At 42.6% G+C, this 144,179-nt stretch overlaps 2 protein-coding genes across 2 annotated transcripts; both read right to left on the bottom strand.

Moving 5' to 3' along the window:
* Nucleotides 1-38,196: 38,196 nt before the first annotated feature.
* Nucleotides 38,197-50,209, bottom strand: LOC140202083 (scavenger receptor cysteine-rich type 1 protein M130-like). The gene is made up of 7 exons (XM_072266945.1): nucleotides 50,130-50,209; nucleotides 49,977-50,042; nucleotides 49,569-49,880; nucleotides 49,405-49,440; nucleotides 45,581-45,670; nucleotides 45,036-45,143; nucleotides 38,197-38,366 (listed from the first exon to the last, which is right to left on the bottom strand). The coding sequence occupies exons 3-7, from the start codon at nucleotides 49,777-49,779 to the stop codon at nucleotides 38,197-38,199; spliced, it is 615 nt and encodes a 204-aa protein (XP_072123046.1). The 5' UTR covers nucleotides 49,780-49,880; nucleotides 49,977-50,042; nucleotides 50,130-50,209.
* A 1,961-nt stretch (nucleotides 50,210-52,170) lies between these two features.
* LOC140202082 (scavenger receptor cysteine-rich type 1 protein M130-like) lies at nucleotides 52,171-125,328 on the bottom strand. Its single transcript, XM_072266944.1, has 7 exons — nucleotides 125,217-125,328; nucleotides 108,416-108,448; nucleotides 107,494-107,793; nucleotides 68,952-69,266; nucleotides 67,341-67,655; nucleotides 52,289-52,371; nucleotides 52,171-52,182 (listed from the first exon to the last, which is right to left on the bottom strand). The coding sequence occupies exons 1-7, from the start codon at nucleotides 125,326-125,328 to the stop codon at nucleotides 52,171-52,173; spliced, it is 1,170 nt and encodes a 389-aa protein (XP_072123045.1).
* Between the last annotated feature and the right edge of the window lie 18,851 nt (nucleotides 125,329-144,179).

Below are 144,179 nucleotides of genomic sequence, written 5' to 3'. Positions count from 1 at the left end.
TCTAAATACCTGTACAAGTGAAAAAAATTGTAATGAGTAGTACTGTTTACATCCATTGAGATGTCTTAATTTGTCATGCCAAGAAATTTTTGTGAGTTGTAGAATGTGAGTAAATCATTTCCCCTGATTTTCTTCATGAGGATTACATTGAGTAGGAATCAGAACATTTTCAGGAACTACAGTAGTTTTGAATTGTGGAGCTGAAACTACTTTATAATTTGATTGGTTAATAGTTCATAAAAAACATGCCCACTGGCCTGAAATCTCATGGCTAATATATTTTTCAGTCTGTTATAGATTTGCAGATACTAATCTTTCATCACTGTCTTCTCGTTACTCACTCTGTTGCAGTGATCATTGCTTTTAGTTGTCCCATGAAATATAACATGTAATCTCCTCCTTGCTTACTGCACTCTTACCAGAACAACATGTCTTGTCTCTCAATTATTCCTGTAGTATTTTGTTGAATCTGCTCCGCATTCTGTCAAAGGCCTACCCATAATAACATATACATAAAATGACAGCTGTTGTATTTCACAAATTGATAATTTTTTTTTCAAAATTTAATGACACTACCTTGTACACGTTACTTATCCCTTGAATACATCTACATCACAAATGTCACAGATATTTTCTATATATATTGTATCTCCTAAAATGACAGATTCACAAAGTAATACAAACTCCCTCATGTCATCTTCAAGGCGCATCAACAGAATGCTCAATGATTTAAAATACAACTTCCCATTTTCCCCAGATTGCCAACTACACAGTTACTTATAACAGGACAAGTGACCACAGTTTCCATGGAGGAACCATTTGGGACCAGTGACCATTGTTCTCTTAATTTTAAATTAGTTCTGGATATTGAAAGAACTGATCCACATTCGGAAGTTCTAAGCTGTGGCAAAGCAAATTTAGACAGTATGAGAGTGAAAAGTACAAAGCTTGTTTGGGATATGCTGGTTGCAGGCAAGAGGACATCTGGCAAATTGGAAGATTTTAAAAATAATATATCAAGGGTTCCGCATCAAGGTTTCCTGCAAGAGTGAAATGATGGATGGTAAATGTACGAAACATTAAATGATGAGAGGGATTGAGACTCTTTTCAGGGACAACAAGGAAGTATATCGGACCATAAGACATCAGAACAGAATTCGGTCATTTGGCAATTCAGTTCTGTTCCACCATTCCTTCATGGTTAATTTATTATCCCTGTCATCCCCATTCTCCTGCCTTCCCCCATAACCTTTGACTCCCCTTCTAATCAAGAATCTATCAATCTCTGAACAATGGGCTTGCAGGAGCATACTCAGGAAGAAAATTGAATGGGCAAAAAGAATGCATGAGATAGGTTTGGCAGAGGAGATTTTGCATAATTAGGAGAGATCTTATAACTCTTTCAATGTTAAGAATAGCAATAAGGGAGAGTGTAATGCCACTCAGAGACCAAAGTGTATATACTCGTGCAGACTCACAGAGATGGGCAATATCCTCAGTGCATCTTCCTCCTTTCATTTTACCAAAAAGAAAGATAAGAACACATCCAATCCAGAGAAAGTTACCAGGAAGGTTTGCAGATTGTCCACATTAAGGGAGGGGAGGTATTAAATGTCTTAAAATATACAAAGATAGATAACTCAGCTGAATTCAAAAACATTTTGGGAAGCTGGAGAAAAATTGAAGGAGTTCAGGCTCATGTATACAACTCATTATTATAATGGCTGAAGTTCTGGAAGACTGAAGTTGGCTAATGCTGTGCCTTCACTTAAAACATGTTGCTGTGGAAACACTAACCAAGAACACCGAGAGTGACTTTGAGTTTTGTTTCAAGCGTTTATTAACATGATATCACGGAGAGAATGCAGCAGTCTCCACCGCCACCGGAATTTGATTTTTAGGTTATACCGAGCTCATATTTATACAACTTCACATAAATTTGTTTGGCATCCCATGGTCAGTAGATGATCAATTGTTTAAAAAACAGAACAATTATCTCTCAGCGCGAGTCTAACAGTTCTTCCTGCTTCCGGTTATCCGGACTCATAATTTACCCCCAGACGCATCCACCCTCCTGGCTCCTGCGGTCAAGTATCTTATTTATTGGAGTTCCTGGTACTGCGCTTATCATCCAAGATTATTCTTGACACACATCAGCAATCTTTAGTCCAGCTGTTACAGAATGGTCAACCATCCCATCATACAGTAGTTTTAACAATTTCTACCACACATGTAGAAAAGAAAAACCTGAGAATTATACACCAAAATGCCTATTATGCTTGGCAGATAGGTTACTGGAATTACTCTTAGGTAAAAGATATGCAAGCATTTCACAAGAGAGATGTTGATTACAGATAGGCAGTAAGGCTTTGTTTTTGTGGAGGATCATGTCTCATGATTTTGACTGAGTTTTTTTCTTGAAGTAGCAGTGAACAAAATGGCAGAAGGCAGGACAGTAGATATGATTCCACATGGCAGACTGCTCTTGGAAGCTAGATTGCATGGAATCAGGAAGAGCTAACTAATCGGTTAAAGAATTAGCAAAGGTTGCTGTGGAAGTTTGCACTTTGGACTGGAGCTCCATGTAAACTGTTATTCACTGGGGCTTGGTGCTGAGTTCATTGCTATTTGTCATCAATGTCAAAGATTTGGATGAGAATGTGCAAGGTATCGTACATAAGTCTGCAGATGACACCAAAATGATTGATGACAAGCCAGTGATTCGGTACAAATGTAGACAGAACAAACAGGTAAATTGCACCACACAGACAATGTTCAAAAGGATGAAGAACGCAGGATTGAAGGTGCTGTATTTAAATACACACAGCATTCAGAATAAGGTGGAGAAACTGGTGGTGCAATTAGGGATTGGCCAGTATGATGTTGTGGGCTGAAAGAAGGACATAGTTTGGAGCTTTAACTTCAAAGAATATACTTTGTTTCAAAAGGAAAGGCAGAAAGGCATAGGCAGTGGTGTGGCTCTGTCAGTAAGAGATGGAATTGCATTTTTCATAAAGAGGTGACAAAGGGTCAGAGAATGTTGAATCATTGTAGGTGGAGATACGAAATTGCAAGCATTAAAAAAACATTCTGGAAACATATATTGGCCAAGTTATGGGGTTGAGATTGCAAAGGGATCTGGAAAAGCCACCAAGAGGGCTTTTCAGATCAGCTTGCGATTGAGCCAACTAGGAGAAAGGCTGCCATACATCACACTATAAGACCGTAAGATATAGGAGCAGAAGTAGGCCACTCTGCCTATCGAGTCTGCCCCGCCATTCAATCATGGGCTGATCCAATTCATCCAGTCCGTGCTTTCACCCCATGCCCTATGATGCCCTGGCTAATCAAGAACCTATCTAACTCTGCCTTAAATACACCCAATGACTTGGCCTCTACAGCTGCTCATAGCAATAAATTCCACAGATTTACTACCCTCTGACTAAAGTAATTTCTCCACATCCAGTTCGCAAAGGATGTCCTTCAAGCCTGAAGTCGTGCCCTTTAGTCTTAGGGTCTTCTAACATGGGAAATAACTTTGCCATATCACGTTTGTTCAGGCCTTTAATATTCCGAATGTTTCTATGATATCCCCCACGACCCCATTCTCCTGAAATCCAGGGAATACAGCCCAAGAGCTGCCAGACGTTCCTCATATGGTAACCTGTTCATTCCTGGATTCATTCTCACGAATCTTCTCTGAAACCTCTCCAGTGTCAGTATATCCTTCCTAACACAAGGAGCCCAACACTGCACAAAATACTCCAAGTGTGGTCTCACGAGTGCCTTATAGAGCCTCAACACAACATCCCTGCTTTTATATTCTATACCTCTTGAAATGAATGCCAACATTGCATTCACCTTTTTCACACCAACTCAAGCTGGAGGTAAACATTTCGGGTGTCTTGCACAAGGACTCCAAGCGCCTTTGCATCGCTGCATTTTGAATTCTGTCCCCACCTAAATAATAGTCTGTTGTTTTACTTCTTCCACCTAAGTGCATGACCACACATTTTCCCACATTGTATTTCATTTGCCAATTCTTTGCTCATTCCCCTAAACTATCGTACCCTCTCTGCAGGCTCTGCATTTCCTCAACACTACCCACTCCTCTACCTGTCTTTATATCATCGGCAACTTTAGCCATAAAATTGTTAATACGGTAGTCCATATCATTGACATACATCGTGAAAAGCAGCAGTCCCAACTCCAACCCATATGGAAATACACTGGTAACCATCAGCCAGCCAGAACAGGATCCCATTATTCCCACTCTCTGCTTTCTGCCGACCAGCCAATGCTCCACCAAGCAAGTAACTTTCCTGTAATTCCATGGGCTCTTATCTTGCTAAGCAGCCTCATGTGTGGCACCTTGTCAAATCATCATCATCATCATCATCAGGTGCCATGCCCAGTTTGAGCTTTGACTGCCATGGCCTACACATTCCTGTTTTGGCTCAAGTGGATCAATTCATTAGTATTCATTTCCAGTTCTCTGGCTGCTGTCTCCATCATCATTTGTCTGTCTTCCTCTTGCTTTTTTTTCCCTTCAATCTTTCCCATAATTACCGTGCATTCTCACTCCTCTTTCCGAATCACATGTCTAATGAAGTTATGTTTCCTTTTCCTGATCTCATACATTATTTTTCTTTTTGTGTTTGCTCTATTCATGAAATCCTCGTTAGATATTTGTTTTGTCCATGATATTCTTTGCTTCGTCCTCAAAAACTACATCTCTGCTGCTGCAATTCGTTTCCTCATGTTACTTATTATTGTCCTTTAGTATTGGTCAGAAAGCTCTTCATTCTCGTAAAGTTGTCTTTTGCAATCCCTATTCTTCTGTTGATGTCCATGTCACACCTGCCACCTGATGTCACCCAGCTTCCTAAGTAGCAAAAGTTCTGTACTTGTTTTATGTCTTCCCCATTTATTCTTAGCCTGCAGATAGGATTCTCCTTCTTTTGGGATATCACCATACATTCTGACTTTTTGCAATTGATAGAGAGACTAATTTTTGCATTTGTTTCAACAATTATATCAATTAAGTTTTGTAGTTCTTACTGCGTACTTGCAATTAACACAGTGTCATCTGCATATCTGAAATTATTGATGTGTTCACCGGCAACTTTGATTCCCAAGATGTCTCTCATTTTTTGTAATAATTTTTCACTGTACACACTAAATAAATCAGGGGAGAAAGCACACCCTTGTCTAATGCCTCTCTTGATTTTCGTAAACTGACTCACTCCTCCATCTATTCTTACAGCGGCAGTTTGTTGCCAGAACAGAGGCCTTCTGAAAATCCAAGTACTCCACACCTAGTGCATCTCGTTTGCCTACACTACTTGCAATTTCCTCAAAAAATTCATTAGGTTAGTCAGGCAGGATTTTCCTTTCAGGAAACCATGCTGGCTTTGGCCTATTTTCTCAAGCGCCCCCAGGTACTCCGTCATCTCATCCCGAACAATTTATTCCAACAACTTCCCAACCACCGATGTCAGGCTAACAGGTCTATAGTTTCCTTTCTGCTGCCTCCCACCCTTCATAAATAGCGGACTAACATGTGTAATTTTCCAATGATCTGGTACAATGCCAGAATCTATGATTCTTGAAAGATCATCATGAATGCCTCCGCAATCTCTCCAGCTTCTTCCTTCAGAACCCGAGGGTGCATTCCATCAGGTCCAGGAGATTTAACCACCCTCAGACCATTAAGCTTCCTGAGCACCTTCTCGGTCGTAATTTTCACTGCACAAACATTCACTTCTCTGACACACTTGAATATCCGGTATATTGCAGACGTCTTCCTCTGTGAAGAATGATGCAAAATACGCATCCAGTTCCACTGCCATCGCTGCATCTCTCATTACAATATCTCCAGCATCATTTTGTATTCATCCTATATTTACCCTCGACTCTCTTTTACCCGTTATATACCTCAAAAATCTTTTCATATCTTCTTCCATATTAGTCGGCAGCTTCCTCTCATAATTCATCATTTCCTTCCGAATGACCTTCTTACTTTCCTTCAGCAAGTTTTTCTTTCTTTATTAATCTTTTTATTGATTTAAAATGAACATAAATATAAACAAGAGATGATCTCAAATATATATATCAATAACAATACAAAGATTGAAATATACATTATCAAAATCATACATAGTGTTAAGCTAGTATGTAATATATAATAAAAAAGAAAACAGCAATTCTCCTCTGATCAGCTCATGAGGGGGAAAGAAAAAACTCCGAATTTTAAATGAAGAAAAAAAAAACACTACACTTTCCAAAAAAAAAGTAAAAATAAAGAAGGACTGGGCAGACCATTCTGAGGATACGACCAAAATAAAAAGAAAGAAAGAATTTCTGATCAAACCTAAAACTTACAAAAAATTGGAGGAGTAGTAAAACAAGTCAAATGAAATTATTGAATAAAAGGTCGCCAGATTTACTCAAATTCAAAGGATGTATCAAATGTCCAACTTCTTATTTTCCCCAAACTTAAACAGGACATAATGGAGGAAAGCCAATAAAAGACAGTAGGTGGATTAGAATCCTTCCACTTCAGTAAAGTGGCTCTTCTAGCTAAAGAAGTTCAAAAGGACACCATACATCGAGCAGAAACAGGAATATTTTCTGGTTTCAATGGGGTAATCCCAAATATTGCCATTAAGTAAATTCAGTTGTAGGTCCAGATCCAATACTTCTGATAATGTTTTAAAGACATCTCTCCAAAAATTGTCTAGCTTTATACAAGACCAAAACATATGAGTTAAAGTGCCACCTCACTATTACATTTGTCACAAATAGGGATTGACGTTGGAAAAAATATGTGCTAGTTTATCCTTTGACATATGGACCCGATGCACTACCTTGAACCGTGTCAAGGAATGACGGGCTCAAATAAATGAGTTATTAACCAAATTAAGAATTTTACTCCACTGATTATCTGAAAATGACTCTTGAACTTCTAATTCCCAGGCACGTTTAAATTTATCCTTAGGTATCATTCCTAAATTCAATATTTGTTTATAAATTATAGCTCTCAACCATTTTTGAAGTGGTTTAAGCTAAAAAAGCGCATCTGTCATATTAGGTGGATAAGCAGAAGGGTAATTTGGTAGCAAACCATGTAAAAATTCCTAATTTGTAAATATCTAAAGAAATGTGAATTAGGTAAACCATATTTATCCACGAACCGAGAAAAACACATTAAACAGTCCCGTAAAAACAAATCTGAAAAAGTTGTTATTCCCCTGGTTTTCCAAATTACAAAGGTCATATCTAAAATTGATGGTTTAAAAAATAATTAAAATGGATATTACCAGAAAGAACAAAATTATTTAACTCAAACAATCTGCGAAACTGAAACCAAATTCTTAAAGTATGTTTAATAATAGGATTAAAGTCTAATAATCTTAGAAAACAAAAAGGGAAGAGGAGCTCCCAGTAAAGAGGCCAAAGAGAACCCCTTCACTGAGTTTTCCTCCACATCCAACCATGAAGGACAGTTATGTCTGTCTGGGTAACGACTCCAAAAAGTAATATATTGAATAGTAATTGCCCAATAATACATTCCATATTTGGCAAAGCCATACCACCATCTTTTTTTTTAATTCCTGTAATATATGTTTACTCAGTCTAGGATTTTTATTATTCCAAATATAAGATAAGATGATAGAATCTAGATGGTCAAAAGCCATCCATTCAGTTTTCCTGAGGAGTTCACCAGCAGCCGACTATAAGCAAGTACGCATGACGCTGCATAATGCTGACTCCCGACAAGAAAACTCCTGACGCATTTCAAATTATAGTTGGAGACTTCAACCAGACTTGTTTGAAGCAAACCCCACCTAATTATTAAGAGCATATCACCTGTAGCACCAGAGGTCCCAATACTGGACAACTGCTACATAAGATGAGGAATGCCTACCGTTCCTTGCACAGATTGCATTTTGGTAAATCAATTCACCTGGCTGTCCTCCTCTTACCTGCATAGAGGCAGAGCCTAAATGCAAAGCTCCAGCGATCAGGATAAGGAACAGATTGTCGTGGGAGGCTTTGAGTCAGTGGACTGGGTCACGTTGAAGCACTCTTCTAAAGATATGAATGAATATAGCATTGTTGCATTTGACTTTATAAAAACAGCTGTAAATGAGTGGGTCCATAAGACATAGGAGAAGTAGGCCATTTGGAGCATCGAGTCTGTTCTGCCATTCAAGCATGCCTGATACAATTCTTCCAGTCATCCCCACTGCTCTGCCTTCTTCCCATATGCTTTGATGCCCTGGCCTATCTATTTCCGCCTGAAATGCATCCAATGACTTGGCCTAGGTGCTCATTGCAATGAATTCCAGAGATTTACCAAATTCTGACTAAATAAATTTCTGCACATCTCTGTTCTAAATAGGATGTCCTTCAAACCTGAAGTCGTGCGCTGTTGTCCTCGACTCCCTTACCAACGGAGTCCACACAAACTCACTCAGAGTTGCCCCCAATCAGATGCCCTGGATGAAACATGAGATCCACAATTTGCTAAGGGGCAGATCAAAGGCATTCAATTCTGGAGACCAAGGAAGTGACAAGAGTGCAAGTATGATCTCCAGAATGCCATCTCACGGGCGAAGTCGAGATTCCAGACAGACTTGAGTCAATGAGGGATGTTCGGCAGCTGAGGCAGGCTTGAATGATATCACCTCCTATGTAGTTAAATTAAACAACATGGGAGAGAGAAGGGCTTCACTTCCTGATAAGCTCAATGCTTTGAGCATAAGAACATGGACGAACCATAACATAACTCCACATCTCTCAATGATCCCTTGATCTCAGTATCTGAAGCTGACGTGTGGGCTGCTTTCAGGTTGGTGAATCCATGGAAACCATCCATACCGACCAGGGAACTGGCCATGTACTCAGTACCCATGCTGACCCACTGGCTGTTGTGTTCACTGAGATCATTAACATCTTCCTTCAGCAGTGTGTGACCCACCTGCTTCAAATGGCTGCAATAATAACCATGAAGGGCATGGTGACCTGCCTCAATGACCATCGCCCTGTAGCAATTACATCCAAAGTGATGAAGTGTTTTGTGAGGCTGGTGAAAAAAACATATCAACTTCTGCCTGAGAGGTGACTTGGTTCTGCTCCACTTTGCCTACCGGAGCAACAGGTTCACAACTGATGTCATCTCATTGGTTCTTCACTCAGAGCTGGAACATCTTGACAGCTGCAAGGATACATACATCAGGATGCTCTTTATCGATTACAGCTCAGCATTTAGTACCATCATCCCCTCAAAACTAATCAATAAGCTCCAAGACCTGCCTCAACCCCATCTTGTGCATTTGTGTCCTTGATTTCCTCACTTGTCGACCCCAGTCAGTTCTGACTGGTAACAACATCTCCTCCATGATCTTCATCAGCCCAGGTGCACCAAAGGGCTGTGTGCTGAGCCCTCCGCTCTACTATCTTTATATCCGTGATTGTGTGGCTAAGTACAGCCCCAATACCATATTCAAGTTTGCTGATGACGCTCTGTTGTGGACCCAATCAAGAGTGGTGATGAATCAGCGTACAGGAGAGAGATTAAAAATTACTCTGAGTGATGTCATAAAAACAACCCCTCACTCAATATCCGCAAGACCAAGAAACTGATTGCAGACTTCAAAGATGGAAGCCAGAGGTCCATGAGCCTGTCCTTACCGGTGGTTCAGAGGTGGAGAGGGTCAGCAACTTTTCAGATCCTGGGTGTTACTATTTCAGAGGATTTTTCCTAGACCCAGCACATACGTACAATTGCAAAGAAAGCACAGGAGCACTTCTACTACCTTGGGTGTCTCTGAAGATTTGGCATGACATCTAAAACTTCGATAAACTTTTATAGATGTGTAACCATATAACCATGTAACAATTACAGCATAGATACAGGCCATCTCGGCCCTTCCAGTCCAGGCGGAACTCTTACTCTCACCTAGTCCCACTGACCTGCACTCAGCCCATAACCCTCCCTTCCTTTCCTGTCCATATATCTACCCAATTTAACTTCAAATGACAACATCCAACCTGCCTCAACTGCTTCTGCTGGAAGCTCGTTCCACACAGCTACCACTCTCTGACGAAAGAAGTTCCCCCTCATGTTACCCCTAAACTTATGCCCTTTAACTCTCAAATCACGTCCTCTTGTTTGAATCTCCCCCCCACTCTCAATGGAAAAAGCCCAGCCACGTCAACTCTATCTACACCCCTCATAATTTTAAATACCTCTGTCAAGTCCCCCCTCAACCTTCTATGCTCCAAAGAATAAAGACCCCACTTGTTCAACCTTTCTCGGTAACTTAGGAGATGAAACCCAGGTGACATTCTCGTAAATCCCCTCTGTACTCTCTCAATTTTATTGACATCTTTCCTATAATTCCGTGACCAGAACTGTACATAATACTCCAAATGTGGCATTACCAATGCCTTATACAATTTCAGCATTACATCCCAACTCCTATATCAGTGCTCTGATTTATAAATGCCAGCATACCAAAAGCTTTCTTCACCACCCTATCCACATGAGGTTCCACCTTCAGGGAACTATGCACCATTATTCCAAGATCCCGCTGTTCTACTGCATTCTTCAATGCCCTACCATTTACCATGTATGTCCTATTTTGATTAGTCCTACCAAAATGTAGCACTTCACATTTATCAGCATTAAACTTCCTCTGCTATCTTTCAGCCCACTCTTCTCAGTGGTCTAAATCTCTGTAAGCTTTTAAAAACTGCTTCATTATCCACAACTCCACCTATCTTAGTACCATCTGCATACTTATTAATCCCATTTACCAGACCATCATCTAGATCATTATAATATATGACAAACAACATTGGACCCAGTACAGATCCCTGAGGAACACCGCTACACACTGTCCTCTAATCTGACACACAGTTATCCACCAGTACTCTCTGGCATCTCCCATCCAGCCACTGCTGAATCCATTTTACTACTTCGATATTAATACCTAACAATTCAACCTTCCAAACTAACTGTCCATGTCGAACCTTGTCAAAGGCCTTACTGAAGTCCATATAGACAACATCCACCGCTTTACCCTTGTCAACTTTCCTAGTAACGTCATCAAAAAATTCAATGTCAAACATGACCTTCCAGGCGCAAATTCATGTTGACTGTCCAAATCACACCCTGTCTAACCAGATAATTAGATTCTTCCCATCTCTAAGAATACTTTCCATCACTTTACTCACCACTGACATCAAACTCCCCGGCCGATAATTGCTAGGTTTACTCTTAGAACCCTTTTGAAAGTAGTGTATTGTCGTGGAGAGATTATTGTCTGGATGGTACCTTTGCCTGGTATGGAAACACCATTGCCTTTGAAAGTAAAACACCACAAAAGGTAATGGATTCAGCCCAGTACATCATGGGTAAAAATCATCCATCCATTTGCACATGTACACATAATGCTGTCAGAAGAATGCAGCATCTATCATCCGAGATCCCCAGAACTCATATCATGGTCTATTGTCACTGCTGCAATCAGGTAGAAGGGGTACCTACCTCAGTTTCAACAACCATTTCTACACCTCAACTATCAGGCTCTTAAAATAAAGGGGGCAACTACATTCACTTGCCCCATCACTGCAATGTCCCTACAACCAAAGATCTCACTTTAAGGCTGTTTATCTCATTATATCATGTTCTTTTTCCTCTGCTACATTGATGAGTGCATTCACATAGCCTCATGCACCCATGCTGAGCTTGTCAATTTGATCAATTTTGCCTCCAACTTCAATCCTGTCCTTAAATTCAATTGGTGCACCTGTCTAAGCTTTTCTTAAATGCTAAAAGTGAGCACGCATTCACCTCTTCTTCTGGCAGCCCACTCGACACTCCCACTTCTCTCTGTGTGAAGAAGCCCCCACCTAACATTCCCTATAAACTTTTCCCCCTTCATCCTTAACCCAGTCCTCTGTTTTTTTTTCTCCCACAGCCTCAGTGGAAAAAGCCTACTCACATTCACCCTCTTTATACCCATCATAATTATATATACCTCTGTCAAATCTCCCCTCATTTTTCTATGCTCCAGCGAATAAGGTCCTAACCTATGCAACCTTTCTCTGTAACTCAGTTTCTCAAGTCCAGGCAACATCGTTGTAAACCTTCTCTGCATTCTTTAAAACTTATTAAATCCTTCCTGTAAACTATTGACCAAAACCACACACAATACTCCAAATTTGGCCTCACCAATGTCTTATACAACCTCATCATAACATTCCAACTCTTATACTTCGATTTATGAAAGCCAATTTACCAAAAGCTCTCTTTACGACCCTATCAACATGTGACGCAACTTTCAGGGAATTTTATATCTGTATTCTAAGATCCCTCTGTTCTAATGCACTCCTCAGTGCCCTAACATTTACCTTCTGTGTTCTAATTTGGTTTGTCCTTCTAAAGTGCAATACCTCACAATTGTCTGTATTAAATTCCATCTGCCATTTTTCAGCCCATTTTCCCAACTGGTCCAAATCCGTCTGCAAGCTTTGAAAACCTTTCTCACTGTCTACTACACCTACAATCTTTGTATCATCAGCAAATTTGCTGATCCAATTTGGATGATTTGAATTGATATGCTCTATCAGTTAAGCTAAAGCAATTAATTCAAATACTAGAACTACTTTCGAAAGAGATAGATTAACTTTGGACAGGATAAATGCAGAACATTCAACATAAAGAAAGGTGCAATAAAGCTAATAGAATTAAAGTAAAACAGGACAGCACGATACAATAACTGATGGATGAAAATGAACATAAGTATCTGGGATATCAAGAAGAAATTAGATCACAGCATAGCGTGATAAAGGAAAATCTTTTCACAGAATTCACTTCAAGGTAAGAAAATCTGCCAAGCAGAGCTCAACAATAAAATTATAGCAAAGGCAATAAACACTTTCACTGTAATTATATGAATGTATCTTCTCCGTGGATTGTCACCTTGTCATGGTGGAGAAGCCTGTGTGGTCCTGTAATCCCGAGAGCAATGCCGTCTGGAGCTATGCTCCTGGTAGGGTCACCCATGGCGGTAAGCTCCAGGGTGAGGTCCCTGACAAAGAACAATCCAACCAAGACTTTAACGGTGGAATAGGCAGACAAAGTTACTTCGAAGTCAATGGCTTTGAAGGCAGATGAAGGCTGCAACAAATCCATCAGCTCCAATCGTCGTGGTTTCCATGCCACTGGAATCGGTTGATTTGTGAAGTATCGCATGCTTCTTGGAGTGCAACATCAAGAACACATTAAACAAATACATGCACAAGAGTCTTTACTCTGTGGGCCATTTCTTCAGAACGAAGACCATCATCCTCAACTTCAAGGGATAACCACGACGATGACGATTAATGTAATCATTTCGCATAATATCCTCATCCGAAACCAATCAGGAAAATTTACAAGAAAAATAAGAAATAAAATGACAAATTTCAGAAAACATTATGCACATTCAAATGCACTTAGAGAACCACCTCCTGGGACAGAAGAGAGGAAAGAGGAAACACAGATACTAGAAGTCCACACAGCAGTCAGCTAAAACTTCTGAGGACATATTTTCATCAATAAAGACAAGAATTAGCACTCCACACAAGCACATGCAATTCTAATAAGAACTAAACACCATTAAATGAGAGCACAACCCAGAAAAATGAAGACATTATCATTATTGAAGTAAAAGTTAACCAATAGAAAAGCACGACCCTCCATGGAAGACATCCCCATTATCTATACAAACTGGATGTCGACAAGAAAGCATCGAAGACCTGGTACAGAGTTGTCAAACCTCCTCGTAGAATCATAAGGTTTCCTGTGGTAATCCAGGGCCAGGTGAACAACACAAAAAAAATCTAAATACCATAAAAGACTAACAAAGTCAAAATGCAAAATTCAATTTAATTCATTTAATTGTCATTTAAACTCATACGAATACAGCCAAAAGAGACAACGTTACTCCGGGGTCAAGATGCAAAAACACATTACCCACAGTCACGCACTTCAGATCACAATCACGTAAAGAGAGTCCCGAAGCCCCCCTCGGCACTCCCCCGCCCCACCCCGGCTCGATGTATTCAAGTTAACTAGCCCATATAAAATATCAATAAAAACGACAAAAAACATATGCATGTATATATAAACTCCAGAGCCCAGCCCACTGATATCGCCTGTCGACTAGCCTCCGACGCCCTCTAGGCAACACCGTGGCTTTGACGGCCAGAACCCTTCGCCAGGAACGTAGTGGGAAGGGGCAGAGGCCCTATAAATAAGGTGGGGGAAGGGTAGGAAGGAGAAGGTTGGTAGGTTCCAGGTGAAAAACCAGTAAGGGGAAAGATAAAGGGGTGGGGGAGGGGAAGCAGAGAGGTGATCGGCAGGAAAGGTGAAGAAGGAATACGAGAAAACGCAATGAGCAGTAGAAGGAGGCGGAACCATGAGGGAGGTGATAGGCAGCTGGGGAAGGGGGCAGAGTGAAATAAGGATAGAGGAATGGAGGGAGAGGGAATTACCGGAAGTTGGAGAATTTTATGTTCATACCAAAGGGCTGGAGATTTCCTGGACGGTATTTGAGGTGTTACTCCTCCAACCTGAGCTTAGCCTCATCATGGCAGTAGAGAAGGCCATGTATGGACATATCTGAACGGGAATGGGAAGCAGAGTTGAAGTAGGTGGCTCCTCCTCCTGACACTCCGCCCAGGCCTTCTACCTGCACTCGATCTTTTTATCTCCATCTGTTGCCGAGACATCAAGCGTCTCAACTTCACCACTCCTCTCTTCTGTTCCAACCTCACTCCCTCTGAACGCACTGTCCTCTACTCTCTCTGCACTAATCCCAACCTCACCATCAAACCCGCTGACAAAGGTGGTACCGTAGTTCTCTGGCGGACGCACCTCTACCTCACTGAGGCCAAATGGCAGCTCTCTGACAGCTCCTCTTACTTACCCCAGGAACAGGACCCCACCAAAAAAACATCAAACCATTGTCTCCCGTACCACCACCGCCTTTATCACTCTGGAGACCTTCCATCCTCAGCCGCTAAGCTCATAATTCCCAAGCCCTATACCACTCGGTTTTACCTCCTTCCCAAGATCCACAAGCCTGACTGTCCCGGTAGACCCATAGTTTCTGCCTGCTCCTGTCCCACCGAACTGGTATCTGCCTACCTGGACTCCATTTTGTCACCCAGTTCAATCCCTCCCCACCTACATCCGGGATACATCCCATGCCCTCCACCTCTTCAATAACTTCCAGTTCCCTGGTCCCGACCACTTCATTTTCACTGTGGATGTCCAAGCCTTATATCCATTCCCCATCAAGAAGGCCTCAAAGCCCTGCGCTACTTTCTGGTTAATAGACTTCACCAGTTCCCCACCACCACTACGCTCCTCCAGTTGACAGAACTGGTTCTCACACTTAATAGCTTCTCGTTTGGCTCTTCCCACTTTTTTTCAGACTAAGGGCGAAGCTATGGCAACTCGCATGTGCCCCAGCTATGCCTGCCTCTTCATTGGTTATGTGGAACTGTCTGTGCTCCAAACCTATTCTGGTACTGCTCCCCAACTTTTCCTTTGGTACATCGACAACTACATTGGTGCTGCTTCCTTCACCCATGCTGAGCTCGTCAATTTCATCGACTTTACTTCAAACTTCCACCCAGCCCTCAAATTCACTTGGTCTATCTCGGACACTTCTCTCCCCTTTCTCGATTTCTCGGTCTCCATCGCTGGAGACAAGACTGTCCACTGACATCTCCTACGAGCCCACTGACTCTCATAACTACCTCAACTATACCCCTTCCCACCCCGCTACATGCAAAAATGCCATTCCCTATTCCCAGTTCCTCCATCTCCGCCACATCTGCTCCCAGGATGAGGCTTTCCCTTCCAGAACATCTCAAATGTCCTCTTTCTTTAAGGATCATGGTTTCCCTTCTGCCGTCATCAGTGATGCCCTCACCCGCATCTCCTACATTTCCCGCACTTCAGCCCTCACCCCATCCTCCCGCCACCACAACAGAGGCAGAGTTCCCCTTGCCCTGACCTACGACCCCACCAGCCTCCGGATCCGGCACATTATCCTCCGCAACTTCTGCCACCTTCAACAGGACCCCTCCACCAAGCACACCTTTCCCTCTCCACCCCTCTCCGCTTTCCGCAGGGATCGGTCCCTCCGCCACTCCCTGATCCACACGTCCCTCCCCACGGATCTCCAACCCGGCACTTATCCCTGTCAGCGTAAGTGCTGCACCTGTCCCTACAGCTCCTCTCTTGCCACTATTCAGGGCCCCAAAAAGTCCTTCCAGGTGAGGCAACACTTTACTTGTGAGACTGTTGGGGTCATCTATTGCATCCGGTGCTCCAGTTGCGGCCTCCTCTACGTCAGTGAAACTCGACGCAGATTGTGGGACCGCTTTGTCGAGCACCTCCACTCCTTCTGCCACAACAGACAGGATCTCCCCATAGCCACCCACTTCAACTCTGCTTCCCATTTCCATTCAGATATGTCTATACATGGCCTCCACTACTGCCATGATGAGGCTAATCTCAGGTTGGAGGAGCAACACCTCATACACCATCTGGGTAGCCTCCAGCCGCTTGGTATGAACATAGATTTCTCCAACTTCGGTAATTCCCTCCCCCTCTCTTCCTCTATCCCTATTTCACTCTACCCCCTCCCCCAGCTGCCTATCAGCTCCCTCATGCTTCCACCTCCTTCTACTACCCATTGTGTTTTCCACTATGCCTTCTTCACCTTTCCTGCCTATCCCCTCCTTGCTTCCCCTTCCCCACCACTTTATCTTTCCCATTACTGGTTTTTCACCTGGAACCTACCAGCCTTCTCCTTCCCATCCTCCCCCCACCTTCTTTATAGGGCCTCTGCCCCTTCCCTCTGCAGACCTGACGAAGGGTTCCGGCCTGAAACGTCGACTGATCGTTTCCACGGATGCTGCCTGACCTGCTGAGTTCCTCCAGCGTGTTGTGAGTGTTGCTTTGCCCCAGCATCTGCAGATTATTTTGTGTTTACGATCTCTAGGCGACACCGCGGCTTTGAGGCCCAGTCCACGCCACGACGCCCGACTCCCGCCAGATGAATACGTGGCTTTGAGGCCCAGTCCTCGCATACACAAGCACATATAGAATTTTAGTAAAAACACAACCAGACAACAGTCCAGTCCCTTCAGTCCATTTTAAACCTTCAGTCGCTTCAACCGCGTCCCACCCCTCCCTGACGCCTCACCTTCGGTAGCTGAAAGCAAGCGACATCACAGCTTGAGGCCCGTGTCGATTGAATGTCTCTAAAATGTCTGCAGTTGGCCACAACAGAGATTGCCTTCTGCCAAACGAAACCCGAGGACCGCAACGGCTTCACCCCTCACTCCCGGTGGCTGTAAACAGGCGACACCGTGGTTTCAGGCCTAATCCTCACCTCGACCGAGGACAAGGCCCCTCCATCCGCCCCGGCTCGCATCCAATAAATCAGCGAATCGAACTTGCGGCGGACCAGATGAACAATGTTCAAATGGTTCTTGCGATCACAGGAAAAGCGAACGAGTCGGCCACTCGCTGTCTGACAGTGAGCCTCCATCGACTGAGGCGGCAGCACGTTGCGCAGCCCCGTCATTATCTCCGGCAGCGAACAACTCGCTGATGGTGGAGACCTGCAGTCCTTTGTGTTCCTCATGTACAGCAGGATCTTGCGATGGTTACACGTATTTTTTAAGTACTACCGCAGCACTTATTTTGACCCCGTAGAAGCTGCTGCTAAGTTGCGCCGCCATCATGTCTGAAGGAGAAGAAATTGCCGAAAAAACACATAAACAAACCAACTCATTTCAGTATATTTACACGGGCGCAATGAAGTGTCAAATATTATTCATTAAATCTTGCTTTAAAATACAAATTTATGAATGAAATCACAGCTTACTACAAATACAATCCAGATACAGTTTTAGAGTCAGAATATCGCATATTATATTATGACTGTTCAGTTATTACGGATAGGACGATCCTTAATGACCGACGGAATATAATAATACCGGATAAACAAGCGAGAACATCTTAGTTAATAGATATAACCATTCCAAACGCACATAACCGAGATATAAATCAATGAAAAGCACGAGAAATGTACTGAATTAAAAGAGGAAATTGATATACTTTGGAACATGAACAAGATATACGTTGGCCCGATAGTAATATCTGCCACTGGTGTCACACCAAAGGCTCTTCACAACTGCATTAAATAATTAGGGTAACATAGTGATATCCGTGTCAATGTTCTGAAAGCTACAATACCAAACACTAATTGAATAGTCAAAAGTTCCTAGCAATTGACAAATGAGCGTGCTTGGCTATAATCCTCACTCAGGTTTTACCAGCTTGAGCTGAGAAAGAATGACGAGAAAAACCAGAAACAACCCAACGCATTGCAATGACTGTCTTAACCACTTACCTCCCCTGCTGGCCACACATCTGCTGCCTCAAGCCTATAGTCTGGCTGTAGAACTTTTTTTGAAAGATATAAGCACAATGTTTGGACTAGATAAGTGCAGAATACTAAACATAAAGACACATGCACTAGATTTAATAGAATGCACAATAGAGTAGTAGGATACAATATAACCGAAAGATGATCATGAAGCATATAACTACCTGTGATAACAACAAGCAAAGCAAATACATCATAATGCAATTAAAGGAAAACTTTTGACAGAATGTACTTCAAGACTTAAGAAAATCTGCCCAAGAGATATCAATAGTAAAAATATTACAAAGATAGGAACACTTTCACTGTACTTACATTGTTTTATTTTGCCATAATATCTTATTCAGAAACCAATCCGGGTATTTTACAAAGAAAAATAAGAATTGAAATGTCAAATTTTCAGAAAATACTATCTGCATTTGAACACACTTAGATTAAGACTACTTGGAGAAGAATGAAGAAGAGGAATAGCAGATATCAAAATATATAATAGTCACATAAATTTTCTGTGGACGTATTTTCATTAACGAAAACAGCATTAGGGACTCCACTCAAGCATATGCAAATCTGATAAGAATTAAACACCACTAAACTTAACTGAAAGCATAACTCGGAAAACTGAAGACGGAGTTAACCAGTGAAAGAGAATGATCTTTCATGGACAACCCCAAGATCTGTGCAGACCAGATGATACATGGCTTTAGAATGTTTGACTTAAATTTGGATCCCTCATCCAAAAAGGAATGATTCCTTGTGGTGATACAGGACCAGGAGATTAACACGCAAAACAAGAAATCAAAAATACAGAAAATGTCAAAAGAATCCGGAAAAAATGCAGCACATTACAGGATTCTACAACAATTTAGTTCATTCTTATTCGTTGCACAGGCACAAACAGGTGGCAAACAATGTTCACCGAAATATTGCTTTAATATGCAAACGCTAAACAGAAGTCGTACCTTACTATAAATACAAACCTGGTACTGTTCTTTTTCAGCAAGACTCCAACAAATTATGTTAAACTGATCTGTCATGTCACAGAATACTATCCTCAATAGTCCTTGAAAGTCATTGAGCAAAGTTTACACTGTCTCATGACTCTTTGAAGTTAAATAATTAGATACCAAATGGGCCAGACTATTATTGCGATATCTTCTGTTGCTTTCCGTAAAATGGGGAAACTGGAAGTTCAGCAGAATTTCCTATTTTGCCTTTATATTCAAATCACATTCATAATCAAAGAATGTGTAAATTATATACTTTGAAATCTCTCTGGTTACAGTTATCTACAAAGTAGAAAACCGGAATAACCAATTTTTTTAAAAAAAAGACCAAACAACACTGCAGAAAAAGAGAGAAAGAGATTGGGGGCGGCAGGTGGTGTGGGGAACATGCATCATGCAGATAATAGAAGCAAGCGAACACCGGATTGAGACCCGGATCCGCTCCCGGAGCAGGCAGAAGCCTCTATCCCCTATCATCGGGAAAGCGGGCCAAAAACGCGCTGGAAAGCGAGCGAAATCTTTCCTACCCTCGACTGCGTACTTGACCGTTGGGCTTTCAGTCCATCTAGGCTGTTGTTTCAATTGTCCCCACAAAATAATCTGCAGATGCTGGGGTCAAAGCAACACGCACAACACGCTGGAGGAACACGGCAGCTCGGGCAGCATCAGTGAAAACGAACAGTCAACGTTTCGGGCCGAGACCCTTCGTCAGGACTGAAGAGGAAGAGGGAAGGGGCCCTATAAAGAAGGTGGGGGGAGGGTGGGAAGGTGAAGGCTGGTAGGTACCAGGTGAAAAACCAGTAAGGGGGAAGATCAGGGTGTGGGGAAGGGGAAGCAGGGAAGGAATAGGCAGAAAAGGTGAAGAAGGAATAGGGGAAGACACAATGGGTAGTAGAAGGAGGCGGAACCTTGAAGGAGGTGATAGGCAGCTGGAGGAGGGGGCAGAGTGAAACTGGGATGGAGAAAGGGAGCGGGAGTGAATTACGGGAAGCTGGAGAATTCAATGTTCATGCCAAGGGGCTGGAGAGTACCCAGACGGTATATAAGGTGTTGCTCCTCCAACCTGAGTTTGGACCCTCCCTCTTCAGTCCCGACGAAGGGTCTCGGCGCAAAACGTTGACTGTTCGTTTCCACGGATGCTGCCCGAATTGCTGATTTCCTCTAGCGTGTTGTGCGCATTTCAATTGTCCAAACTCCAAGTAGTGCCATGTTGGAGGACATGGATCCGGCTTCCCGGTACCTTTCAGGCAAGCGCAGCCGGGAGACGTTCTGCATCTCACCGGATCGGCTCTGCTCTTGGAGCGATCCAACCACCCACCCGGTTTCGATGTCCGGGTATCGAAACTCTCCCGGATCGACTCCTTTACAAATCGCTCACTCCACCTCCGGCGCGATACGATCTGCGTCTGCCACCCCCGGCGGCTCGGAAACGTTGCTCGAACTCGCAATTCCCCAGCACAGCTCATCGCCCGAACCTGCCAACTCGCCACTTGCGACGATAGTTCACCAAAATTTGCTTCAGGAATGATGATTTTAGTAATGTTTAAGTCGAATCTCTTGTTTTATGTTTTACCGGCCTGCTGTCGCCCATCTTCGGAAGCGCCATCTGAACATATAAAAGCTTATATATTCATAATTATTCAATTTTACAAGGAGATTCACTACTGCCACCTTCACTGAGTTCAAGATTATGGAGCAGAATAACTTATTTTCACTAATATCCATATTTTTCCAAACATAATCAACAACAGCCTGTTGAGGTCTGTGTTGAAAGTCCACATCTATCCTCATCTTGCCCACAATTAAATGGCATTTGTGTTCTTGTGGGTCAAGATCAACTGCTGGGGTTTAACACTGATTACCGTCTACGTACCAGACTACGTAATTTGGATAAGGAAACTGTCCAGGACCACCGAATAGCAAAATGAAACATGAGTTGAATTATTTATATTAAGTACCAATGCCTGGATTTACGATTTCAAGTAATTCTGCATATTTGTGAATTGTGAGGGGCAAGTGATTTCTTTCACCCTGCAATCCTAATGTGCATAACATAGGACATGAATAGCATCTTGCTTCACAAACAGAAGACATGTTCACTAAGAAACACACAAGACGCTGAAGTCACCCAGCAGATCTGGAGGCTTCAGTCAATCCAAATTTTAACGGTTCACGGTATGTACTACACCAGTAAAATCACCACATCTTTCAAAGTGTACACATATCATCCCCTTATTGCTTTTCTGCCAATTATTTTTAGTCTCCATCCGACACTAAATGATCTTCTGCAGTGGCAATAACGTTCCATTTTTATTCCAGAAATGGTCTTGCAGGGTTAGTTATACCTTAGATTATGGTGCTGAAAACAGAACAGTTCCCATTCTGACATATCTACCCAGGGGGTCCTCCACTTTTGCAATAAGGTCACACTCAGGTTGGAAGTACAACATTTATATTCCGTCTGGGTAACCTCCAAACTGATAACATGAACACTGGTTTCTCGAACTTCCGCGCGTGTCCCTCTTTCAAATTTCCCAGATCCTTTTCCTCTCCCACCCGATCTCCTTGCCTGCGCCTCCTCCGGTGCTCCTCCATCTTTTCTTTCTTCCTTCTTTCCTCTCACATTAGATTCCTCCTTCTCCAGCCATTTGCTCTTTCATCAAACAAATTCCCAACTCATTACTCACGATTCTACCCCCCTCCCGAATTCACAAATCGTCCTCTGTTTCTTCCACCCCTCTACCCACCTTCTACCCCTCATCTTTTCTCTCCAATCCTGCTGAACGGTCAGGGTCCAAAACGTCGACTGTACACTTTTCCATAGATGCTGCCTGGCCTGCTGAGTTCCTCCAGCATTTTGTGTGTGTTGCTTGGATTTCCAGCCTCTGCGGGTTTTCTCTTGTTCATGCCGTTCTGCTGAATCTTCTCTGCAGTATTTTCCATGTCTTCATATTGGAGCAGAAGGGTTTCAAGAACACTTTATCTCATGTTCTCAGTATTTTTCCATAGTTACTTTACTATTATTGCAATTTAGTTTTGTTCTCAGCCCAAGCTTGTGAAACCTGAAGTATGTGCATCGCCAAACATCTCCCAGCTTCTGGAAATCTTCAGACTATTGTAATGGTGATTATTATTGCAGTTTTCTTAAATAAGTTCATAGACATTGTTGTGTAACTCTAATGTTTAATGCCGTGACTTGAAATGTGACCAGTTGTGTATATTACTTTCGGGAAAATGTATAGCCTGTTCATGTTCCAAAGCCTTTCAATTTGTTTTGTTTTTTTTTTTTAATTCAGCATATTGGTGGTGTTTTTTTACTTATTGAGTTTGTAATTTATGTGTTTGGAATGGCTAAATCCATTAAGTAAGTTTTTCTTGTTAGCGTATCCCATGTTATTATCTCCGGATGTTTGTTTTATTTTGTGCTATCTGTTATATTGGATTTGAGGAAAAATAATCTTTGGTGTTCTGACTCTAAAACTGGATCAGACTTGTATTTCTAGGATCAGATGATTTATTTTATGAGTTTGTACTTTGAAGCAAGATTTTGATGAATAATGTTTGCCATGTGAGTAACCAGATTGTGTTAAACTGCATTCGCACTATGCAGTAACTACAATATGTTGGATTGTTTATCATTTCCCTTGACATTTTCTATATTTATCATCTTGAATTTGTTGGACTTTATTTATGATTTTTGTTATTTTTGTGTTAACCTCCTGGTCCTGTATTGCCACAAGGAACCCTTCTGTCTTTGGGAAGAAGTCTCCAACTCCGACCCAGGTGAACGACACTTCCATGTCAATATCCAGTCTGTTCAGATTGTCGGGATATCTTTCATGGAGGGCATACTCGTTTCTTTTGGTTAACTTTATTTTTTTTTTCTCTCCGCTTAAGCTGATAAAACCTGAGATAAATGCATAACCAAGCAGACACATTTGTCAATTGCTAGGAATTTTCGGACTATTCCAGTCGTGTTTAGCATTGTGGCTTTATGTAGATGTGCAAAGATATTAGTTTATAGCCAAAATTATTTAATGCTATTGTGTAGTGCCTTTGGGATGACAACATCTGTAGTTATTACTATATAGACAATATATACATTGTTCATGTTACAAAGTGTATCATTTTCCTGTTTTCAATCAGCATATTTCAGCTGTGTTCTCATTTGTTGATTTGTGTAAGTTGTGTGTGTTTGGAAAGGTGATATCTATTAAATGAATTGTCCATGCTTGGTTATCCTTTGTATTTCGAGTAAGGTGTGGTTCCATTTGTGAACTTGTATTTTAAAACAAGGTTTTGTTGAATGATGTTTGCCACTTGATGGTGTCTGTGTAAGTACAGGTAATCACATTGTGTTAAACTGCTACAGGCCTTTTAGCGGCGGCAGCTGAGCTCGACAAAGGAATACTTCTCGCAGGTCAAAGTCAGTGATTTAAGACGAGAGCTTCGCGGGCATTAGTGCATTGTGCGGGGCCTGTCCGCGACAGCAACTGATCTCGACGAACTAAATAAATGTAAGGAAGGGATAAGCGGAGCAGCTATTGTCGGGAGTAGGCCAGTGGCGAACTAGAATCGACGGGTTTTTCTCATTCAGGCTTCGGCGAAAGCGGGCTTCAGTGGGGTAAGTGGGTATGTGGAATTCGTGTTTGGTTTTCCTTTGCTTTTTTTTTGAGGAATAGCGAGTATGTCGGTAGGGTTAGTATTCCTCTCTTGGTGTCGAATGTGGGAATCCTGGGAATCTTCCCGTCTTCCAGATGGTCACATCTACGCCAGGTGCACCGAGATGCAGCTCCTGAGAAACCGTGTTAGGGAACTGGAGCTGCAGCTCGATGACTTCCAACATATTAGGGAGAGTGAACAGAAGATGGAGAGGAGCCACAGGCTGTTAGTCACCGTGAGACTGATAAGTGGGTGACGATCAGGGAAGGGATGGAAGGAGCTCAGATAGCAGAGAACACCCAGTGGCCATCCCCTCAGTAATCGTTATCTCGTTTTGGATGCGGTTGAGGGTGGTAACCTGACAGAGGACGCCACGGCGATCGGGTCTCTGGCCCTGAGCCTGATTCCGTGGTGAAGAATGGTAAAAGGAAGATAAGAAATGCTGTAAACACAGGGTATGCCATCGTGAGGGGTACAGACAGGAGGCTCTGTCAGCCTGATAGAGATACCCGCATGGTGTGTTGCCTCCCAGCTGCCAGGGTACGGGATGTCTCGGAGCGGGTGCACAATATTCTGAAAGGAGAGTATGACCAGCCAAAAGTCTTGGTACACGTTGGTACAAACTATGTAGGTAGAAAAGGGGAGAGGTCCTGAAGAGAGAAGTCAGGGATTTAGCTAGGAAACTGAAAGGCAGAACCTCTAGGGTAGTAATCTCAGGATTGTTGCCTGTGCCACGTGCTATCGAATTAAAGATTAACATGATCAGGCGTATTAATGTGTGGCTGAGAGACAGGTGTAGGGAGAAGGAATTCAGATTCCTGGATCATTGGGTCCTCTTTTGGGGGAGGTACGACCTGTACAAGAAGGAATGGATTACACCTGAACCCAAAGGGGTCCAATATACTAGCGGGCACATTTAAGAGAGCTGTTAGGGAGGATTTAAACTAACTTTGCAGGGTGATGGGAACCGGAGTGATAGGACTGAGGAAGGGGAAAGCAAAAATAGCGTGCAACAGAGATTACAAAAAAAAAAAGGCAGGAGCTGAGGCATAGTCAAAGCCAGTGGCATGAGTTACAGCGCAGTAGAGGGGTGGTGCAGTTAAAACAGAAAGCAACAAACACTGGACTGAGAGTGTTGTATTTGAATGAACGCAGCACAAGGAATAAAATGGACGATCTTGAAATTCAGCTACAGATTGGCAAATATGACATTGTGGCCATCTCTGAAACTTGGCAAAAGGATGAGTGCCATTGGGAGCTCAGCTTCCAAGGATATTAGGCATAGGGTAAAGGCAGGTTACTAGACATAGTAGGTGCTGTGGCTTTGTGTATAAGAAATAATATTAAATCAGTGGAAAGAGATGACATAGGACTGGAAGATGTAGAGTCTAAATTAGTTGAGTTAAGAAATGGCAAGGGTTAAAGGAGCCTAATAACAGTTGCCTGCAGGATTCTAAACAGAAGTTGGAATGTGGATTACAAATTACAGCAGGAGATAGCAAAGGCGTGTCAGAAAAGCAATATCATGATAATCGCTGGGGATTTTAACATTGAAAGTGGACTGGGTAAACCAGGTCATTACTGGACATCAAGAGAGAGATTTAGTAACATGTCTAAGGAATGTTTTTTTTAGAACGGTTTGTTTTTGAGCCCACTAGGGGATCGGCTGTGCTGGATTGAGGTTTGTGCAATAACCGGAGGTGATAAATGACCTTAAGGTTAACGAAACCTTAGGAAATAGCGATCACAATATGATCGGGTTCACACTGAAATTTGAGAGGGGAAAAAATAAAATCCAACCTGTCGGTTTTTCAGTGGAATAAAAGAAATTACAATGACATGACAGGGGAACTGGCCGAAGTTGACTGGAAAGGGCCATATGCAGGAAAGACAGCAGAGCAGCTGGAATTTCTGCGAAAATGGGGGATATACAAGACAGATATATTCCAAATAAGAATACATTTTCAAAGGGTAGAAGAACATTGTTGTGGCTGACAAGTGACATCAGAGCCAAAGTAAAAGTGAAAGAGACGGCATAGAAGGAAGCCAGAACTAGTGGGAAAATAGAGGATTGGGGAGATTTTGAAAATTAGCAGAAGGAAACTAAGGAGGTCGTTCATTCGGAAGGGGAAAAAAAGAATTATGAGACGAAACTGTTTTAAGTACATGAAGGGTAAAAGAGGGTCAAGGGTAGATATAGGAACAATGCAAAATGACGTCGGAGATATTATAATGAGAGATGCAGTGCTGGCGGAGGAGGAACTGAATGCGAATTCTTGCATCATAGTGGAAGACGTCTGCAGTATAACCGACATTTAAGAGTGTCAGGCAAGTGAGGTTTCTGCAGTGAGAATTACGACTGAGAATATGGTCAGTAAGCTTAATGGTCTGAGCGTGGATAAATTTCCCGGATCTGATGAAATGCAGCGTCGGGCTCTGAAGGAAGTAGCTGGAGAAATAGCGGAGACATTAACGGTGATCTTTCAAGAATCGACAGATTCTGGCATCGTATCGGATGACTGGACAATTGCAAATTTTACTCCGCTATTTAAGAAGAGTGGGAGGCAGCAGAAAGGAAACCATGGACCTGTTAGCCTGACATCAGTGGTTGGGAAGTTGTTGGAATCGATTTTTAGGAATGAGTTTACGGAGTAACCGGAGGCACATGGCAAGGTGGGCCAAAGCCAGCATGGTTTCCTGAAACGAAAATTCCTCCTGACAAGTCTAATGCAATTCTGTGAGGAAATTACATTCAGGGTAGACAAAAGAGATGCAGCGGACGTGGTGTACTTGGATTTTAAGAAGGTCTTTGACAGGGCGCTGCACAAGACGCTGGTTAGCAATATAAGAGCCCATGGAAGTTACTAGCGTGGGCGGTGCATTGGCTGGTCAGTAGAAAACAGCAAGTGGGAATAAGGGGATCCTATTCTGGATGGCTGCCGGTCACCAGTGGAATTCCACAGGGGTCTATGTTGGGACCACTGCTTTTCACGAGTATGTCAATGATTTGGACTACGGTGTTAGTGGATATGTGTCTAAATTTGCCGATGATACAAAGACTGGTGGAGGAGCGGGCACTGTCAAAGAAACAGACAGCCTGCAGAGAGACTTAGATAGTTTAGGGGAATAGGCAAAGACACGGCAATTGAAAAAGAATATTGGAAAGTGTATGGTCATGCACTTTGGTGGAAGAAATAAACGAGCAGACTATATTTAGACGGAGAGATACTTCAAAATGTAGAGATACAAAGGGACTTGGGAGCCCTTGTGCGATATACCCTGAAGGTTAACCTCCAGGCTGAGTCGGTTGTGAAGAAGGCGAATACACTGCTGGCATTCATCTTCGGAGGTATAAACAATAAGAGCAGGGCCGTGATGTTGAGACTCTATAAGACACCTGTGAGACCACACTTCGAGTATTGAGTGCATTTTTGGGCTTGTTATTTTACAAAGGGTATACTGACATTGCAGACGGTTCAGAAGATATTCACCAGAATGATTCCAGGAATGAAATGTTACTATATTAGGATCGTCTGTCAGCTCTTGGGCTGTATTCTCTGCAGTTTAGGAGAATGAAGGGGGTGGGGGGATGATCTCCTCGAAATACTCAGAAATTTAAAAGGCCTGAATAAATTAGATATGGAAAAATTATTTCCCATGGTCAGGGTTCTCGGGCAAGAAGTCACGTTCAGGATTGACGGACGTCCTTTTAGAACTGAGATACGGAGAAATTACTTTCGTCAGAGAGTGGTAAATATTTGGAATTTGTTGCCACAAGCGGCTGTAGAGACCACATCATTGGGTGCAGTTCAGGCAGAGATATATAGGTTCTCGATTAGCCAGTGCATCAAAGGGTATAGGCTGAAAACAGGGGAGTGGGGATGACTGGAAGAATTGGATCAGCCCATGATTGAATGACGGAGCATACTCGATGGGCTGAATGGTCGACCTCTGTTCCTATATTTCATGGTCTCATGGTCAGACTGCAACAGCACACACGTCCGCATGGAATTCCATCTGCCATATTTCAGTCGAATTTTGCTAGGGGCCACGTCAACGCTTGAAGTTTTGATCACATTCCTCGATAACTACTACATAGCCGCATTCTCAAATTTGCTAAGCAAATTTATTACATTGTTATTCAAATCCTACTGTTGTTCACAATCAGCAACGGACCCACAATCGTTTTTTTTTTGGCACACCACAACGAACGGGCATTCAATAAGAAAACGTACTTCGCTGGCGAGGCCAGGGCTTAACCCAATTTATTCATTCTGTCTGAAATCCAAACGACTGAAGCTTCTGGATTCGTCTCCGATGATGGACTTTGTCAAAGTTCTTGGAAGGCTCCAAGTGGAAAGCGTCCACTTTCTTTGCTTCATCAACTTCCCTGCTAACCTCCTCGGAAATCTCGACAGGACTGGTTAGATACGACCTACCAAAAACAAAGACATGTAAACTATCCCTAACCAGACCCTGTCTATCAGGATTTTTAAATATTCGATCTCTTGGAATGCCTTCCAATAATTTACGCATTACTGGCTTCAGGCTCACCGGCCTATTATTTCCTGACTATTTATGCTTTGAAGACAGCTGCAGAGCCTCTGCAATTGCCTACCAAGCATCACTTTGCTAATAAACATCCATTGCCTATCCACATTTGTACGATCCTTTCTGATGATGTAAAAATGTCTTTGTCAAATTAAGAATCTTCAAGAGAGAACCACTTTTATATGTTTGATTCATTACTTCAAAATTAATGTATTTGTGATCGCCCAATATTTTCCCATTCTCGTAGATCTGTCCTTTGCCGTTTCTCGTTTCTAACAGGAGATCTCGTGCGCACTCTTTTATTGAATCTTTTTTATGTTGAGTTCGGAAAGACTCCTCAACACTTGTGACAGATTTATCCCATCCAGGTATTTCACAGTCTGCTTGTCTCAGATAATACGAAGAAGATACAATTCCGTAGTATCACCACCTTGTTTTTCTTGCAACTTTCTGCTATTTCTCTACCAATCCGCCGCTCTAAATCTCATTCACATCTGGAAAATCGAGTAAATAATCACACTAACGTAGTCATACCTTTTTTTTCATTTCTCAGTTGTACACATGTGCCTTTCGTTGATGATCCATCCCGGCAATGCTGTCTGGTATCTTTTCCAGACGAATGACGCTGAAATTCTTCCTCTAATACCGCACGTTTCGTCATATCTAAAACAACGGAGCCCCGGAATACTGAGCTGTTAGGCTTGTCCTGCCTGTATCCAAGTTTCAGTAATATGCCACAATGTCATAATTGCAAGTTATGATCTCAGCCCGGTCATCTGCGTTAGTTAAAATACCTCTTGCACAGAAATGGAAGCAGCGTCGAAAATTAGGCACAAAGTGCTCAACTATTCAGTTGCTGTCCAGTCCTAACATCTACTTTCCCCACCACAACAGCACCAACTGTCCCAGCGCTGTCTCTCCCAACACACTGTAATTCTAGTTTGAATCTCCCGGGGCATCACAAGCAAAACCTCCTGTAACGTTATTGGTCTCACACTAGATCAGCTGCAAATGTACATTATCCACAAATCTCACCACCCCTAGAAGAAAGTGAATGGGCCTCACTGGCTGAGGGAGCTTCGGACATCAGTAACGCAGGAAGATCCAGACTTACAGTAGATTTGTTATGTTAAGGATTTTTTTTCAGAATTGGTGGATTCTCCAATTTTATTCACTACCCGCAGCAGCGCTGGGCTGGTCATCTGCAAAAACATCAGAAACATTGCACAGGTAGCATACATTATTTGAGGAATGATTGAATGTAAAACACATGATCTGATTGTATTTCCTTAGGCAGCCCAAAAAAAGGAAATAATTTTATCAGAGCCTTAATTATAGTTTTAGCTGTTATATTCCCGAGTGGTCTTGCCTCTGGAAACGTAGACTCTGTGCATATAATGGTCAGCAAAATTGATGTGCAATTTTGGTTTTTGGCAATGGGCCTACACAATGTATAATAATTTTTGAAAACGGCTCGCCACATACAGGTCGTCGTTTCAGGCCGAGACCATTCGGCAGGACTAACTGAAAGAAGAGATAGTAAGAGATTTGAAAGTGGGAGGGGGAGGGGGAGATCCGAAATGATAGGAGAAGACAGGAGGTGGAGGGATGGAGCTAAGAGCTGGATAGTTGATTGGCAAAAGGGATATGAGAAGATCATGGGACAGGAGGCCGAGGGAGAAAGAAAAGGGGGAGAGGTAGAAATCCCAGAGGATGGACAAGGGATATAGTGAGAGGGACAGACGGAGAAAAAGGAGAGAGAGAAAAAGAATGTGTGTATATAAATAAATCACAGATGGGGTACTGGCATTAGCACCAGCCTCCCTCCCCCTCCCCCCTCTGATCCAAGTTCTCAACCGTGCTGGATCTTTACCATCCCCTCTGGCCTTCCACTGTCTGAGGCAAAATACTCTGTCTTCAGTAAGGTCTTTACCTTTGTACCCCTTCGCCCACACCTCAGCGAGTTCCGCTGGCTCCGTCTCCGAGCCTACTTCTTCGGCAAGGACTCTCTCACCCCCACCGATGACCCCTTCTCCCGTCTTCAACCCTCCTGCTCTTCATGGACACCCCGCTCTGGTCTTCTGCCTGCTCTGGATCTCTTTATTGCTAACTGCCGACGGGACATCAACCGACTCTAATTCACCGCACCTTGTTCCGATTCCAACCTCACTCCTTCCGAACGCTCTGCTCTCCGCTCCCTCCGGACTATTCCTAACCTTACTATAAAACCCGCCGATAAGGGGGGTGCTGTTGTAGTCTGGCGTACTGACCTCTACCTTGCCGAGACACAGCGACAACTCGCGGATACCTCCTCTTATTTACCCCTAGATCGCGACCCCACTAAGGAGCACCTGGCCATTGTCTCTCACACCATCACCGACTTTATCCCCTCAGGCATCTCCCATCCACTGCTACCAACCTTATAGTTCCCCCACCCCGCACTTTCTGTTTCTACCTCCTACCCAAGATCCACAAACTTGCCTGTCCTGGTAGACGTCTTTTCTCAGCTTGCTCCTACCCCACCGAACTCATTTCTGCATAGCTCGACACTGTTTTATCCCCCTTGTTAAATACAACCACGAAGCACATCTTTCCCAAAACCATCCCCCGCGCCCCCCCGCTTTCGGCAGGGATCGCTTCCTACGCGACTCCCTTGTCCATTCGCCCCCCTCCATCTCTCCCCACCGATCTCCCTCCTGGCACTTATCCTTAAGCGGAACAAGTGCTACACATGCCCATACACTTCGTCCCTCACGGCCATTCAGGGCCCCAGACAGTCCTTCGAGGTGTTGTAATACTTCACCTGTGAGTCGACTGGGGTGATATACTGCGTCCGGTGCTCCCGAAGCCGCCTTCTATATATTGGCGAGACTCGACGCAGACTAGGAGATCGTTTCGCTGAACACCTACGCACTGTCCACCAGAGAAAGCAGGATCTCCCAGTGGCCACACATTTTCACCCAACGTCTTATTCCCCTTTTGATATGTCTATCCGCGGCCTCCTCTACTGTAAAGATGAAGCTACATCTTTACTCAGGTTGGAGCAACAACACCTTACATTCCGTCTGGGTACCCTCTAACCGGATGGCATGGATATTGACTTCTCAGACTTCCGCAAATGCCCCACCTCCCCCTCGTACCCCATCCGTTATTTATTTATATGCACACATTCTATTTCTCTCTGTCTCCTTGTTCTCCCTCTGTCCCTCTCACTACACCCCTTGCCGATCCTCTGCTCTCCCCCCACCCCGCCACTTTTCTTTCTCCCTAGGCCTCCTGTCCCATGATCCTCTCATATCCCTTTTGCCAATCAACTATCCAGATCTTGGCTCCATCCTCCAACCCCCCCCCCTACGCCTTTGTATCATTTCGGATCTCCCCCTCCCACTCCCACTTTCAGATCTTTCACTAGCTCTTCTTTCAGTTAGTCCTGACGAAGGGTCTCGGCCTGAAACGTCGACGGTACCTCTTCCTAGAAATCGTACACGGCCTGCTGCGGTCACCAGCAACTTTTATGCGTGTTGCTTGAAATGCCAGCATCTACAGATTTCATCGTGTTCGCGCGTTTAAACATAACATTGTAGACTGGTTTCCTAGAGCTGATCCGGAGGATAAGAAACAACCTGTTGGGTGAATGATGACCTGAATGATAGGGCTAAGGACTGAGTCATTGTTTTTCAAACCAAAGCAGAATGTAGTGAGACAACTAGCAACGCGAGGCTGATGATAGGGCCAAACAGCAGTCAACTAGTAGAGTTGTAATGTGGATAGAGGCCAAAGGAAAAAGGCCAACGAATACAGGACTGAATGTGTACTATTCGACTGGACATAATGCTAATAAATAAGATAAATCAATCATAGTAAAGTTACAGTTTGGAATATATGACGCTATGGGCATCACAGTCGTGACTAAAAGAAGAATACTGCTGGGGAGAGCTTAACTTTCAAGGACAGTGTGAAAGGACAGACAAGTAGACCGAAGGGTTCGGGTAGCTCCACTGGTGAAAAAAAAAGTGCAATCAAATCATTGGAAAGAGTTGGCAGAGAATCCGAATCTATGGAGTCGCTGTAGATTGAGCTAAAAAAAAAACTGCCAGTGATAAAATACGCTGATGCAAAATGTATAAAACCTCCGAAAGGTAGCAAAGGTGTGGTATAGAATTACAATGGGGGATGGAAAGCATATCAAAAACGCAATGTTATGACTGTAATAGGGGATTTCAATACACAGCTAGTTTGGCAAAATCCTGAGAGAAAAAAAAAATGTAGAATGTCTCGTCGATGGTTTTATAACAGCCCGTGAATGAGCCCACTGGGAATCACCTATTTTGGATTGAATGCTGTGCAAGCAACCGGCGACGATTCGAGAGCAATAAGTACAACAACAGCAATGAGACAGTAGTCACATATGATAGAATATATATGAATACCGTTTGAAATGTACATGTTAAGTTCAGATGAATGAGTATTACAGTGGAATTAATGGAATTACAGAGGTATGAGTTAGGAGCCAGTCAAAATTGATTAGAAGGGAACTCTAACACGGGTGGCGGAACAGCAACTGCTGGAATTTCTGGCAGCAATAGGGAAGGTGCAGGATATATACATCCCAAATGCAGGATGACGTAAAGATAACTGAAAAGAGAGTCAAAGTCAACATAAAAGCAAGGGAAGGGCATATTATTGAGCAAAGATTAGTTTACAGTTGGAAAATTGGGAAGCTCTGAAACACCAACAAAAGCACCTACGAAGTCACAAAGAAGGAACATATGCAATACAAATGTTAGCTTGCCCATTAAAGTTGATACCAAACTTTTCTTCAGAAATATAAAGTGCAAATGAGAAGCGCGAGTAGATACAGAAGGTTATGAAATATTGCCGGAGAGATAATAATGGGGAAACAATAAAATGGCTGACGAACTGAGTACTTTCCATCAGTCCTTAATGTGGATGCCATTAGCAGTAAGCCAACATTTCAAAACTTTGAGGGGGCAGAAGTGAATGACTTTGCCATTACTAGGGAGGAGTTTTTTGATCGGCTGAAAGGTCTGAAGGTAGATGAGTCACCTGTACAAGATGCTCTAACGTCAAGATTCGGAAAGTGGTGTTTCAGGTGATTGCTGAGGTATTAGTAATGATCTTCCAAGAATCAGTGGATTCTGCCATGAATCCTGAGGACTGGCAAATTGAAAAATCCACTCCACTCTTCAGAGAGGAAGAGATGCAGAACAGAGGAAATTATATGCCGGTTAGTCTGACCTACACATTGATAATAATATGGCTCCGGGTAATTAGAAGCACAGGGGAAAGTAGGTCAAAGTCAGCGTGGCTTCCTTAAAAGAAAACAATGTCTCATAGACCTGCTGGCATTCTTTGAAGAAATAATAAGCAGGATAATCGGAATATAATTCTTGCGTTTTGTGTACTTGGATTTTCAGGAGGCCATTTACAAGGTGCCACACACAAGGAACGTTTCAACGCTAAGTGACAATGGTATTTCAAAGAAATATACGAACAGGGAAAGAGCATTGGCTGATTGATAAAGTGTTAGAATAAAGAGAGCATTTTCTGATTTGCTACCAGTGACTGCAGGCATTCCACAGTAGTCTGTTTGTGACCGTTACATTTTTACATTATACGTCATTTGCAAGAAGGATTAGATGGTTCAGTATGACGTTTCATATGCTGCAGGAGTCGAAGACTAGAGGACACAACCTCAAAAAATGGATGTTCACTTAGAATGTCGGTGAGGAGGAATTTCCTTAGTCGGAGAGTGGTGAGTCCCTGTAATTACTTTCTATAGGCGGCTGTGGAGGCGAAGTCCTTCGGTATATTTAAGGCGTACGTTATAGAGCCTCTATTAGTCAGAGAATAAAGGGAAATGCAGTGAAGGCAGCAGATTGGGGCTGAGATGGAAACAGATCTTACATTATTAAATGGCAGAGAGAGTGTGTGGAGCAAATTGCCTAATTCTGCCATATATTATGGACTTCTGACCTTATAGAGAAAAAAACCAGAAAGAGGGATGATTTCTTTCTGCACTAGTAGCTAATGTTCTGATCTGCACTTCATTGCCTGAAGCTTCATTGCATTAAAAAATGTTCTGTCTAAAGGAATAGAAAGGCTTTGGAATATAGAACACCAATTTTGGATAAATTACCTCTTCAATCAATCAACAGCTAAAAGTTGAAAATATTCTTATATTCAAAGATCTAAAAAAAACTTCCCGCACAAGAAATATCACAGAAAACCCTTTTCAACTACATCATATAATTTTTACTCCTAACATGAGTAACACTGACATTTATCTTCTTCCATTTTCATTTCTTTCATAATTCCATAAAATCTCGATGTCATTGTCCGGACACACGTATATTACTGATCTATGAATGTCCTTGAATTGTGTAAACCGTAAAGAATTATATGAACAATTAAGGTATAAGGCATTAGCCCACAAGAAATGCATCAAAATGATAGACCCGAAGCGACATCAGTACTCAGTTGATAAGACTTCTCCACTAAAGTTTAGGACGCAACGATGTGAATTTATAGGACAGGAGACGAATGGTGTTATCGACTGGAGTTCCGCTTGCAGGTTTATTATATAAATGCAGTACAGCAGCAGCAATAGTAAATTATATTTTCTGTCCTTCGATTCTCATTCCGTGATTTTGCTGCTAAACTCGTCACAAAGCAACAACGATCTCCACGTCCTGCTGCAGCTGGACTGTATTCTGAGAATGCAGTAACTAATGCACTTCTAAGTTTACGCTTAAAACAACTCCACTTAAATTTCATCCAAACAAACCTCAATTTTGGATTACATCAGAGTGGAATTAAGTGACTGGTTGTGGAAGTAATCTTTAATCGAATGTCCGTAGATGAAGTACACTGACGAAATATAGGAGATTCAACCAACACACATCAAAGATGCTGGTGAACGCAGCAGGCCAGGCAGCATCTCTAGGAAGAGGTACAGTCGAAGTTTCAGGCCGAGACCCTTCGTCAGGACTAATTGTAGGAAGAGTTAGTAAGAGATTTGAAAGTGGGAGGGGGAGGGGGAGATCCAAATGATAGGAGAAGACAGGAGGGTAGGGATGGAGCCAAGAGCTGGACAGGTGATTAACAAAGGGGATATGAGAGGATCATGGGACAGGAGGTCAGGGGAAAAAGACAAGGGGCGGAGGGAACCCAGAGTATGGGCAAGGGATGTAGTCAGAGGGACGGAGGTAGAAAAAGGAGAGAAAGAGAAAGAATGTGTGTATATAAATAAATAACGTATGGGGCACGAGGGGGAGGTGGGGCATTAGCGGAAGTTAGAGAAGTCAATGTTCATGCCATCAGGTTGGAGGCTACCGAGATGGAATACAAGGTGCTGTTCCTCCAACCTGAGTGGGTCAGGTTGGAGGAACAACCTAACTGGGTCGACCGGAAAAAGTCCAGGCCGGGTCTTTATGTGCTGCTATTGTGACTCCAGTCCCCACTGCCCCCACCAATACTCTGCAATCCCGTCTCCCTCACATCCCATCAGTTCCTGGGTACTCAGGGCTCCATCTTCCGCTCACCCCAACCCTCCCCTCTCCACTGACAGCCCCAGCCTCCCCCCTCCCACCTCTGATCCCAGCTCTCATCCGTGCCGTGTCTTTACCATCCCCTCCGACCTTCAACTGTCTGAGGCAGAACGCTCTGTCCTCAGTAAGGGCCTCACCTTTGTCCCCCTTCGCCCACACCTCAAACACTCAGGTTGGAGGAACAACCTAATGCTAATGGTACGTATCTTTGGTTCATACAGGAATTCATGTGGAAACGGCGTGGTGGTCTTTCAGTACCCCTGATTTGGCTTGCGTTTTGAGAAAAATGTGAACACATTAATACGATGATATATTTATTTAATTTGCCTGAAACTCTGCAGAACAATGGAAAAATGAATCTCCGACTGCCAACAACGATAACAAAATAAAGCGTGATAAAGCCTTAAATCCATTTATCTTTAAACAACTTCATGGGATATTGGAAAGGCTAATAGAGGGAAATGACATTTAAAAATCAATCGATAAAAATGGTATGATCTTTTTTTTCGAAATATATTCTTTTTTTTATTTCTCCGGACATTTGCATACAAATAAACAAAGTTTTTTTTTATTATTTCTTGCAACTAACAGGACAAGAGTCGAACCAAGTATACTCCACATAAGTCAATGTTTCTCTCACTGGTAATTTTGCGATAGAAGTCAAAAAGATGAAGATCTGCATGCTCATTTTTCTTGATAGATGAAAGGATAGCTTCTCGGTCGAATTCAGAACATTTCCATTCTCTTCAAGACTGGCATTGGAATATGGGATCGCGGAGTGGCTGCTAATCTACCTGAGACTGAAAACAAAGTTGACATATTATGCCGGCTAAGAGTAGACTGGAAATAAATAACACTTGAAATATTGATCGGTTTTTCTATTGCACTGACGGAATTGTAAGGTATTGTCTATTCTCAGTGAAAGTATTCGTGTTTTCAAACTAAGTAGTCTTTATTATGTGACATTTAATACAAAAACACCAAATTCAATACGCGAGTGAGAAATTGGCACGGCAAACATAAATTTCGGAAGATCACCGTAAGCGATTTAATCAGCAGCACGGATTTAGTGCACCTCATCTGTGTAGGAGGACCAGTTGCTGGGGACAGAAGGTCGGAAATAATTTCAATCCCAGGAAATACAGTGTATAACGAGAAACCGGCGTGGGGTATGCACAATCGTAGAGTCACATGTTTCGGATGAGACTCCGGGATGACAATTATGTCTGCGTGAGAACAGAACTATTCGTGAATCACTTTCCCAGGACACGTATTTTTAAGAAATTCCAATAAAGATTGCATTTGTCGAAATCATAAGCCGGTCACTAATTAGTTACCCAGAGTTTCGGCTACTACGCATGTGGAAGAGACTGCATTTACCTTCATTTACGTGATCATCTTGGGCAACTGAAAGCATCAGAAGATCGCCGAGACGGCGATCAGGACCGGATCATCAGGAGAATCAACAGTTTTACTTTCCGGGCCGCCATATTTTCTCGGAAGCAGATCTAGAAGGAAGAATAAATGAAACTGATATTCCCAAAACCACATGTTGTACAGCGGAATCTGCTGAATGAGAGATATTCTTTTTGTTCTTTGTGCGATGGGCATTTCGATGAAGGACGGACGTTTATCTATGCTCTGGTTATTAACAACGTATTGCACACGAACACCAGCCACGAATTATTCCTCAAAGCCTCCACATGGAAATGAGTAAAACGCAATGAACAATGAAATAAGTTTTCGGTCAATTACTCGCTTAGATACAGAAGATTTCCTTTTTGTCACGCACATTAAATAACCCAAATCTATCACAAAAATGTTAGATCTCAGATCAGTTTATATTGTGCATGCCTGTACAACTTCCTTTGTCAATTTCTATTCGCGGCCAGCATGAGGTAGAGGTAGAAAATAAAAGCAGAAACAAAATATGCACCAACCCGGAACACAGTGGTTTTCTTCATTATATTCTAGTCCATGAAAGGCGACATTCAATGGGTCACTGGTGTAATAGTCGATTTGATTGAAGGAATCAATGGAACCAGAGTCTGGGAGACAGTGAAAAAGAAAGGTGATGGAAAGACTTATTTTACCTTTGGCACAGAAGTCATAAACTGTTCGCCATCTCAGTGACCATACCATAGAGTATGGTGGGTGTTTAAAACCGGATGCAGGCACAGCCACCATTCTCTATTGTAGCAAAACGAACATCTGTTTTCTCTCCATTACAGTCATTTCTTTGCTCAGTTCATATTCCACCACTTCAGCTTTCATTCCACAACCTCAACAACTTCTGAGTGAAAATAAATCTCTTTGTGTTCTCCTTGAACATTTGACCATTCACACTTAGCACATTAACTGTAGTTCTCGTCTCAACCAACCTCAATGGAAACAATCTGACTGCATTACGCTACACACTGGTCTTAATTGAAAATCATCATCCTCCTCCTCCTCATTATTGTCATTTTGTACTGTGTCGCATGACGTGCGATCATGGTCTTATCCATCACCACGATTGTTCTCGGCATTTTTTTCTTCAGACGTTGTTTGCCTTTGCCTTTTTCTGCGCTGTGTCTTTGTAAGAAGGTTCACACGAGCCGTTATGAATACTCTTCAGGGATTGTCTGCCTTTCTTCGCTAGATAAATATTTCCACCATTTCATATCGCTGACAAATCTCCCTCATTCCTAAATACTTTATGAAATGAAGAGGTAACTTATTTAACCTTTTCCTATTTCTCAAGTCCTGTAGCATCCTTGTATTTTGCATATGCACTCTTTCATTCTCCTTGACATCTTTCGTGAGGATAGGTGAAGATAGCTGCTGATACTTTAAATTAGGCTTCAATAACGTCTTACAGAACTTCAACGCATCATCCCATCTCCTCTAATTAGTACTTTGATTTATGAAGTCCAATGTGCCACAAGCTTCCTTTACGACCTAATCTACCTGTGACACCTCTTCCAAAGTATAATGCATCTGTTTTCCGGGATCCCTCTGCCGTACTGCACTGCTCGATGATCCACCGCTCAAGGTGTAAGTTCTACCAAACTGTAACACCTTACATTTGTCTGTATTAAATTCCATGTACCATTTACAGCGAACTTTTCCATCTGGTCCAGGAATTCCTGTAAGTTCTGACAGTGTTCCTCGCTGTTCACGACACCCCAATCTTGCTCTAATCCTCAGATTTCCTAATCCATTTGACCAAACTATCAGCGAGATCGTCAGTAATAATGACAAACACCAAGACATCCAGAAACGACATCTGTGGCACCATGATGATAAGCCTACAATCAGAAAATTAATAATCTAGGACCAGTTTATGGCTTCCCCCGTGAAGCCAATGTCTATTCAAAATTACCACCTTATTTGGAATGCCCGGATGTCTCAAGGAAGACCCTGTCAGGCCTGGAAATTTATTGACTCAGGGCAGCATCGCAGGCTCCTATGTAATGTAGACTTGAAGTCTGCTCTGCTGAACATCTAAAAAATCCTTCCATGTCCAGAGTGAATACTGATGCAAAAAATCATAAAAGACCTCCATCATCCCTCTCAGCTCCATGCGAACACTCTGATCTTCAAGAGAACAAAGTGTGCATTCCTATACCTTTGCTCTTAGCATACCTGTAACAGTGTTGGGTTCACCTTCAACTTTTCTACCTGAGCAACCTCGTGCCTTCTTTTATCCCTCCTCATTTCCTTTTTGTGTGCTTTCTCGTATGTCTTATACATCTCCATAACACCTCACCTCACTTGCTCCATCCTGATTATTCCTTTTATGCATCTCTCTCTTTTTAAACAGGGCCTCAATTCCTTTCGAAAGCAAAATTTCCTAAAAATGTTATTTCCGCTTTTTATTCTGATAGCAACACGCAAATTTTATGCTGCTCATCATTTCATTTTTGAATGCTTTTTACTTACCAAGTTCACCTTTGCCAGAAAACAGCTTGTCCCAGTCCACACTTGCCCAATCCTTTCTGATACTGTCGAATGTGTCCTTTCTCCAATTAAGAATCTGAATCGGAGGACCAGATATATCCTTCTCCACAATGATCTTGAAATTAGTGGCATAACGTGCACTAGATGAAAAACTGCAAAGTTTTCCCTTACAAACACTTCTGCCGCTCGCCCTGTTTCATTCCCTAATAGGAGATTTAGTATCATGCTCTTTCTCGCTGGGCTTTCTATGTACTGATTCAGAACATTCTCATAAACACTTCTGATAAACTCTGTCCCAAACGCTGAAGTATGGGAAAATCAGTCAATAGATGGAAAGTAAGAATCACAACTTATGTTTCATGAAACAGTCTGTGTTTCTTTTTCAAAAATGTGGCCCTCTAAATCCTGCGAACTGTGGGGTAGTCTGAAAATTATCTTTAAAGATTTCATTCCTTTCTTATTCCACATTTTCACCCATAACGCCTCAGTAGATATCCTCTGCAGTCCGAGTTTTGTCTCTGAGAATAATTCCTCATGCTCATTCACGTCCAAGACAATGGAACCCTGGAATTAAGCTGCCAGTCCTGCCCTACTTTCTTCCTTAGAACAATGTCAAATTGCAGATCGGAATCTTGAGAAGACAAAGTTCACCCAAGTTAGCCTCAGGCAGCGACTCGTGCTGCTTAGCGTGTAGGACAGTGGATAATCAGCAGTTGGGATTAATTGGCAGACAAAATTAATATATGTCAGATGTGGTAAAATCTCCGACAAAGTCAGTAAACAAAACCTTGAGCATAGTATAATTAATGCTCTGAATTGCGCATATTTCAAGACAAGAAGTATCATAGTGAAGGCAAATTAGCTCACAACATGGATTAGCACCTCGTACTATACCATTGTAGGCATTCGTAAGACTTAGTTGAAGGGGGCAGGACTGTGGTTACATAGCTTCAAATAGGTCAGAGCGGGAGCGATTAAAGAGGAAAGCTGGCTTTACAAGTCAGACAAAATTTCACTTCGTGCTGTCATGACAGATTGGAGAATCTCCTGAGGCGTTATTAATGGAACTGAGAAACGGGAAAAGTTTGACCTCGTTATTGGGACTATGTTACAGACTACCCGGCAGTCCGCTGGACTAAGAAGAACAAAATTGTACAGACATTAGAGACTGCCGCCAGAAACAGTAGGTCGTTGCAGTGGGTGATTTTAACTCCCAACAGACTGACCAGGATTCTGATACTCTAAAAGAACGACAAAATATAGAGATTGACAATTGTATTCAGGAAAGTTTCCTTCATCAGTACCTAGAAGTGCCAGTGATAGAGCGTGCGATACATGATGTTTTATTAGCGGAAGAGACAGGGCAACTGACAGAAGTTTGTACATCAGAAAGGACCTGAGCAGTATGGATTGGGAAAGGCTGTTTTCTGGCATAGATGTACTTGGTCGCTAGAAAGCCTTCAAGAGTCAAATTTTAAGAATACAAAGTTTGTGTGTGCATGCAGAATAAAAGAACTAGGGAACCTAACCTTTCAAGGGATATTCAGCCCTAGTTAAGAAAAAAAGAGGTTTTTCGCAAGTAAAGCGAGTTAAGAATAAACTAAGTACTTATGGCGTGTAAGGAATCGAAGAGAACACTGAACAATGAAAATGAAGTGCTAAAAGAAGGCATGAAATTGCCCAAGCAGACAAGGTGAAGGGGCACCTGAAGAGATTTAACGGATATGTAAAGAAAAACAAAAATTGCAAGGGACAAAATCGGCCTTCTTGAAGGTCAGATTAGCAATCCGTGCGTAGTGCAAAAAGAGATCGTACAGATGTAAACTGAGTTTTATCACCCGCATTTACAGAGGAGACGAAAACAGAGTCTATAGGAATGAGGAAAAGCAGCGTTGATTTCGTGGAATCACAGATCACAGAGGAGGGGTCGTCTGCTCTCTTGAGACAAATTAAGGTGGATGCACCTGAGAGCCTGACAAAGTGTTCCTTCAGATCATACGGGTGGCAAGTTCGGAGCCCGAGAAGAGATATTCAAATAGGCAGATGAGGTACCGGCTTGGAAGATAGCTACTCTTATTCCTGCTTAAGAAGGGCTCTAAGGATAAACTACAAAATTATAGGCCAGTGAACCTGCCATCAGTCGTGGGATAGTTATTGGAAGGTATTATAAGCGACCCGGTATATGAGTATTTGCATAGACATCAGCAGAATAGGGATAGTCTGCATGATTTTGCGCATGGTAAGACAACTGCAATCTACCTTAAATAGAATATCGTAGACGTTACTAGGAAAATCACTGAAATCAATGACTGAATTAGAAATACATCTGGCAAGGTCCCGCACGGAAGACTGGTCAAGTTGGATCAGCCTCACGGCATTCAAGATAAGGTAGTAAACTGGATTAGGCTTCTTTGTAGAAGAAGCCAGAGAGTGGCCAAAGATCGCTGGCTGTCTGACTGGACTCCTGTGACGAGTAGAGTGCCTTATGGATCAGTGCTGTGCCTGTTCTTGTTTGTCATCTTTATCAATGACCTGGATGAAAATGTGGTTATCTGCTTCAGCAAATTAGCGGATGACAGCAAGTTTGGGGTGTAGCAGCAGCAAGGAACGCTGTCATAAATTGCACCGGGATCCGGCCCAGCTCGGAAAATGGGCTGCAAAATGGCAGATGGTATTCTGTGTAGCCGTTCGAGGTGTTGAACTGTGGGAGGAACACCCAGGGCATGTCTTAAACAGTGAACGGCAGAACATTAAGGAGTGCTGTAGAACAAAGATATCGGAAAACACAGATACAAAATTAATTGAAAATGGCGTCACGGTTGGATGCGCTCTTAAAGACAGCTTTTCGCGCATTGGGCCTCATATATAACATTATTGTGTATAGTACATGGGATGATATATAGAAGGTGCAAAAGGCATCGATTAGGCCTAAATTGAAGTATTGTGTGCAATTGTGGTCACTAACCTACAGAAAAATGTAAATTAGATTGAATGAGTACAGAGAATATTTACAGCAATATTGGCGGGACCGGAAGCCCTGAGTTGTAAGGAAAGATTGGATAGATTCGGACGTTATTCCTTGGAATATAGAATATCCAGTGGAGATTTGATAGACATACAGTATTATTAGGATATAGAAAGGGTAAATGTAAGCAAGCGCTTCCACATAGGATATGTGGACTTCAAATAGAGGGCATGGTTTCAGTTTGAAAGGGAAAACATATAAGGGGAATATGAAGGGAACCGTCTTCACTCAGAGGATCCTGAATGCGTGAAATGATTTGTCAGGGCAAGTGATGCACTCATGCTCGATTTCAATGTTTAACAGAAGATTGGATATGTACGTGGATGGTAGGGGCATAGTGAGTTATGGTTTGGTGCAGGTTGCTTGTAAAAGCCAGTTTAAACGGTTGGGCATTAACTCAATGGGCCGATCGGCCGATTCTGTGCTGTACATTTCTATGACGATGACTGCTGCAACCACGTCTCACTGATGGCTCCAATGCCACCATCCTGTGTGCTCATCCATGACCGAAGCTCATACATCTTTCCTAAAAAGAGTTTTGCATTTCAGTATATGCAACTCAGAATATTTGTTGCACCATGCTCAAGCTTTCGATTTGTTGACTTTGCTTGTTGGGTTCACAACTGCTCCCCCACAACCACTCCAAAATCTACATTTGTTCGCTTGTTCCCATCTCCCTGCAACTATAGTTTAAACCACAACCACCAACAGCTGTCCCCGCCCCACCGAGCAGCAAAAGGAACCGATCCATGAACGTGCCTCGGATAGCAATCCTGCGATTACCATCATGGAGACCGCATCCTTCAACCTAACATATAATTCTCTAAGCTCACTTTTTTGAAGCTCATTGCGCGTCCTACCTATATCATTGCTGCTGACGTGTAACATAATAACTGGCTGCTCTCCCTCCCAATTAAGAGTGCTTTGGACATCATGTTCTTCACCCTGGCAACGGTGAGGCAACATACTATCGCTGAATTCCATTCTCATAGACGCACCGTCCTGTCCGTTCCCCTAACCAATGGGTCGCCTATCACTACAGCTCGCCTCTTCTTTTCCTTATCTTTTCTGAGTCACAAGACGGTCTCAGTGAAACAGACCTAACTATTCTGGGTTTTTGCTGCAAGGACATCCCCCAACAGTATCCCACGCCGTACACCTGTCGTTAATGGGAACAGCTACAGCCGTACTCTGCACTGCTCGCCGCCCCAACAAATCCCCATCCCGAAGTCAGTAGATTGCGTCCTGTGCCTGGTGTGCAAGTACCTCCATGAGAGTGCTGTCGATAAACCCTTCAGCCTTCCGAATAACCATCCAGTTCGAGCTCTAATTCTTTAACACGTTCTGAAGTAAGCTGTACCTCTTACAAGTGTAGTCATCAGGTACAATGGATAACTCTCTGAAATCTCCCATCCCGCAACAGCAGCCTTGCGCTATCCTGCCTGGCTTAATCACTACTTTAAATGTGCAATAATAAAGAAAAGCAGAAAGTTTAAACAACAGAAAAAATCTACGTACATCCTCCAAAGCTCTTCGCAGAAAACTTTATGAGCTAAGGATTAACCTCTCACTCTGTTCTCACTTACAGATGTTATCATTGGGCATTCTATAAGTAACTATCTCCAAATTTTAATTTCAACCTGGAAGTTTGCTTTGTTTCCTTTTCATGGTATTTGCTGATCTCTAATACCTTATAGATGGAAAACGTGTACTGTATATCGTTTGAGAAGTCAATGTTTCTAAAACACACCTGAATCTTCTTTATTATCCAACTTTGTGATCCGAGGGATATTCTCAATCTCTTCGTAAATTGCTTGGGAAAAGATACCAGGTGAGTCTCCACCTCTTAACAATGCGCCTGTTGAAGTAGAAGTTGGGAATATCAAGTTCATTCACGAGTTTCTAATTGAAGAATAACCCCTTTGCCATTGAAATTAACAATGGGTAATAAATTATATGCTACTGTTGGTGAACAAGAGCTTGGAAGATCCCCCCAGCATAGTTCATATCTGCAGGCATGGGCAAATTACTGCAAAATCAGACAGTTTATATACAATTATTTCTATATATGCAGGGTACATCTGCATATATAGAAATAATTGCTGATTGTCGTTCTACTGCATTGGATTGATTACATTAGAAACAATGATGGGTTATCATTATTAGATAGGTGTGAATATCATCCGTATTGTAACCGATAATAATGCGAACTTCTGGGGAAAATAACAGTCGTTGCTCTTCCAAGATATGACATAATATTCTGAAAAATAATAAAGCATAAGTGTTGAATCTTACCTCCTCTTGCTGGACGTATCCTTATCGCCGTCAGTGCAAATAACTCAGCCACGAGGACGATGCCAAGGGTAATGCAGACAACAACGACCACTGAAATGCAAATTTATTAGACACATTTAAAACTGGCGCGACAATTTTTAGGTCCTGACATTTAGAAAGACAAATAGTAAAATTTTAGTCCGAAGGAAAGTCTCCATAATACCGAATTACCCGTAGAACAGGAAATGTAGAAAGATGAGAAATGTCACGTCGAAAGCACCAGTGGTGAATACTATGGGAACCTACGCTATAGGGTGGGACAGTTGAGGAACAGTGAAATACATTCAAAGAGATTTTTTCACGGTACTCATCAAAAGTATATTTCAATTAAAACAAGGACAATAACGGTGGGGAGAGCTCACCTTCGATAACTAATAAAATAAAAGAAGGCATCAGTATATTCCAATTAAAACAAGGACAGTGACGATGGGGAGAGCCCGCCTTCGATAACAAATAAAATAAAAGAAGGCATCAGTATATTCCAATTAAAACAAGGACAATAACGGTGGGGAATGCCTGCCTTCGACAACTAAGAAAATAAAAGAAGGTGTCAAACTAAAAGCTTGTGAATATAAAGTCAATAGTGTGAAACCAGAATATTGGGAAAACTTCAAGCAACGAAGAACTAGTAAGCGACCAATAAAGAAAGTAGGGGCTAGATTATGAAAATAAACTAGCGCAGAATCTATAAATGGATAACAAAAGTTTTCAGAATCATATAAAGCGGAAAAGTGTGACGAAAGGGAACGTATGGCTTGGAGGACGAGGAGGGGGAATTGGTATTTGGTAATGAGGTAATACCAGAGGCTTTGAATGACTAACTTGTGTCGGTCCTCACTGTGGAGGACACATCTAACATGGCAAAGAGAGATGTTATGGATGCTAGTGGAGGTGAGGACCTCGATACAATAGCTATCACTAAAGAGGTAGTGCTGAGCAAACTTATGGGCCCGAAGATAGTTAAGTCTCTTGGTCCTGATCGAATGCATTCTAGGGTACTGAAAGAAATGGCAGAAGTTATACTAGATACTTCGCTAATAATTTACCAACATTCTCTGGACTCTGGGTAGGTCCAGGTGGATTGGAAGATGTCAAATATCATGCCAGTGTTCAATAAAGCAATTAGGCAAAATGCAGGCAACTTTAGGCAAATTAGTTTAACATCTGTAGTTGGGAAAATGCTTGAAGTAATCATTGACGAAGAAGTAGCGAAGTATCAGGAAAAAAATGGTCCATCAGACACGTACAACGTGGATTCAACAAATGAAGGTCCTGTTTGACAAACTTACTGGAGATTATGAGGATATAAAGAGCAGTGGATGGAGGGAACACGATAGGCGTTATCTACTTGGATTTCCAAAAGTTGTTCGATAAGGCGACACATAAAAGACATCCATAAGATAAAGATACATTGATTTAGGGGTGATGTATTAGCATAGATAAACGATTAGTTAACCAATAGCATGCAGAGAGTTGGGTGTTAATCTGACTGGTAATCAGTGGTGAGTGGTGTGCCGCAGGGGTTAATGCTGGGCCCGCAAATGTTCACGATATACATTAATGATCTGGAAGAGGGGACCGACTGCAGTGTATCTACGTTTGCTGTTGATAGTAAATTGAGTGGAAAATCAAATTGTGTAGAAGATATGAAGAGACTGCAGAAAGATATAGATAAGTTACACGAGAGTGCAAGGTTCCGGCAGATGGAATACAATGTTGGTAAATGCACTTTAGAAGGAAAAATGAAAGAGCAGATTATTATTTAAATTGTAAAAAAAAAAAAAAATCAGCATGCGGAGTGAATTGGAAATGCTTGTGCATGAATCACAAAACGGTGGTTTGCAATTACAGCAGGCTATCAAGAAGGCAAAAGAAATGTTAGCCTTCATTGCTAGTGGGATTGAATTTAAAAACAGAGAGGTTATGCTGCAACTGTATGCGGAACTGGCGAGCGTGTACCTGGAGTACCGCGTGCAGCTCTGGTCTCGAGGAAGGGGATACTGGCTTTGGGGGAGGTGCAGAGGAGGTTCAGCAGGTTAATTCCAGAGTTGGGGGAGGGTGTTAGACTACGAGGAAACGTTGAGTCGCCTGGGACTGTACACACCAGAATTCAGAAGAATGAAAGGAGGTCTTGGAGAAATATATAAAACTATGAAAGGGCTAGATAAGATAGTGGAAGGAACGTTGTTTCCTTTGGTAGTTGAGATTAGATCTAGGGGACATAGCCTCAAGATTCGGGAGAGCTTTTTAAGATGGAGATGAAGAGGAACTTCTTTTCCCAGAGAGTGGTGAATCTGTGGAATTCTCTGCCGAATGAAACAGTGCAGGCGTCATGACAAGGTTGGGTAGGAGTTTAGGTAGTACGGGAGTTAAAGGTTTTAGGTAAAATTCAGGTAGGTGGAGATGAATGCATGGCCATATCAACCAGGATCTTATTAAATGGTGGAGCCGGCTCGACGGGCCAGGTGACCTTCTCCTGTCCCTATTTCTTATGTTCCGATGTTCTCCATTGCCCTATAAGTACAGCGGTGCAATTACGTGCTAAAGGTACATTGTGAAAACCATGACACTCTTCACCGTGTTATGTGGAATGGGGTGAAAGCAGAAGCTATCTGCAGTTTCACCACCAATGACACCCGACCAAAAGCAGCACAAAACTGCACTTATGGGTAATATGCTTGCAACAGAGTCAGACGCACACCATAGTTGCTATGAATATTAAATCAGAGTAACTGTTGGGATGTGGAAAGACATAAACCAAATATTCAATTGTTCCTGCACTGGTGCACACTGGCACAACAGTAACCATTTTGGAACCATACAGTATGTTGAAATATGTCTTTTGCATATTGTGCATACAGCTCATGTCATTAAATTGTGAGGATGAACAAGCTAATACAATATAGAATGCAGACGAAACTATAACAGCTACAGATAGAAAACAAAGTAATAAACAATAGAGGGCAAGATCATAACGAAGTAAAATGTCTGGTCAAGAGAACATTGTGTTGTACTGGGGATCTTTTTTAAATCTCCCTGAGTTCTCGTGATATGGCTAACTAAAGTGATATCACCTACAGACTTGTGGATGGAGAGAGAAGGGAATATGGTCACACAGACCTTGAATGCTCATGTAACCAGATAGGGACAGAGGACCCAATCTTGTGGGGTGTCGGTGGTTAAGTTGCGATACATTGATCGACAGGTGACAGGTGTAGCGGCAGAGCATTATCCCATGGGGTCCGGCATATCGTGAAGGGTTTGCTTTGAAGTACAATACTGATGCACAAAATAAGCTAAATTGGACTCATTAATATGACTTCGATACTAACTTCCAAATCAGCAAATGGTTCAGTATTAACATATCAATGAACTAACATCTTGCACTTTTTCTTCAAATCAGTGATAATATTGGTTCCAGCACAAGACCTGAATTAATTACTATTACTCGGTCAAAGATCAGCAACCCTTCATCAAAATTCTTCAAAGTTTCAGCAAGAACATCTTTTCACAGCCCTTTCTGGGTGGTCAATAATGAGACAATGACCCCAGTGACCAGATCCCTTAATCTCGTCGAAACTTTTGACTGGAGTTGGATATATTATTTTAAAGAATTTTGCAACGTCCTGGTTCAAATACCTGATGAATAAAATAATAATTGCAGACAGTATGTTAAGCACTCAGGGCTACCTTTGTATTTGACAAAAAGTAGCAAAGGGATATCACAGCTATCATTCTAGACTGAAACACGAGTAATAAAAAAAAAAAACGTTCATATCAAATACCTGAAACGGCAGAACTGTCGGGACGTCTGAGCATTGCTGTGAAGACAATTATTGGACAAATTTCAGCAACTTCATCTTTTTAGGATTTTACTTTTCAGAGGTTCTTAATTCCAAATTCAAAAAATCAATTGAAGATAACATCAAATTTGTGCAAAGATACATACTAGAACAAACGACAAAGACATCTTCCTTGTGATCACAGTCATGCTGACCGATTGGAGAAGAAGGACAATTGGACAGAAGGGATTCACTTCCTTTGCACTTCAATTCATCCAGCCACATGTCGTCAGCGCTCTGAATATTTTTATCCGGCACTGGTGTCCGAAGGGCAGAGCCGCAGCCCAATTGTCTGCAGACAACATTGGCATCGGCCATATCCCAGGAATCATCACATACGGTGCCCCAGGTGTTATTGTACCAGATCTCCAACCGTCCTGAACAATTGGTGTTGCCGCCAGAAAGACGCAACTGCAATTCTTAGTGAAACAAGAAAACCATTATATTCTATCAATCACAACTTCGAAACTAACTTGAAACTGATATTCAACTTGTAGCATGGAACAGCTGCTAACCTTGAGAACCAAATAAATTTCGTGAATCGCAGGCCTCTACGCTGTAATTCTCCCGTATTATGGGTTCTGAAGATAGGAGAAAACATGTTGACTATATAACTTTAACATGTTTGCTTAAAATGCAAATCGTCAGGTAATACATTTTTTTGTCACCTTCACATTCAACTCCTGCATCCTCCTTGTGGTCACAGTTGTGTTTGCCCCACGGGTCAGCATGACACTGCCAAAGGGTCGACTCGTAGGAATAACATTTTATCTCATCCAGCCATATTGGACCAGATCCTTTTCCATATCTATAGAAGTAATATTCAATAGATATTAGGGATCCGCATTTCATTTGTTTACAGATCACGTTTGCAGCGTTTTCATCCAGCTTCTCGGAACAAACTGTTCCCCATGTCCCATTGTAGAACACTTCCACTCTCCCTTCACATCGCCGATCTCTGCTCATCAGGCGCATTTTTTTGTGTTCTGAGAACAAAGCAGTTAATGCAAAGCTCGTCACAATGTTTCCATACAGTAAAACACTGAAATTCTATTTGTAAAATAGAAAATTACATGCGATATATATATATATATACCAGAAATACATAAACGAATATAAATCCCGCGAAACACTGATAAGATAGTGTAAGGTATGGAAGGATGATCGAATAAGAAATAAGATAGAGAAATATTCCAAGGAATTGCGGAATGTGGAGAAGGGGAAGTGTTTTTTTGGTGAAATTGTGTTGGATTTCCCGGGATTTACGAAGGATTTTGCACTGTATCTGGGTCTTGTTTTGATGAAATATGAGGAAGAAGTTTTATATTATTTTTGTCCGAACATGATGAGGAGAGTGAAGAAGGAGCTGGAAATAAATGGACGGAAAAAGAAAACAATAAAGGTCCATTGAAAAGTTTATGAATAATGACGAATCGTACGATTTTCGTACGAATCGCTCTCACGGTGTACCCTCTTCCCGTTCATCAGACCCAGTCTATTAATTTCCAGATCACTTTTTGATTCAAGGTTATTCGATGTGACTATGATCTTCCTTCCTTCCAGGACTCAAACAGTCTTCAAATTTTAAGCCAATATTCTCCTGCACTTCTATAATTCTATATATCTTGCAGATATTATCGTCTATGTTCACGATTTGATCTCTACTCAGCAGGTTAATCGCTCTGAACAGCTCCTGCGTTCAGTTCGCAAAATTGTCTGCCAGGTGCGCTTTTTGTTCGTTATTAACATCGCCGATCTGGCCCTGAAATTATTTTTCGACCCCGTGTGTTCCTTCAGTTGAACGATCAAGTGCAAGAGAAGCGAAAAAAAAATAACTCATTAATCTTCTTCGAAATGTCACTTATTCTTCAAAAAGCAGTATCGTATTGTCCAGAGTTAGGTATTTAAATGTTCGCGTCTAGCTGTAAAAGAATTGATCCCTTACGTTTATCGATTTTCTTCATTGTTTTTCTTTCAGTACCATAGCTATTTGCGTAATGCTGTTTCAGAACCAGCAAGCCGTGATACCGCGGATGTCTGTGAGGATTTTGTACGTTTTCCCCATGACCACCTGGTTTGATCCGGCTGCCCCAGTCTCCTTCCACATTCCAGGACATAGTTTGTAGCTGAAGTGGTCACTTAATTCGTTGGGCCGGAAAGGTATGATACAGAACTCTTTCTCTGAATAAAAATAAATACAAATAAAATATACTGGCCGAGTGTGTATAGCTCACGACCTCATCATAAGGAACAGATCAGGCAAACAACATGCCATAATCCGATCTGGTTATTCGAACTGATATATTAATTTATACGTCTTCATGCTATCAGCGGGCTGCCATTGTTTTACACATCAACCCCTTTATCTTCTTTGCTGCTCAAAATTGTACGTCTTTTTCGTTTTTGAGGCCCTGGTGAAGGTACTCGGAGGCAAAAAGTTAATTGTTTAATTTCCTAAATGTGGAGGGAAATGTTACACAGACAATCGTTTGCCAATACTCCATCTATATGCCATAAAATGTTCCTCACATCTTTAAAATGATGACTATCAAAACGCACGGCAGAAAATCAGCACAATGGAAGTAGCCTTACCGGAACACTGAACTGTCACGTCTTCTTTATGGCTGCAGTCATGTTGGCCCCACGGAGCTGAAGGACATTCCCAGAGATGCGACTCATTACCAGAACAATTTACTTCATCCAGCCAAACTACTCCAGTGCCTCGTCCACAATGACCACGAATTGGTTTTTCCTTCAAAGCATATCCACAACCCAGTTGCTTACAGACCACATTAGCATCAAGCAGATCCCAGGAGTCATCACAAACTGTTCCCCAGGATCCGTCGTAATAAATTTCCAGTCTTCCCGCACATGCATCATCGCTTCCGGACAACCTTAATTGCAAGTGGCCTGTTGAACAGAAATGTTTGAGATTATTATTTCCATAACAAATTGAACTAATCACCTCGTTCGCATTTCTGTATAGTTTTCAGAAACTATGTTTTGAAAATAATTGTACAATAATATCACCGAATATTTAATGCTGCCGCTGCTTAAGTATCAGTTTGCTTTAATATATGGCAAAACAACAACAAAAAGGCTGGAAGAATCCAGTATGTAACAGAGCGGGGTTGTGAATTTTCTACTAAGGTGTACGAGCTTACACTTCTTTATATTTAAACCAGATTATCGCACGCTACCTTCGAACCCAGCAGGAAAAGGCAGGCATTGAATTTGCCAGGTGCGATTTCCTTTAGCAACGGCACTGTTTTCAGGAATATACATTAATTACGGTGCCAAGTATTTGCGATGCTGTTCTGGGGTTTCATATCTTCCAACCTGATATTTTCACTGTCTGCAGCACAAGTCACCCACTCAAGTGCTTCCGTACAGCTTGCCGAATGTGGTCCCCATCCAGGGCAGCGAGAAGATCAGTGGATCAGATTGCAGGGAAGTGATTATCTGACACTGTCGCTCCAGTTCGAAAACCCCCGGCTATCCAATTATTATGGCTTTCGGGACATCGTGAGATTGTGGGATGATCCAATTATCCATTTTGCCAGCAACTGATAAGGAACTGATGTATATGCAGGTGTGTCCTTACTAAATACATCATTCTCACAGTCACACGAGTTTCGTCCACACCTGATTTAAAATGGGACGATATTATTTTGTAGATGGCGATGTATCTTTGCCGTCTGCAATCCTCTAACGGTGAAGATACGTGTGTGTATCGTTGATCGGAGGTGGGAGGGTCAGCCACAACATCCCGCGGGGGAGTTAAAAACACGTTGTTACAGAAAAGCCAAGAGAAGACCTCATCCCTAGGAGAGGAATCATCTTCGCACCGAAGACCATAAGATCATAAAAAAATAAGACAAAGGAGCAGAACGGGCCATTCGGCTCGTTGGGTCACTCCACCATTAAATCATGAGCTGATCCATTCTCCCATTTAGTCCCCTCCCCCGCGCTCTCACCATAACCTTTGATACCCTGGCTACTCAGATACCTATCAATCTCTGCCATAAATATACTCAATGACTTGGCATCCACTGCTGCCTGTGGCACCACATTCCATAGTTTCATCACCCTCTGACTAAAAAAAAACCTCGCATTTCTGTTCTGAATGGGCGCCCTTCAATCCTTAAGACATGGCCTCTCGTACTAGCATCCCCCATCGTGGGAATAAAACTTTGCCACATCCACTCTGTCCATGCCTTTCAACATTCGAAATGTTTCTATGAGGTCTCCCCTCATTCTTCTAATCTCCAAGGAATACAGTCCAAGAGCGGACAAACGTTCCTCATATGTTAACCCTCTCATTCCCGGAATGATTCTCGTGAATCTTCTCTGCATCACCTCTAAAGTCAGCACATCCTTTCTTAAAAAAAGAGACTAAAACTGCCCACAGTACTCCAAGTGAGGTCTCACCTGTGCCTTATAGAGCCTCAACATCACATCCCTGCTCCTATACTCTATTTCTCCAGAAATGAATGCCAACATTGCATTCGCCTTCTTCACCACCGACTCAACCTGGAGGTTAATCTGAAGGGTATATCTACGAGGACTCCCAAGCCCCGTTGCATCTCAGAATTTCGATTTTTTCCCCATTTACATAATGGTCTGGCGTTTATTTCTTCTGCCAAAGTGCATCACCATACACGTTCCAACATTGTATTTTGTTTGCCACTTCTTTGCCCATTCTTCCAATCTATCCAAGTCTCTCTGCAGACTCTCCGCTTCCTCAGCACTACTGGCGCCTCCACCTATCTTCATAACGTCAGCAAACTTAACCACAAAGCCATCTATTCCATAATCCAAATCGTTTGTGTACAATGTAAAAAAAAAAGCGGTCCCAACGCGGAGCCCGGTGGCCCACCACTGGTAACCGGCAGCCAACCAGAATAGGATCCCTTTATTCCCACTCTCTGTTTCCTGCCAATCAGCCAACGTTCTATCTTCATGTGTATCTTTCCCGTAGTTCCATGGGCCCTTATCTTGTTAAGTAGCCTCATGTGTGGCAACTTGTCAAAGGCCTTCTGAAAATCCAAATATACAACATCCACTGCATCTCCTTTATCTAACCTACTTGTAATTTCCTCAAAAAAATTGTAATAGGTTTGTCAGGCAGGATTTTCCTTTAAGGAATCCATGTTGAATTCTGCCTATCTTGTGATATGCGTCCAGGTACTCTGTAACCTCATCCTAGACAATCGACTCCAAAAACTTCCCAACCACTGATGTCAAGCTAACAGGTCTATAATTTCCGTTTTGCTTCATTGCCCCCTTCTCAAATAGCGGAGTGACATTTGCAACCATCCATTCCTAATGGATCATCGCTAATGCCTCCACAATCTCCACAGCTACTTCCTTTAGAACACGAGGGTGCATTCTATCTGGTGCGGGAGATTAATCTACTTTTAGACTATTCAGCTTCCGGAGTAGTTTCTCTGTCGTAATTGTGACTGCACACACTTCTCTTCCCTGTCACCCTTGAGTGTTCAATATACTGCTGATGTCTTCCTCAGTGAAAACTGATGCAAAATACTCGTCAGTTCCTCCGCCATATCCCTATCTCCCATTACATATCCTCCAGCATCATTTTCCATCGATCCTATATCTACTGTTAGCTGTCTTTTACACTTTATATACTTGAAAATGCTTTTAGTATCCTCTTTGATATTAATTGCTAGCTTCCTTTCATAGTTAATCTTTTCCCTCTTAATGACCTTCTTAGTTTCCTTAAAAAACTTCCCAATCATCTGTCTTTGCACTATTTTTGCTTCCTTGTATGCCCTCTTTTTTGCTTTAATTTTGGCTTTGACTTCTCTTGTCAACCACGGTTGCCTCCTTTTTCCATTCGAAAGATTATTCTATTTCGGAATATACCTGTCTTGCACCTTCTTCACTTCTCACATAAACTCCAGCCACTGCTGCTCTGCCGTCTTTTCCGCCTGTGTCCCTTTCCAGTCAACTGTGGCCAATTCCTCTCTCATGCCACTGTAATTTCCTTTACTCCACTGAAATACCGACAAATCAGATTTCGACTTCTCTTTTTCAAATTTCACAGTGAATTCAATCATGTTATGATCACTGGCTCCTAAGGGTTCCTTCACATCAAATTCTCTATCACCTCCGGTTCATTACACAATACCCAATCCAATACAGCCGATCTCTTAGTTGGCACAACAACAAGCTGTTCTAAAAAGCCATCTCGCAAACATTCTACAAATTCTTTCTCTTGAGATCCAGTGCCGACCTGATTTTCCCAATCCACTCGCTTGTTAAAATCCCCAGAATTATCATAACACTGCCCTTCTGACAAACCTTTTCTATTTCCTGTTGTAATTTGTAGTCCACATCACTGCAGCCTGGAGGGCTATATGTAACTGCCATCAGAGCCCTTTTACCCCTTCGGTTTCTTAGCTCAACCCATATAGATTCTGCATCTTCCGATCCTATATCATCTTTTTCTAATGATTTAATATCATTTCTTACCAATAAAGCCACGCCTCTCCCTCTGCCTACCTTCCTATCCTTCCGATTCACCGTGTATCCTTGGATGTTCAGACATAGGACGTCATGTGGTGAAGTCCACAGGGACGGTCCAATTTCGATCATGAGACCCACACCAGATTGATCTAGGATAGCGAACACTGGCGTGTTGCTAACAGCGGCCTATGCTCCAGAAGGATTGATGGAGCTTAAGAGGACGAAGTAGTGCATATAGAAATCAGATGCTGACAGTCAGCTAGCAGGCTTCAACAACATACCGGGCTAGACACTGAATTATGAACACATTGCTTATTATGGTTTCCGGTTAATGTTTCTCCATGTCCCACTCCCAATCTATTACAGAGCAAAAAATAAATCGCGCTTGTGGAAACGTGGGAAAACGGAAGTTCCACTTGGAATTCCATTTTCCTTGTTTTATTTTGTTCCTGCGAAGTATAATTAATTCCAAATTAAGATTCTTTTAACAGGATTTATATCTGCACATGATATATACGAACACAACATCCTTCACTTGATTAAAAAAAAAACCCTGTATTTGCCAGCAGGCAAAGTTGCTCATTCTTCCCTATCACCATTGTATGACTGCACAAAAAATCAATTGTAAAAATAATACTTATGCTGCATAAATTAAGACATTTGAACTCGTTCCACCATTATTAATTAACATACATTCTGATGAACAAATTTTATTTGAAATTATTTCATGTTCAAACATTAGTGCACACAACGACAAACCAGAAAAAAAGAAAACACACACTCCCAGAGCATTTCGCTAGTACATCCGATAGTAATTGTTGGATAAGCAGTGAAACCACTTTTTATCGTATTTCACCCATGTCTTGAGTAACCAGCCATAAATATTTTTGATAAACGTAACTCAACAACTCAATATCTCTGCTTCTATTTATTCTTTCATTTCTCATCACATGGACAATCCTGCATTTACCATACCAGACGTAAATATCTGAACGTATTCCTGACTGCTTCATGAGCTGCACTCATCACTAACTTTATCACGATCAAAATTTCGTATGGCAGTATCTGGAACAAGCACATCTCCCTTCTGGCAATATCTACACCATACCGTTCCTATTCTCTCTTTCTCCACTTCTCCTACAGGATCCCCTCTCTCATCCTCTGCCAATAATCATTGTTATCTGGGGAACTCCTGCTTCCACTTCTTCGATGGTGTATGGTCAGATTTCAGAGTCATATCAGTTTTATTCACCTTCAACCCATTACGTATTTCAGCTTGCATTTCAATGCCCTAGCGTCATTATCCAACACGTACACACTTACACACCAGTACTGTCCCCCGAAGCTGTGTGTCAAATAAACAGGGAAATATGAGGAAAAAAGTAACGTGATACTGTCAAAGAAGTAAAAATACGATACTGTATAAATGAGAGTTGGAGCGCGAATGTTGTAAGTTCCAACTGGTAACAAAACCAGGAGTGTTCCACCCTGCTAGAGAAGTACTCTGGCATTGAATGTGTTTCTTTAATGAATAGACAAATGGATGTCCTTTCTTCACATACTTTTCAGCTATAGTCAAGCAGACATCCATTTTCTGGGGTGATAAGCACTCATCTATTTACTGCGGTGATGTGCACAGAGTTGAAAACTTGCAGTTTCAAAGCCAAACTAATACAATGTCTTGACACCGCAGCATCATTACTGCACTGCCATACACAATAAATTTTCAAAGATTCTGGTTTAAATGCTGCAGCAAGAATCCGCTAAAACAGAGCTACAGTTCCACAATACGGGAATGTTTCGTTAGCACAGAAAGCATGGTACATCACTATCACTGAGGACCAGAAATTGCGAGATCAACGTGAAACATACAGGTATAAGGATTTTTTTTTGTTTGTCAGTTTCTCATCCTGGGATGATGCACACTGTGATGATACAGCAGGCAAAATTGGAATTAAACATGACATATGTGTGCTCTCCGAAATGAACCCACCTGTTCTCGCTCTACTCTCACTCCATTTTCCATCTCCTGCTTCCATGAAATTGACTAGGGCTCTATTTGCCTCTTCCCTTTATGCACTAGTGGCATATATCGTGGATCAGGATGCCCTTGATATGTATCTCACAAAAAGCAAGAACTATGCCCTAGAAGGACCTCATGGATGCAGCAACTTCAACCAAACAAATACTCTGGCTTTTACTTTACTTGCTATCGTCCTTCATATTTATTTAAAATAAACGTAGAATGCGGTGATTTAGGATGCCCACTTTTTCTCTTTTCTGACATTAAGACGGTTACGAACATAACGCACAATTAAAAAGGCGTGAAATTATGTCACCTTGCACCTCAAGACTGTTCTTCTACAAAACACGATGATGACTGATCTATACATGACTCAACATTTCATCTGTTGCAACACACATAAAAGCTGCTGGTGAAAGCAGCAGGCCAGGCAGCATCTCTGGGAAGAGGTACAGTCGACGTTTCGGGCCGAGGTCAGGACTAATTGAAAGAAGAACGAGTAAGAGATTTGAAAGTGGGAGGGGGAGGTGGAGATCCGAAATGATAGGAGAAGACAGGAGGGGGAGGGATGGAACCAAGAGCTCGACAGTTGATTGGCAAAAGGGATATGAGAGGATCATGGAACGGGAGGCCTAGGGAGAAAGAAAAGGGGAGGGTGGGTGAAGCCAGAGGATGGGCAAGGGTACAGTGAGAGGGACAGAGGGAGAAAAGGAGAGAAAGAAAAAGAATGTGTGTATATAAATAAATAACGTATGGCATTAGCGGACGTTTGAGAAGTCAATGTTGATGCCATCAAATTGGAGGCTACCCAGACGGAGTATGAGGTGTTCTTCCTCCAACCTGAGTGTGGCTTCATCTTTACAGTAGAGGAGACTGTGGATAGACATATCAGAATGGGAATGGGACGTAAAATTAAAATGCGTGGCCACTGGGAGATCCTCCTTTCTCTGGCGGTCAGAGCGTAGGTGTTCAGCGAAATGATCTCCCAGTCTGCGTCAGGTCTCGTCAACTTATAGAAGGCCACCTCTGGAGCACCGGACGGAGTATATCACCCCAGCCGACTCACAGGTGAAGTGTCACCTCAGCTGGAAGGATTGTCTGGGGCCCTGAATGGTGGTGAGGGAGGAAGTGTAAGGGCATGTGTAGCACCTGTTCCGCTTACAAGGATAAGTGCCAGGAGGGAGATCGGTGGGGAGAGATTGTTGGGGGGTGGGGGGGAGAACGAATGGACAAGGGAGTCCCGTAGGAAGCGATCCATGCGGAAAGCAGAGAGAGGGGTGGAGTGAAAGATGTGCTTTGTGGTGGGATCCCGTTGGAGGTGGCGGATGTTACGGAGAATTATATGTTGGACTTTATTTCACCTGTTCCTGTCCCCTTTAACCCTCAAATCAAATATATAATTACCTCCAGATAAAACACTTATGTACTTCCACATTAAATATATTTAATCACATAAACTCCTTCACCCTATGTATCAGTGAGATCGATGCCTTAATTTCGAAGAACTTATTTGATCCCAGCAATAGTTCACTGTTCCATGTCTTTTAGCCATGTCCATTGATGCTTGATTCTTATTAGTGAAAAGGAAACTGCAGTGACTGTGGTTGGTTCTCACTGCATGGTGTATGTTTGAATAATCACGGCATTTTACATCTCCAAGAAAATCTCAATCTGTGCAGCCAGTTAGTACAGAATGTTACTGGACTTCTCCTGAGAAGAGATGTTGTAGAGATTTATTCAATTGTTGTGAAGAAGGTGTTGAAGTATAAATTTTATACCGTCGCCTTTATAGTCATCAGTTCAGATAAGAGAATATTACAGAGTGAACATCACACAAATGGGAAACATTTTTTGTAGGGCTTCTCGTTGTTCCCCAGTGAACAATCATGTCTACGTCCTCAGTTCAAACGTGCTTTGCCTACTCTGCCCGATCTATTACAGAGTCAAATATTCCTGGAGATCTATAGCATAGAAAGAGGCTCTTCAGCCCATCAACTAGTAGCCTAACTATTATTATGCTAATTCATATCGAATTGCATTCGGAATTTGCCCTCCATACCCGCTTTTTCCGGATATGTATTCAAATTTCTTTTAAATGCTAAAATCGAACCCGTGTCTGCCATAGACAGTTTTCCCACAGTGTCAGCACCTTCTGAGTGCAGAAGCCACACCTCCGAGTCCGCTTAACTATTTCATCATTTGCCGTTAATCTCTGGCGTATTGTTTTAGTCTCACCAAATGTCAGTGACAACCTACTGCTTGCATTTAGGCTATCTATAATCCTCATAATTTCGTTTGGCTTTATACAGTCTCTTGCCATTCCCCAGCGGTCCAGGTCCTGAAGTTCTGACATACTTAACGTTTCCCTAAAACGCCTCAATCTTGACAACATTATTGTAGATTTTCGCTGCACTTTTCCAGTCTTGTTAACATATTTCCTGTCAGCGGGTGGCCAGAAATGGACTTCATACAGGAAATCAATTCTCATCAATGTCTTATCTCATCAACGTTCTGACCACCTGTCTGCCAGAACACGCCGATTAATCAGTCGCTGGTAATGAGCTAGGTTGAATTATGAGATCCTACCCGTCCTCATCGACCTCTTACAGCCTTCGGCGAGGAGGTGCTCGGGCACTGACCTGCTGATCTGACCCAGTTCGCCATCTGACTGTCGGTAAAGGAGGAGATGGCAGAGGAACGGCGGCCGGGGATTCAGACCGAGTCCAACGGCAATAACGGCGACAGAAACCTGGTCAAGGCCGGACTTTGAACAGCTAGTTGTTAAGACTTCAAAGAAGGAGTTTAATAGAAACATGGAAGCAAAGAAATGTACAGCACATCACAAGCTCTTCAGACCACAATGTTGTGCCGACTGTGTGATCCACTCTAGAAAGTGGCTGGATTTCCCTACCGCATCCCCTTTTCTAAGATTCACGTACCTATCGAAGAGTTTCTTTAAAAAAAACGCTATTGTATCCGTTTCTGCCACCATCGCTGGCAGTGTATTCCACGTACCCATCACTCTCTGTTTGAAAAACTTACTTGTGCCATCCCCCTTGTACTTACTTTCAAGCTCCATAAAACTATGGTCCCTAATGTTAGCCATTCCAGCGCTGGGATAAAGCCTCTGGCTATCAGCACGATGAATGCGTCCCATCATCATCTTATACACCTCTATCAGTTCACCTCCCATTTTCCGTCCCTACAAGGGGAAACGTCTCCTTCACTCAACTTATTCTCCAAGGGAAATCTCTGCATTCCAGATAACATTCTTGTAAATCTCCGTTGCACTGTCTCTATAGTATTCACATCTTTCCTGTAGTGAGATGCCGAGAACAAAACACAGTACTCGGAGTGGGATCTAACAACGCTTTTATATGTCTGCAACGTTACCTCACGGCTTTTGAATTCAATCCCACCGTTGATGAAGGCAGCACATCATACTCTCTGAATAGTACTGCCCATCTGCGCAGCAATCTTGAGTGTCCTATGGACATGGAGCAAAGATTTCGCTCACCCTCCACACTGCCAAGAGAATTACCTTTAACATTATACTCTGTCTTCAAATTTGACCTCCTAAAATGAACCACTTCACATTTACCTGGGTTTAACCCCATCTGCCATTTTTCAGCTCAGTTCTGCATCCTATCGGTGTCGCCCTGTAACCTCTGACAACCCTTCAGAATACCCACAACTCCCCCACTATTTCTGTCATCAGCAAACTTACTAACGTACCATTCTAGCTCCTCATCCAGATCAATTATAAAACTCAGAAAGTGGTGGGATCTTAGAACAGATCCAATGTGAAACAGCAATGGCACCGTCCTCCATGCAGAAAGCGAACCGTCTACAACCTCACTTTCCCTTCTGTGGGCAAGTCATTTCTGGATCCAGAAAGCAATGTCTCCTTAGATCCCATGCCTCAGTACTTTCTGCATGAGTCTCAAAAATTCATCAGGCTCGTAAGGCATAACATGCACTTGACAAAGCCCTGCTGAGAAGTATTTCTACAATGAAAAGTTTAACTCTGCTGTGAGTCATTTCCACAATTGCCAACTTCCTTTTCACTTGTGAAAACTGAAGCAAAGTATTCATTAAGTTCCGCGGTTACCTCCTCAGCACTGTGCACACGTTTCCCTCTCATTTCTGATTGGCCTTATTTTCTCACGGCTCATTCTCTTTTTCTTCACATACTTGTAGAATTCCTTGGGTTTTTCCTTAATCCTGCTCGCCAAGGCCTTCTCATGGCCCCTCCTAGCTCCTAATTTCATTCTTGAGCCCCTTACTGACACCTCTGTAAGCTTCTACAGCTCAAATAGTACCCAGTTTCTTGAAACTCTCGTAAGCTTTTCTTTTCTTCTTAACTAGATTTTCTACTTCATTTGTGCTCCTTGGTTATTTTACCCTATCATCCTTTCTGTGCCTTATTTGAACATGCCAATGCAGAACGCATGCAAATGTTCCCTGAAAATTTGCTACATTTCTGCAGTGGATTTCCCTGAGAACATCTGCTCCCAATTTATGGTACCAAGTTTCTGCCTAATAGAATCGTACTTCCCCCTACACCAATTAAGTGTTTTTTTTTTCAAATTCTCGATTCCTATCCTTCTTCAGTGCCATTGTAAAAGATATAGAGTTGTGATCACTGCCTCCAGAAAGCTCTCCGACCAGTAGATCTGACACCGGATCAGGTTCATTTCCCAAAACTAGATCAGATACAGCATCTCCTCTAGTTGGAGTATCTACATATTTTGTCGGGAACACTTCCTGAATACACTTAACAAACTTCACCCGATCTAAACCCCCTGCTTTAAAGAGATGCCAGTCAATATTAGCAAAGTTCAAGTCACTTATCACAACAACCCTATTATTATTACACCATTCCAGAAATGACCATCATATCTGCTCTTCGATGTCTTTGTTACTATTGGGGTGGTCTATAAAGAAACACCCAGTGGTGTCTTTACCCCTACCTGTTACTGTCTTCCACCAATAATGACTCAGTAGGCAATTCCTCCATGACTTCCTCCTTTTCTGTAGCCATGATACAATCCTTGATTAGTCGTGACACACCACTGCCTCTTTTGCCTCCCTGCCTGTCATTTTTCCAAACATCTGAAGCTCAGCACACTCGGTAGCCATTCCTGCCACTGAGACACCCATATCGCTGTAATAGTTCCACGTATTCACGTATTGATCCATTTTCTAAATTGGTCCGCCTTGCGTATTATACACCTTGCATTAAGATCGACTCAACTCAAACTACCTGGATGAGTGCTTCTTTGTCCATCAACTACCTGTCCTTCCTCATTACTTGTGCACCATCCACCTCAACCTCTGCCTCTGCACTGCGGTTCCCCCCCACCCCCCACCCTGCAAACCTAGTTCAAACCCTCTCCAGTAGTATTAGCAAATCTGCCTCCCAGAGTTTTGGTTCCCCTCAAGTTCAGGTGCAATCCGGTCCACTTGTACACATCGTCCCTCGCCCGGAATAGATTCTAATAATCCAAGAAATTGAAACCCTGACCCCTGCACCATCTCCTCAGCCACTCATTCATCTGCGCTATCTTCCTGTGCTGGCTGACCTTCAATAGCTCGTGGAACTGGGATTAATCCGGAGATTACCACTTTCGAGGTCCTGCTCATCATCCTCCTTCCTCACTCCCTAAACGTACTGAACAGGACCTCTACCCCTCCCCTGCCTGAGTTTCAGATTGTGCGGAGGCATGTAATTCAGATGAAGACGATGAGGATGTATAAAACTCAAGCTGGTTTATCCAAAAATAATCTGTAATCCATATTGCAGGAAGCCTCCAAGGATATTATTCTGTATTAAAATTTCGTAACTGCCTGTGATTGGACGAATCGGGGAACGGTATTCTCGATACAGGTTTTGATAATAAATCTATTTTCAAACTTTATAAGACCATAAGACCATAAGATATAGGAGCAGAAGTAGGCCATTCGGCCCATCGACTCTGCTACCCCATTCCATCATGTGCTGATCCAATTCTTCCAGACATCCGCACTAATGTACCTTCACCCCTTACTCTTTGATGCCCTGGCTAATCCGTAACCAATCTAGCTCTTCCTTATATACACCCAATGATCTCCACGGCTGCTCGTGGGAATATATTCCACAGATGTACCACCCTCTGAAGTAATTTTCCGCATCAAAAAGGCCGTCCTTTAATCCTGAATTTGTGCCCTCATGTCCTAGAATCCCCTACCATGGGAAATAACTTTGCCATATAAAATAACTTTTATCCGACTTCAATGTAACATCACAACTGCTGTGCTTAATTCTTTGATTTATGAACCCAAAGTGCCCAAATCTCACTTTATGACCCTAAATAACTGTGACACCACTTTCAAGGAATTACAGATCTGTATTCCCAGATCACTCGTTCTACAGCACACCCCATTACCTGTCGCTCACTATGTTAGTCCTTCCTTGGTTTTCTTCCAAAAGTGCAACACTTCAAACAATCCTGCAACAAATTTCATGACATTGTCAGCCCATTTTTTTTCCCAGCTGCTCTATATTTCTCTGCAAGATTTGATAGCCTCCCACGCTGTCCACTGATCCTCAATCTGGAAATTTGTAGATCCAGTTACTACATTATCCTGCAGGCCATTGATTTATATACATAGAACATACATATACAACAAATAACAATGCATTAAGTAATGATTTCTGCGGCTCAACACTAACCACGGGCCTTCAGTCGGAGTGGCAACTGTTACTTTCTGGCTTTTCTCGCGAATCCAATGTCACATCCAAATTACTTCCTCACCCCAAATGTCAAGAGATTCAACTATCTTGATGAGCTCCCATGCGAACTTTATCAATCGCCTTGCTAAAGTCCATCTAGCATACATTCACTATCTACCATTCATCAACGTTCTGGTCACCTCTAGGGAAAAAAAAAAAACTCTGTAAGTTTGTGTAGACAAAACCTGCCCCATAGAAAGAGCTGTCCACTACTCAACCAGGCCCGTCCTTCATGGTTAAATTTGGAGGAGAACTCCGGAAAGGGGATTTCTTTAGCTTCTTTACTGGGAGCTCCTCTTCCCTGTTTATTTTCTAAGATTGGTAGACAAGATCTTAGTCCCATTGTTAGACATACATTAAAAATTTTGTTTCAGTTTCGCAGATTTTTTGTCTTAAGAAACTTTGTTCTTTCTAGTAATATCCATTTTAACTATTTTTTTTTAAACCATCAATTTTAGATAAGGCCTTTTTACCATGGGAAACTAAGAGGAAAGAAAACTTTTCTCGATTTGTTTTTAGAAGATTGTTTAATGTCTTTTTTCCCAGCAAGTGGACAAATATGATTTAGCTAAAGCACAATTTCTTAGACATTTACAAGTCAGGAGTTTTTTTTTTTCTTTTAAGCGATTTGTTACTGAATTACCCAGTTGCTCATTTACCAACTATGATAGATGTTATCTTTCAGTTTAAACCATTTCAAAAAGGACTGATAGCCACTTTATATAAACGACTATTGAATTTACGAATGATGTCTAATGGTAAAGTTAAACGTGCTTGGGAATTGGAACTTCAAGAGTCACTTTCAAATAATCAGTGGAATAAAATTTGTCATTTAGTTAATAATTCATCTATCTGTGCTCGTCCCTCCTTGATTGAGTATACGTCCAAAGATAAACTAGCGCATATTGTTTCTAATGTAAATCCTACATGTGACAGATGCAACAATGAGGTGGCTACCTTAACTCATATGCTTTGGTCCTGCATAAAGTTAAATAATTTTTGGAGAGATGTTTTTAGAACGTTATCAAAAGTCATAGGTTTGGACGTACAACCTAATTAATTTACGGCAATCTTTGGGATTATTCCAACATAATCTGGAAAACTTCCTGCTTCCGCTCAATGCATGATAGCTTTCTCAACTTTATTGCCTAGGAAAGGTATTCTATTGTACTGGAAGGATCCCAATCCACCGACTAATTTTTCGCTTTTTGGCTCTCCTCCATAATGCCTTGTTTAAGTTTGGAGAAAACATGGAGTCGGACGCTTGATACAACTTTTAAATTTGAACAAAAGTGGCGACCTTTTATTCAATATTTTCATACGATCTAATTCTTCTTACTTTTTCAGTTATTTTCTTTTTCTTCTCCACGAAGTTTTAGATTTGACCAGAAGAATTTATTCCCTTTTTTTTAATTGTATCCTCAATACGGACTGACCAGTCCCACAACCACTACCCCGCCCCCCCCCCCCCCACACACACACTTCTTTTGTTTCAGGTTTAGTTTAGTGTTTTTTTAATCAATAACTAGAAACCTTGAGTATGTTTTTTAGCTATGAACTGTTAAGAGGAGAAGTGGTTCTTTTCATTCTTTATATTAGCTTAATAATATATATGATTTTGACAGTGTATATCCCTTTCTTTGTTTCTACTATTATTGAAATATGTATTTGAGATCACCTCTCCTCTGGTTTGTATTTATCCTTATTCTATTAATCAATAAAAAAATTGAAAAATAAATTCCCCTTGAATCAGTCTGAAATCTGTCTGACTCCCTAGTTTTGGCAACTCAGCAGAGATTTACCATGCTTCAGTACTTTAAAAAAATGTCACATTTTGACATATTCCAGCGAACTCCAGCATGTATTCTCCTGACTCTGATATTTCAGCTGTCATAACAGTGAATAATCAACAGTTCTCTGAGACTCACAATCTCTTCCCGTTCCAATCACCACTTTGCAAACTCGCATATCTGAAGTCCTCCTTTTCGCTAAAATGCTTGATTTCCGCTTTCAATTTCAACGTGCATATCCTGTCATTTCGACATTGCGTAATAAGACTTTGCTTGAAAGCTCTGCAAGAGTTAATATAAATCTCGTAGCGATGATTGATTACACCTAAGGTAGGAGGTAAATCAAATCGCTCATTCTGTCGCACTGCTGCCGCACAACCCAATGGTGAATGAAAGAGCGCTATCGTGTACGCAGCATCTGAAGCAGTTGCATCACAGATCCAGTGAAGCAGATTCAATGCCAGATTGTGCGAATTTTACATATTTTGCCCCTAAATATGTGACTTTCATCTGTACTTAGGTTTTGATTCACCTCCCAAAGTTGTACATTGTAAATTCCCTCTGATATCCAAATAAATTTTAGAGTCTGCGAAGCAGTGGGGTGACGAATTTTTGTAGCAGGTTGAAGTGTGTGGTATAAGATCGAAATCCTACAAAAGGTGAGTTGATTGTCAGTGCCCTCATGACCAGCTAGCCCAATACATATCTATATGACTCAATGGCTCTGCATATCTCAACTTATTATTAATGGCGACACCAGTTTAGAAATTTCCATTGCACACCTTTTAACGATATTCACCTGAACACAGGACACCAACACCCGTGATGTCAGAGGAAGACCGCTTCCACATGGAGCTCTTGCAGTTTCGGAGGTGCGACTCGTCTCCTTCACATTGAAGTTCGGTCAACAACACGGGCCGTTTATTCTCTCTGTACTTTGAGCAGTTGTAGGCAGCTATCGCCGAGCCGCAACGCAGTTGTCTGCAGACAACTCTTGCTTCATTGATGGTCCAAAATTTGTCTTGCACTCTACGCCAAGTACCTTTATCATACATCTCCACTCGGCCATCGCAGCGGCTGCCCCCATCGTTCAGTCTCAAGGACCAAGTTTCATCTACGATATCGAAAAAATGGGGTAAAAAGATATTATTTCAAGCCATTCTGCACATTACCAACTATTACCTGTAAAGTATGTTTTACACATGAATATTCCACATGTTACTTCGAATGCGAGCAGCATCAATAAAGTTCATCAGTCTATAATAAATCTATAAGAATAACTTCTGTAGTTTATCGCAGGAAATTGGACTGAAAACGTGTGAAAGACTGGTTAAACTTTGAATGTACTGATAAATGCTGAATGCACTTCGTATTCTAATACCTACCGACAATTCTCCGTTGACGCGAGCGGGGTCTTTCGCAAGTTTCTTTACTTTGTTACCTGACAGCAAAGCCAAGTACCGCAGATGGGATTTGAGGGATTTGCTGCTTCTCCCTGCTTTCGGTTTGGGGTGTTACGGGAAAAAAAAATCACACCGAGAAATAAATATGCCACGGAGTTTCTCTTTGAAGCGAAGTAGAATAAGGTGTTAATCGATAGAGGTGTACAGGATAGTAATGGCATTTTATAAAGTCGATACATAGGGACTTCCCACAAGGGAAAAATGGCAAGTACAAGCAAGTTTAATTTTAAAGTGGTTTGAATAACGCATCGCTGGGATTTCAGAGTTAAATCCTTCACGCAGAGGTTGGCGTGTGCTTGGATCGTCCTGTTAGTGGTGTTGATAGAGGCCGATATATTAGGGACGTTTAAGAAACCCTTAAATAGGCACATGGACGACAGAAACAAAACGGACGTTTGTGCAGCAAGGAAAGATTAGACTGATTTTAGAGTAGGTTAAAAAGGTCGGGGAAATATTGTGGGAAGGGAGAGTGCCGGGCCGCAGTTTTCTATGTTTTAGGTAACAATATCAGATTTTCTTCTTACTCAGCCAGCTTAAATGCGGCCCTTCCTTTCATATTGCCTCCTATCAGATCTTCAATAAAATCTATGACTTCAGTAGTATCTACGCAAATATTACATTTCTGTATGTGGGGATATCTACATCGTGCCAAAGCTACTATCCTGCTATATCAATTGTCATCACCCTTCTTCCTTTTGTGCAATTATTCTCTAAACATCAGAACACGTTTACTCTGTACTCAAGTATGGTATATTTGTGAGATAACGGAAATGGCCTGCTGGACTATCGATGGAAAACAAAGGCACGCCAACCATCTGCTTCAAATCACAATTCAACATAATCGCCACTAAAAGGCAGAGACATTCAATTGATTAAAAGGTTACTGTTTTGAATATATCTTCGACCAAAAGGCATTTTATTTCAGTCATATATTTTCTGTGACTCACTGGTGCAGATGAGACTGGCATCATTCGCATGTGAACAGCTAATCTGACCCCAAGTTGAGACTGGACAATCAGCTAATCGTGACTCGTTTCCCAGACAGCGGTAGTTATCCTTCCACAACGGACCTTTGCCTTCGCCAAAATAAGCATCTTTGCGATTTGGTTTTACTGCACCGCACTGTAACTGTTCGCAGACCACGCTTGCATCTTCCAGGCTGAAGTATTCATCACAAAGTGTTCCCCACTGGCCTCCATGCTGGACTTCCACACGGCCAGCGCATCTGTTCTCCCCGCCAACCAGTCGTAGTTCACCCATCCCTGTGGGGAAATATTTGAAGACAGTTAATTTCACCCAATAGCACAGCAGAGTACACTAATACAACGGAGAAGGTGCTTCCTGTTTCACCTTATTCATGAATGAACACCCTTCTAAACGTGGCTGTGCAGTATAAGTGAACGGACGTTCATGCAACCTTGTTTTTCACCTCGTTAGCTCTGGATCATTTATTTCCAATAATTGAACATTGATTGTTCTGAAAATCTGCTGGTGTTCTGGCTGGAATGTGTTCCTTTTGAACGCCTTAACACATAACGACCATTGCTGCGAACATTAGGTTATATCCGTGACAAGAACGGGTCCTTACATGTATTTTATGTCGCACACTTCCTTTAATTGATGGTCCCTAATTTTACGATCCTCGATATGTATGTACGAAGGGTGATTGATAAGTCTGTAGTCTTAGGTAGAAGGAGTCAATTTTGGAAAACCTAGCACGTTTACTGTTCAACATATTCCCCTCCTACATTTCCACACTTAGTCCAGCTGTCGTGGACATACGGATCCCTTCTTTGTTGAAGTCGGCGTCTTTGACCATCAGGAGTGATCGACATCAGGAGATGAGTTCTCGTTACATGTTCGTGCAAGTCAACTCTTTGAGTGATTAGGCAGAAAGTTTGAAGTTAAGAACTCATCTCCTTCTACCTTAGGGCAAGACCTTATCAATCACCCCTGCTGTAGACCACCTCTGGAGTTCCTAGACGCCAACTTCTACAAAGAGGGGATCAGTATGCTCCACGACCAGTGAACTAAGCGTGTAAATGTATGAGGGGACTATGTTGAAAAATAAAGGTGCTATGTTTACTAAAATTGACTCCTTCTACCTTAGGCTACGAACTTATCAATCAACCCTCGTATATACTTTTCTATTGAACGTAGTTTGTGGATTCTGACTTAAAACTGGACCAGGCTGGGATATGTACTAAGGTGTGATTTTATTTTTAAATTTGCATATTAAATCAAGATTTTGATGTTTGACATTTGCCACTTGATTGTGCCAGTATAAGTAAACAGTTTGTGTTATACAGCTACATGATCCTGTTATATGTTGCATTATGTCTGTGTTTTCTACATTTGCCATCTTGTAACTGTTGGTCTATTATTATATATCTTTGATTTTTTTTTTTTTTTTTTTTTTTGTTAAGCTCCGGATCCTGTCTTGCCACAAGAAACGCTTCAGTTTCTGGGAAGAGGTCTCAAACTCTGAGCCAGGTGTTCGACGTCTAATTTGGTCAGTTCGTGCGGATGTCTTCTATCGATTTCTTCCTAATGCTGTCCCATTGGCTATCGTTTTCTTAAATAGTTGAAATGTCTCTATTTTTCTGGCTATGGTCTTCTTTATCAGCGCTGGACTGTGGGGCTGGAGGTCACGAGTTCGAATCCAGCCAGCTCCCCTGCACGCTTTTCTTCAGTGCTGCGTTAAGATCTCTTTGAAGAAAAAAAAACAACTCACCCAGCAGAAGGCAATGGCAAACGACTGCTGTAAAATGTCTCGTACGCGATTTCCCACTACGTCAGAGCAGCGTGGGAGGAAGTCGTCCGCTAACGGGAGATATGCTGGATGCCACGTACCTTTCCTTACCTATGGTCTTAATAACGTGTAGTAGTGTATACTTCTTATCAGAATGGAATATGCTTGCGTGGAGTACTGATTACCGTTTTCGTTGATGAAATTATATCCCCGAAGTTTCATCTGACTATTTTGTAGCTTTGAAATGCCTGTTTTTCTGCTTTCCCCTTCTGCCACAGGTAGATATAATCTAAGATCATTCGGATGAACATGAATTTGTCATCTCAGTTATTAATTTCTTTGTAAATATTCCAGATCAGTGTTGGAAAAAAAAATCACGCAAAAATAAATACATTAATATTGGTATTGCGAATGTGTTTATTGTCTTTGTTATAATTTTTCTCTTAATCTCAATTTGGCAGATTTTCTGAAGCCTTGAAGTAAATTCTGTATTATTATTTTGCCTTTACCATATTATGATCTATTTTCTTTCCTTGTTGATATCCCAGATACTTACATGTTTCATAATCACCCATCAGTTGTATCGTGTTGTGTTGTTCTGCTTTGTATTCCATAAACTCCAGTGCACATTTCTTTATGTTAAATATTTATCCAGTCCAAAGTTCATCGTTTATATCTTTACAAAATACATCTACGATTTCAGTTAGTTGTTTTAGCTTAACTGATGAAAGAATTTCTAATTTCATCCATGTATAAAAAGTGTGTTAAGGTAAAGCTTGTTTCATTTTTTCTGTTTTGATAACAAATTTTCGGCCGATTCAATAAATTAGAAACAGTTTGCAGCGAGACAGAACCTTTGTGGACTTCAAGAGTTGCCTTGGAAAATGCCACGGTTTATTTTGTTAACGTAGTAGTAGCAGGGGTAGATTTTTTTTTATCATTAACGGCAGCATAAGTAGAAAATTCATATATATTAATTGTGATATATATGTAGTTCGGTAACAAATCCACTTTAAATTTGAAATTTAATGTTCATGTATATTCTATCAATCCCGTGCTTTAGTTCCCTCTTTGAAGCAAAGATTGTTGACAGTGTCTGTGAAGTTCCTTCTCAGGAATGACTGTGCCAATCTCAGAGTGAATCGGATATTCCGCGTTCTGTTTCTTTGTGGGAAATCTGCATGATGCACATTGCTTTAATATGATCGTGAGTTTCGTTGGTTCTGAAATGTTAGCAAGCCCTTCTGTGGGCGTTACGAATATCCCTAGTATTTTGTTCACGGTATTCTCCACAACCCTCTTCCCCAGTCGTAGATATACGCACAAAGATTTTAATCTCTTTATCTGTCAAAGAGATAAATTGTACCAGAAAGGCCAAAATCAAAAAGAGCGAAGAGGGCAGGACTGAATGCAGTGTATTTAAATACATGAAGTATTCGAAATTGGGTGGGTGAATTTGTGGCACAATTAGTGATTTATTAGTGTTGCGTTGCTGGCATTACTGAGCCGTAGCTGAAAGAAGGTGATAGTTGGAAGCATAATATCAACGATATACTTTATATCGAAAATACAGGCAGGAATACATAAGCAGTGTCGGAAAGAGATGCAATTACAACATCAAAATGATGTGCCATATAGTCAGAGAATGTTAAATCTTTGTGAGCGTCGTTCGGAAACGGAAAAGGTAAAAGAAAAACATTATGGGAATCATATATTAGTTGCCAAGATACGGGGTTGAAATTGCAAAGGGAGCAGGAAAGGGCATGCAGTATGTGCAATGTTGCAATTGTAATGGTGAAATCCAATATGAAATGGTACTGGGAAAATTATCTTGGTGTCAGATCACAAGAAAGGGAATTTGTTAAATGCCTAAGAGGTGGCTTTTTTAGAGCAGACTGTGTTTGAGCCTCCTCATTGAAAAACGATCTTAGAAAGGGTGTCATGCAATAATCTAGATTTTGTTGCGGAACTTCAGGTAAAGAAATCATTAGAACGCAATGGTCATAATATGATTGAATTCATACAGCAAGTTGAGTACGAGAAGCATAACTCACACGTTTTAGTATCGCAATGAAATAAAGGAAATTAGAGAAACATGAGAAAGGAGTTTACCCAGATGGATTGGAGAAAATTACTGTCGGGAATGATGGCAGCGTCGAAGTGTCTGAAATTTCTGAGAATAGTCCACAAGGTGCAGAGTGGATATGGCCTGCAGAGGAAGAAGTTCTCAAATGGTAGTGGCATGAAACCGTGGCTGACTAGAGGAGTTAAGGACTGCACCAAAAAAAAAAAAAAAAACAAGGAAAGGGTAATTTAATGTAGCGAAAGTGAGTGGGAAGTTGGATGCTTGGGAAGTTTTTAAAATCCAACAAAGGCAACGAAAAAGCCATAAGAAGGGAGAATCTGAAATAGGAGGGCAAACTGGACAATAGTATAAAATAGGAAGCTTTTTTTCAGTTATATGCACAGCAAAAGGGAGATAAGAGTTGATAGTGGAACACTGAACACTGGAAAGTTATGCTGATGAGGTAGTAATGGGGGCAAAGAAACTAAGTATGTTGTTAATAATTTCTTTGCATCAGGTTTCACTGTGGAAGATCTTAACAGCGTGACAGTGGTCCGTGAATGACAGGGAGCAAGAATGAGTACATTTTTCTTAAAAGGAAAAATAAGCTAGGCAAACTGAAACGTCTTAAGGTAGATACGTCAGTTGCACCAGATGCACTACATCCCAAAGTTTTGAAAGAGCTTTTTCCGGAGACACTGAACTCATAAGTGCGTATCGCGGCTCTGTTTTATATCCACAATTCATTCCCTTTCTACCAACATCTATGACACTTCAAACGTTCCGGATCCTTTCAAGTTCCCTGTTCCACACTGGGGATGTCCAGTAGCTCCATCCTCTTCCAGCAAGGCATAAAAGTTATTCATTTCTTTCTGGACACCAAACCCAAACAGTTACACTCCCCCACCACTCTCCTCCATCTAGTGGAACATGTGTTCACAGTTAATAATTGCTTCTTTTCCTCCTCATACTTCCTTCAAAGCAAGAGTGTAGCTATGGGCCATCGCATGGGTTCCAGCTGTGTCTGCATTATTGTCGGATACATGGAAAAATCTAAGCCTCCAAGTGGGTCCTTCCCCCACTTTCTCTACGCAACATCGATGACTGCATTGGTGTTGCTCCCTTCACAAATGCGGAGCTCGTCAACTTCATAAACTATGCCTCGCACTTCCACCCTGCCCCCAAAATTACCTGGACCATTTCCAAAAAATTCCTGCCCTGTTTCGATCTCAGTGTATCTCCGGAAACAGCGAATATATCGATGTCTATTATAAACACACGGTCATTCATAACTACCTGGGCAATACCTCTTCCAAACCTGTTACTTGTCAAACAAAACATCCCCTTCTCTCAATTCCTCCAACTCCGCCGCATCTACTCTTAGGGTTAGGCTTTCCATTCTGGGATAAAGGAGATGTCTTCCTTTTCCAAAGAAAGGTGCTACCCTTTCTCTGCCATCAGATCTGCCCTCAACTGCGTCTCTTCCATTTCACTCAACTATGCTCATAGTCCATCCTTCGGCCACCTGTCCAGGGATAGTGCTCCTCTTGTCCTCATCTACGAGCCCAACAACCTCGGAATCGGCACTTAGTTCTCTGGAACTTCCGCCAGCTTTGACACAGAGTGGATGTGTCAAAGTTGTTCCCCATGATGTGTGAGTCTAGTACGAGAGGGCATGACTTAAGGATTGAAGGGCGCCCATTCAGAACAGAGATGCGAAGATTTTGGTTTTTAGCCAAAGGGTGGTGAATCTATGGAATTTGTTGCCAGGGACGGCAGTGGAGGCCAAGTCATTGGGTGTATTTAAGGCAGCGACTGATAGGTATCGGAGTAGCCAGGGCATGAAAGGTTATGGTAAGAAGGCGGGGGAGTGGGACTAAGTGGGATAATGGATCAACTCATGATAAAATGAGTTGCCCCACATCCAGGTCGTTAATAAAAATCACGAAAAGTAGAGGTCCCAGAACAGATCCTTGTGGGATACGACTAGTCACAATCCTCCAATCTGAATGTACTCCCACCACCACGACCCTCTGCGTTCTGCAAGCAAGCCAAATCTGAATCCACCTGGCCAAACTTCCCTAGATCCCATGCCTTCTGACTTTCGGAATAAGCCTACCCTGTAGAACCTTGTCAAATGCCTTAATAAATCCATAAAATCACATCCACTCTTCTACCCTCATCTATATGCCTGGTCGCCACCTTAAGGAACTCTAACAGGCTTGTTAGACACGATCTGCCTTTCACAAGGTCATGCTGTCTGTCCCTGATCAGACCATGATTCTCCAAATGCCCATAGATCCTATCTCTAAGAAACTTTTCCAACAGCTTTCGCACCACAGATGTAAGGCTCACTGTTCTATAATTACCCGGACTATCCCTAGTACCTTTTTTGAACAAGGGGGACTGTCATGGCCCGGATCGGACCCCAGAACCAGCCAAGGACATGACATGGGCTAGGGAGAGGAGGAACATGGGAACACAGAGCCTCGGTCTCGGGAGAGCAGGTACATGGGACCATGGACACATACACAGAACACAAAGCCGGGACCCCTCTTGCGTTCAGGACATAGGACCGGGACTCACACAGAGAACAGAGCCGGGACCCCTCCTTGGGAGCAGGACATAGGGCCGGGGCTCACACACAGAACAGAGAGCCGGAACCCCTCCTTGGGTACAGGACATAGGGCCGGGACTCATGACCCCGCGGGGCAACGGCAAAACGGCCTGACCTATCCCACGGAGGCGAGGACAAGACGCGAAAAGACAAGACAAGACAAGACTCTCTGCGTAGCAACGGCAAGACGGCCTGACTTACCCCACGGAGGCGAGGACAAGACAAGACAAGACCAACACGAATGGACACTAGGCAGTACCTATCTATCGGGGTCCCTTTAAATTTAGTTTGTTTACGTTACGATCCGGACCGTTGACTCCCGGTTTTCCTTTGGTTCCCTGTTTTCCCGTGTCCCTCGGCTTTGGTGATTGGAGGCAATTTACTCTCGACTGAACCGGGAGTTTATACCCTCCGCTTCAGCCGTTCAGCGCGAGAGCGTTTGAAAGTCACCAAAGGTACGGCGTGCCAGTGTCATCTGGCCGGAAGAAGCCTAGTGTCCGGCCGAAGCGAGAGCCGGTAATTCGCCTTTCCTCAACGCAGCAGCCCTGTCAATTTACTTAGCCAAAGCGAGCCTGCAAAGTTTCCTCACCGAGGTGGGTCCGTCAGTTAAACCGCTGGAGGGAATCAAGAACCGCTGTCTACTGTTCCCGGGCCGAGTCGAGATCTCGCCACTACCCTGAGGCTCCAAGTCAAGTCCTGGCCCTGGCGGCAGTCAAGTATCGAGTCGAGTCCTGGTCCTGGCGGCTTCCAAGTTCCGAGTCGAGTCCTGCCCTGGTGGTTTCCAAGTTCTGAGTCGAGTCCTGGCCCTAGCGGCTTCCAAGTTCCGAGTCGAGTCCTGGCCCTGGCGGTCTGTGATTCCTATCCTATCCCCCCTGTCTGAATCCCTTCTCTGCCCCTCTCGCCTCTAGCCCTCGTCTGCAGCCCTCGCCTGCACTTCGGTCTAGTTCTATCGCCGGAGTTAGATAGGTACTGTCTGGTGTTCTTTCGTGTTGGTCCTGTCTTGTCCTTGCCTCCGTGGGGTCAGTCAGGCCGTTTTGCCGTTGCTCCACGGGGAGTCATGTCTTGCCTTGTTCTCGGCTCCGTGGGGTAAGTCAGGCTGTCTTGCCGTTGCTCCGCGGGGGTTCATGTCTTGTCTTGTCTTGTCTTCGCCTCCGTGGGGTAGGTCAGGCCGTCTTGCCGTTGCCCCGCGGGGGTCATGAGTCCCGGCCCTATGTCCTGTACCCACGGAGGGGTTCCGGCTCTCTGTTCTGTGTGTGAGTCTCGGCCCTATGTCCTGTACCCAAGGAGGAGACCCGGCTCTCCGTTGTGTGTGTGAGTCCCGGCCCTATGTCCTGTACCCAAGGATGGGTCCCGGCTCTCTATTCTATGTGTGAGTCCCGGCCCTATGTCCTGCTCCCAAGGAGGGGTCCCGGCTCTGTTCTCTGTGTGAGTCCCGGCCCTATGCCCTGAACCCAGGAAGGGGTCCCGGCTTTGTGTTCTGTGTATGTGTCCATGGTTCCATGTACCTGCTCTCCCGAGACCGAGGCTCTGTGTTCTCATGTTCCTCCTCTCCCTAGCCCATGTCATATCCTTGCCTGGTTCTGGGGTCCGAGACAGAGGCAAGACCCAGGTACTGGGTCCTTGCCCAGTCTCTTGCTCGGAGTCCATACCCTAGCCTCTTTATGTCTCCTCTAGTTCTGGCATCCAATTCTGAGTCCTAGCCCAGACTCCTAGTCCCAGCCTTGTAGTAGTCCTAAGTCCTCGTTCAGTTCGCTACTCCTGCTCCTGCCTAGCTCTCCTGGTATCGAACAATAAACTAAATCTAAGTAACCTCACAAGATGTGTCTTGCATTTGCGCCCATTCTTGCTCCCAATGTTCCCATTGTGACAGGGACAACATTCGCCTCCCTCCAATCCTCCGGTACCATTCCCGAGGACAACGAGGACATAGGGACCCTAGCCAGAGGCTCAGCGATGTCTTCCCTCGCCTCGTGGAGCGGCCTCAGGAAAACTCCGTCAGGCCCCGGGGTCTTATCCGTCATAATGTATTTCAACATCTGCAACACCTCCCCTCCCTTAATATCAAGATGCTCCAGAAGATCAAAGTTCACTCATATTGTCCGCACCAGCAGCAAGTGCCCTCTCATTGGTGAATACCGAAGAGAAGGTTTCATTGAGGACCTCATTCACTTCCACAGCCCCCAGGCACATCTTCTCACTTTTATCTCTAATCGGTCCTACCTTCACTCCTGTCATCCTTTTGTTCTTCACATAATTGAAGAATGCCTTGTGGTTTTCCTTTACCCTACTCGCCAAGGCCTTCTCATGCCCCTTTCTTGCTTTTCTAAGCCCCTTCTTAAGCTCTTCCCTTGCCTCCCTATATTCCTCAATAGACCCATCTGATCCTTGTTTCCTAAAGCTCATGTATGTTGCCTTCTTCCACCTGACTAGATTTTCTACCTCACTTGTCACAGATGTTTCCTTTACCCTACCGTTTTTTTATCTTCCTCAGCGGGACAAATTTATCCCTAACATCCTGGAAGAGATCTCTGAACAACGACCAGATGTCCATAGTGCATTTCCTTGCAAAAACATCATCCCAATTCATACCCGCAAGTTCTAGCCTTATAGCCTCATAATTTGCCCTTCTCCAATTAAAAATGTTCCTGTCCTCTCTGATTCTATCCTTTTCCATGATAATGCTAAAGGCCAGGGAGCAGTTGTCACTGTCCCCCAGATGCTCCCCCACTGAGAGATCTGTGACCTGGCCCGGTTCATTACCTTGTGCTAGATCTAGTATGGCTTCCCCCTAGTCGGTCTGTCCACATATTATGACAGGAATCCGTCCTGGACACATTTAACAAACTCTGCCCCATCTAAGCCCTTGGAACTAATCAGGTGCCAAACAATATTAGGAAAGTTAAAGTCACCCATGATAACAACCCTGTTATTTTTGCACCTTTCCAAAATCTGCCTCCCAATCTGCTCCTCTGCTACCAAGGGTCTATAGAATACTACCAATAGAGCAAATGCTCCATTCCTGTTCCTGACTTCCACCCATATTGACTCAAAGGAGGATCCTGCAACATTACCCACCCTTTCTGTAACGTAGTAGTATCGCTGACCAGTAATGCCACCCCTCCTCCACTCCACCCCCCGCCCCACCGTATCCCTTTTATAGCACTGAAATCCAGGAATGTTGAGAATCTATTCCCGCCCTGGTGCCAGCCAAGTCTCTGTAATGGCCAGTACATCATAATTCCATGTGTGTATCCAAGCTCTCAGTTCATCACCTTTGTTCCTGATGCTTCTTGCATTGAGGTACACATACTTCAGCTCTTCTCCCTTACTACCTTTACACCGTTTATTCTGCTTCTCTTTCCTCAAAACCTCTCTATATGTTAGATCAGGCTTTACTCCATGCACTTCTTTCACTGCTCTTTCGCTCCGGGTCCCATCCCCCTTGCAAATTAGTTTAAACACTCCCGAAACATGCTAGCAAACCTACCTGCAAATATATTGCTCCCCCTCGAGTTCAGGTGCAACCCATCCAATCTGTACAGGTCCTACCTTCCCCAGAAGAGATCCCACTGATCCAAAAATCTGAAACCCTGCTCCGTGCATCAACTCCTCAGCCACAAGATATATTCCATGCCCAAGATGAGAAACAGGCGCCTATGATTAACTCAACCAAAATAAGGGACAGCTGGAAGACCCGGAGTCCTGAGTCCATGGAACTGTCTGTGAACTGGAATGCGGACTTCACGGCCCGGACCATGACAGTAACGGTGCTCTCGCTGATATTAGTATCATTAGTACTTATTTCCTTGACTTATACTCGAGTCCTTTATAATAAGGAGATATTATTGGACACCCGGCGATCTTCTGCTTCCTCAGAAGAGACAAACGATGGTACACACATATACCAACTATGTAACCATATAACAATTATAGCACGGTAACAAGCTATCTCGGAACTTCTAGTCGGTGCCGAACGCTTACTCTTACGTAGTCCCACCGACCCGCACTCAGCCCATAACCCTTTATTCTTTTCCTGTTCATATACCTATCCAATTTTACTTTAAATGACAATATCGAACCTGCCTCTACCATTTCTGCTGGCAGCTCGTTCCACGCAACTACCACTCTCTGAGTAAAGAAGTTCCTCCTCATGTTACCCCTAAATTTTTGCCCCCTAACTCTCAACTCATGTCCTCTTGTTTGAATCTCCCCTACTCTCAATGGAAAAAGCCTTTCCACGTCAAATCTATCTATAGCCCTCATAATTCTAAATACCTCTCTTGGGTACCCCCTCAAACTTCTACGCTCCAAAGAAAAGAGTCCTAACCTGTTCAAAAGTTCTCTGTAACTTACGTAGCATTCTTGTAAATGTTCTCTGTACTCTCTCTATTTTATTGACATCTTTCCTATATTTCGGTGAACAGAATTATACACAACACTCCAAATTTGGCTTTACGAATGCCTTGTACAATTGCAACATTACATCCCAACCCCTGTGCACAATCCTCTGATGTATAAAGGCCAACATACCAAAAGCTTTCTGCATCACCATGTTCTTCAACTATGCACCGTTATTCCTACATCCCTCTGTTCTACTACATACTTCAATGCGCTATCATTTATCATGCATATCCTATTTTAATTAGTCCTTCCAAAATGTAGCACCTCACATGTATCACCATTAAACTCCATCTGCCATATTTCAGCCCACTCTTCTAACTGGTTCTAATCTCTCTGCAAGCTTTGATAACCTAATTCATTATCCACAACGCCACCTATATTAGTATCATCTGCATACTTACTAATCTAATTTACCACCCCATCATCCACATCATTAATGCATATGACAAACAACATTGGAACCAGTGCAGATCCATGAGGCACACCACTGGTCACCTGCCTCCAATGTGACAAGCAGTTATCCACCACTACTGTCTGGCATCTCCCATACAGCCACTGCTGAATCCATTTTACTACTTCAAAATTAATATCTAACGATTGAACCTTCCTAACTAACCTTCCGTGTGGAAATTTGTCAAAGTCCTTACTGAAGTCCATATAGACAACATCCACCGCTGTACCCTCGTCAACTCTCCAAGTAACCTCTTCAAAAACATTCAATAAAATTTGTCAAACATGATCTTCCTCGCACAAATCCATGTTGACTGTTCCTAATTAGACCCTCTCTATCCAGATAATTACACATGCCATTTCGAAGAATACTTTCCATCAATTTACCCACAAATGATGTCAAACTTACATGCCAATAATTGCTATGTTTACTCTTAGAACCTTTTTTTAAACAATGGAACAACATGAACAATATGCCAATCCTCCGGCACCATCCCCGTTTCTAATGACATTTGAAATATTTCTGTCAGACCCTAGGCTATTTCTACACTAACTCCCTCAAGGTCCTAGGGAATATCCTGTCATGACCCGGACACTTATCCACTTTATATTCCTTAAAAGCGCCAGTACTTCCTCTTCTTTAACCTTCCTAGTTTCCATAACCTCCCTACCTGCTTCCCTTACCTTACACAATCCAATATCCTTCTCCTTACTGAGTACCGAAGAAAAGAATTTTTTCAAAATCTCCCCCATCTCTTCTGGTTCCACACATAGCTGTCCACTTTGATTTTCTAAGGGACCAATTTTATCCCTCACTATCTTTTTGCTATTTGTTGTAACGGTGGAAACCTTTGGATTTATTTTCACATCACTTGCCAAAGCAACCTCGTATCTTCTCTTAGCTTTTCTAATTTCTTTCTTAAGATTAATTTTACATTCTTCATATTCCTCGAGTACCGCATTTACTCCATGCAGCCTATGTTTATTGTAGATATCTCCCTTTATCCGAACCAAGTGTCCAATAACCCTTGAAAACCATGGCTCTCTCAAACTTTTAAGCTTTCCTTTCAACCTAAATCGAACATAAAGATTCTGTACCCTCAAAATTTCACCTTTAAATGACCTCCATTTCTCTATTACATCTTTCCCATAAAACAAATTGTCCCAATCAACTCATTGTAAATCATTTCGCTTCTCCACAGTGTTAGCCTTTCTCCAATCAAAAATCTCAACCATACGTCCAGACCAATCCTTCTCCATAATTATATTGAAACTGATGTCATTGTGATCACTAGACCCGAAGTGCTCTCCAACACATACCTCCGTCACCTGACCTATCTCATTCCCTAACAGGAGATCCAATACTGCCCCTTCTCTAGTTGGTACCTCTATGAAATGCTGCAAAAAAACTATCCTGCACACATTTTACAAACTCCAAACCATCCAGCCCTTTTACAGTATGGGCTTCCCAGTTTATATGTGGAAAATTAAAATCTCCCACAATTACAACCTTGTGCTTACAACAAATATCTTCTATCTCCTTACAAATTTGCTCTTTCAATTTTCACTCCCCATTAAGTGGTCTATAATACACCCTTATAAGTGTTACTACACCTTTCCCATTCCTCAATTCCACCCAAATAGCCTCCCTCGACGAGCACTTTAATCTATCCTGCCAGAGCACAGCTGTAATATTCTCTCTGACAAGCAATGCAACACCTCCCCCTCTTGTCCCTCTGATGCTATCACACCTGAAGCAAAAAAATCCAGGAATATTTAGTTGACAATCGCACCCCTCCTGTAACAATGTTTCACTAATAACTACCACATCATACTTCCAGGTATCAATTCATGTTTTAAGCTCATCCACCTTCATCATAATTCTCCTAGCGTTAAAATAATTGCATTTCAGAAACTTTCCTCTGTTACTCTCTGTTTATCACTAATTGTGCAAACAACTTTACTATTTGCTTTTTCTTCCTTCTCCCCTACATCTGTTCCTACACTCTGGTTCCCCTCCCCCCTTGTATCTAGTTTAAATCCACTGGATCCTCTCTAGCAAACATACCTACAACAATATTTGTCCTCCTCCAGTTCAGATGTAAACCTTCCAGCCAGAACAGATCCGACCTTCACTGGAAAACTGTCCAATTATCTATAAATCTGAATTCCTCCCTCCTGCACCATGTCTTCAGCCACTCAGGAATGTGCAGATTCTTCGCGTTACCCACAACGGGCAGGGATGGAATTCGATACTTACAAAACATGTTTTAATAACAATCATATTAGGGGTAGGGGGCAAATATTTTCTTTGGCAATGTCGCGAGGAATTAATGCTGTAGAGCGGAATACCTGTTGGATTCTAAGATTTGTCTCTACTAGCATGTTGTAGATGTACTCCACTCCCATCAGGGCAATTTTATCCTGAAATCCATTTTAATTTTAATATCTGTCTTCGTGGTCTTGAGAGACTTAGGATATCTAACTCTCATTCTGTTGTATATATTGCATATTTCTATCAGTTTCGAGTTATCCCTTGCATACTTTGGATAAACGAATTCCAACTTACCATTCCCTCTCCATAAAAAACATCCAACATTACAGGAAAACAAAATCTTACTCATCCCTTCTGCTCTTCCTAGAGCAAAATGTCTGTAGAACTGCAGTCTGTGCTCCAACTGTGGCCTAACCATTGCTTATAGTTTTATCATAATTCGCCAACTATTCTATGCTTTATTTTGATTATGGCAATTGCCCCATATGACTTCTCCTAGCCCACTTCAACCTCCAGTTCCATTTCATCGAATTATGATGCTGCGGAGCTCAAGATCTTTCTATTGAAAAACATTCCATCTTCTGTGAATCTCTGTCTCCTCTAGCACAGCATATTATAGATACAATTAGCCAGCTCGCCTTGGAACCAATGTACCAATGCACAGTCGTGTGAAAAACATTATGGAGGCTTACTACTCTGTCTTTAGCAATATACCACTACCTCCTCAAATACCAAAAGTAGTGACACCCCTTATCCGACACAAAGCAATGCTGGAAATCCCTAATCAGCAGCTGTCTATCTAAATATTCTTTCTCTAGGTGAATTCAAATGTTGTCTGCCCCAATTTCTCCTCTTGCAAACTGTGACAATCTGCAGGAATGGAGCCAGTGCATGCTTGCCCACCAAACCCATTTATGTTAACGTATTAGTAAAACGTGTTTTATATTTTGGAACCATGAAAGGCAATCAATATGGGCTAATTAACGTTGAACACATAAAATGGCACTTCCGCTGACTGACAGAAAGGCCACATTTCATGTCATCAGGAAGGACCAGGCTTGTGTAGATTGGGACATGCAGGTATCTGGAAAAGGTGTACTACTTAAGTGGTAGGCCTTCAAAGGTGAAATTTTGAGAGTTAAAAACCTGTACGTTCCGTTCAAATTAAAAGGTAAATATAAAAGGTTTAGGGAAAAGATCAACTGTGAAGATGCTAGAAATATAAGCAGCTAACACAAAATGCTGGAGAAACTTATCCGGCCAGGCAGCATCTACGGAAAAAGTAGAGTCGACGTTTTGGGCCGAGACTCTTTGGCAAGAGTCTTAGAAAACTGTGATGTTAAAGTAATACTGAGTCTCTATATAAGAAAAAAAGAGAAAGTGGTGCACAGCAGGGACCGGCTGGTAGGAACAAATTAAGTAGATATAGTGTTAAAGAGAGTGAAGACAACACTTAAGAAAGAAATTAAGAGGACTGAACGAAGTCATTATTTTACCCTGGCTGACAAGGTTAAGGGAGTACTAAGACAATCTGCAGATAAGTTCAGAGCAGATGGATTGCAAAGGACAAAATTGGACCTGTAGATTTTCGGAATGGTAACCGATGCGTGGATCCAAAAGAGATGGGGGAGATCTTAAACGGATGCTTGCATCCCTATTTCCTCAGAAGATGGAAACAAAGTCTCAGATGAGATGGAAATCAGCTTCGACTTAATGAAACCGATTGAGATTACAGAAGATAAAGTGTTTGCTGATTTGAGCAGATATCTTGGTTCTGACAAGGTGTTTCCTCGGACCCTCTGTGCGGCAAGTGAATAAATTGCAAGGTTCTACTAGAGATATTTCAAATATCCTTAGCCGCAGGTGAGGTACCGGAGGATTGGAGGACCACTAATGTTGTTCTGGCATTTATAATAGGCACTAAAAATAATCCTGGAAATTATAGGACAATGAGCCGGATGTCAGTAGTGGGTAAGTTATTCAACGTACTCTACGGGACTGGTTAAATGAGTGTTTGGTTAGTCTTGAACTGATTAGGGAGAGTCGGCAAGTCTTCCAGCGTGGTAAATCCTGTCTAATCAAAGTTATGGAGTTTGTTAACGAAGTAATCAACAGGAATGTCCATGAAGTCAAGGTTGTGGAAGTTGTATACGTTGCCTTTAACAAGACATATGTCAGGGTCACGCATGACAGTTTGGTCATTGACGTTCACTCGCTCACCATTCGAGATGAGGTAGTAAATTCGACGAGTTATTAGCAATGTTGGTGAAGCCAGAGAAAGGAAGTAGGTTGCCTCTCTGATTGGAGATCTATGACGAGTGGAATGATTCAGGAATCAGTGATAGGTCGGTTGTTGTTTGTCATCCATGTTGGTTATCTGGATGACACTGTGGTTAACTTGACCAGCACACTTGCAGATGACACAAAGTTTGGGGCTGTAGTGGACAACGATAACGTTGATCAGAACTCAGAGTGGGATGTGGAAAAGCTAGAAACAATTGTCTGAAAACGGCAGACATCATTTAATAAAGACAAGTGCGAGATGCGACCAGGTAATTCTTACACAGTGAACGGTAGCACACTGTGGAGATCTGTAGAACAAAACGAATCTGGGAAAACAGTTGCATAATCATTCAACCCTGCGTCACGGGTAGAGGAGACGTAAAGAAGTCTTTTTGTACAATGGCCTTCATAATACACAGACTGAATAAATGAGATCGGGTGGTATGTTGACGTTGTAGAAAACGTTGGTGAGGTTTAATTTACGGTATTGTGTGCTGTTTTGATCACCGATCTACAGGGAAGATGTAATTAGTTTGAAAGGGTGTGGAAAAATAGAAGATTGTTGACGTGACTAGTGGATGTGAGTCATAAAGAAAGTATGAATAAATTCCGATTCTAGTCTATGAAACGTAGATGATTGAGTGGAGATTTGATAGAGGTATACAAAATTATGAGGTGTATAGACAAGATAAATGCAAACAATCTTTTTCCAGTGAGTTTGGGTAAGACTGGAAGTTATGGGTTGTGGATGAAAGTTGAAATGTGGAAAGTTTAAGAGGAGCATGAGGGGTAACTTCTTCAGTTGGACAGTCGTTTATTTGACCCATCGACTCTGCTTCACCTTGTCGTCATCTGTGATCCATTTTCCTTCTCAGCCCACACTTTCCGCCTTTTTCGTGTACCTCATCGTGCTCTGACTTATCAAAACTCCCTGAGCTACTGCATTAAACGCACTCAATGACTCAGACTGCACTGCCGCCCGTGGCAACGAATGTCACAAATACTCCACTCTCTGCCTCAAGAAATCCCTCCTCCTCTCCGTATTAAAGGGACGCCCCTCCATTCTGAGGTTGAGCCCTCTCTTCTTTGAGTCCTTCACCAGAGGAAGCACCCTCTTCACTTCCACCCTCCCGAGATCTTTCAACATTTCAGTTTCCAATGAGGTCACCCATCATTCTTCTGAATTCAAACAAGTAGATCAAACGCTCCTCATATGACAAAGTTTTCAAACCCAAATATTTTTTGTGAACCTCCTGCGAACCGGCTCCAACATCAGAACATCCTTTCTTAGATTAGGACCCGAACTACCCACAATACTCTAAGCCCCGACTCGCCAGTGGCGTACGAGGCCTCAACATGGCATCGTGGCTTTCGTACTTCAGTTTTCTCGAAATGAATGCTGACATCGCACTCTCCTAATATATCTAGATCAACCGGTAGTTTATCTACTTCCTAAAAAAATACTTTCCCCTCAACTATTTTAATATTCTCTATAAACGTGGTCACAAAGCCACGACTTCTGTCGTCCAAATCATTTAAATATAAGGAAAAACAAATTGATTACAACATACACCCCTAGGAACATGACTAGTTCACCAGCACCCAACTGGAAAACAGTCACTTTCTTCCTACAGTTTGCCTCCTGCCTATAGGCCAATAGGCTACCCTGCTGGCTTCTTTAATGCAACCGTATGGATAATAACTTGTTAGGAACACTGGCAATGACCTTCTGTATATCCAGATGCATAACATCTACCGATCCTCATTTGTCTATGCTGCTTCCTATTTCTTCAAGGAATTTTCTGAAGAAAACCGTGCTGAGTACCGTCTATTTAATCATCTGCCTCCCAGAAACCCGTAACCTCATCCTTAACAATGGATTACAAATTCTTCCCAGCTAGTTAGGTCAAACTAACTGGCCTATAAATTCCTTTATTCCGCCAGTTTCTCTTCTTAAAGATGGGGGTGACATTTACAATTAACCATTCCTCGAAAGCCATGTCAGCATTAAGTGAAGATCATTACCAATTCCTTCTCAATGTATTCAACACCTGTCTCAAAACTCTGCGGTGTATAATATCTGTTCCAGGAGAATAATTTATTTTCAGACCTTTCAGTTTCCCAAAAGTATTTCCATAACAATGGCGATTTCACATACGTCCACTCTCGAACATTAATCGTACTGTTAGTGTCTTCCACAGTGAAGATTGATGCCAGATACCTATTTAGCTCATCCACTATTTTCTTGTCCACCATTATTACCTCTCCAGCACCAATTGCTAATAGTTCCATATGTACCTTCGCCTCTGCTATACACCTTAGGGACCTGAAGAAAGATTTGTTGTATTCTTTAATATTATTAGATAGCTCAACTTCGTATTCCATCTTTTTATCTGCTGAATGACTTTTTACCTGCCTTTTGATGAGTTCTAAAAGCTTCCCAGTCATCTAACTTCCCACTCATTTTTGTTCCCTTGTCAGCCACGGTTGTGTAATGTTGTCTTTAGAATACTTCCTGCAACTTCGGCATTACTCCCTGAACGTCGACATCCCTGCTACCGTTCATTTCTAATTAATTTTGTCCAGCTCCTCTCTCATACGTCTATAATTCCATTTACTCCACTGCAATACTGAGACACCCGTGTTTATCTGCACATTGTCACACACCCCTCATTGGATCATGCGCCAACATGTTTTTTCGCCAACCTACATTCATATTGAAATCACCCACTCTCGTAACTTTGCCCTTTTGTCATGCACTTTCTATCACCCGTTGCAATTTGTAGACAGCATCCCTACTACTGTTTAGGGAACTGTATCTAATCACATATTTTACCCTTGCAGTTCTTTAGCTCATCCTACAACAATTCAACAAAGGCCTTCTTATTCTTTGGCACCGCTCTCTAATAGCTTGCTTGCACTTTTGACGAACAGAGCCACACTAGTCCCACCTTACCCCCTCAGCCTACCTGTCCGTCCTTTCGATACAATGTACAATCTTTGGGCGTTAAGTTACCATCTATAATCTTTCAGCTCCGATTCAGCGATGCCTACGACGAAATACATGCTAACCAGTAACAGTGATACAACATCTGCATTATTCTGTGTACGGCGCAATTTCAAAGATACCACCTTTAATCCCGTATTCACCTTTTTTAAATTTCCTTGCCTTCTTCGTTTTTAAGATTTTCGAAACATAAAACAAGCACATTTGATCGGATATGAAAGCCAAAATAAACCATGCAAATTATAGTCATTTGAACCAAACAAAAATACGCTAGAAGACCAACAACAAGAAGGTTAGGATGCTTCGTGGAGACAGAGACAAAATGTAACTTCTCAAGTCCAATGTTCTTCAGTGGAACCGAGAAGAAAACAACATGTTGCTGAGGTAAGAAGGAATAAAGTTGGTTCGAGATCAGATGTGCATCTTCTGTTGGTTTGTATGTGGAATCTAATGTCGTTGGGAAGACGGGCATGACCGTAACTCTGCAAACCATGGGTATATTCAAATTAGCTTTCGGTCCTAACCGAAACATTACAGTACAGGTCGTCCAGTATTAGAATACGGTGGGCGTGACGTTTTATTTTCTCTCGCTCTCACGCAAGGAAATCAGCTTCACGCATGAAACACTCAGCAATGAAACATTCGTCCTCATTTTCTGAGCAGGAATTGCAAGGTGGAAATATTAATCAGGCATGAGCTCATAACTGGTGCGCTGCGTTCAGTCTACACGTACCAGTAAAACTCACGTTATCTCGCCTCGACATTCTGAGCCTTTATATCATGGCATCCGTAACATAGAAGTCACACATGACGTGAACTTGGACTAGATGAGACACATAAATGATACCACTACAACACTTCTACAGTCTTTAATTACCATTCATCAGCAGTCTCATTTGTTTCTCCCAAATATCATGTTATCCTCGATAACACAAAATTGAGGAAGATCTGACAATGTTTACGTTTACGAGCTCCTATAATAATCAAGAAGCTTGACATCATTCAGGGTAAACAAGCTTATCTGACTCAATTTCCCTCGTTCCTTCTACTTAGCTATGGACTCATTGTCTCCATCACTGAAACATGACAGTATGCTACCTTGGGCCATTTGCATTGCACATACTCTACATGTTAGAAATATAGAAACATAGAAAACATCCAGCACAATAGAGGCCCATCGGCCCACAGAGCTGTGCCGAACATGTCCCTACCTTAGAACTTCCTAGGCTTTACTCATAGCCATCTATTTTTCTTAGCTCCATGTAGCCATCCAGGAGTCTCTTAAAATACCCTATCGTTTCCGCCTTCACCACCGCCGCCGGCAGCTCATTTCACCCACTCACCACTCTCTTCATTAAAAAAAAACTTGCCCCTGACATCTCCTCCGTACGTACTTCCAAACACTTTAAAAAATATGCGCTCTTATACTAGCCATTTCAACCCTGGGGCAAAGCCTCTGACTATCCACACGATCATTATCTATCATTAGTTTGGACACCTCTGTCAGGTCATGTCTTATCCACCGTCGCTCCAAGGAGAAAAGGTCGAATTGACTCAATCTATTCTCGTAAGGCATTCTCCCCAATCCAGGCAACAGCCTTGTACACCTTCTCTGCAGTCTTTGTATTGTTTACACGTCCATCTCATCGTGAGTCGACCAAGTGGGATCTGGCCAGGGTCCTACATAGCTGCAACATTACCTCACGGTTATTGAAGACACAGCTATTGACCTCACAGAAAGAAAATTACCACGAGGGAATTGATTCACTGCACACGCAGATTCGCCTTTAAGACCGATGCTACCCTGGAATTCACAGAGTGCCATGTCAATATTCATGACATCCACCCAATATTATGTCAATGTATTCAATAAAAATGGAAATCTGATCTAAACCCGAATCTTTGGAAATACATCTCAGGTCAGGTGCATAATGGGTTGCATTTGTTTATTTACCTTTATACGAGACCCCATTTTGCAGCAGATAGTGTGTGGAAAAACAGACAATAAGTAACTTTTAAAGAAGTGGAGCAAAGAAGGCGCTAATTCTGCTTATCGTTATACAGTTATTGTTCAAGTTACGTATTGGGGAGGGAATGTCGACTCAGACCATGAGAGGCCTGCGTCGGGAATTTTGATGCATTACAAGGCGCAGATTGGAATTCTATGTTGGGGCGCCACTGCTCATACAGACTAGAGCAATGTGTGATTAAGTGTCTTGCTCAAGGGCACAAACAGGCTGCCACAGCTGAGGCTCGAACTAGCAGCCTTGAGATAACTAGACGAACGCATAAACCACTTGGCCACGTGCCGACCACTAAATTTTATTGATTATTGACATTATTTCATATTTTCAGCATCTGATTTTGGGAAACTGTAAGCCCCGATTTCCATATGCGGTCTAGCCGGCTGTACTACAATTTGGAGATAGGAGAACATACATATTTATAGGGGTGTGTGAATCACGAGAATACACACAGCTATTTCCCAAAAGAAAAAAAAAAATAACAACAAAAACGAAGAACAGGGTTCAAAATAAGAAGTGAACATTCTTCCTATCGACACCAATGGGCTCTTTGACAGGACGTGTATGAGTGATCTGCCGCAGGAAGTGTTTCAGGCAGGTCAATGAATAGCATTCGAAAGTTCTATAGACGGTGTTTATGAAAAGAGTATGCTTATAGGCATCTGGGACCAAATGTAAACAAATGGAATTAACAGTCATTTTTATCAGGGTCGTCCTGGATGAATTAGGACACGAGGACCGCTGCCGTTGACCATTGTTCTCATTGTCGACAGTGGCTTTGGCTCATCAGGTTTGGGTGATATACAGTATCTGTTACATTTCGCTTTCTGTTTTTACCTCTTTATTACACCTAAGTTTGTGCATAGCAGTGCAGTGAGAATGGCCCCAGGGACAATGTTTTGTACTGCGTGTGAGATGTGGGAAGTCTGGGAGACCTCCAGTCTCATGAACAAACAAAACTGCAAAGGCTGTACCGAGCTGCAGCTCCTCAGAACACTTATTAAGGAACTGGAGATTCAGCCCAATTCCCTTTGGCTCATAGGGAAATGTAAGAAAGTGATATAAACCAGTTACAGGTACGTAATCACCCCTAGGTTTCAGGACGGAGGTATCTTGGTGACTATCAGGAGAAGGTCGGGAAATCCACAGTTGGTGCAGAGTCCGCCTGTAGCCGTTCTTCTCTATAATGAATATATGAATTCAGATACTGTGGAGGTGGATGACCTGCCAGAGGGATACCGCAGTGACTGGTGCTCTGGCACTGTGCCCAGTGTCTGTGGCTCAGAAGAGAATAGAGATGCAAGTAAATGCAGTTGTGATAGGATATTCCATAGCTCGAGGAAAGGAGACATAGAAACATAGAAAATATAGAAAATAGGTGCAGGAGTAGGTCATTCGGTCCTTCGAGCCTGCACCGCCATTTATTATGATCATGGCTGCTCATCCAACTCAGAACCCCGCCCCAGCCTTCCCTCCATATCCCCTAATCCCCGTAACCACAAGGGCCGTATCTACTCCCTCTTAAATACAGCCAATGAACTGGCCTCAACTGTTTCCTGTGGCAGAGAATTCCACAGATTCACCACTCTCTGTTTGAAGAAGTTTTTCCTAATCTCGGTCCTAAAAGACTTCCTCTTTATCCTCAAACTGTGACCCCTTGTTCTGGACTTCCCCAACATCGGGAACAATCTTCCTGCATCTAGCCTGTCCAATCCCTTTAGGATTTTATACGTTTCAACCAGATCCCCCATCAATCTTCTAAATTCCAACGAGTTCATCCAGTCTTTCCTCATATGAAAGTCCTGCCATCCCAGGAATCAATCTGGTGAACCTTCTTTGTACTTCCTCTATGGCAAGGATGTCTTTCCTCAGATTAGGGGACCAAAACTGCACACAATACTCCAGGTGTGGTCTCACCAAGGCCTTGTACAACTGCAGTAGTACCTCCCTGCTTCTGTACTCGAATCCTCTTGCTATAAGTGCCAGCAAACCATTCGCCTTTTTCACCGCCTGCTGTACCTGCATGCCCTTTTTCAATGACTAATGCATAATGACACCCAGGTCTCGTTGCACCTCCCCTTTTCCTAATCGGCCACCATTCAGATACTAATCTGTTTTCCTATTTTTGCCACCAAAGTGAATAACTTCACATTTATCCACATTAAATTGCATCTGCCATGAATTTGCCCACTACCCAACCTATCCAAGTCACTCTGCATCCTCTTAGCATCCTCCTCACAGCTAACACTGCCACCCAGCTTCGTGTCATCCGCAAACTTGGAGATGCTGCATTTAATTTCCTCATCCAAGTCATTGATATATATTGTAAACAACTGGGGTCCCAGCACTGAACCTTGCGGTACCCCACTAGTCACCGCCTGCCATTCTGAAAAGGTCCCGTTTATTCCCACTCTTTGCTTCCTGTCTGCTAACCAATTCTCTATCCACATCAATACCTTACCCCCAATACCGTGTGCTTTAAGTTTGCACACTAATCTCCTGTGTGGGACCTTGCCAAAAGCCTTTTGAAAATCCAAATATACCATATCCACTGGTTCTCCCCTATCCACTCTACTAGTTACATCCTCAAAAAATTCTATGAGATTCGTCAGACATGATTTTCCTTTCACAAATCCATGCTGACTTTGTACGATGATTTCACCGCTTTCCAAATGTGCTGTTATCACATCTTTGATAACTGACTCCAGCAGTTTCCCCACCACCGACGTTAGGCTAAGGAGTTTATGAGTGCGCGACAGGGACACCCGGATGGTATTTTCAATCTAAGTCTTGGATCAGGGACATTTCCAATCGCGCACATTTCATTCTAAAGAGGGAGAGTGAGCAAACAGAAGTCTTGTTACATATTGGCACCAGGGACTCACAGTAGGAAGGAAAGAAGTGTACATCCGGATGAGAATCTTTGTGGACCTAGTTAGAAAGCCAAAAACAGCACCTCCAGGGTAGTGTCCTCTGGATTATTGACTGTGGGTCGCACGAGCGAGGGTCAGAAGAGAATGATTTGACAGTGCTGAGGAACTGATGCAAACTGTCTACTCAAAACTAATTGCACTGGGACCATCTCCCTGTGATGCCACATTCAGCAAACAATTGAACTGAATTCCTAGATCACTTTGTTCTACCATACTCCTCAGTGCCTTCCAGTTTACAGTGTAAGGTTGTCCGAAGGTGGGCGTTGGGAGCGGACCCAAATGCAAGACATAGACACTGAAGTAGTAGGAACTGGAGTGGACTCGGCTTAGGGACGGGACAGGACACAGACTAGGAGCTAGGACAGGAATACATACATGACCAAGGACATCGGCTAGGAAAGCGGGACCAGGACAAGGAACTGGGAACTAGGCGCATGGGCTTGGTCTCCGAGGTAGAGACTGGACAAGGACCCAGAACTTGGGTCTTGTCTCGGGCTCGGTCCCCAGAACTAGTCGAGGATATGACGAAGCTTGGTTTCTTCGAACTTTTCCTGGGCAGGACGAGGTTCTCTTGGGCTGGGCGAGGCAGAAGGACAGGACGAGACACATGTACAGGACCAGAATCGGAAGCCTTGACTTGGTCTTGGGAGAACAGGAAACACGTAACTTTAGTCTTGGGGGAACAGGAAGACAGAGACGAGGAAATCTGCAGATGCTGGAATTTCAAACAACACACATAAAAGTTGCTGGTGAACGCAGCAGGCCAGGCAGCATCTCTGGGAAGAGGTACAGTCGGCGTTTCGGGCTGAGACCCTTCGTCAGGACTAACTGAAAGAAGAGATAGTAAGAGATTTGAATGTGGGAGGGGTGGGGGAGAGGGAGAGCCGAAATGATAGGAGAAGACAGGAGAGGGAGGGATGGAGCCAAGAGCTGGAAAGTTGATTGGCCAAAGGGATATGAGAAGATCATGGGGCGGGAGGCATAGGGAGAAAGAAAGGGGAGAGGGAAGCACAGAGGATTGGCAAGGAATATAGTGAAAGCGACAGAGCGTGAAAAAGGAGAGAGAGAGATCATCTATATATATAATCCCCTCCCCCTCCCACTTTCAAATCTCTTACTATCTCATCTTTCAGTTAGTCCTGACGAAGGTCTCGGCCCGAAACGTCGACTGTACCTCTTCCTAGAGATGCTGCCTAACCTTCTGCGTTCACCAGCACCTTTCATGTGTGCTGCAGGATCACAGACATTTGGTTTTGGGAGAGACAGGAACACAGGGACATGGAACACAGAGCCGGGACACCTCCTTGAGAACAGGACTTGGGACTGGGGCTCTACACAGAGTCAGGACCCCTCCTAGGGAGCAGGACGTAGGGCCGGGATTCGTAAGCAGAGCACATAGAGACCGATCTCCACCAAAGGTAGCGGTTAACGGCCGGACCTACCCAGCTGAGGCGATCGGACAAAGAGACGGTTTCCAACACAAGGTAGCGACAAGCGGCCGGACCTACCTAGCGAAGAAGTGGACACCAAAGAAACAATTCCAAAAAACGATAGACAGTTCCTTATTTAGACACAGCAAGGCTCCGGTCTTGCTCCGTCGGTAGAAATTGACGGCGAAACAGGCAAGGCTTCAGGCAAGGTTACAGAAGGAAGGGGAGGTGAAGGGAACAGTCCAACCTCAGGGTAACGGCAAAGACGGCCTGACTTACCCCACGGAGGCGAGGACGGGATACTGACGTGACCAACCAGCACCCACACTCTAACCCAGTGTCACTTATATTCCCAGCCCCAAGATCAGCACCAGGTGCGTATGATTAAGCCCAACTGAAACAACCTACAGCCGGAAGACCTGTTGTCTGGAGTCCACGGACCGGTCTGTGAACCGGAGCGCGGACTTCACGGACCTGACCATGACAAACGTTTATCCTAGCTGGTTTTAACGAAGGGAAAATCTCGCACTTGCCTGCATTGTGCCATTTACCGACTTCAGCTCATACTTTCAGCTGATGCAGATCTTTCTGCACGCCATGATAACTTTCCTCGTTGTAAAAAACACCACCAATCTTGGTGACATTTGCAAATTTTTTGAAAGTTAACCATATTATCATAGCTAAAGTAAAAGCAAAAGAAAGGGCATACAAGGAAGCCAGGGCTAGTGGGAAGATAGAGGATTGGGGAGCTTTTAAAAAGTTGCAGAAGGAAACTAAGACGGTCATTCGGAAGGAAAAGGTGAATTATGTAGGGAAGCTGGCGACTAATATCAAAGGCGATACGAAAAGCTTGTTTAAGTATACGAAGTATAAAAGAGAGTGAGGGTAAATATAAGATCAATACAAAATAGCGCTGGAGATATTGTAGTGAGTGATGCAGAGATGGCAGAGGAACTGAATGCGTATTTTGCATGAGACTTCACAGTGGAGGATGTCTGCAGTATACCGGGCATTCAAGAGCATCAAGGAAGTGAAGTTTGTGTCGTGAAAACTAAGACCGACAAAGAGCTCAGGAAGCTTAATGGTCTGAGGGTAGATGTAGCTTCTTGACCAGACGGAATGCACCCTTGGGTTCTGAAGGAAGTAGCTTGAGAGACTTCGGAGGCATTAACGATGATCTTTCAAGAATCGATAGATTCTGAGATTGTACGGGATGACTGGAAAATTGCAAATGTTACTCCGCTATTTAAGAAGGGTGGAAGGCAGCAGAAAGAAAACTATAGACCTGGTAGCCTGACATCAGTGTTTGTGAGGTTGTTGGAATCGATTGTTAGGGATGAGATTATGAAGTACACCGAGGTACATGACAAAGTATGCGAAAAACAACTTAGTTTCCTGAAAGGAAAATCCTGCCTGACAAACCTACTGCAATTTTATAAGTAAATTCCAAGCAGGGTAGCCAAAGCAGATCCAGTGGAAGTGGTGTTCTTGGATTTTCAGAAGGCCTTTGACGTGGTGCAGCACATGAGGCTGCTTAGCATGATAATAGCCGCTATGGAATTACAGAGAAGTTAGTAGCATGGGTGGAGCACTGGCTGGTCGGCAGAAAACAGAGAGTGGGGAAAAAAAGGGATGCAATTCTGGCTGCCTGCCGGTTACCAATGCAGTTCCACAGGGATCGGTGTTGGGACCACTGCTTTTTACGATGTGTGTCAATGATTTGAACTACGGTATGAAAGGATTTGTGGATAAATGTGCCGATGGTACAACGTTAAGTGGAGGAGCGGGTACTGTTGAGGAAACAGGGAGCCTGCAGAGACATTTAGATAGTATAGGGGAATGGGCAAAGAAGTGAAAAATGAAATACAATGTCGGAATGTGTATATTCATGCACTGTGGTGGAAAAATAAACAGGCAGAATATTATTTAGATGCGGAGATAATTCAAAATACAGAGATACAAAGAGACTTGACAGTCCTTGTGCAAGATACTCTAAAGGTTAACTTCGAGGTTGATTCAGCTGTTAAGAAGGCAAATGCATGTTGGAATTCATTTCAAGACGTATAGAATATAATAGCAGGGTTGTGTTGTTGAGGATCTATAAGATACTCGTGAGAACACACTTGGAGTACTGTGTGCAGTTTTGGGATCCTTATTTTAGAAAGGATATAGTGACATTGGAGAGGGTTCAGATAAGATTCACCAGAATGATGCTAGAAATGAAAGTGTTACTATATGAGGAATGTCTGGAAGCTCTTGGGCTGTATTCTCTAGAATTCAGGTGAAGGGTGGCGAGGGATCTCACAGAAGCGCTCCGAATGTTAAAAGACCTGATAAGATTAGATATGGTGAAGTTATTTCCCATGGTTGGGGATGATAGGATAATAGGGCACGACTACAGGATTGAAAGACGTCCTTTTAGAACTGAGATGCGGAGAAATTGCATCTGTCAGAGGGTGGTAAATCTGTGGAATTTCATACCACGACCGGCTGTGGAGACCAAGTCATTGGGTGTATTCAAGGCAGAGATGGATAGGTTCTTGATTAGCGAGAGCATCAAATAACATTGGGAGACAGCAGGGGAGTCGGCATGACTGTAAGAATTGGTTCAGCCCATGACTGAATGGCTGAAAAAAAAGAGGTGCAAAGGAACTTAGGAGTCCTGTACGGCTTTCCTTTATGTTCTGTGGTGAGAAAGACAAAGGCGCTGTTAGCATTTATTTCAAAAAGATCAGAATATAAAAGCAAGGGCTTGATGTTGAAACGTTGGTGAGGCCATACCTGGAGTGTTGGAAGGATTGAGCCCCTTATCTTAAAAATGATGTGCTGACACTGGAGAGGGTTCAAAGGAGTTTCGCGAAAATAATTCCGGGATTGTATGCCTTGCATTATGAAGATCGCATGATGGGTCTGGGATTTCAGATGAATGACGGCTGAATTCATTGAAACTTCCTGAGTGGTGAAAGGCCTTTTTCGAGTGACTGTGTAGTAGATATTCCCTATGGTTAGGGAGTCCAAGACCAGAGGACACAACCTCAGAATAGAGGTGGTATCTTTTTTTAAAAGAAGAGATTACCAGAGAGTTTCTTTCGCCCGAGAGTGGTGTTCCTGCGGAGTTCTGTGCTACATGCGGCTGTAGAAGCCAAGTCTTCAAATGTAATTTGGGAAGAGTTTGATAAATTCTTGGTTGGTCAGGGCATGATGTGATACGAGGAGAATTCAGGTGTTTGTGGGCTGAGAGGGAAGTTGGATAAAATGGCTAGGAAGATCAAACATGATAAAATGGCGGAGCACACGCAATGAGCAAAAAGGCCTGATTCTGTTCTTAAATGTTATGATTGTATGGGCTTACTAAAGGTACGTGTTTAACTAATGGTAGATTTGTTTTTGCTGAAACAAGCTGCAATTAGAACACGAATTGAGTAATATCGACACAACAGGGATTTAGTTTACATCACCGGCAGGATACTTTCGGTCTGGATTATTTCACAATCGGACATCACAATGTCATCAAACGGGCGGGACCGACGAGTCAAAATTCGGACTTTTATCCGAACAGATAAAACCAACTTCCTGGTAGTCATAAGAATAGGATCGTGCATTCGCACATTCCCGCAGAGAGGTCTCGCTTCCAAAGCAATGCAAGTACACAACTGATCTGTCAGCTTCCCCAAAGCGGGTAATCTCGGAGCTACTGCATTAAATGTACACAATGATTCAGCCTCTACTGCCTCCCGTGGCAACGAATGCCACAGATTCTCCACTCTCTGCCTAAATAAATCCCTCCTCCTCTCCATAGTAAAGGGACGCCCCTCCATTCTGAGGTTGAGTCCCCTGTTCTTAAGAGTACTCCACCATAGGAAACGCCCTCTTCACATCCACCCTCTCGAAATCTTTCAACATTCCAGTTTCTAATGAGGTCACTCTTCAGTCTTCTGAATTCAAACGAGTAGTTCACACACTCGTCATATAACAAGCTTTTCAAACCCCAGATAATTTTCGTGAACCTCCTGTGAACTGTCTCCAATGTCAGAACATCCTTTCTTAGATATGGACCCGAACTACCCATAATACTCTAAGCGCGGACTCGCCAGTGGTTTACGAGGCTTCAATACGGCATTATTGCTTTTAATGCCAGTTCTTTCGAAATGAATGCTGACATCACACTCTCCTAATCTGTCTGCATCAAACTGTAGCTTATCTATTTCCTCAAAATTTCTAGCCCCTCAACTAGAAACATAGAAACGTAGAAACACAAAAATAGGTGCAGGAGTAGGCTGTTCGGCCCTTCGAGCCTGCACCGCTATTCAGTATGATCATGGCTGATCATCCAACTCAGAACCCTGTACCAGCCTTCCCCCCATACCCCCTGATCCGTTTAGCTACAAGGGCCATATCTAACTCCGTCTTAAATACAGCCAATGAACTGGCCTCAACTGTTTCCTGTGGCAGAGAATTCCACAGATTCATCACTCTCTGTGTGAAGAAGTCTTTCCTAATCTCGGTCCTAAACGGGTTCCCCTTTATCCTCAAACTGTGACCCCTCGTTCTGGACTTCCCCAACATCGGGAACAATCGTCCTGCATCTAGCCTATCCAATCCCTTTAGTATTTTATATGTTTCAATAAGATCCCCCCCTCAATCTTCTAAATTCCAACGAGTTTAAGTCTAGTCGATCCAGTCTTTCATCATATGAAAGTCCTGCCATCCCAGGAATCAATCTGGTGATCCTTCTCTCTGGCAAGGATGTCTTTCCTCAGATTAAAGGACCAAAACTGCACACAGTACTCCAGGTGCGGTCTCACCAAGGCCTTGTACAACTGCAGTAGTACCTCCCTGCTCCTGTACTCGAATCCTCTTGCTATGAATGCCGTTTACACTCTTTTCATATCGTCTGTAAATGTGGCCAAAAAAAAACTTCCATCGTCCAAATTATTGAAATGTAAGGAAAGTCAAGTTGATTCCAACACCGACCCTAGGAACACGACTAGTCATCAGCAGACAACTAGACAACAGTCCCTTTATTCCCACTGTTTGCCTCATGCCAATCGGCCAATACTCTATCCATGCTGGCTTCTTTACTGTAACAGTATGGATCACAACTTGATAGAGTCTTATGTGTGGCACCTGGCAATGACCTTCCGAATATCCAAATGCATAATATCCACCAATCCTCATTTGTCTATGCTGCTTCCTATCTCTTCAAGGCATTTTCTGGGGGGAAAAAACATACAGACTACGGTCTGTTTAATCATGTGCCTCCAGCAATCCCGTAACATCATCCTTAACAATGGATTACAAATTATTCCCAGCCAGTTAGGTCAAACTAAGTGACGTATAAATTCCTTTCTTCTGCCGTTTTACCTCCTAAAAGATGGGGAGTCATTTGCAATTTTTCATCCCTCGGGAGCTTCCCAGGATTAATTGATTTTTGAAAGATCATTATAAATTCCTTCTCAATCTATTCAACACCTCTCTCAGAACTCTGGGGTGTACATTATCTGTTCCAGGAAAATAATTTATCTTCAGACCTTTCGGTTTACCAAATGTAGTTTCATAGTAATGGCAATTTCACATGTTTCTACCCGTTCACAACCTCGAACATTCATCGTACTGTTAGTGTCGTCCATAGTGAAGACTGATGCCAGATATGTACGTAGTTCGTCCGTTACTTCGTTGTCCACCATTATTACCTCTCCACCATCATTTTCTAGTAGTCTGATATGTACTCTCGCCTCTACTGTACACTATATATACCTGAAGAAAAATTTTCTCTCTTCTTTAATACTATTAGCTCGCTCTACTTCGTATTCCATCTATTATCTACTTAAAGACGTTTCATTTAGTTGTCTTTTGATGGTTTCTAAAAGCTTCCCAGTCATCTAACTTCCCACTCATTTTTGTTCCCTTGTCAGCCACGGTTGTGTAATCCTGCCTTTGCAATCCTTCCTTTTTGGGATGTATATAACCTGCACCTTCGGCATTGCTCCCTGAACGTTTTGCTATTGCTGCTCTGTCGATATCCACACTACTGCTCATTTCAAATTAATTTTGTCGAGCTCCTCACTCATACGTCAATAATTCCATTTACTGCACTGGAATACTGAGAGATCCGTGTTTAGCTTCTCCTGCTCACATTGCAATGCTAATTAAATGATAGTTTGATTCCTGGCCGCGAAGGATCCCTTTATCTTGACCTTAATCTCTCGAATGAATTACAGCTCAATGCAGAGCACACAATCGAGAAAATCCGATACACAGTCGATTGAACTATGAGCTGCTTTAAAATAGAGCTCAACGTGTAGGCACCCTGCCACACACTTTTCATTGGATCAAGTGCGAACATGTTTTTCCCCCAGTCTACATGCGCATTGAAATCATCCACTTTGCCCTTTTGACATGCACTTTCTATCACCTGTTGCAATTTTTACACAGCATCCTTTCTGCATCTAATCCCACTTTACCCTTGCAGTTCTTTAGCTCTTCACACAACAATTCAACAATAGCCTTCCAGTGCTTTGGCACCTCTTTCTAATAGCTTAATTGCACGTTTTACGAACAGTGCCACACCAGTGCCATGTCACCCACTCCGCCTACCCGTCTGTCCTTTCAATACAGTGTACAATCTTTGGGTGTTAAGTTTCCATCTATAATCTTTCAGCCCTGATTCAGTAATGCCTACAGCGTCATACATACTAACCAGTAACAGTGATACAACATTTGCTTTATTCGGTGTATGGAGTAATTTCAAACATACCACCTTTCATCCTGTATTCACTCTTTTTGATTTTCCCTGCCTTTTTCATTTCTAAGATTTTGGGAAATAGATAACAAGGACATTTGATCGGATGCGTCAGCCAAATAAAGCCATGAAAATTACAGTGATTTGAACCAAACAGGTTGCTAGAAGACAAAAAAAAAAAAAGGTTTGGATGTTTTGTGGAGAGAGACAGAGAGAAAACGTAACTTCTCAGGTCCGATGTTCTTCTTAGAACCGAGAAGAAGAAAAAAAAAAAATTGCTCAGATAAAAAGGAATAAATTTGGTCTGAGATCATATGTGCATCTTCTGTTGGTTTGTATGTGGAATATAATGTCGTTTGGAAGACGGCCATGACCGTAAATTTGAAAACCGTGGATATATGCAGATTAGCTTTCGGCCTTGACTGAAAGATTACAGAATAGCTCGTCCAGCATTAGACTACGGAACTGTTCCTTTTTTTTTTTTCTCTCGCTCTCACGCAAGGAAATCAGCTTCGCGCATGAAACATTCTACAATAAAACATTCATCCTCACTTTCAGAGCAGGAATTACAAGGCGGAAATATTAATCAGGCATGAGCTCATAACTTGTGCGCAGCGTTCAGACTGCACGTACCAGTAAAACTCGCCTCGACATTCCTGGCCTTTACATCACGGCATCCATAACACAGAAGTCAAACATGACCTGAACGTAGGCTAGATGAGACACATAAATGATACCGCAACAACACTTCTACAGACATTAATTACCATTCATCAGCAGTCTCATTTGATTATCCCAAACGTCATGTTATCTTCGATAATTCAAAACTGAGGAAGATCTGGCAATGCTTAGCTGTATCAGCTCCCATAATAATCAAGAAGTCTGACATCATTCAGGGCTACATGCTTATCTGAGTTCATTTCCCACATCCCTTCTACCACGCCAGGCACACATTTTCTCCATCACTGAAACATAACAGTATGCTACCTTGGGTCAATTGCATTGCACATGTTCTACATGTTAGAAACACAGAAACAGAGAAAACATGCAGCACAGTACAGGCCCTTCGGTCCACAAAGCTGTGCCGAACATGTCCGTACCTTAGAACTGCCTAGGCTTTACCCATAGCCCTCTATTTTACTAAGCGCCTTGTGGCCATCCAGGACTCTCTTAAAATACTCTATCATTTCCGCCTCCACCATCGCCGCCGGCAGCCCATTCCACACACTCACCACTCTGTACGTAAAAAAAAAAACTTACTCCTGACATCTCCTCTGTACCTACTTCCAAGCACCTTAAAACTATGCCTTCTCGTGCCAGCCATATCAGCCCTGGAGAAGAGCCTCTAACTATCCACGCCATACAATGCCTTTCATTATCTTGTATACGTCTGTCACCTCACCTCTCATCCTCCGTCGCTCCAAGGAGAAAAGCCGAGTTGACTCAACCTATTCTCATAAGGTATGCTGCCCAATCCAGGCAACATCCTTATAAATCTTCTGTGCACCGTTTCTATGGTTTCCACGTCCTTCCTATCGTGAGGCGACCAAGTGGAGTCTGGCGAGAATCCCATATAGCTGCAACATTATCTCACGGTTGTTGAAGACACTCTCACTGACCTCAAAGAAAGAAAATTATCACCAGGGAATTGATTCACTGCACCCGCAGATTCGCTTTTAAGACTGTTGCTACCCTGACATTCACACGGCGTCATGTCAATATTCATGACATCCACCCAATATCACGTCAATGCATTCAATAAAACTGAAAATCTGATCTAAACCCAAATCTCTGGAAATACATCTCAGGCCAGGATGCATAAATAGGTTGCATTTGTTTATTTATTTTTATACGAGACCCCATTTTGCAGCAGAAAGTACGTTGAAAAACAGAAGAAAAGTAATGTATAAAGAAGTATGATCAAAAAAGGTGTGAATTCTACTTCTCGCTGTACAGTTACGGTTCAAGTTAAGCGTTAATTTGAATATTCATTGACATTATTTTATATTTTCAGCCTTTGATTTTGGAAAATTGTAATTCCCGATTCCCCTATGCGGTCTAGCCGGCTGTACTGCAAAATGGAGATAGGAGGACATATATATATATAGAGGTGTGTGAATCACGAGAATACATACAGCTGTTATCCAAAAGAAAAGCAACAAAAGCTAAGAGCAGGCATTCAAAGTAAGAAGTGGAAAAAATTCGAAGCGACACCAGTGGGACCTTTGACGGCACGTGTATGGGTGACCTGCCGCAGTAAGTGTTTTAGGCAGGTCACTGAATAACATTTCAAAGTTTTTGGACAGTGTTTATGAAAAAAGAGTATCTTCATAGGTATTCGAGAGCAAATGTAAACAAATCGAATTCACTGACATTTTCATCATGGTCGGCCTAGATGAATTGGGACAAGAGGACTGCTGTCATTGGCCATTGTTCTCAGTGTCCAGAGTGGCTTTGGCTTATCAGGATTGGGTGATGCAGAGTATCTGGTACGTTTCGCTTTCTGTTATTAACTCTTTATTACACCTGTGCTTCGGCATAGTAGTGAGTGAGAATGGCTCCCGGGACAATGTTTTGTACTGCGTGTGAGATGCGGGAATATGGGAGACCTCCAGTCTCACGAACAAACAAAGCAACAAATGCTGTATCGATCTACAGCTCCTCAGATCACTTATTAAGGAACTGGAGCTTCAGCTCGATTACCTTTGTCTCATATGGAAAGTAAGGAGGTGATAGAAAGCAGTTGCAGGTGCGTAATCACCTCGAGGTTTTAGGAACGAGGTATCTTGGTGACATTAGGAGAAGGGCGCGAAATGCACAGCCGGTGCAGAGTCCGCCTGCAGCCGTTCCTTCCCATAATGAATATACCGATTCAGATACTTTTTAGGTGGATGACCTGCCAGAGGGATACCGCAGTCACTGGTCCTCTGGCACTGAGCCAGAGTCTGTGGCTCAGAAAGAAGAGCGATGCGTAGAAGTGCAGTTGGAATAGGATATTTCATAGCCTGAGGAAGAGAGACGATTTTCTGTGTGCGCGATAAGGACACCGGAACGTTTGTTGCTTCCCAGTCTCGGGTCAGGGACGTTTCGGATCGAGCACATAACATTCTAAAGAGGGAGAGTGAACAGGCAGATGTCTTGCTACTAATCGGCTGCAGTGCATTACAGTAGGTAGCTAAGGAGTGTACGACCGGATGAGAAAATTTGTGGAGTTAGTTAGAAACTCAAAAACAGCACCTCCAGGGTAGTGATCTCTGGATTATTGCCCGCGGGTCGCACGAGTCAGGGTAAGAATAGGATGATTTGGAAGGGATGAGGAACTGATGCAAACTGTCTACTCAAAACTAACTGCCCTGGGACCATCTCCATGTGATACCCATTCAGCAAACTATTGAACTGTATTCTCAGATCACTTTGTTCTACCATACTCCTCAGTGCCTTACTGTTTACTGTGTAAGTTATATCCTGGCTGGTTTTAACGAAGGGAAAAATCTCTCACTTGCCTGTATTGTTCCATTTTCCAATTTCAGTTTATTCTTTCAGCTGATGCGGATATCTCTGCACGCTATGATAACTTTTATCGTTGTACACTATACACCCATCTTGGTGTCATCTGCAAATTTGCTAGAAGTTAACCATATTATCATAGCCAAAGTAAAAGCAAAGGAGATGACATACATGGAAACCAGGGCTAGTGGGAAGGTAGAGGATTGGGGAGCTTTTAAAAAGTTGTAGGAAAAAGCTAAGAGGGTTATTCGGAAAGAAGAGATGAATTATGAGAGGAAGCTGGCGACTGATATCAACGCAGATACTAATAGCTTTTTTTTAAGTATACAAATAGTAAGAGAGAGTTGAAGTAAATATAATAATAATACAAAATGATGCTGGAGATATTGTAATGAGAGGTACAGAGATGGCAGACTAACTGAATGCGTATTTTGCATCAGACTTCACAGTGGAAGACGTGTGAAGGATACTGGACATTAAAGAGTGTCAAGGAATTGAAGTTTGTGCAGTGAAAATTACGACCGAGAAATTACTCAGGAAGCTTAATGGTCTGCGGGTGGATACATCTCCTGGACCTGATGGAATGCACCCTTGGGTTCTGATGGAAGTAGCTGGAGAGAATGTTGAGGCATTAACGATGCTCTTTCAAGAATCGATAGATTCTGGCATTGTACCGGATGACTGGAAAATTGCAAATGTTACTCCGCTATTTAGGAAGAGTGGGAGGCAGCAGAAAGGAAACTATGTACCTGTTAGCCTGACAACAGTGGTTCGGAAGTTGTTGGAATCGATTGTTTGGGATGAGATTATGACCTACCTGGAGGTACATGTCAGGATAGGCCAAAGGCAGCATGGTTTTCTGAAAAAAAAATCCTGCCTGATAAACGTACTGAAATTTTATGAGTAAACTAGAAGCAGAGTAGTCAAACAAGATGCAGTGGACGTGGTGTACTTGGATTTTCAGAAGGCCATTAACAAAGGTGCAGCACATGAGGCTGCTTAGCATGAAAATAGACTATGAAATTACAAGGAAGTTGCTAGCATGGGTAGAGCACTGGCTGGTCGGCAGAAAGCAGAAAGTGTGAATAAAATGATCCTATTCTGGCTGGCTGCCGTTTACCAGTGGATTAGTACAGGGGTCGGTGTTGGGACCACTGCTTTTACAATGTTTGTCAATGTTTTGGACTACGGTGTTAATGAATTTGTGGCTATGTTTGACGATGATACAAATTTAGGTGGAGGAGAGTGTAGTGTTTAGGAAACAGAGAATCTGCAGACACTTAGATAGTTCAGGGGAATGGGCAAAGAAGTGACAAATGAAATATAGTGTTGGACAGTGTACGGTCATGCACTTTGGTGGAAAAAATAAACATGCAGAATATTATTTAGATGGGGAGAGAATTCAAAATGCAGAGATGCAAACAGACGTGGGAGTCCTTGTTCAAGATACCCTAAAGGTTAACCTCCAGGTTGAGTCGGTTGTGAAGAAGGCAAATGCATGTTCGCATTCATTTCTAGTGGTATAGAATATAAGAGCGGATATGTGTTCTTGAGGCTCTATAAGATACTCGTGAGACCATACTTGGAGTATTGTGTCCAGTTTTGGGCTCCTTATTTTAGGAAGGATATACTGACATTGGAGAGGGTTCAGAGCAGATTCAAGAGAATGATTCCAGAATTAAAAGGTTTACCGCATGAGGAACGTCTGGCAGATCTTGGGCTGTATTCCATGGACTTCAGGAGAATGAGGGGGGAACTCAGAGAAACATTACGAATGATAAAAAGCGTGAAAAGATTAAATATGGCAAAGATAGTTCCCATGGTAGGGGATTCTAGGACAAGAGGGCACGACTTCAAGATTGAAGGATGTCCTTTTAGAGCTGAGATGCGGAGAAATCTATGGAAATTGCAGCCACGATCGGCTGTGGAGGCCAAGTCATTGGGTGTATTTAAGGCAGAGATGGATAGGTCTTTGATTAGCAAGAGCATCAAAAGTTATGGGATTAAAGCAGGGGAGTGGGGATGACTGGAAGAACTGGATCAACCCATGATTGAATGGCTGAAAAAAAAGAGGTGCAGAGGAACATAGGAGTCCTTTTACGGGATTCCTTAAAGTTTAAGCAGCAGGTTTAGTCTGTGGTGAGAAAGGTAAAGGCGGTGTTAGCATTTAATTCAAAAGGACTGGAATATAAAAGCAAGGGCGTGATGTTGAAACGTTGTTGAGGCCATACCTGGAGTGTTGGAAGCAGGTTTGAGCACCTTATCTTAAACATGATGTGCTGACACTGGACAGGGTTCAAAGGAGATTCACGAAAACCATTCCAGAATTGAATGCCTTGCATTATAAAGGTGGCATGATGGGTCAGGGAATACGGTCAGAATGACGGCTAAGGTCATTGAAACTTATCGAGTGGTAAAATACCTTAATGGAGTGACTGTGTAGTAGGTAGTCTCAATGGTTAGGGAGTCCAAGACCAGAGGACACAACCTCAGAATAGAGGTGGCATCTTTTAAAAAGGTAATTACCAGAGAGTTTCTTTAGCCCGAGAGTGGTGTACCTGTGGAGTACTTTGCTACAGGCGGCTGTAGAGGCCAAGTTTTCAATTGCATTTTTGGAAGAGTTTGATAAATTCTTGATTGGTGAGGGCATGAAGAGATAGGAGCAGAATGCAGGTGTTTTGAGGCTGAGAGGAAATTTGGATGACATGGCGGGGAAGATCATCCATGATAAAATGACGGAGCACACTCAATGTTCAAAACGGCCTGATTCTGCTCCTAAATGTTATGATTGTGTGGTCGCACTGAAGGTACGTGTTTAGCTAATGGTAGATTATGTGTTTGATGAAAGAAATTGCGATTACAACACGAATTGAGTAATGTCGACACAACAGGGATTTAGTTTCGCATCACCGGCAGGGTACTGTCGGTCCGGATTATTTCACAATCGGACATCACAATGCCATCAAACCGGCGGGACCGACAAGTCACAATTCGGACTTTTACCTGAGCAGATAACACCGACTTCCTTGTTGTCAAAAGGATTGTATGGGAAAATTTCACAGTCCTGCAGAGAGGTCTCGCTTCCAAGGCAATACAGGAGCACATCGGCTCTGTCAGCTTCCCCAAAACGGTTACTCAGCGAGGCAGACCTCGCGTCGTCGCAGCCCAGCTCCTGGCACACGATAGTCGCGAACCGCTCTTGCCAACGAGCAACATACGCAGTTCTCCAGTGTCCATCGTGATGAACCTCCAATCTCCCAGCGCATCGATTGCCCCCATGCACCAGCCTCCACTTCAGGTTTCCTGGAAAATATCATGAAATGAAAAATCACACTTCACTGTTTTCAGATGGCGGTCAACCGGTGCTCAACGAACGGCTACCCCTACGCACCTCCTCCTAAACATTTAAACTCCGCATATAGGCGTGACGATCAATAGATAAAAATCAGGCCTGTTATACATAACGATTGGACTGTTAAATGTGACCAGATTAAGGCAGTGAGCTGGAGATCTTTCGGAGAACCGAAAGCCACACGCTCGTTCCTGGGAATATGGCCGCTTCCAGGAAAACCGGATAGGCTGTTCGTTCGTTTTCAATTTTCTGAGAGTGGCTGGTCAGTGACCTGCTGCACGCAGCCCTGATCAATACAGTAGCAGAACCCAAGTCGCTTGGAGGTGAGGAGACGTTCCCGGAACCGGAGGCCAAATGAGAACGACTCGAAATCAGCCTCAGCACGCAGAGATGGAATAAGCAGTGGGAGCGCGTTGAAACTTCGGGACAATGCCAGTGGGGTAATTTCTCTGCTGAATCGCTGAAGCCAGCTTGCAGCTTTTCGCTCCGCCTGAAGTGAGCAGTCACCTATCAGCCTGATTTTCAGAGACAATGAGACCCAGCCCAACGCGCAATGAAAATAAGCAAGATTACCTGACGGGTCTTGCTGGCACTCCCCGGGACGACCTAAAACAAGAATTATATGATTACAGTTAGTTGTGTGCGGCGTGTGGAGCGGTAACGTTGGGTTGTAGAAGCGGAGGTATACGGGGAGGCGGGACATCAAATTTATGAAACTATCAGCCGGGAGTTTCCAAGCAATAAAGTCAGGCGAATTAGACCGAACTGTAACAGAAAAGTAGTTTCACTTTCGCATCTATTTGTTTTAAGTGACGTTATAGTCACGAGTTAATTCATATTAGGTGGTCTGGTAGTGAAAATTATTTTTTTCAGTCTGCTGACATCTCGACACAACCTCTCATTTTCACACTGGGGGTAACATCCGTTTATTTCTGTCTGAAATCTCTGCATCGTGGACGATTGTTCCGCCTCTACGAATGTACGGTAAAGATAACAAAGACAATTAGGCTTGTCGGACCACGTCGTCTGTCCTATCGTATTTGTGACATCTGAACAGATTAACTGACTTTACCACGAACATTCAATGCGTCATGGAGCGCTGCAGCAGAGAGACAGGCTCTTCAGCCTATCAGTCCGTACCGACCCAGCTGTCTGCCTGGTTCCATCTATCCGCAACCGAATCACAGCCCTTCATAACCCTCCCATCCGTGTACCAATTCAAACTTTTTCTAAATGTTTCAAATGAAACCGCATCCACCACTTCAGCGCATTAGCGTACCATCTTCTCAGTGTAGAGATTTCCCCGATTCCCTGTAAATATATCATCCTTTATTCTGAACCTATTATCTGTATATCTAGACTCATATTACCTCAGGAGAAAAAAAAAAATTCTATATCTTTACGTTATCTATGCCTTGCATAATTTTGCATACATCTTCATCTCTCGCTAAACGCGCCCCACAGAATAAACCACAATCCTCTCCCTATATCTCAAATCCACAAGTCCCTGTAACATCCTTGTAAGTTTTCTTAGCACTCTTTCAACGTATTAATATCTTTCCTGTAGGAGGCTGAACAGAACTGCAATCAACAATCCAAATTCGGACTCAGCAAAACCTTACACAACTTCAACAGGACATCACAACTCCGGTGCTCTATGCTTTGCATCGTGGCGGCCAATATCCCGCAATATCTCTTTAAGATCATTGCTACCTGTGATGCCACTTTCGGGCAAATGTGGATCTGTATTTCCTGATTCCTTTGTCCTCTCGTTTTAGATCATACCTCCGTCACAAACACCGAATTTCAGGATGCACTTATATTCAAAAGCCAAAATTATTCGAAATGATACCTTTGCTAGATTCGTTCATTTAAATATCCCGTTCACTAGAACTCCTGTGTCACTCAGTTATTGGAAATGACGTGATGATATTCCCGCAGCTGGAACTGCATAAAACTTTCCTCTCCCATCATTTCCAACTCAGTAAATGACAATTGACATGATACCAAATTCTCTCGCTGAAAATTGCATGTTTTCCGTTAAAAGACAAGAAAATTGCAGAAGCTGGAACATGAAGCAACAAGCGCAAAATACTATTGGAACCCAACAGGCCAGGCAGCGATGTATGGAAGAGAGTAAACTGTCGAAGTTGAGGACCGAGACCATTTATCAGCCCAGTTTACACTTTTCCATTATGCTGCCTGGCCTGGTGAGTTCCTGTAAAAGTTAGTATGTGATGTTTTCCATTATCTCAACTTAGTTCCATACTAGATACGCCGAAAGGTCTGTTTCTGTGCTGTAGTTTACGACTCTATGACAGAAGGGGGGATGGAATTAAACCGCATCATCACAATCGGATTGCTGCTGCAAGACCATAATAGCCTGAAGGATATTTTATGGTATATTTAGCTCAGACAGCAGTGCATTGAGGAACCAGTGATCTGGGTTCAATCATGTCCTCTAGTGTGGTCTGTGTTGCGTATGTACATTATCATTGTGACATTTTAGCTTTGCCCACTTCACTGAGACCAGCGGTCTGATTTAAATGACCACTGTAAGTTAACACGTTGATGTGGGTGAATGGTACAATCTAGGGGTGCGGATTGAAAAAGTAGGAAATAGCAAACAGGAATAATGTATAAATGTTTTATTGCTGATTGCGCGCACTCAGTGAATGAACCGGGATCTTTGTAAGCTGCGATGACGATATAATTATCTTCGGACAGTGGAATCAAGCCGTCATTATTTGCAACGGGAAATGTAACAGGATAAAATGTCACCAATTAACGTGGCAGGAGGGAGTATATTTATACGCAGAGAAAAATGTAAATCCATTAATACCGATTTGACAGAGCTGTCAACTTATTGCGAAACTCTGAACAATAATTTCATCGTAAATTGGAGTGCCCAATTTCTACTACTGATTCGCGCATGAAATAATAATGTTGTTGTTCAATGTTGCATTGGTTATCCTTTAACACAGGGAATTAATAAGATATTGTAAGTCCAAGGAGAAATTGTTCATGGTTAACAAGCTTATAAATAATGTGTTGGTGCCCTTGTTCCAAAGAGTGAAATATTTGTGATACGGTTCGGCGATTAAAATCTGATATGTGTCTTACATTTTTTTTAAAGAAGCGGCTAACAACAGAAGTACTCAGCAAAGGAGTTAAATGTAAAACAATAGCACCAGATAAATATATATTTCAAAATCAGATTGATACATAATGTGACATAATTGAGCATAACTGATCACAAATTAAAATCCATCACTGTATGGACTTTCCAGTGTTACCATCCTTCGAGTTACTTAAGAATAATAACAAAAATAATATTAAGTGCTCTCTGTATCACAGAATGATATTAGTGATGTATATTAAGAAAAATAGTCTGTCCAAAACCTGAATTTAAATACATTGCTCAAACACATGTATGGTAGAAAGAGCTGTAAGTGATAATTACCAGTAATAGGAATAGGTGGGCGCGTTCAGCTCGGAGCAGTTCCAGCTTGGAAGTGCTGTTCACATTTATTCATTCCAGGAACTGTACCCGCTGTGCTTTTTCCTAACAGTAATCACTCTCAATTTCTGAAACGCTACAGTTAATAATTTGTTTTGACAACTGCTTCAGTTCTCCCTCTATTTGAAGAAGGGATGGGAGGTTGGTTATGAGACTAAGAAATACATTGTTTTCTTTAGGTGCTACTTCACGGTGAACTTTTAACAGAAATCTTTAGGGAAGTTCTGAAGAGCAATGTCTGCGTTAATATTATTCCTTTGCTGTTGCTGTTCGCCTGAAGGACCGCATTACGAGAGCAAAACAGGAAAGATTTTACATAAAGGGGCTGCAAGCAGAAAAAGATTAAAATCGTTTTTTTTTTCTCCCCCACAGAATTCGACAAAGAAAGTTTTACTGGTACGGAGGGAATACGAATGCGGCAAAAATTAACATCGTAACATTTGTGATTCTTCACATCAATAGAATGGAACTCGGGAAAGCCCATCTGGGAAATAGAGTTCTGATATCTCCGGGCGCACGCCAGTGAGAAATAAAAATGCGATAAATAATATCGCATAATTGAAGATCAGTATTACCTAATTAAATACCATCACTGTAGGGAAGTGTGTGTTTGCAGTTTTCAAATATTGCTTGGAAGAATAATACCAACTGTGTTAATCTTAACAATTGTCGCTCAGTACCAAAATGATTTTAAAGATTATCAGTGTGAATCGACTTTCGAAAGACCGAACATAAATGCATTCTTTAAACTCCTTCACTTTACGGTGTCACAAGTTGGTAGAGAACTGTGCAAGAGATAATATTCAGTGATAGGGATTTCAGCGATGTTCAGGCTGCAACAGCTGCAGCGATGGCTGTTGTTCAAATTCAGTTAGTTATTAACATAAGACTCCGATGCACTGTAGCCCAACAGTATTTCCTCGCCAGGTCTGATAAATTCAGATTAATAATCGATTACGAACGTCATCTTACAAGTGCCACTGATGGAATGTTTTTGAGAAACTCCACCACCGACGGTCCTATGCCAGGTAGTGAAAGGTGAAGTATTGGGCATGGGTTTAGCAATTTAATCCCCTAGAAACACAGTGCTAGACAAACACCAACAGAAGATGTGAAAAAAACCTCATACTGGTTGCAGGAATCTGGCGAGCTGCTGTCCGCAGCGTATGCCCCAGTAGGTGTGATGGGCTTAAGTAAATAAGTTAGTGTTTGTTTAGGTGCTATTTCACTGTTCGCTTTTGATATAAATCTCAATGGGAAATTCAAACTTAGAAGTTCATGCGATCTATTGGAAAAACTTATAATGGGCCAAATAGATATGAAATGTTGCTAACAAAAGGCAATATGGGAAAACAAAGGCTTTGAAAAATAAGTATTGAATTTAACTACCAATGTAATACTAAATTTCACTTCTTAGTTGCTATCGTTATAAATTAGAAGTACATCATCCCCTTTTCTAGTCTATTTTGCTATTTGTCTCGAATTTTGACATTTGATTGTTATAGGTGAGAAATTCGCAGAAGAAAGATACTTGCTACAATTTTAGCTATCCACGTTATTTTCTTGCAACTTTAAACTTGAGAGAAAAATGAAGCTGTTCATGAAATCCATATTCCTCAACGATAGTAACAAAGTGATAAAGATAAACAAATATACTGTAGACTTTAATAATAACGGACGTGTCTAATAATAAATGAATACTTTCGATATTCTCAATAAACTCACAATTCCAGATGTGCAACAGTATCAGTCCCAAAAAACGCCGCATCATTCTCCTGGGAGTCAAAGGGAGCGATGTATTCCTGAACTTCAATCGATCACGAACTGCAGATATAGAATGCTCTTTTTAAACCCTTCTAACACTCCAATCGATCTGAAAGCTAACTCTTTGGCACTGCTTTCTGAGAGTATCGACAGTTTTTCTTTAAACAACCAGCACCTTCTCACTAAATTTAGGCATGAACTGCAGTGTGCAGAAACGCACCAATGAGAAACAACGTTCCCTTTAATGGAATTTTAGAACCCAATGAACTGAGAAAATATGACAAGTCATCAACCCGATACTTGTACTCTAACATCCTTCGTACGTATAAATTTGCCGCCCCAGAAGACGATCACAAAGACTGTGTCTCATCAGCAGCCGTTTGAAAACACCTCTCAGAGCTGACTGCCGCATTATTCTTTTTCTGCCATGAGGACAATCAACAAAAATATTTCATCTTCTCATCTATCTTTACCTATACATGTTTCTCGATATCACACCGAATATTCTGATATTTCCCTACCACATGCCGAAAGAAAAAAAAAGCCACATCGATCTCCCAGAAGGGAAGAATATTATCCAGCACTTTACGGGACTTAACAATACACGTTAAGTCTATTATTGTGAGTTGTCGGCATCTCTTCATTTACCTGTCGGGATCATTGTTTCCAGTCTGCGTAATGTGTTTATTTCACTGACATGATCTCTCAGTCACTCTATCACATACCTTTGGTAAAGGATTCTAATATGCCCCACTTCAGCAAGATCTCCGATCGTGTTGTTTTTTCAGTGAGTAGCGAAATTTTACCACACCAATATAGCTTTTTTTTTAAAAGAAAGTTCCTCTCTGCATGGACAAAACTGCAGCTGCAAGTAGACAGATGATGAGTGTAGAACGATGAGTGACAGAGCAAGTGCTCCAGTATGAAGGAGAAAAGCCCACTTGCAAGGTTTTCTTTTGCCGGTAAGTCTTGTCTGCAGCGAAAGAAAAAAATAAAATCAGCTGGTCTGTAACGCAGCAGGCATTTTGATAGTGCTGACATCATAGTGGAAGTACAGCATAATGGTATCTTTAAACTACCAGGCTCCTGTGAACATACCGAATAAGAGCAATATAAGCACAAGGTAATTAGTTGGCTCTTCTTAAATTCACTAGATTTTGTTTTTGTTGGATGGAAAATATTGCCAATCAGCGGAGTTATGTGCTTCGGTTCACAGTATCCATGCAGATATTGTGACATTTTGATAGAAACGATAAGGCGCAAGGAGTCGTGGTTCATTTTGCAGCGAAGACGGGAAGACAGCTGTAGTTCTGCAAACAGAATTTAGAGTGTTAGACACGAACTTTTAAGCAGAGTTCTCATCATAGGGTTACTACTCTATAATAATGTAGAAAAAGTTTTAGAGAGATTGCAGTTAATACAGGGTTATGTGGTTTGTAGGATGACTTCCAATATGTGTGTATTTGGGCGTTCTTCTGGGGCACTGCAACTGTACAGGAGAGAGTATTTGCATCTAAACCGGAGAGCTATCAAGAAGCATTGCATGAAAGTTCATCTGTTGTACTTGGTAAGGTTTAAACCAGGGAGGTATTAGTTGGGATCTAAACCTTCAATTCAGGAGTTGCAGAGATTGTTCAAGGATTTGGCAATTAAATCGGAAAGGAAGAACAGGCAGGGAGAGGTTAAGGAGTATTGTGGAACCTATGGGTTGAAATGTGTTCATTTCAAATGAAAGAGTACTAATTTTAAGACGGTTGAATATTGAGCATGGAGTATGTATTGTCTATGATGTTGTGTCCATTGCTGCGAGAATTATGGTTGTGAGACCGACTTGACTGGCAGCTCAACTTGCTAAGACTTCAAGATTGCACAAGTGATAGAGAGGGGATTTTTTTTTAAAAAATGGTTACTGAAAAAGACATTACGTTACTGATGAGGGAGCATGCTGCAGCTGCCCTAGCAGTGCACATCAATGGAAGGCTGATTCACTGAGGAACTAAGAACTTGGAAAGATGCAGTCATTCTGATAGAAATATATTATTGCCATTCTAAAATCTAGTACGAAACAGAAAAACAGGCCTGGAGGCCCAGCATGAAAAGACTTTAAATTATTCCATATTGATGGGCACTGCACCAGTGGAAGAGGCCAAACAAGAGCAGAATGTATTATGTGCTCCAATGCTGTTGCTTGAAACAACATGTTGATAATCCAATCGGAAAAAGTCCAGACTGGACATTATATTAGGGGTGGGACAACCTGGACATGAAATAGACTTGGCAAATTCGATTAAAAATAACCAAGAACGATTTTATATTAAAATTTCAATTTAAGAGTGCACCAGGGAGTGATTACGAGAGACAATTCATGCTTGGAGATGGAGATCGTTGCCAAAGTACTAAATGAATACTTTGCATCTCTATTTACTAATGAAGAGTATGAGATCATTTGTAACTACTATAATGAACTAGGGCATGTTGAGATCAAGAAATGGATGGTGCAGAGTGCAGAGTATTCTGAAGGGCATTCAGATGAATAAATCCCCAGGACCTGATGTGATTCGTCGCAGTTTAGGGAGAAAAACAAAAGGGAAGATGGTTATGGCTTAGATGGGGGTTTTCTCTACCGCCAAACAGGCTGCCGAGGAAACTTGACATCAGCAAATGTTTTTTGTTCTCTTGTATAAGCATGAAAAGAGGGATTTCCAAGAATTTGTGCGCAGGGGCGCCTCACAGCTGTGGTCGTTAAACTTTTGGGAAGATTCTGCTGGATATAATCCATTGGATATCAGTGTTAAAAATAATAGGACATGAGTGGCAGTGCACATGGCTTTCTGAGGCAAGTTATTTACTTACCAACTGCACAAAGCTTTTCAGAAAGTGACCAAGGATATTACTGACGGTAGACCAGTGGATGCTGTTTACATGGGCTTTAATAAGCTGTTTCAAAGAGCATTATGGTGAGTTTATCAGAAAAAAAATTACGATGAAATGAACGCAGTTAACGGATCATTTGGATTCAGAATTGACTTGCCCATTAGGAACCTTGGGTTGTGATTGAAACATAATCATCTGTCAGGAAGGGAGTACCATGTGGCGTCTGCCACCGACTGGTGCTGGGAGCTCTGTTTAAACGTGGTATAATTGATGGGTTGACGTGTAAGTTTATCCATGATACTGATATCGATAAAGTGTGAACAATGAAGACAGTTATCAAACGATGAAACACGATGGGAATGATTTCCACCTCTCAGTGGAGAAATGGCAAATCAGATTTAATCCTTGCAAGTGTAGGGTTTGCATCTTGGGAGGTCAAATCAGGGAGACATACTGGAGAGGAAAGGACATGGCAACCCGGTCTTTAATGCTGGAAGCATCCAGTATAGGAGTCAGGAATTCATAACACACTTGTACAAGAGCTTTCTGTGGCTGCACTTGAAGTACTAAGTTCCATTATACTCGATTATTTTAACAATATACAGAGATTTTAAACAGAGTGAATAAGGATTTTACCAGGACACTGCCTGTGTTACATTGGATTAGCTGTGAAGGGAGCTTGGACAGATGTGAATTAATTGTCTTAAGTGTCAGAGGCTGTGGGGAGACCTGATCAGAATACATACAATTATAAGAGGCAGCCAGAATATGTATTCTATGGCATTAATATCAACTTTTAGAAAATGTACAGCAGCTTGAAGGTGAGGATAGCGACGGTATAATGGGAATGTATCGGACAGTTTGTTTCCAGAGAGCAGTGGATGCCTGGAACGCGCTCACACGTTTGCAAGTGGAAGTATATAATATAGCCGAGTTCAGTGGACTTTGAGATGGGCAGATATACATGCAGAGTTCGGAGGTATGTTGAAACGTACTGGCTGAAAGGATTAGTTTAATTTGGTGTTGTGTTCACACAGACATCGTGAAAACAGGCGCCTGGACCTGTACTGTTTCGTAGTCTATTCTCTGTGGCTAATGCAGTCGCTCTTTTCATTTCCTATGTCTTCTGTACCTTCTACGTCGTAATCATTGTGTTGTTGCTGTTATCGGACATGGTAACAGGCCAAAGTTCCAAGACTGATTACTTTCTCTTTAACTGTGCCTGCCACTCGTGGTAGGTTTCAGGGTTCTCCACAGTATAATGCAGGGGTGCTGAAACTTTATGAGAGTGCGTGTCCGTATTGACGAGAATTCTTTCTCAAGGCATTTTATAGTAGTGATTTTCATTGCCTAATGAAATAATAACAATAATTACGAACTTTAGTTAAAAAAATAGGTCATGTTGCTTAAATGCGTGCGTTCGACGTTTTACTACAAATGAAATAATAACTTAGATAGAGTGAAATAAATTAATCATTTTAGAAAACTTCTTCCTAACTTAATAATATTAATTTTTGAGAAGAAACTGGAGAATACAAACAATTTTAAATCGTATTGTCATTGCAGCCGTTTAATATCCATAAACTGATGTGCAAACCAGCCCTGCGAGGATTTCAAAAGTATCATCCAACATCACATGTTCTCGGAAACATCAATCTGGTGCCACTGCATCGTGAGACACCTCATGTTGAAACATCACAGTGCTCTCAGGTGATGCCTTTGCTTATTTACTGCTTTATTTAGCCATAAAGATAACGTATTAAAACCTTTTTCGTACAGGTTGGGGGTTAAAAAATGGAGGTGCAGCACTACATGTCGCTGATATAATTTTGCTCGTGATATCTTGGGTAGGCATGCCAGAAATTTGCAAACACTGCTGGGGATTCCTCTCTGGAGGGTGGTAGAGCATCTCTATTCCTCTAGAAATTGAGAATCGGTAATGTATAGGCACACTGCCAGCAGTAGTCTCAAGTGAATAATTCAAAAGAGGGATCTGTAGAGCCTAACTGAAATTCGTTGCAACGTAAAAGGGAGAAAATCATCCGAGAGCTGCCAGATGCACCCAATAGGCCAGATAGTACTTGATGACACAAAACAACGTTAATTTGCCCTGCGACTTTCTTTTTACAACATAAAAAGTGATCAATATGAAAAACAGTTCCAAATAAGGACTAGCATAAACTAAATGGAAAACTGAATCAGGAAGAGTGAACATAAGTTCAGAGATGTGGAAAAGAAAGACAGAACTGAAGATATGAAATTAATACCATCATCTCTGATTGAAAGATTGACCAGAATTTACCATCTGATCTTTAAAAAAAAAACAAAATATTGATTTACATAGATGATTTGCTGATGCTCGTCCTTCCACGGATCCTTTCAGTGTAAGGAGCATATAGGAGTGATGGAAAGGTGTAGGCAAATTAAATATCCTGATGTGCAGTATTATCCTTTTAGGAAATATTGAGTGTAATATGCAGGGTAAAATGAAGTGGTAGCTTGCCCTGAATGGAAATTTCACTTACATCCAATTATGGCAATAACCTCTGGATGGTCTACCCCAGAATCACTTGATAATGCTTCTGCTAAATGATAGAACGGTGCAGAGGAGATTTACAGGGATGTTTCCTGGATTGGGGAGCATGCTCAATGAGAATAGGTTGAGTGAACTTGTCCTTCTCACCTTGGAGTGCGAAGGATGAGAGGTGACTTGATAGATGTGTACAAGATGATTAGAGGCATTGCCGTGTGGCTATTCAGAGACTTGTCCCCAGGTCTGAAATGGCTATCACGAGAGGGCACAGTTTTAAGGTGCTTGAAAGTAGGTAGAAGTAGATGTCAGGTGAAAGTCTTTTTTTTTTACGCAGAGCATGGTGAGTGCGTGGAATGGTCTCCCGGCGATTGTAGTGGAGGCGCATACGATAGGGTATTTTAAGAGACTCCTGAATATATGGAGGTACACGGAGCTTAGTAAAATAGAGGGCTATGGGTAACCCTAGGTAATTTCTATAGTAAGGATATGTTCGGCACGGCATCGTTGGCCGAGGGGCCTGTATTGTGCTGTAGGCTTTCTATGCTTCTAAAAACAAGGTAAAAATGGTCTTCTTGAGGACTCATGGCATCTTGCCAGGGATTTTAGGAAATACAAAAAATCACCTCATGTATTACAGCTTTTCCACCTCCGTGAGCTGCATGTTGATTTTCTATCAAACAATAATAAAGGAGATTTTGAAACAATGAATATAAAACGATGTTTAATATTTTATTGCTTGTATATATGAAGTTCTTGCCACAGTCTGCATCGATACAAGAAGGCCTCGGCAAAACCTGTTTGTATGTTGAGCAGGCAGGAAGCACCTGCTATCATGGCGTATACTGAAAATATCATTTATTTATCATTTCCTGTGAATTATTGATATGCCAGCTCTGTACTTTGCAGCTGACTATGCACTGACTCAGAGGTTTATGAGTAAATTTCTATTTCATATGCTAAATCCAAAAGAAACAATGTTGGAATGTTAAGTTGGTGTGAAAATAATGTTGGAATCTAAGGAGAGATAAAGTTCAAATGGTAACTGAAAAGATAGATCACACCATCCTTAATATTGATGAAACACCTGCACCACCACCCTCCCAGTATTATTTCTGAGCAGGATATATACTCATCTGTCCAGACCGAATTTCTCTTCCCGTCTGGTCCGTGAAATCCGCATTCCGGTTCACTGTCCGGTCCGTGGATCCCATGCTCCGGTTATTCCGTTATTCCCTTGTTCCATTGGGGGCCATAATTGAGGCACCTGATTCTCGTCTCGGGCTGGCACCATAAATAGCTCTGGGGTCCAGTGTAGTTGCTGGACCGTTCCCGTCAGAATCCCAAGAGATACCTCATCTCAAACCTGGTCTGAAACTTCGTCGGTAACCTTCTTCAGTGCCCTCGTCTGCAACGTCGCCTGCGACTTCGTCAGAATCCCCGTTAAGTTAACCTGCCGGAGTGAGATTGGAGCCTTGTCGCGTCAAGATAAGGAACAGTCTATCGTTTTGTGGTCTTGCCTGTTTGTGTCCTCGTCTTCGCTAGGTAAGTCCGACCTTTTGCCGCTACCTTGTGTGGAGATCTGTTTCTTCCTGTTCAGTGTTCCGTGTCTAAGAGTCCCGGACCTATGTTCTGTACCCAAGGAGGGGTTCTGGCTCTGTATTCTGTGTAAGAAGATTCCCGGCCCCATGTCCTGTATCCAAGGACGGTTTCCGGCTCTATGTTTCGATTTCCAGTCTGGCCCAAGTCAAGACTTCGTGTTCCTGTGCAGTCCAGGTTGAGGCTTCGTGTTCCAGTCCAGTCCAGGTCAAAGCCTCATGTTCCCGGTCCCAGTCGAATGTCAATTCCAATCCAAGTCACAGTCGAGTTTCAAGTCAGATCCAAACCCTAGTCCCGAGTCCTAGCGAAGATCCTAGTCCCGTGTCCTAGCCTAGACCCGGGTTCCGCGTCTGCGTCAGGACCCTGGTTCTGAGCCCCAGTCAAGACCCAGGTTCGGAGTACCAGTCAAGACCCAGGTTCGGAGTCCCAGTCAAGACCCAGGTTCCGGGTCGCTGTCCAGACTCTTGTTCCGAGTTCGTCGTCCAGGCTCATTGCTCCAAGTTCGACGTACGGATCCAGTGCTCCTAGTCCAAGTCCTAGCCTAGGCTCTGAGTTCTAGTGTAGTCCAGGGCCTGTGTCGATATTCAGCCTTGCCTCTTTCTACTTCCACTTTGCTTTCTCCTGAATTACCCTCTGATCAATCCTTGTTTCCTGACGTCCCCTGAATTCTTGATAATCTTAGTCCAGTTCCTTCTATTTCACGGTCTGTGTCTTGCATTTTATTCCACACCTTAAAGCCCCGTGTAACAATTTTGCACGATTAATATAATAAAATCATATTGAAATGTGATGGCTTTCTTTAGCAGCATGTTAGTGAACCTGCAAGGGAAAATACGATCTTATATCTAGTCCTGTGCTAAAGGATAGGTAAGATTAGTGATCTTGTAGTCAGGGATCTTCTTGAAAGAGTGATCATAGTAGGATTGAAGTTCTCATTCAGATGGAGGATGAAATCGTTAGATCTAAAACTCGTGTACTATGTTTGAACAAGGGACAGTACAACGGGATGAGGTAGGAGTTGGCATAAATGGATTGAGTGCACAGGCTATTTGGTAGGACAGTTGAGGAAAGGTGGAATACTTTCAAAGAGGTTTTTCACAGTGCTCAACAGAAGTATATTCCGGTCAAAAGTAAGGAGAGCAAGCGTGGGGAAAGCCAGACTTGGATAACTAAGGAAATATAACATAGTATCAACTTAAAAGCTGATGTGTACAAAGTCACAAAAAGCCGTGGGAGACGGGAGGATTGGGAAAACTTTAAAAAGCAACAGAGAACAACTAAACAAGAAATAAGAAAAAGGGAGATGGAGTATGAAAGTAAATTCTCACAATATATAAAAACAGATAGCAAGAGTTTTTATAAATATGTAAAGCGGAAAGGGTGGCTAAAGTCAACGTAGGTCCCTTGGAAGGCGAGAAGGGGAAAGTGATAGTATAGGCAATAAACAATAGGTGTAGGAGTAGGTTATTCAGCCATTCGAGCCAGCACCGCCATTCACTGTGATAATGGCTGATCATCCACAACCAGTACCCTTTTCCTGCCTTCTCCCCATATCCCTACACTCCACAATCTTTAAGAGCTCTATCCAACTCTTTCTTGAAAGAATCCAGAAAATTGGCTTCCACTACCTTCTGAAGCAGAGCATTCCACAGAACCACAACCCTCTGTGTGAAAAAGTGTTTCCTCAACTCCGTTCTAAATTGTTTACCCCTTATTCTTAAACTGTGGCCTTTTGTCCTGGACTCCCACAACATCGGGAACATGTTTCCTCCCTCCAGTGTGTCCAATCCCTTCCTAATCTTATATGTTTCAATCAGATCCCTTCTCATCCTTCTAAATTCCAGTGTATACAACGCCAGTCGTTCCAATCTTTCAACATAAGACAGTTCCGCCATCCCGGGAATAAACCTCTTGAACCTCCGCTGCACTCCCTCAATAGCTAGAATGTCCTTCCTCAAATTTCGAGACCAAAACTGTTCACAATAATCCAGGTGTGGTCTCACCAGCGCCCTGTACAACTGCAGAAGGACCTCTTTGCTCCTATACTCAACTCCCCTCGTTATGAAGGCTAACATGCCATTAGCTTTCTTCACTGCCTGCTGTACCTGCATGCTTACTTTCAGTGACTGATGAACAAGGACACCTAGATCTCATTGTGCTTCCCCTTTTCCTAACTTGACACCATTCAGATAGTAATCTGCCTTCCTGTTCTTCCACCAAAGTGGATAACCTCACATTTATCCACATCAAAATGCAACTGCCCTCTCACCCAACCTGTCCAAGTCAGCCTGCATTCTCATAGCATTCTCCTCACATTTCACACTGCCACCCAACTTTCTGTCATCTGCAAATTTGCTATTGTTACTTATAATCCCTCATCTAAATCATTAATGTATATTGTAAATAACTGCGGCCCCAGCACCGAGCCTTGCGGTATCCCACTAGTCACTGCCTGCCATTCTGAAAAGGACCTATTAATCGCTATTCCTTGTTTCCTGTCTGCCAACCACTTTTCTATCCATGTCAGTACCGTACCCCCAATACCATTTGCTCTAAATTTGCAGACAAATCTCCTATCTTCGACCTTATCAAAAGCTCTCTGAATGTCCAGGTACACTACATCCACTGGCTTTCCCATGTCTATTTTTAGAGTTACATTCTCAAAAAATTCCAGAAGATTAGTCAGGCATGATTTCACCTTCGTAAATTCACGCTGACTCGGACCTATCCTGCCACTGCTATCCAATTGTGCCACTATTTCATTTTTATAATTGATTTCAGCATCTTCCCCACCACTGACGTCAGACTAACTGGTCTATAATTGCCTAATTCCTCATTCCCTCCTTTCTTAAAAAGTGGGATAAAATTAGCTACCCTCCAATCCGCAGAAACTGATCCTGAATCTATAGAACATTGGAAAATGATTACCAATGCGTCCACGATTTCTAGAGCCACCTCCTTAAGTACCCTGAGATGCAGACCATCCGGCCCTGGTGATTTATCATCCTTCAGTCCCATCAGTTTACCCAACACCATATTCCACCTGATGCGAATTTCCTTCAGTTTCTCTGTTACCCTAGGTACTCTAGCCTCTATTACATCTGAGAGATTGTTTGTGTCTTCGCTATTGAAGACAGATCCATTCTACCTGTTCAGCTAGTCTGCCATTTCCTTGCTCCCCGTTTCCTAATTTCACCCATTTCTGTCTTCAAGGGCCCAACTTTGGTCTTAACTAATCGTTTCCTCTTCACATACCTAAAGAAGTTTTTACTATCCTGCTTTATATTTTTGGCTAGCTTACCTTCGTACCTCATCTTTGCCCCCGTATTGTTCTTTTAGTTATTTTCTGTTGCTCCTTAAACGTCTCCCAATCCTCTGGATTGGCACTCATCCTTGCTACGTTATACTTTCTCTCTTTTATTTTTATACTGTCCTTGACTTCCCTTGTTATCCACGGTCGCCCCTTACTCCTCCTAGAATCTTTCTTTCTCTTTGGAATGAACTGATCGTGCACCTTCTCTATTACTCCCAGAAATACCTGCCATTGTTGTTCCACTGTCATCCCTGCTAGGGTATCTTTCCAGTCAACTTTGGCCAGCTCCTCCATCAAGGATCCATAGTCCCCTTTGTTGAACTGTAGTACCGACACTTCCGATCTTCCCTTCTCCCTCTAAAATTGTAGATTAAAACTTATCATATTATGGTCTCTACCTCCTAATAGCTCCTTTACCTCGAGTTCCCTTATCAAATCTGGCTCATTTCACAATACTAAATCCAGAATTGTCTTCTCCCTAGTCGGCTCTAATACAAGCTGCTCTAAGAATCCATCCCTGAGGCAATCCAAACACTCCCTTTGTTAGGGTCCAGTACCAAACGGATTTTCCCAGTCTCGCTGCATGATGAAATCCCCCAGAACCGTAGAATTACCTTTGCGACATGCCAATTTTAACTCTTGATTTAACTTACACCCTATATCCAGGCTATTGTTTGGGAGCCTGTAGATAACTCCCATCAGGTTCTTTTTGCCCTTAGAGATTCTCAGTTCTATCCATACTGACTCTACATCTCCTGATTCTACGTCCCCCCTCGCAAGTGACTGAATTTCATCCCTCACCAACAGAGCCACCCCACCCCCTCTACCAACTGTCTGCCCTTTCGATAGGATATATATCCCTGAATATTCATATCCCAGCCCTGGTCCCCTTGCAGCCAAGTCTCTGTTATTCCCACAACATCATGCTTGCCAATTTCCAACTGAGCCTCAAGCTCATTCACTTTATTTCTTATACACCGTGCATTAATATATAATACGTTTAATCCTTTTAAAGTAATACTTTTACTCTCCTCACCGTTCGCATCGATTCCTATTGCACTTGGCTATACTCTCCGATCCCTTCCTGAGCTTTCTGCCCCTTTAATTCTGTTGTCTTTCTTAACTGTTCTTATTCTCTCATTCCCTTTAACTCCATTCTTATATTTCCAGTTCTACCCCTCCCCCCCCCCCCCCCCCACTACTTAGTTTAAACACACTCGTGTAGCAGTGACAAACCTGCCTGCCAGAACTCTGGTCCCCCGTCTGTTAAGGTATAACCCGTCCCTTCTGTACAATTCATCCTAACCCCAAAACAGATCCCAGTGGTCCAAGAATGTAAATCTCTGCTTCCCGCACGAGCTCCCCAGTCACACATTCAGATCCGCCATCTCCCTGCTCCTGACTTCTCCAGCACAAGGAACTGGAAGCAAACCCGAGATAACCACCCTGACGGTCCTGCTTTTCAGCCTTCTTCCGAGTTCTCTGAGGTCACGCTGCAAAATGTCTCTCCTCTTCCTCCCGATGTCATTTCTGCCGACATGCACCACCGCCTCCGGCTGATCACCTTCTCCCTTGAGGATGCCCTGCAATCTGTCCGTGATGTCTTAGATCCTGGCACAAGGGATGCAACATACCATCCTTAAATCCCGCCTGTTGCCGCAGAAACCCCTATCTCTACCTCTCACTATGGAGTCCCCTACTCCCACGGCTCTCCCAGACGTCTGTCTCCTCGGCTTTGTTTCAGCGCCATTTTTTGACTCGCAGAACCGTCTACCTCTCAGACTGGCACTGTCTTCTGTTCCGACAGCTTCCAAGAGGGCGAACTTGTTTTCCAGAGGCATATTCCCTGGGGTCTCCTGTACTCCAAGCATCCATCCGTTCCTCATCTTCGTCCCCCTTCTCTCTTCCGGTATCTTCGGTGTAACGATCTCGCTGCAGGTCCTGTCCAGAAAAATCTCTGTTTCCCGGATGAAACCGAGGTTATCCAGTTGCTCCCCAGAGCCTCAACACGGTCCTTCAGGAGCTGAATCTGGACACACTTTCCACTTTGTAGCAGCCAGAGGAACCAGCAACGTCCCTGATCTCCCACATCATGCAAGCAGCACACTGAATCAGTTGACCTGTTATTTCTTCATCAATTCTCACCCTCTCCAACTGTAGCGTAGTCTCCTCCCTCACCTTCCTCGCCAAAGACTCTTGAGGCAAAGACTCGCACTTTCTTCACAAGGCACTTCCCTCGACAAGGCCGCTCCTTGACAGGCTGCTCCCCTAGAGCAAACCTTGATTATATTGGTTGATATTTTGACTAATTCGATTCACTTGTCGCACCTCGGCTGACCTCGAACGTTTGTGTTGCAGGCTCGTCTCGACCGAGTTTTAAATCAACCGCTCCTTCTCAGCCAATGCCCTCACTCACTCCTTCATTTGCCGCAGATCGGCCGTCCTCGAACGTTAGGATGATAACGAAATGGCTGAGGCATTGAACTTTTGCGTGGGTCTTCACGGTGGAGGGCACATCTCATATGCCAAAAAAGGATGTTATGGAGGAAATCGGAGGTGAGGACATAGATAAAATCATCACTAAAGAGATAGTGATGAGCAAACTAGAAGGCCTGAGGGTAATAAGTCATCTGGTCCTCATGGGATGCATCCCAGGGTACTGAAGGAATGGCGGAGTTTACAACGGACGCGTTGTTAATCATTTATCAAAACTCTCTGGGCAGGTCCCAGCGGATTGGAAGACAGCAAATGTGACGCCACTTTAAAATAAATGTGAGTTGCTTGAATTTCCAGCATCTGCAGAATTCCTGTTGTTTGCAACTATAGGCACGTTAGCTTATATCTGTAATTATGAAAATGCTTGAAGTTGTCATTAAGGAAGAAATACCGAAACATTTAGAAAGGTGTAATTCCAGGGGACTAGGGGACTTTGCCTCAAGATTCAGGGGAGAAGATTTAGGACGGAGATTAGGAAACCTGTTTTCCCAGGGAGTTGTTAAACTGTAGAATTCTCTGCCCAGGGAAGCAGTACAGGCTTCTTTACTAAATATATTTAAGATGCAGTTGGATACGTTTTTACATAGTAAGGGAATGAAGGGCTATGGGAAAAAGGCAGGTAAATAGAGTTGAGTTTATGGACAGATCATGCATTATCTCATTGAATGGCGGGGCAGGCTCAATGAGCCGGATGGCCTACACCTGCTCATACTTCTTGTGTTCTTATGAGACTTTTTCAAGAAATCTGAAGAGAACTTCTGTGCTGGAATTGCTACCTAATAGAATATAAGAATTGTCCAGAGTGAGAAATGTTTCTATTCTTGAAAGGGTAAGCCATTCGCAGCCTTATTCTTCAATTGGTTTAATTGTTCATCTGCAGACTACATGCGTAGAATATTGAATATTCTTTCATACCCTAACTCTGCAGCTCGTCTATTGTATTTCAAGAACCCATATGAACTTGGAATGAAACCTTTGATGCAGCAATAAGAATTTTGAATTTACAAACCTGATGCACCAAACCATCTGATTCCACGATACACAAAATGCAGGATGTGGCCTGTTCTTGTCAGAATTCCTTCCTCACCGTCGAATGCAAGTTTCAGTGCAATAACCAATAAGGGTATAAAACTAAATTATAAATCTCTCAATATTTTGAGATACTTCGCACCAAGGAACATAGCTGCATTTGATTGAGCACTATTATCCCATAACCAGGATCTCAATGGAGAGCGATCTTAAAACAGTGCACTAAGCCGATACTTTCTCATAGCCATCACAATTCCACATCCCATTCCCATTCTGACATGTCCATCCTCTACTGTAAAGATGAAGCCACACTCAGGTTGGAGGAACAACACCTTATATTCCGTCTGGGTAGCCTCCAACCTGATGGCATGAACATCGACATCTCTAACTTCCGCTAAGGCCCCACCTCCCCCTCGTATCCCATCTGTTACTCATTTTTATGCACACATTCTTTCTCTCACTCTCCTTTTTCTCCCTCTGTCCCTCTGAATATACCTCTTGCCCATCCTCTGGGTCCCCCCCCCCTTGTCTTTCTTCCCGGACCTCCTGTTCCATGATCCTCTCGTATCCCCTTTTGCCAATCACCTGTCCAGCTCTTGGCTCCATCCCTCCCTCTCCTGTCTTCTCCTATCATTTTGGATCTCCCCCTCCCCCTCCAACTTTCAAATCCCTTACTTATTCTTCCTTCAGTTAGTCCTGACGAAGGGTCTCGGCCTGAAACGTCGACTGCACCTCTTCCTACAGATGCTGCCTGACCTGCTGCGTTCACCAGCAACTTTGATGTGTGTTGCTTGAATTTCCAGCATCTGCAGAATTCCTGTTGTTTACAATTTGGAACTCCCAGTTTCAGGCCATTTCACCTCCTGTTCCATTTTCCACATTGACCAATATACACTCGGCCTCGTCCATTGTCAGGGTGACGCAAAATTCAAACTAAAGAACAGCGTCCCACGTTGTTCCAGGTATTCTGCAAGTAGACCATATGGAAAGTGAATCCTGCTGTTCCAGGTAATGTGCTCCTGTTTTCTTTCCTCCCCATCTTCTCATTTCGTATACACAGCACAAATCGGTTATCCCACAGATCCTTCCCCTCATATGTCCGCCAGCCACACACACCTTCAACGAGGTGCCCACTCCTCCTATTCTGATGTGTACACTCTAACTTCCTGATGCAGTAGTCCTTAAGCTTTGGACCGTGCACACTATTCACCGCTAGTGCATTGACCACCGCTAGTGCATTGACGTCCACGTCTCACAAAGATTTTTTTTCCTTAATCTGCCCACCCTCCACACACTTTTCCCACGAATTGTCCACTTCTACTCTCCCCATGTGTATCCTATAACTACAATAGGCAGCAGTCTTTAAGCTTTGGATTGTACACACAATTCACCACAAATATAGTGCGATCCACGTCTTGCACGTTGTTCAGTGTGCCAACTCAAAACGTTGGCATCTAAGTGAATCTCAATTGCATATCATGAACTGACATTTTAGTGGATTTTTTTCCTAAATTTTGTTCAACGATAGGGCGTGAGATTCGCCCTTTTGGCCATTCGAGCCACACTGATCTACAAACTGCGACAACCCCGAGTTAATTCTAACCGAAACACAGAGCAATTTATAACGACCAATTAACCTAACCTCGAGAGAAACCCGGAGGACCGTGAAAAACACTTGCATCCACGGGGAGAACGGAGACGCGAAGATTGAAGTAGAACTCCAACATCCCGACCTGTAACCACACGACACAGTGGTATCGTTTTGGAGTTCCGAGCCAGAAATACTTGCTCCCCTTTATTAATAAATTAGAAATATACAAAGAATGAAGATTTCAGCAAATACTTAAACACACTCCTAATCTCAGTGCAGGTTTCTGCATGAACACGTGTCTTCATTATCTCAGGGCCTGCAGCATGAGTCGTATTGCTATGATAAAATAATTATTCTTTTACAAGCATACAAATGTCTCTCTATATATAATGGAATGAAAGCCAGACATAACAATACTAATTTTTTCCGCAAAACAAAGAGTATAATGTCAACTTCTCATTGGGCTCCTTCTATGGATACCCCGTGTCTCTATTACTTATACATTCATGGAAATATGTTTGTATTTGGTCATAATCAGCATATCGAACATTACATCACAAGAACAGACCCTACCGCCAATTATATCCTCACATATCACATATCAGTGCCAAATATAAAGCTATACAAACCTTTGACTTCCAGTGCTAGATATTTCCTTTTGATCATCTAGTCTGTCTATGTCTCTCATGCCGTTATATCGGGTGGCCTCTTAGCCTCCCATGCTCAAATGAAAGCAATTTGATAATCTCGGTCAATTAAAGACTGAATGATATTAATCAAGGTAATTTAACAGCGGAATCTATACTTCCTGTCGCTTTAAAACAATTGACTGCCTCAGTAAGTGCACGTTATAATGCATGGCTGCTTTATAGATATAGTCATTCCAAACAGCCAAAACTTACAAAATCAATGGGTGAAAAACTCCAGAATCGGAAATTCTAAGACGAAATTGAAAGTCCGAAAGTTCCCAGCAATTGAGAAATGAACCTACTCGGCTATGCCCGCATCTCATGTTTCACTAAGGTGAGCTGAGAAGAAATATGTTTCTATAATAATCATAATAGGCATCCGTTAGTCACCTGAAACCTTAGATTTGCGCCTTGGAAGGTCTCCACGGCGCAGGCCTGGCCAAAGTTGTATGGAAGACCAGCACTTGCCTGTACTGCAAGTCTCCCCTCTCCACGCCACCGATGTTGTCCAAGGGAAGGGCATTAGAACCCATACAGCTTGGCACCGGTGTCGTCGCAGAGCAATGTGTGGTTAACTGCCTTGCTCAAGGACATAACACGCTGCCTCAGCCAAGGCTCGAACTAGCAACCTTCAGATCACTAGACGAACGACTTAACCAGTTGGCCATGCGCCAACACAACATGTGTTTCCATAATCCTAATAATAATGATTAACTGATATTAATGTATCCCTTGGCATACTATATTGGCCTGAAACTGATTTTTACAAAGCAAAATAAGAACTGACATGACACATTTCAGAAAACATTATGTACACTGGAATGCATTTAAGCTAACATTACCTGGGACAGAAGGGTTAAGAGGAAAAATATAAATTATAAATCTACACAAGAGTCCGTTCAAAATTCTCAGGCTATATTTTCACTAATGGAAACAGGATTCAGCTCTCCACGTGAGCATATGCAAATCTGATCGGAAGTATACACCACTAAAATTAAATGAGAACACAAACCGAAAAAAAAAAAAGAAATTATCCCTATTGAAGATATTATTAACTCATGGGACACCATGACCCTGCATGGAAGAATCTCCATAGATGTTGACAAGGAAGCGGTGAATGTCTGGCTTAGACTTCGAAACCTGTTCTCAGAAACAGAAGTGTTTCTTGTGTCAATGCTGGACAAGGTGGTTTTAATATAGAGCACAGAATACAGACATCTACAGCACATTACAAGCCCTTTGTCCTACAATGTTGTGCAACCATGTAATCTACATTAGAAACTGCATAAAATGTCCTTACCGCATCCCTTTTATTTTCCTAGGCTCCATGTACCTATCTAAGATTCTCCTAAAATACCATATCGTACCCAACTCTACCGTCATCTCTGATAGTGCAATCTATGCACCCGCTACTCTATATGTGAGAAATTACCTCTGACATCCCACTTGTATCTACTTCCAAGGACCTTAAATCTATAACTCCTCGTGTTAGCCATTTTATCCCTGGGGGGATAAAGCTTCCGGTTATCCACACTATCAATTCCTCGCATCATAGTATACATCTCAATCAGGTCACCTTTTATCCTCGATCGCTCCGACTAGAAAAGGACAAGTTCACTCAAGCTATTCTCATAAAGCATGCTCTCCAATCTAATCCAGTCAACAACCTGGAGAATTTCCTCAGCCCTCTCTCTGTATTATCCGCATCATTTCTGTAGTAAGGTGACCAGAACTGAACGCAGTACTCCAAGTGGGTTCTAACAACGGTCTTATATAGCTCTAAAATTTATTTCGGCTCTTGAATTAAATCCCACATTACGGTTGATGAAGGTCAACACACCTTACCGCTTATTCACAAAACTGTCAACGTGCACAGCAGCTTTGAACGTGCTGTGGATACGGACCCCATTACCTCGCAGAGCTTCCACACTGCCAAGACTCTTATCATTAATATTATATTCTGTCTCCAAAGTTGACCTACCTAAATTAACCACTTCACATTCATCGAGTTTGAACTCCACATAATGTGTTTATCCCAATCCTCAATATCATCTGAATGACCCTCGCTTGGGGAACATTATCAAATGCCTTACTGAAATCCATTTACGGTATATCGACTACTCTGCCTTTTCCAATGTGTTTTATTACATCTTCCAATAAATCAATCAAGTTCAGAAGGCATGACATGCCCTTGGCAAAGCAATGCTGATTATGCCTAATCATGTTATGCCTCTCCAAATGGTCATAAATCCTGCCTCTCAGGATCGTCTCCAACAACTTTCCCACCACTGAAGTAAGACTCACTGGTCCACTCCACAATTTCCTGGGTTATCTCGACAGCCTTTTATTAACAAGGCAATAACGTTTGCAACCTTCCAATCCTCTGGAACCACTCCCGTCCCTATTGATGATGCAAAGATCGTCGCCAGAGGCTCAGTAATATCCTCCCTTGCGTACTACAGCAGCCTGGGGTTTGAATCGCCCCGTCCCCGTGACCTATCTAACTTAATACCTTTCCAAAGCTACAGCAAATCAACTTTCCTAATGTTTATACACTTAGGCTTTTCAAGCCACTGGAAGTCATCCCCACGAATTCCAAATTCCTTAGTCAAGCAAAGTATTCAGTAAATACCTCCCCTACCACCTCCGGTTCCATGCACATGTTTCCATCTCAGTCCTGATTAATCCAATTCTCACAGGGCTCGTCCTCTTCCTCGTCAGATACCTGTAGAATGCTTTAGGGTTTCCTGAACCCTGCTCACCAAGGCATTCTCATGGCCCCTTATAGCTCTACTAATTTCATTCCTGGCATCCTTGTAATATTCCAGAGCTCTAACAGTATCTCGTTTCTTGTACATTTCGTAAGCTGTTCTTTTCTTTTTAACTAGATTTTCTACATCGTCGTTTTGTACATTTTGTACACCGTGGTTATTTTATCGTACCATGCTTTCGTGCTTCAATGGTGAACAATTGCCACATTCCTGCCGTGCATTTCCCTGAGAACGCCTAATCCCAATTTATGTTCTGAAGTTCCTGCCTAATAGTATCATATTGCCCTCTACACCAATAAAATGGTTTTTTTCCCCCAAATTGTCTGCTCCTATCCGACTCCAGCGCCCTGTAAAGGAGATTGTGTTGTCATAACTACATCCAAAATACTCTCCAATCGAGAGATCTGCCGGATGACTAGTTATCCAAGCCTCTGCGGTGCCAACAACATCATGGCTCCACATATTGATCCACGCTCCAAGTTCATCTGCCTTTCCGATGATACGACTTGCATTAAAATAGACACATCTCAAAACATCTGGCTGAGTGCTTCTTAGCTCTGTCATCTACCCAACCTTCCTCATCAACACCCTACATGTGCGCCAACCGTCCCGAACTCTGCCTCTTCACTTGTGTTCCCACCCACCCCTAAATCTCGTTTAAACCCTTCCCAACAGCATTAGTAATCCTCCCTCCCAGGATATTGGTTTCCTTCCAGTTCAGATGCAACCCACCCCACTTATATTAATCACCCGTTCCCCAGAAAAAGTTCCAATGATCCAAGCACTTGAAACCCTGCCCTCCTGCACCATCTCCTCAGCCACTCATTTATCTGCACTATCTTCCTGTCTGACTATCCCTAACTCGTGACATTGGGGATTGGAGGGCTTCCTTTTCAGCCTCTTTCCTTAACCCGTAAACATACTGCCCAGGACCTGTACCCCTCTGCTGCCTATAACATTGGTACCAATATGCCCCTGACCTTCCGTTGCACGCACTCCAGAATATTCTACAACTGCTCAGACATATCCTGGACCTTAGTACATGTGTGGGAACACACTATCTTGGCGTCTCTGTTGCTGCCGCGAAATCTCCTATCCATCCCCTAACTATCAATTCCCCTATCACTATTGTTCCGCCTGACTTCACCCTACACTTCTGAGGCTCAGAACCGACTACTGTGCTATTGGACTGGCTTCTGCTGCCTTTCCCCGATAGGTCATACCCCTGGCAGTATCCAAACGGGCATAACGGTTGCTGAGGGGAATAGTCACATGGTGACCCTGCACTGACTACCTTCTCCTTTTACCTCTCTCGGTGTTCACCCATCTACTCCCCGAATTCGGCACTCTTGATATAACCACCTGCTCAAAAATTGTACCTATCAATAGTTCTGTCTTCCAATAATCCTAAATTAATCCAACTCCTGCTCTAGCTGGTTAATGGCACATTTCATGAGCTGGAGTTGGTTGCATTCCCGCAGGTTTAGTCATCTGGCAGACTATCAGGTTCCATGAATTCCCACATCCTACCAGAAGAACATTCCACTGTCATATCTGGCATCCTGCCTGCACTGTGCAATCTGCACCCAAAACCAAATGTTATAAGCTGTATCTTTGGACGCAGCCTCTTCTCTTCGAAGCCTTTTCAGACAAATTCTGACACTCCTACTCTCACCGCAGGCCTATTCCCAACAACGGCCGCCTCGCTTGGTCCTTCTGTACTTTGATATAATTATGGGAGCTCTGCTCTCGTAGCTGATCGGACCTCTGGAGTGTCCGTACTCCCGCGAAGCTAGTCTTTTATATAAGCTTCGCCGAGCTGAGCTGGACCTCTGGAATATCAGAACGCCCAAGAAACTATCCTTTAACAAAACACAGTGGGTAAATCAAAATATCTAAAAATACATAATAAAAGAATAACACATTCAAGGCGATAAATGTATAGATTGCCAAGCGAAACAAGGAACAATCCAACATATTAAAGGATCCTCCAGCAGTTTATATCAATTTGTTTACGTACATGGTGTTATGGTCCGGTACGTGAAGTCCACATTCCGGTTCACGGTCCGGTCCATGGACTCCGGACTCCGGGTCTTCCAGTTGTCCCTTGTTTGACTAAATCAAAGGCACCTGATTCCCATCCTTGGGCTTTCAATATAAGTAGCCTTGTGTTTGAGTGTGGGCTGTTGGTTTGTCTTGTCAGTCCCCCTTGGAGCGACCTGCTGATTAAACCATTTGTGATCTCTAGGCCTGGTTGGAGGACCACTGCTTCATGGACCTTGTTGCGACTTGTTGGAGTAGTCTCTGCGGTATGGATTCGGCTCTTTCCCGGGCCAGCTGAGTGGCTATCAGCCACTGCGAGCTAGGTAGGGATCTGGCAGTTTCTGTAGCCAGCTGAGGTTGCTCGCTGAACTGCGTCTGGGAGATACTCTGGAGCAGAGATGGAACTATCTGTTGTTCGTTGGTGTTTGTTGCTTCTTGTCCTCGCCTCCGTGGGGTAAGTCAGGCCGTCCTGTCGTTGTCCCGCGGGGCGTCATGGCTTGTCTTGTCTTCGCCTCCGTGGGGTAAGCCAGGCCGTCTTGCCGTTGCCCTGCGCGGGGTGGGGGGTGAGGGATGTCTAGTCTTTGCCTCTGTTGGGTAAGTCTGGCTGTCCTGCCGTTACCCAACAGGTGGACCTGTCCCAACTTGGTGTGGAGATGAACTTGAGTCCCGGCTTGTCGTAGGATAAGTCCCGGCTCTATGTCTAAGTTCTGTCCTGTCTGATGTTTGTGTTGTGTTAGAGATGAGTCCTGGCTTGTTGAAGGATAAGTCCCGGCTCTTTGTTGATGTTCAGTTCCTAGTCTGTCTCTCAGCTCCAGTCTCCGAGTTATCAGCCTCGAGGATCCCGCAGCCAAGCTCCAAGAACACAAGCCTCGAAGGTCCCAAGCCAAGCTCAAGAGCCAAGACCCCAAGCCTCGAGGATTCCAAGCTAAGCTCAAGACCCAAGACCCCAAGCCTCGATGATCCCAAGCCAAGCTCCAAAAAACCAAGCCTTGCGGATAACAAGCCGAGCTCAAGACCCAACATCCCAGCCTGCAGCCAAGCTCAAGACCCAAGACCCCCAAGCCTCGAGGATCCCAAGCCAAGCTCAAGACCCAAGACCCCAAGCCTCGAGGATCCAAGCCAAGCTCAAGATCCAAGATCCCAAGCCTCGATGATCTCAAGTCAAGCACAAAACCCAAGACCCCAGCCTTAAGCCATGTCATGTCCTTGTCTGGTCTGGGGTCCGAGCCCGAGGCAAGACCCAGGATCTGGGTCCTTGTCCAGTCTCGGGCTTGGAGTCCGAGCCTTGTCTTGTCTCCTAGCTCAGGCTGCTAGACCCCAGCCACGTCCTGTCCTAAAGCCATGTCATGTCCTTGCCTGGTTCCGGAATCCGAGCCCAAGGCAAGACCCAGGTTCTGGGTCCTTGCCCAGTCTCGGGCTCGGAGTCCAAGCTTTGTCTCCTAGTCTATGGTTCCTAGTCCTGGTCCCGCTTTCCCTAGCCTTAGTCTGCGTTCTTGTCCCTGCTCCTTGCCTGTATCCTGTCACGTCCTTACTTTAGACAAGTCCTGTTCCTTGTACTTCAGTGTCTGTGTCTTCCATTTGGGTTCTTTGCCAGCACTCCCGATTGTGACACATGGACAAAATTAACTGTCCAACATCACTCACCAAAATCTTACCTTAACTTGCATACTCAGGAATCAAATCACACTTTTCTATAAATACAAGTCTGATCCAGTGTTGGAGTTAGAATGCCACAAGTTATATTATATTATGAGCGATTGCACATTGGGCCACCCATATTAACAGTCTGGAAATAATAACGCAGAACAAACAAGCAAGAACAACTTACTAAATAGAAATAACACTTCTAGACATGCCTAACCTACAGAAATCAATAACTGTAAAACACGTGGAATATGCTGACTTAAGAGCTGAAATTGAAAAAGTTTAGAACATGGACAGGGTATACATTGTACCAATGGCGACATATACAACTGTTATCATCCTGAAGAGGCTATGCGATAGCTTTAGACAATTATGGCTACACAGAGATATCTATGCAAACATTCAGAAAGCCACAATTCTAAACACCACGAAAATACTCTGAAAGTATCTCGCAATTTAGAAATGGACCTATTTCGCTATGTCCCCATCTCAGGGGTTACCAGCTTGAGCTGATAAAAAAAAAGTTTTCAAAATAATAATAATAATAATAGTAGATGTCAATAAAAATGGATGCCGACAAGAAAGCATTAAACAACTGGCTAAGAGTTGAAGAATTCTCTCCCTGAAATAGAATGGATCCTTATGGCAATACAGGACCAGGTTGAGAACACAACACATTTTCATAGAAATGCATAATAAAAGACCAATAAACTCAACGGGATAAAAGCAGAAAATGCCAAGAGAAGCAAAGAGCAAACCTATTACATTACAAGCTCTTGCAGCATTTTCACTCATTGTGATTACGTAGACAGGCAAAATCAAATGGCAAGTATCATTCACCGAAATCTGACCTGAAAATAGAAACTCATAAAGGACAACCAACCTTCTGATAAATACAAACATGATCAAGTTTTAGAATCAGAGACCTACAGATTATATTATGTACGATCCATTCTTGCAGATAACAATAATCACCCGCATATAACATCACGCAACAAACAAGCAAATATATAATCGATGTATCAATTTCAAACACAAACATTATACAGAAATCAATAAGTATAAATAATCAACAGAAAATGCTGAATTAATAGAGGGAATTGTCAGGCTACGGAACATGAACAGATATACACGACCCATGACTATTATCTTCAACTGGTATCATCTCAAAGTCACCACACAACAGCCTTAAACAATTAGGCCCACGCAGCAGTGTTATTGTAACTCCCCAGAAAGCCACAATACTAAGCACCACTAGAATAGTGAGTAAATCCCGAGCAATTGAGAAATCATTGTGTTTGGTTCTTCCCGTTTCTCAGGATTTATCATCTTGAACTATGACATTCTCACCTCTATTTCAAGAGCACAATGGATTCGGGATGATAACTTTTCATGAACTTGGTAGTGCAAGTCCTGAGGCTTCTGTACCTTCTTCCTGATGGCCGAACTGAAAACCGAACATCGCCTGAATGGTATGGTCCTTGATAACGGATGCTGTTTTCCTGTAACGGCGCTGCATATAGATGTGCTCAATGGTGGGGAAGATTTTACCTCTGATGTTCTGGGTGGTATCTATTACTTTTGTTTTTTTTTTTTTTTTTTCTATGCAAGTATCGGTGTTTCCATACCAGACCGAGATATGACTAGTGAATATACTGTCAACCACACATCTATATAAGGTTGTCGAAATTTTTATTGACATGCCAGAGTTTCACAAAGTTCTAAGAAAGTAGAGACACTGCTGTGCTTCCTTCATAATGGCATATTCGTGCTGGACCCGGGGCAGATCCTCTGAAAATATAGTAACGAGGAATCTAACATTGCACATTAGACTTGTTGACACCGAGTAAGCGGTTGCTGTTGTGTTGACCTCTCAGCGGCAGTTTCAATTTTCCTCCTATATGCTGATTTGTCTCCACCTTTGAGTGAGCTAGAGCAGACTCACTGGCAAATTATCTATGGCTTCTGGCCTATGCTTAGCCTCATAGTCAAGAATATAAAACTGATAGAACAGGCGTCTGAGCCCATAGTCTTGTAGTGCACCTGTAGCAGAGGGAGATTGTGGAAGAATAGTTTTCAATTTGAACCGTCTGGGCACTGTAAGTGAGGAAACCGTGGATCCAATTGCACAAGGAGATATTGAATCCGAGAACTTGAAACCTACCAATTGCTTTTGTGGGGATCATTGTGTTCAATATTGAGCTGCAGTTAGTGAAGAAAATCCTAATGCATGTATCTTCGCTGTCCAGATGTTCCAGGATTGTATGAACAGCCAATGAAATGGCATCAGCCGCTGATCTATTCTGATAATAGGCAAATTGGCGTGGATCCATGTCTCTTCTCATGCAGGAGTTAATACTGTATGTTTCATGACCAGCCTCCCAGAGCACTGGACGATAGTCATTGAGCTAGCTTAGCACGTTCTTCTTAGGCAACGATGTAATTACAGACGACATGAAGTGGGTGAGTACCTCAGTCTGCCAAAGGGATAAGTACCTCAGTCTGTCAAAGCAAGAAGATAAAGACTGTCAGAACTCCAGTCAGTTGATCAGTCCAGCTCTTAGTAGTCGGCTAACTAACCTATTTGGGCCAAATGCTTTCCTTAGGTATACCCTCCTCTCACATCAGCCTTAGTTCACAGGCTTATCAAGGGCTAATGGTGTTCGTAAAAGTGACTCCATTTTTTGATCGTTAGCGTAAGCATAGAAGATATATTGAGTTCATCTGGGAGCAAGCCTTTTTGTCACCAATGTCAACGTGTTTTAACATTGTAAGAGTTGTCAGCATTCAACCGTTGCCACAACAGTATTTAACAGATATACAGGAAAATGTTAATTCCTTGTTCAACACCTGTCTCCATTTTTACTCATCCTAATCTTAGACATGTGCATGCAACATATACAATATATAGATGTTCATACATTTTTTGCTGAAATTCTTGTTATTGTTGAAACTGAGGAGCATATATTTGCTTACAGAAAGATATTGATCGCATCATAAGATTGGCATGACAATTGCAACCTAATTTCAGTCCTGATAAGAATAATTGATACATTTTGGGAGGTCCAAACAGCATAGTTTTCAGGCAACACATTAATTTCCAGGATACTTGGCAGTGTGGAGGAGCAGAGGGATCTCGGGGTACATGTCCACACATCCCTGAAAGTTACCTCACAGTTGGATAGGGTGGTTAAGAAAGCTTATGGGGTGTTAGCTTTCATAAGTCGATGGATAGGGTTTAAGAGTCGCGATGTAATGATGCAGCTCTGTAAAACTCTGGTTAGGCCACACTTTGAGTACTGTGTCCAGTTCTGGTCGTCCACTATAGGAAGGATGTGGAAGAATTGGAAAGGGTACAGAGGACATTTACCAGGATGCTGCCTGGTTTAGAAAGTATGCATTATGATCAGAGATTAAGGAAGCTAGGGCTTGACTCTTTGGAGAGAAGGAGGATGAGAGGAGACATGATAGAGGTGTACAAGATAATAAGAGGAATAGATAGAGTGGATAGCCAGCGCCTCTTCCCCAGGGAACCACTGCTCAATACAAGAGGACATGGCTTTAAGGTAAGGGGTGGGAAGTTCAAGCGGGATATTAGAGGAAGGTTCTTCACTCAGAGAGTGGTTGGTGCGTGTGAATGCACTGCCTGAGTCAGTGGTGGAGGCAGATACACTAGTGAAGTTTAAGAGACTACTAGACAGGTATATGGAGGAATCTAAGATGGCGGCTCATATTGGGGGCAGGGTTTGAGGGTCGGCACAACATTGTGGGCGGAAGGACCTGTACCGTGCTGTACTATTTTATGTTCTATGTTCTATGTTCTATACACTGGAAAATGTGGAGGAACAAAGAGATTATGTTATTGAATTTCCAAGGTCCTGAATTTTGGTAGCAGAGCTGTAAATTTGTTTACAGTCTGATACCAAACATTGGGAAGAAAATGATGGCTCTGGAGACGATAAAAGATGAGACTCACCATGATGTTGCATGGGTTATAATCTTTCTGTTGTAGGAGGTGTGTACAGGCGGCATTTCCTTTCCTTGATGTACAGCTGGGTCAGAGGGAACATGATAGAATTGTATTGACTTATGAGTGTCTTAGATCAGAACTTCTTTCCATGGCAACCAGAGTTTATGCAGATTCGGTTGCGTGTCTGCAACCCGTCAGTGGATGAATGAAAGTGATGAGTATGTGGTTTTTACTTGTATTGAGGAATAATGTTATAACCTAGAGGGCATGTAATTAATCAGCTGTCAGTGGGGCTTGGGAAGGCAGTGCCATCGCAAAACTTATATTATGATTGAATATAACTTCTTCAAGAAAAATAAACTTTGTTTCAGATCATGATAGCAGCGCATCCTGACGCCTGGATGCATGCCCCGCCTCTGCCCTCCAGTAGTCAGCATTGAAATAGCAGTTGTATTTCCGAAGGCTATTCCCAGCCACAGGATTTTAAGAGCAATTTCCCAAATGAACAAATTTAGAGAATGATTTTGTAGAAACTCTAAATCCATACAGAAATGAAAATTATAATAAGTGGTACTCCATAAATCCACCTGAGATGCCTCAATTTGTCATGCGGAATGTTTTGTGAGCTGTAGAGTGAGAGAAAATAATTTGCCATCAGTTGCTCATGAGTGTTATACTAAGAGAGATTCAGAATTCTTTTCGCAGACAGAAGAATTAATTATTTTTCGTGGAGCTGAAAATACTTGGATAATCTGACTGGATTATAGTTTATAACTAACACGCCCAATTACCGGAAGACTTGAAACCAACACATTTCTGATTGCTGTTGATTTACCGCTTCTATTCATTAATCCTGTTGCACTCAGGATATTTGTCTTTACTTCTCCCATGAAACAGAAAAGTTAATTTTCCTTTTGCTTCCTGTACTCTTACGAGAACAACCTGTCTTGTCTCTGGGTCATTCATGTGTTGAATGTCCTAGGCATTCTTTCCAAGGGCCCTTCCATCATAACATGGAAATAAAATGGTACCCGTTATATTTAATATATTCACAACTGCTTTTTACACGTAATGTCAATATCTTGTACCAATTACCTATCCCTTGAATTTAACAGTCCACTAACTAAGCAGCAAAATGCTCTGACGGAATGCAGGAATTTATTTGGATCTAAAATCAGGAAAACAGAAGACTGAGGAGGAAGGTATTTCGCGCAGGTCCACTGCCCGAACATACAAAGAGAGCAGCGGATCACAACAGCGTAACTGAACTGTGGCCATTGACCAATCTGGGCATCAGAAGATTGAGAGGAGGAGATTTCACAGAGCTCCAATGACCAAATAGAATAGGAGGATCACGGCAGCATAATAGAGATCTGACATGGGACCAATCCGCGGATGGGATTGATTAGCAAGAGAAAACAATAATGGATGACGGAGGCCATCGTCCAAGCAGTCTAAGACTTTAGACTCCATGTGTGCTTTGTCACTAAATTTTAAAAAGTAGTATTAATCTTGGAAGCTGTTGTTATGAACTTAAAAGATTGTCTCAGACACGTCATATCCAAGTAGAGTTTGGTGGAAGACAGTAACGTATGTGGCGTGGTAATTTACTGATTTGGGGTGAAGTTAACAACACTGAAGTATTATTGCAATTTGTCAGTCAATTTCCTCTGAAATTGTTGGTGCACCTTCTGCACGACCAAGGCATGCAGAGTTGTGGATTCATTTGTTAATGAAATAAGCACTTTGGCCCATAAAATCCGTGCAAGCCAACCAGCACAGGGGTTCACACCAATCCTGTATTTTACTTCCGTCATTCATTTTCAATCAATCATTTGGAACAAATTAAAGCGCGCGATTAACCAACAAACCCAGACATATTTGATATACAAGTAGGTGAAGTGGCGTGTTTTAACTACATATGATCCATTCATCTTCAATAATTTGTTCGTTCAGATGTTGCCTTTGTTGCAATGAGCGAATGAGGCGAACCCAAGTGCAGGAGACAGGCACGGAGATTGAGTGTGGGCGTAAATGTTGAACAGCAAACAGGAGGGATCTTGATACGGAGCCTTTACACGGAGCCTTGACACGGAGCATTGACACAGGGAGAAGCAGTTTCATAGGGGAACCCTGAAACTGGAGCAAAACCTAGAACACAGGATCCTAAGCGGCCGGGAAACCTTAATTATCACACAGGGAAAAAAAAAAACAATGATCTGGCGAGTAGTGGTTGTATCGCCGGGGTTCTTATGCTGCAGGTCTTGATGGAAACCAGGTGTGCAGTCATCAAAGAGAATTAGAAGCAATTGGGAATTTAACGGTCGGAACCGTAGCACAGTCAAAGGAAATTAGGAGCAAGATAGGGAATTAACGATCGTGACCGTGGCAGCATTATGCAACTAAGAACACATTTATTGGTCATCTGGAGTAGCTCCATAGTGTGCTTAACTTTTGCAGAATCGAAAACTAACCACAGCATTGCATGGGAGGAGTCCAGAGCACCCAGTCAAAACTTACAAATTTACACCGAAACCTTGCAAGCTACTGTACACACAGAGAGCACCAGAGGTTCGGATTTACAGAAATTTTAGAAAGAACGAATGTTTTAAAATTGTATATTTTCCTTCTTGTTGATTATATGATTTGCTCTTAAGATAATTTCAATACTTAAGTTTTAAATTTCACTTCAAACGTGAATTTGTTGTCATATATACAAATATATGTATACACAAGGCCAATGAGAAACTTACTTGCAGCAGTATCATATACACATAGAATCACATACAAAACATTATCAAGAAAATATATTGTACAGGAAGGAACAAAATAAGAAGAAAAATGCAAACTGTAGTGCAAAGTGGTCACAGGATTGCAAAACTGAGGTGGTTATTAACGTAAACACAAGGAATTCTGCAGATGCTGAAAATTCAAGCAATTCAATTCAATTCAGGAGGTTACTAGATTGGTTCAAGAACCGGATGTCCGAAGGGAAGTAACTGTATATTTAATACAGACGGTGGGACTTCAGGCCTCTGTGCTTCATGCCTGACGGTGGGGCTCTTTGATGATATATGTTGCTTTCGTGAATCAGCACCTAAAGAACATACAACCATTGGTGGTTCGGCATGTGTCATTGCTGCGTTCCAGCAGATTTGACTTGCTGTTCTAGACGTGAGGTTGAACCCTGCTAACATTCAAATGAAGTAGATACACACACAACATGCAAGAGGAACTCAGCAGGACAGGACACATCCTCCAGTTCAGTTTCTCATGCATTTTTTCTGTGTTGCTTGGATTTCCTGCATCTGAAGATCTTTTGTTTCCAAAGAGAGCAGAGATGCTCCTGCACCTTCCTTGCAATTGCATCTATGTGCTGCACCCAAAACAGGTCATCCCATATGTTAACACAGAGAACTGTAAAGTTGTTGATCCCTTCTCCACAGATCCAAAAATGTAAACTTGCATATGTTGAACAATGTTCCACTTTCCAAAGTCAACAATTAGTATTGACAGCGAGTGAGAGAATATTGGTGTGTAACCACTTAACTAGGTGTCATATCTTGGTTGTTCTCCAGGAATTATATTTTCATCACAACAAATGGCTGAGTAATCTGATCGCAACCTGTTTCGGAAGGTCACCATAAAGAGAGCAATACAAATACTGCATTTGTTAACAGCTTTAGTGAATTAAAAGTTCTGTGAGTTTTTGATTATATTTTTCCACAATAAAACGAACACAAATCTAATCGAAAATACAAAGATCTTGTCAAAAGCTCGAATGGAAATGACAAAAGTGAAAGAGCATGGAGTGGCCGCCTAATGGTTGACAAATTGCAAAACCACTCTCTGTTGAGTTAGAGTCGCAAGTTAGCTTTGCAGTAACTGAGAAAATTAGCCAAGTAAACAAGAGATTAGCAATATTCTAATCTAAACGATCTAGATTAATGCGCTTGCTTTCATGGAATAGTCGTGGTAAGCTGAACCAAGTTTGTGGAGAATTGTACTTAGCAACATTATTAGAATGTCATTCTAGATGTGGTTCTCCAGAGAGTAACAAGCTAAAATTCTGTTAATGACTAAATTTTAAGGAGGGAAATGGCATGTCAGATGTCTGGTGTGTTGCACACGCAACGTGAAGTATATTTAATGCAACATTTCTCCCAATTATGCCTTTACACAGAGACTAACTCACTAAAGTAGTTTGTATATGTCATGGTCCCTTCTGGCAATCCCTCACCTTGCTATTTACCTCAGGAATTGGGCCTCAATCCTTTTGTTTAATTTCGGAGCATTCCCAGGTTCCACTAACTACACACGCCTGTTTTCCATCAGAAAATGCAGGATTAAGACCCAGTGATCACAACAAGGAGTTGCCAGTTCGTTGGTCGACTCCGGTGAGTGAGTAACCTCGTTTCATGGTTCTTGGGACTGTCAGTTCTAAGTCCAGCATCGCTCCTGGATTCTCTCCAAACCCAAGACTTCGGGTAAAGACTCTCCTGGG

This window comes from Mobula birostris, chromosome 8 (assembly GCF_030028105.1).
Source record: "Mobula birostris isolate sMobBir1 chromosome 8, sMobBir1.hap1, whole genome shotgun sequence".
NCBI classification, from domain to species: Eukaryota; Metazoa; Chordata; class Chondrichthyes; order Myliobatiformes; family Myliobatidae; genus Mobula; species Mobula birostris.
Note: the sequence above shows the minus strand (reverse complement) of the source record. Positions and strands in the feature narration are given on the sequence as shown.

Bases quoted from the DNA above. Each gene is read 5' to 3' on its own strand.
- LOC140202083 (XM_072266945.1), bottom strand. From the start codon at position 49,779: ATGGCCGATGCCAATGTTGTCTGCAGACAATTGGGCTGCGGCTCTGCC. The intron at 45,671-49,404 runs GTATTTGATATG...TTTGCATTTCAG, and splicing joins CGACAGTTCTGCCGTTTCAG to TGGTCGTTGTTGTCTGCATT. The intron at 38,367-45,035 runs GTGTGTTTTAGA...ACTGTCTCCCAG, and splicing joins GGATAATAAAGAAGATTCAG to ACTCTGGTTCCATTGATTCC.
- LOC140202082 (XM_072266944.1), bottom strand. From the start codon at position 125,328: ATGAGGAACGGATGGATGCTTGGAGTACAGGAGACCCCAGGGAATATG. The intron at 67,656-68,951 runs GTGAGTCACAGA...TCGATATCGTAG, and splicing joins TGCCAGTCTCATCTGCACCA to ATGAAACTTGGTCCTTGAGA. The intron at 52,372-67,340 runs GTGAATATCGTT...TCTGTTCAACAG, and splicing joins TGTTGGTGTCCTGTGTTCAG to GCCACTTGCAATTAAGGTTG.